The 144,179-nt window shown below is 39.1% G+C and overlaps 2 protein-coding genes across 4 annotated transcripts; one reads left to right on the top strand and one right to left on the bottom strand.

Annotated features, from left to right (window-relative positions):
* Positions 1-41,363: 41,363 nt before the first annotated feature.
* On the top strand, positions 41,364-105,838 carry LRRK2 (leucine rich repeat kinase 2). 2 transcript variants are annotated; one of them, XM_068189714.1, is made up of 51 exons: positions 41,364-41,749; positions 41,839-41,924; positions 45,917-46,023; positions 49,225-49,313; positions 49,710-49,844; positions 51,466-51,600; positions 55,067-55,198; positions 57,673-57,792; positions 58,889-59,013; positions 59,564-59,643; positions 60,387-60,490; positions 62,126-62,255; positions 62,809-62,933; positions 64,527-64,660; positions 66,220-66,364; positions 66,649-66,788; positions 68,150-68,278; positions 68,363-68,533; positions 69,779-70,034; positions 70,256-70,444; positions 71,823-71,944; positions 72,683-72,752; positions 73,203-73,423; positions 73,958-74,208; positions 75,323-75,471; positions 77,214-77,307; positions 78,348-78,534; positions 78,921-79,102; positions 79,623-79,852; positions 80,855-80,982; positions 82,044-82,262; positions 84,382-84,583; positions 85,206-85,294; positions 85,866-86,053; positions 86,986-87,140; positions 88,042-88,188; positions 88,342-88,533; positions 89,253-89,399; positions 89,735-89,835; positions 90,007-90,197; positions 90,866-91,026; positions 91,834-92,004; positions 93,323-93,423; positions 93,887-94,081; positions 95,088-95,281; positions 95,572-95,644; positions 96,486-96,670; positions 97,447-97,599; positions 98,326-98,534; positions 102,262-102,336; positions 104,218-105,838. In XM_068189714.1, the coding sequence occupies exons 1-51, from the start codon at positions 41,590-41,592 to the stop codon at positions 104,337-104,339; spliced, it is 7,596 nt and encodes a 2,531-aa protein (XP_068045815.1). In that variant the 5' UTR covers positions 41,364-41,589; the 3' UTR covers positions 104,340-105,838. The 2 variants fall into 2 exon arrangements, with proteins under 2 accessions (XP_068045815.1, XP_068045816.1); XM_068189715.1 differs by lacking the exon at positions 102,262-102,336.
* Positions 105,839-113,941: 8,103 nt separating this feature from the next.
* ERGIC2 (ERGIC and golgi 2) lies at positions 113,942-137,764 on the bottom strand. 2 transcript variants are annotated; one of them, XM_068189713.1, is made up of 14 exons: positions 137,630-137,764; positions 131,936-132,081; positions 129,058-129,166; positions 127,545-127,591; positions 126,494-126,564; positions 126,192-126,232; positions 125,391-125,492; positions 123,856-123,951; positions 123,072-123,127; positions 122,011-122,109; positions 120,768-120,865; positions 117,239-117,401; positions 116,314-116,393; positions 113,942-115,527 (listed from the first exon to the last, which is right to left on the bottom strand). In XM_068189713.1, exons 2-14 carry the CDS (start codon positions 132,039-132,041, stop codon positions 115,462-115,464), a joined length of 1,134 nt encoding a protein of 377 aa, XP_068045814.1. In that variant the 5' UTR covers positions 132,042-132,081; positions 137,630-137,764; the 3' UTR covers positions 113,942-115,461. The 2 variants fall into 2 exon arrangements, with proteins under 2 accessions (XP_068045814.1, XP_068045813.1); XM_068189712.1 differs by lacking the exon at positions 137,630-137,764 and adding an exon at positions 134,200-134,372.
* Positions 137,765-144,179: the final 6,415 nt, after the last annotated feature.

Genomic DNA, 144,179 nt, shown 5'->3' with positions numbered 1-144,179 from the left:
CACATTAGTTTGTTGAGTTTGCATATATGTATGGGTAACATAATGTTGAGACTGTAGGGAATTCTCTAAAAGAGAAAAACAGGATCTGAAAATAGGAGTTTAGAAACTATTTGAAATAAGCACTGTATTGCTATAAGACTTCCTTTTGTTCCAGATGTTATCCTACTACAATGTTGTTTGGTCTCTTTGGAAAGAAGACTCTTTCAGATATATTCTATAGTTTCCTTCTCCAGCCATTTTCTCTATCTTGACAGAGTCATTCATTTATCTGACTGTGCCTATCTCGAAACTCTCAATACAGTTTAGTTATTTGTAATCCTTCCAGTGTTTGATTTGGGTTCTCATGTATATGTGCATATCCTGATTAGATTATTCTCCAATATCTCAACAGAAGTTGCCTCTCATATACACAACCTCTCCTTGACTGGATGCTGCTATATAGTACTTTTATTCCTGAGTGTCCTGGTCTGCAGTGAGACTATTTTAGCCTGTTATTTACCTTCTACTGCAGTTATCTAAAACGGTAAACTGGGACATCACTATTGACCTTCTCTGTAAAATCCTTTCAAAATGAAAGTAGCATCATTTATTAATAAGGAATGTACTGGCCATGCATTTAATCCTACTGGTCAAGTGTTAAGAGATAAATTCCTTAAAAAGTAGGAAGAGTTACAGCCTTAGTACTGAAGAAGGGTATGGATGATGGTTGATGGCAGAAAGAAGCTGACAAACTGGGAGATGAAGCATTCTTTGCCTCACATACTGGCAGCACTACAGCTAAGGTTGTTAAGACATATCACAGGCTGTTTCAATCCCAGGTAGCTTTACCAGAGTAATCATCTGAGCTCACATTTTGCATAATTTCACTGTCTTTCTTTCTATAAATATGAATTCCAGCAAACCCACTTCAGTCCTATTGAAAATGCAAGAAACACATTTTTCAAACTATTTTTAAAATCTAAAACTTTTTTATGCTTTAGAGCAGCGACTTCGTTTTTGGCAGGAGAACAGTTCCTTTCTGGCTTTCCTTTGGCTGTCAGAAGGAAGATCTAACAAGATTTGACTGAAACAGAGTCTCTGGTACAGGCAGCAGCAACATATGTGAAAACGTGCTGCGAAATCCAGTGTGCCCCAATGGCTGCATCTGCAGCCATGGAATAGAGAATTGTGCACTGACCTCTGTGCAGGTGTCCAGGTGTGAGGGTCAGGCTGCACATTTAAATGCATTGCTCTAAAATTCAGGGCCCAGCACATCCTAAAATCCAGTGGCAGTGCAAAATGGGGAGTGGGGGTGGAGGGGGATGTAGACTTTTATAATTGCACAATTTGGATGTTTTACATTTGTGTACTTGCAAAGATGCTTTGCCAGTTTACAATCCTTATGAAGTCATTATTACCCTGTAAAAGTTACAATTATTTAGTTACAGCACCTGGCAACATGAAAATCAAGGACTTGGCACAACACTACCCATGAGATTCCAGGGATACCAGGAATGCTCTTCATACACTGTATCTTCAAACAGATGTATGCCAACACAGAGCTGTTTGTCTGCCAAACAGAAACCTCCTCAAGTGCTACAGGTAAGCCCAGAATAACAAAAGGCCATCTCTCAGTCAGTTCAGATTTCTGGAATCAGAGTAATGCTGTATTCCAGCACACACCTAGCATCTGGTGTACGTGGAAGACATATACAGGAACAAGAAAGCTACATGCAGACCCGTTAATTTTGGTCCAAACCTCCTTAATTCTATTGTTCACTAAGCAAATTTTATTTATGAGAGTCCATTTCTATAAAAGGTGGACAGTACTTCTAAACCAAATCCTTCCACGGATTATGTAAGACCAGAACATCAGTTGTCTATCCTTTAATGAAAAATAGATCAGAAAGGCTTTCAGGCTTATTTATGACTAAATGATATTTTCCATCCATGAAAAAGTAGCATCTGACCTGGCATGAATACTTTATAAACTCTCACCTATCAATGCAAAATATTTCCATCAAATTAAAGTTCCAAGAACTTCCTATAAGCTGCAGGTTAAAAGCTGGCTTTGCAGTCAGCCCTGACACTGCATTGCCTCAGAGCAGAACACTGTTCAGAAGTGCCTTTTCTGAGTTTGCAAATGAAACTGGAATCAGACCAGGAAGAATCCAGTCACTGACTCATTAAGTTGGTTGACCCTTTGGATCTGACAGACTACGAATCCATCAAAATTTGTTTAGTGGGATTTTTTCTGAGAGGACTGTACCATGAGAGATAGGCAACTTTGAGAAGAAATTGTACCATGTGAATTCCCTGTACAAAGGCAAAATACATTCAGAGAGTGCCTAAAGTTGACTGACATGTGCCAGGCGTCATACTGGGATGTGGAATTTGAAAACTAGCACTTTCCATTGCTGGGAAAGAGGATGTAGCTGCAGCACACTGTCATTTGTAATTGTTTCCTTGCTTATTTCTTTCTCTGTCTGTACTTCAAAAGTCCTATTCCACCAGTGTAGCTGGATGGGGTTTTTTTAATCTATTTTGTTCTGCTGTAAGTATTAAAATCTGCTGCACTTTAGAATAGATCCTCTGTGAAATGTTTTCTGTAACATCCTCTAGAAATTTTAACAATTCCCTGACAAGCAGCATAGCAGCCAAGGTGATAATATTAAATGTAACATTAAAGACTCTTGAAAACTGCATTAATAGTGATTTTTGACCCCTTCAAAGCATTTGATATGTGGATGTACTAATCCCTTGGGAAGGTTAAGGCTGCCAGTAGGAAATGTTGAACAGTCACTAATACCCATCACAAAGCAATGCCACTGACTTTTAAAAAGCATCTGTAAGTTCACTGAGGACTCTGCTTTCAATACGGCACTAACAACACATAGCCCTGGATAGACACACTTCTGATGGTGCTGTGTGAAAGAATGGGCGTTAAACACACAGGACCTCTTTCTAGCAGCTTTCCAAGGTATCAGGCTGTTTTCACTAATGATGCAAAATTTCTGCACCTGCTTCTCTCTACAGCTGCAAATTATATGCCTAAATAGGGCAGATTTGAGCCCATCCCATTTTTGCTTGCATCTGAAGGCAGGCACTCAGAGGCTTCCCTCAGGTGCCCGCAGTGATGCCCGGTGCCTGGCAATCAGGAGGAGCAGCTGCACTGCCAGGCACAGTTGCAGAGGCTGCTGTCGGGGACACAGAGACTTTGTGGTGCGCTGCACACAGCTGGAATGTGGCCATGGATGGATACACAGTATTTAGGAAGGACGGGTGAAGAAGAGCTGGAGGTGTTATGCTTTACATTTAGGAGCTCCTTGACAAATGCAGTGCCCTGATATCAAGCTGGAGACAGACCTGCTGAGAGTTTCTGGGTCAAGATCACAGCAAGGAGCACCTAGGGGGATGTTGTGGTAGATGAGGACTACAGACTGCAGACTAGGAGGAGGCAGGGGCTGAAGCCTCTGACTTGGAGCCCTTCACTGGGGAATCAGCCTTACTGGGAATTTCAGCTCCCTGGTTGTCTGCTGGAAGGGCAGCACAACACTGGGCAGGCAACCCAGGATGTTCTTAGAGTGCAATTGTAACATTTTCCTGGCACAAGAGCAGGGCAGTCATGACTGATTTATTCATGCTGGCTTGGCTTTCTGCTGAGGAGCAGGGAAGAAGTGAGGGTGAGAGAGGTCACAGAGCACTGCTCAGGCTGTGAGTGGTTTGTCACAAGCTGCAGCAGTCATGAGGTGACAGATGTAGCAGAGCCAAGAAGGTGACCCACAAGACTCTGGGTGAGCAGATTGACTTATTCAGGAAATAGCCCGTGGGAAGCAGCTGTGAAGGGGAAAAGTCCCCAGAAAAGCTAATTGGTTTTTAGAGAGAACTTACTGAGAGCTCATGCATGAACTATACCATTGTGCAGGAGCACAATGGAAGCTTCAGCTGACAGCCTGTGGGCTAGGCAAGGACTGTCCTGGTGAACTATAATACAGACAGGGAATATGCAGGAAGCAGGAGAAAAAAGCACTGCTTAGGCACTGAGTAGAAAAATCAGGGAAGTTAAAGCTCAGCTGGAGCTAAAATTAATGAGGGACATAAAGGGTAGTAAGGTAAAAGGAGATAGATTGGGTATAACATGGGTCCACAGGTGGATGGGAGAGACAACACAGTGAAGGTTGAAGTAATCAGCAGCTTTTTTGCACTAGTTGGCACACGCGAATCATGCTGTCTGGCCTTTGCACATATCAGCATGGGGGGAATAGAAGGGCAGTGGGAAAGCAGCAGTTAATGAGCACTGAGATGTCTCGTGGGCATTCAAACCTATGGAATCAGGTGGTGGTCACTCCAGAGCATCAACATTGCTGGCCAGCAAGGTCACTGCCTGTCATCTACAGAAAATCATGGCAAGCAGGAGAGGCCCTGCTGACTGCAAGATGGTTAATGTTACATTTATTTTTAAAGGCAAGACAAGATACAGGGAACTGTAGGTCAGCCTGAGTGATTCTTGGACAGGTCATTCTTTGTTACTCCCTGGACATTTACCTGAGGGAGCACAGGGGTGTGCTGGATAAGAAGACAGCTTTGCCCTCCAAACAAAAGGTGTTTGTACATCACCAAGAGCACATGTGGCACGAGTAGTGCTGGGACTACACTGGACGACGGTGTGAGACAGAAAGCCGCAACTGGTGCAGCCATGTTCATACTGCCTGCTGGGAATGGTCTCAGTAGCAATGTACCCCCAGCCACTCACAGGATTTGGTTCAGGTCCTGTTGGGTGCTCCAAAACAGAGACTGAAGTGATCTGCAATTTTGCACTTACACCTTTTATGCATCAGCACTTGACTTCTCTCACTAATGCTACTTTGTTTAGCGGAGCAGAAGAGCTTCTCTGCTGACCATGTAAGCAGTTGTAGCTCCTGCCTCAACACTTCTGCTTACATTGCCTATGTCAATACCCACCTTGATGTAGGTAACTGGGCATGCTGCCTGAAGTAAAGCATTTACTACAGAAAATGATGTCCCTGAGGGGCACAGTCCCACGTGCAATACCAACATAAATGTGAGGTCTTGAATTACAGAATGCAACATATGGTATTGTCAATAGAGACTAAGGCACTTTTTGTAAAATGTGTTAATATGGAATAGATGAGGTAAAAAAGGATGATGTAGCATTCAGTCTCCTCTAAGACATTAACAGTGCAGTTTAGGATACGTGGAGCTTCTAGCTCTGACAGTAACACGCGTAGGTGACGTTAAGTGAGCAGCTAACACAGAAATGGCAGGTACCCACTGTTAACCGAAAGTACAGGTATCCTCAATATGTCCTAGGGGAGCGCAGCCAAACAGCCCACAGGGAGGCATGTAAGTGTACAGGTTTGGGGAGTAACAGAATACATTAAGGACCACATCTTGAGTTGTGCAATGACATTGGTATTCTTCATGAGACCATGAGAATGTAAACACATAAAGAAAGTGTGAAAGGTTTGGCTATACTGAAATGTGTGTGCTTACTCTCAACACTGAAGACAATTAAATTTACAGTTTTGTTGCAAATCTGCACATGTATGCTAATCTTTGTGATAGTTTGATTTCAGAGGGAAATACCTAATAAGTGGGAAATTAAGTAGTCTATATTTTTCTAATGGTAAACAGGTGGACCTTCTCTAAATGAACAAGAACTATTCAAGGAACACAATTTGCTGAATATATTTACCACTGTTATCAAGGATACAGTTCAGTGAATAATGGGGTGGTTACTTCTTAGGACCAATGGCAAGTGAGAAAGAATCATCATTGTACTATCTTTGGTCTTACATTCATCTCTCCAAAACTGGCAATTAGAGAAGTTTGCATTGATAGCACTATTGTAGATAACATAATGTAAGAGTGAGAGGGGAAAAAATAAAAATAAACAGAAGAGGTTAAAAATGGCAGAGGAAGAAAAAAAATCTTGAAGTACAGTAGGAAGAAGTCAGAATCAAAAAAAAAAAACCCCAACAAAATAAATAGGCCTGTCGGCTTCTGGAAACTTTAAAGTAGTGAAGATGGAAAAAAAGACAGGAGAAAAAATACATGGTGAGTAAACAGGTAGAAATCTAAGTTTTAGACACTGATTCCAGCTGAGTTGGGTTAGGTCAAGAGAGTAATAAACAAGCAGCTGCTCTTGAGGCAAAAAAAACTCTGAAGATAATGGCATTTGAAGAAAAAGAAGAGGAATAAATAAGTAATTGTTTGTGGTACAATCCCTCTCTCTACTTCCTCTTGCTATTGGGATTGACATTGCTTTAAAAGCCCAACACCATGTGTTTGTAATCTGATGGTGAAGCTGTGTATCAAAGAGCTTCCAGGCTGGTATTGGTTAAGAAAATCTGCTGAGGAACAGGACAGATATTTTCCAAGTTTCTTTGCAGGGACACACAGTCCAGATGGGTGGTTTTTAGATCTGCCTCCAAGTATCAGCCCCACATCCAGGCCTACAGGGGATTTTCCAGTAGGATCTCTCCCAAGCCTTTCTGTGAGTTGGGCCCTTTGTGAGGCACAATGCAGCTGGCTTTTGCTCTCCAGTGTTGTGCTCCACTATGAGGCAGGGACAAGGGAATGGAACCTTCTACTTGGAACCTTCTTTCTCTGAACATCAGCAGCCTTCACCAACTCAGATAATGGCTTGCATCAGGAGCAGCATTTATTAGTACCCTCCCAGCTTGAGAGTTTAACCCATGCCTGAAGGCTGAAATTGCTAGAGGATACAGGCTGGCCCAGCACCCACATGTCTTCTTTTTGGAGCCAATGCAGAGCTCATGGGAGCAGATCAACTATCCCAGTGGCCATTTGCAGGTAAAGACTTAGATGCTTTTGCACCACCCCTTAATGTGGGTGCAAGGTTCAGAGCCCATTGGAAAGGGGTAGCCCATCTGGCCTGTGCACATGATGCAGATCCCTCCATCCTGGGCCTCCTACCTGCCCTTTCCAGCCCTTCCTTGCCGCTGGAAGAGGGTAGGGAACCACCAAACCAGGCATGGGTTTCTGCAACCATTGTCATGGGACACAGAGATGAAGACAGCTGTGAGCTGGGCTCTGACTCCTCTACAAGGATCAGCTTCCTCGTGAGAAATGGCTTTCCTCAGCTGCAGCTTCCGTCCAGCCAGATGCACTTTGGTCACTGTGGACTGGTCTGTCTGCAGCTCTCGACACAGAAATTACCTCTCTGACAATGCCATTCCTCCTGTTCCTCCAAGCAGCACATTTTGCATGAACCGGTGTGCTGACAAATTTTGTTTGAACAGGAAATATTACTTCAGCATCACAATGATCTTTCCATTTTCCTTAATAAGCTTTCTGTGTGTATTACATTGTGTTTTGGGGCCAGCAGAGCCTCAAAACACTGTTAGGTTTTTGAGCAAATAGCAATATTAGAAAACAGATCCTGCTCTGAAAGTTTATCACTTAAGCAAAAACAGAGGGAAAATGGAGTTTGCAGTTATGTTAGCTAAACTGTCCTCCTTGTTCCCCACCAGGGAAATAGAAGGGAAATTCTATTCTAGGCTGTGAGATGGATTATTTTTTTACAGGCATGCTGATTCATCAAATTCATTCATGAAAAATGATCAGGGAAGAGAGGCACAACATTGAAGCACTGCAAATTACACTGGAACTTTCTGTAGTACTAATGCATCAGTGCCTGTCATTTGAAATTTCTGCATCAATTATTTGGGAGTTACATGAATGGACAAAAAAGTCATGTTTAGTCATCAAATACTCATAACTGATTTGGGTAATAGGGTTCATCAATAGACATGAAAGAAAGTATCTGAGACCTAGGATAAGAGAGAAGATGAGAGGATCCCCATAGGTGTGGGAAATCTTCAAGGAAAATAATTACTAATGAAAGAAAATAAACCTTTTAAAGTAGACCACTGATTTGTCATATGGGGGAGGACTTCAAACAAGCAATGTTCTTTTTTCACAGGTATTACATTGTCTGTGGTCATCAAATCTGCTACTGTCAGCCTCTTCCTGACAATGATGCTTGGAACACAACTCATTAGACCCAGAGGAAAGATGTTCAGGACTGGTTACCTGGGATGGGACCTTACTCTATATCCTGTTACATTGGGTGGACAGCTGGAGCTCTTCTGGGAGATGACTCTAGGTGCTGAGATGCCTGTGTGGGTACACGGCTCTCTAGGAACCTCTGTTCCCCCTCCCTTCCTCACGCAACATTAAGAATCAATACCCTGTTCTAGCTTTATTTTCTAATTGGTCACCTTGGTGTGTTGGACCATTGATTTAAGGTCTCTTCATTGATGAAAGGGATGAACTCTCCATTCTAGAGAGACTTTGACCCACCCCACAAATGAATTTATGAAAAGCACCAAACAGACCTGTTCCACAGGAACAATGTCTGCTTGAGGACTTTCTGGACTGGGGCATACTCACACCAGGTTAATCTTCTGAGCAGCTGAGAGTATCTCACCAGTCTCTGTTAAAAACTTTTTTCTCAGTCACTTTTCCCTCCTGAAAAATTTTGTCTCTTTTTTAAAATTTCAAAACAGACAGCTGATTGGCCTGAAGTTGTGTTGGGGAAGGTTTGGGTTGGATATGAGGAAAAGGTTTTTCACCCAGAGGGTGGCTGTGCACTGGAACAGGCTCCCCAGGGAAGTGGTCACAGCACCAAGCCTGACAGAGTTCAAGAAGTGCTTGGACAATGCTCTCAGGCACATGGGCTGTCTCTTGGGGTGTCCTGTGCAGGGCTGGGAGTTGGACTCGATAATCCTTGAGGGTCTGTTCCAACTCAGCTGATTGTGTGATTTTCTATCCAGCAATGATCATCTCTCCTGAGTTCAAGGCAAAGACCTAGCTGGTCTTCTCCATCCTAAGATTTTAGGGATGGGGTATGTGCTTACTGACATGGTCAAATCAACATATTTTCTATAATTTTCTATTTGGAAAAATTTACTGACATTTTCAGGAAAAATCGAGACTGAGACAAATGACAAACTGGTCTAACAGTTATAGCCATGTTTTATTTCCAATGGGCAGCACTGAACAGCTTTAACTGACATCTGAAGAAGTGAGAGTACATGTGCAGTACATGCTGCAGCTTTGAGTACATATATCTGAACCAGAGCAGGGCACACCCTGCCACCTGAGCACAGAGCCCTGCTCAGGCTAATTTGTCCTTCAGAAAGAAACTTTGTCAATGTAGTGCTGAACGCCACATTAATGAAGGCAGATTGAATAGGCAACCCAGGTACCACTGAATCTCTAGATCTTTAGTAGCATGCCTGCACTGGTTCTTGTCTTGTGTCCTTCCATTTATGGCACTTCCATGTATGCCACTCAACACACCCCAGCTTCAGATAAGCAACATGCGATATCTCTGTTAATAAGCTTTGCCTGAAAATAGTAACAGTGGGTCCTCAAATTTCCCTGTGCCAGGAGAGTAATTTATTAATTCCTTTTTATTCAGTCATGGGAAATGTTGTGGCCCCAAACTGTCTATATTTGATGAACCAGAGTAAAACAATTGCACAGGGGATTACATGTGTTGTAAGCAGTAGTGTTACAACTGTGAACTGCTACACCAGATGTGTTCTGCAACAGGAATTCATCCTGGGGATTGGTAATTTTAAAAATTCAACAAAGAAGTCACAACTGCTTCAATTACTTATTGCTTCAATTACTACTTATATGTATTTAAAGGTTTAGATTTGCTCATACCTGCTATCCTGCAGGAAAAAAAGCCCCGGGCTTTTCAACAAGGCTTGTAAATGTTCAGAAATACATTTGGATATGATAATGGGCCAAAGAAGATACTGCATTAAAGGAAAGTATTAAGTTTTTCATAAGATAAGCATTCACCCAAGAAAACTAAAAATGAAGGCATTATACTTATTCTGTGAGAAAAGTTCTAGCAACAGATCCAGGGGAAAGGGGAGACCAGACTGGAGGGTGAGAGCAAGGCAGGCACAGAAAGGAACATCATAGCCAAGGGTGCTGTCCCCCAGTACTTGAGGAAGATGAATAAAGTAGCTTGAGTGACAGTAACACAGTCAGCCAAGGGTCCAGAGCGTCAATCCACCAGTTTAAGTAGGACAATCAAGTCAGCAATCGAGGGTCAGGATCAGTTCCAGGGTCAGTTATCAGTTCCAGTAACCAAGACAGCCAAGAGTCACTGATAGCTAGACAAGTTCATGATAACAATGCTGATCCAAGGTCATGCCCAGAAGTTAAGTGCAGAGTGACAGGGGACATGGAGTGGCTGTGACATAGCTCAGGCACAAACAAGGACAGGGGCCTGAGCTGAAATGCAGGTCCAGACTGCAGGAGCTGCTGCTCACAGCTTTCTCACACAACTCACCTAAACACAATTAACCTGAACCAAGGTTACACAGAGGGACCAAACTTGAGCACAAGCAGACAACCCAGCAGTGGTGAGGGTGCTCATGGCCTGAGTACAAAAAGAACAAGATGAAAAAAAAAGTAACTGGTGTGTTTTATGCCCCACTTGTCATATATTCTCAAATATAACTGAAAAAAGAGCTACTCAAACATCCTTCAGATAGGACTCAACTGAGAGAGAAGGAAGTAACAAGTGGAGATAGTTTTTTGTAATTCAAGTGCACGTTCCTTTAGCTGTAGCATGTGGTAGGACCCTTTTGGCTTTTCCTAACAGAAATCAGCTGTAAAGGTATCAGATAGATTCTCCAGGGTGACCTAAATGCATTCTTGCTGTTATGGTCTGGTGTCTGAACCTACCTATTGCACTAAAATCTATCACTGAAGTTCATGTGATAAGTGGTATTAAGTTTACCACTAGTTTTGATAAAAAAGAAGGCTATGTCTCAATGAAAGTCAATCTTTTTTGGGACTGGCTTTACCTGAACAAAATGATACAGGCCAAATATAAACTTAACTATCCTTCAGCATCTCAGGTTAGTACAACAAATACAAAAGTGTGCCAGCACTTTTATTAGCTAAGTTCTAGAAACTGTTTTATAAGAGAATTTGAATGTGGAAACTGCTGTAGACTTTGTGTCCTACCATCCATTACTTTCAAGGCTTGAAAAACAGCAACACCAATTTGAAGAAAAATGGTCAGGAATGTTAAGAGGTAACCTTCTTTCTGACTAATAATGTTGACACTTAAGTATTACTAATCTTGAACAGCATTTTCTTTCCTGGTTCAATATAAGAATATGGCATTTACAGCTGCTCTTTTGCTATCAACATCTGCCATATGGAGATTCTGACTTTTAAAAAGAAAACTAACCTAGTCTATGCCAGATACTAGGATGAATGAAAAAGCATTAAAAGCAGACTAAAAAATGCAATATAAGAAGAAAAAGTGGCAGGTGATGTAATTAGCTAAAAAAAGCCATGAAATTCTGAAATTTTATTTACACATAATGAATCTGTAATGCATAGCCCCATGACTTTCAAGTCAAGTTCAACTTCAGGAAGCCATGTGCAGGTGTGGTGGGTTAACATTTTTAGTTACAGAACACACAGACAAATGCCAGAGGGGGCAATTCTGTTTTTTTAGACTTCCTTGCACTGAGCAGGCAAAAGAATTTTAAAATTGATAGAATACAATAATTTTTTAGAAATCTGTCTAATCTCATTTTAAGTCCCTGGACAGTGCACGCATGTCAGAAAATTTACCTCAAATGTGGAAATGTTCCTTTACAAGATTACAGCTTCCAGCTGGAAACTTCACCTGCAAGTTATTATGCTTTTTTCTAAAACACTGAGAAGTTTATGATTTCTCATTCCCACATATAAGCATTTCTATGACATTATCAATCACCTTCAAAGCTGAAGAAATAATTTTTCTTACAATTGATATTGAAAGATTTATTTTAAATGTCTTCTTTTTTCTGCCTTTAATTATTTCTGGCAATGACACAATTTTCAGTCTATACACACGGATGTATTTCTTAAGTATAAATATTTTTTCCCTACTTACATTTCTGGATGAAGATGACACTGAAAACATGTTGGGAGCCAGCAAAGCCAAGAAATTGCGAATAGGTGTGTACCTTTATCAGCATTTTACAATAATATTTAGCTGTGAAGTAAAGTAGTGAAAACATGAGGATCAAGCAGCCCTAAATAGATGTTCTTGAGCATCTATTCAGCAGTTTGAATGTCCTGTTGAAAAAAACAGAGCATGCTCATGACACTGAATATCTTACTGTGATGCCCAGTAAGAGGCACCTGATACCTTTCTGCTGTGTGCTTCACTTCACCATTTAAAAGAGTTGTTTTCAATGAAAGGCTAAAAAAGAAACAACTGAGTTCAGGGCAACATTTTTGTTACCAGGAATCAGCACTAAGATTTGAAGCATTGAACCTCTACCGTCACAACTGCCAGCCTTCAAAACCAGCTGTGCTGGCTGGTTGTTAACACAGGGATTCAGTATGGAGCCCTGGCTACTCCCAGGGGCTGGAGTGAGACTCAAGATAGTGCCCAAGGGCAGTCAGACAATAGGCTTAGGGCCTACTTCTAAATTTGGCTTGGTTTTGGGACTAAGAAGGAGATGCTACACCTATGATCTGTACCCTTTCCATTTAAGAAGACCTGTACTACACTGTGTAATTTTCCTTCACCTCGTTCAGTACAGCTGTTGTGGCTGGTGGGCTCAGAACCAGGGATGTTGAGCTCTTGTGTGAAATACAGCATTCCTATGCAGTTGCTAAAATTATCGTAAGTAATAAAAGGAAAAGAATGGAAATAGCAATTACCAGTTTACAGTTCCTCAAATGCTGATCAGAATTCTGTGGAATGCAGAAGAGACACTCCTGTGCATTTTCCCTCCTGGACATCAAAACCCTGTGACAAACTGAAGAATTATGAGTGTTTCTGAAAGAAAAGGAGCAACAGCCTTAGAACTTAAATCTATTGCTGGTACTGATCTTCCCTTCTTCACTCTTCTTCCTCCACCTTCCTTAATAACTGCTTTAAAACATTCAGTGCTTGAACATACAAAGCATTACATTTACACTGATGTTGCTAGGATTATCTTCGTTACAGCCAGAACTGCAGCGAAGGCTCCCTGGAAGCAAGCTTTCAGACACCAGAGAACATTACCCACAAGATCAAAAGCACCTTCATGGTACATAAATCCTCCTCCTAACGCCCTAAAGGCGACTTCACAGTGTGTTCATAAGGCAGAGATCTGGCTCTTGCAGACAAGCTGAAGGATCTATTTCAAATCATAGGACCTTTGTAGAGGCGACCTGCTGTTTCAATCTCTTTTATAGCAGGTAATTTCTAACTTACTACTTTGAAGAATGGTTTATCAAACAACTCAAACAAGGTGATTTCACAGAGGAACACCCTCTGTCTGGTTTGCATTCTCTCCAGCTATTCAGAGCTAGCACTTTGCTGAACTTACAGTTCACATGCTTTGTAAGCTTGCTCAGCTTCTTTCAGGCAGCTATTAGTGACAATTAGTCCTTGTCAGCCTCGGGCATAAACCCAACACCTGCCATGCACCCAGATGCTTCCTTGTGCCTTTGCAGGCATTTCTACCTTCTGCATGGCTCTGACAGACACAAATACTGTTCACATCACATAGATAAAAAAATATCACAGGAAATAAAATAGATTCTCAAGAAACATGCTTGTAGTTTGTGAATAGTAAACTACACAAAGAGAAAAACCAAGTGTAAAAAAAAAAAGCCATCATTCTTCTCCCATTTTCAAGTTAATATTTTTCTTCAAGGGAGAAAAGCATTGAAAGGAAACCTTCATGAGCATTGCTTCCTCTTATGTATGCCCGCCAAGATATGGATTGTCTATTTCACCCCAAAATCCTATGTTGCCTTCTAAGTGCTTCCTCTTCTGAACACTGGGAGGATAGAGAAATAGAAGCAATAAGGTGCAAGTGCCTTATGGAAACCCAGGAAGACTGCTGGTGAGAGGAGGGGATGGCCTGAAGGTCTTATGGGAGCTGATCCCCTATGGGCGAATGTCCTGTGGAGGCCTTGCTGGTGACACATGGAGTACATCAGCCAGGTATCTTCATCCCTGGGTTTCAGGGTCTGAGTCTCCCACTGAATGCTCCTATATGCTTTGCCTTTGTACTACAGCTTCCAAGACCCAAAACTGCCTGGTCTTTTGCCATTTGCTGTATTAATAGGACCATTTCTGTGGAAGGGACCCTATGAAAGCAAAAGACTGGTTTGATGTAGGGTTGGAAATGTCTATGCAAAGAAGTGTATATTCTAGCTTTGCAGTAATATAGCTGTAGGAATAAAATGTTTTTCAGAATAAAATATTCATAATTATTTGTGGATAAATGTTAATGAAAATCTTGCAGCAGTGACCAAGTACCTTTAGGTTTCAGTTTCTAGTCATGTAAACTATTTCAGCCTTACTGATTGCTTCTCAAAATACAGAAGTTTCAAAAGCAATTGATATTAACGTGAATTTCTAATTTAGAAAACAGCCTGTGATGTAAAGGAATTAAACATTTCATTAAAGAAAAATATGGAAATCAAAATAAATGGTGAGATTTGATGTACAGTCAAATATTCATTGCCAAAAATAAGAAATTCCCTCCCTACCCAGCAGTGTGAACAACACCAGGCAAGAGCCACCACAAGCAGGATTCTGGGGAGTCTTTCCTTGCACCCCTGTGACTGTGCCAACATAATCCATGGGCAATCATTATGGTCACCAAGCCCTTCTCCAGGCAGGGTGGTTACCTCTGTTTGGCAGGAGTAAATCCTATTTGCAACCTTCCAAAAGGAGCATTAATTCCTGTGCTGGAGTCAGGGAATTCCAGGGGTCTTTGCTTATTTCACTTCTGGGGAGCACCATAAAGAGATGGCTTCAAGATCGGGAAGATGCCAAAGGAAAATGGCTGGGACAGGGGTTTGCACATTGCAGCACTGAACAGCTGATGATGCAGTTTGTCTTCTGAACCCAGAAGGGCAGTAGAGCAAAAGAGAGGGCACCGTTCTGCCTCCATGCAAAGCCCTGCTGAGCTCTCATCTCAAGCACAATTTGCAGCCCCATTCTCCAAACATCACGAAGGAAATAGCAGAGAGAGGGAAGAAGCACAGAAGGGCAACTTGAATGATATCAGGGAGAGATCAGCTGCTTTGCAAGGAGAACTAAAAATGCTGAGAGCTCATACAAGTAAAGCTTACAAAATCACAAAGCAGAGGAAAAGTTACATGCACAAGTTTTCTACCAAATCCTTGAAGTATCAGAACTATAGATCACTCTGAAAATAGAAGGGGATCAATTTAAAATGTATAAACTGCTTTTTTTTCCCCATGGGTTGTAGCGAACTTGTGGAATCTGTTGCCATAGAAAGCTGTAGAGACAAAAGGTTCAAGTAGGTGTTGTAACAGATGCCGAAGGAACAGACTAAGACTTTCCCCTCCAGCATCCCTCACACAATGAACGTGGATAGTAGAGGAGTACAAGTGGAATGAATGGCAGAAAGCAGCTAGATTTGTGTTTTCTCCCTAAACAGCATTTTAAAATTTTACCATCAGACTGGTCTCACACCACAGGACATTTCTTGAACTCTGGGAAACCAAATGAAATTTGCAACAGGCTTCAACTGATTCCTATACAACACCCAAAACCAGCGCTTTTTCTACAAAACATTACTTTTTGGTTTTTTAGTACCTGAGAAAATACTCTACTGGGGCAGAGAGCAAGTCCTCAAAAAGCTGTTTGTGGCTTTCTTAAACTCAACAGAATTTGGAGTTATTATACCAAGAAAGTTCATCTGTAAAACAAGAAAAACAGACTCAGATGACATCCAGCGTTGCCTACTCCGCTCAAGACATACCAATGGTGAAAGGTATGTTAATCCCACTGTGAAATACATAGTAGCAACATCACCCCAAGTATACTATCTGGCATTGCCTTCTCCTCATTTCCATTTGCTGCACCAGTTTCACCTCTTTTGTTTAAGAAAGTAGCTGACATGATCTTTCAACCAAGTCTACTCCTTCGGAGCTGTAAGTAAAGGCTTAGATACAATGTGAACCTTATGTTCTCAGTCCTGCTCCCCGAAATTGCTCTTTCATCATCCAGTGGGGTTTAGTTTGGTTTTATTGTTTGTTATTTTAAAATGCTTTCTTACTCTGCTTTTTAGTAGTTGTTTCTCCTTTTCCAGGCTTGGTAGACACAGGTCCCAGGCTTGTCAGTTTGAAATATCTAGACTGTCTGTACCACTACAGAAACTCCTTCACTTTTCCTTTCTATCTGATCCTGCCATGATGCTTTTTCATAGCCCTCTCCCAGCTACATGTCTCCCTGGATGAACCACAGGCTGAGGCCAGAAGCCTCTATTAGTGTTCCAGGTCTGGTGCTCATTTGCCTCAGCAGTGATTAACTTAGCCTAATTCAACCATATTTGCAAGTTTATAAGGACTGCTTACAGTCTGAGGCCTCTCCTTTGTGCCCAGAGACCTGCCTGGCTTTTTGACTGAATGTAGAGTCAGTGAAACATGTTTATAAACAATGTAGCATATTATAAATGTATTTTATATTTAACTGAATTTATATTTTACTCACTTTCTGTGAGTTTCTCTCACTATCTTTTATAAATATCCTAAAATACACATGACATAAAAGGTAATAGAAAGACAAAGGAAAATTAATGTCTCAAATACAATTTAAAGACACTGAATTCAAATCTTTAATTCTATCTTATTATTTATTTCAAACTGCCCACGAGGTCCACCCAGCTTGCCTATATTATTAGTCCTCATTGAAAAAGTTGTTTTCTATTGGTACTATGGTGGCCCCATCTGCAAACCCATCTTTGGAGTGAACATTAATAACCATTATGAAAGCAAGTGATCTTAGTCATTCTCAGAGCTACTTGGAACTGTGGAGATTAAATATGGTATTTACTAAAGTAGTATGTCTTTCTTTCCTTTAAGCTGGATGTCAGAAGGAAAGTTTAATTCTCCAGTTGACTAACCTATTTAGAACATTATTAAAATTTCATAGTACATGAACCAAGAGATGGACCCAAGTCCTGACAGAGCAGTGCTTGGTGTTACAAGCAGTCTGGTTCTCAATATTTGGAGCCCCATGTGCATTCCATACTATGAAACTAACCCAGTAAGTGATACAACTTCTACAAGGTGTTTTTGGTAATAACATTCTCTTAACCCAATTATTTTATATTTATGCAGTTCAATACAATTTGTCAGATATTAGGAACTGGCTATGAGAAAGCCTTTATTTTATGTTTTATTTTAATCACATGACATCTAAGAATATCAGACATGAACAAGTAACTTGAAGCAGGAGAAATTGCCATGCAGGCAGCCAACCCTTTTTAAAAAGCTAGTTGCCTGGTAAGATGGTGATCAGCTTTTCAGAAGTTTAAGTTAAAATTAGAAACTTAAGAAACCCAAAAACCAGAATCTCTCATTACCTACTGTAATGCACAGTCATAGCCTGAGCTAGTTTAAGTGCTCAGGAATTATGCCTCCATCTCATCCCAGATCAATAAATGAGGGGAAAAAATATTTTTTCTAATCAGGACTGCAAGATGATTCAACATCAGGTTTCTGGTATACCAATTGATGTGGGTAACATTTAGCCCAAGATAGCTCTTAGATTTTTGCTTGCTATTGTTTAATGGTTTTCTTCTCCCACTGACAGATATTTTAGATTACTTTAATTTTAAGCCTTTGAAGTATGCTATTAAGAAATAAGTCTGACAGCAGCAGTAGCAAAGAAAAGATATGACAAAGTTATGCTACACATTAATGGAAATAGGTCTAAGATCACACCTTATCTTTGTGCTCTTGTGCTTCTTAATGCAATGGTTTAGGAACACTGAAAGTAGCAAAACTGAAAGGAAAGAAAAGAATAGGGAATATAAAATGCACATCATGGTAGGATAATTCGTCTGGGGTTTTTTCTCACCTTCATAACTACTCCAGCCATTTTTCTGCCAGCTCTCCATCTATTACAGAACAGATGCAATTCACCAAGGGAAAAAGGGCTGTATGCTGCCTGTTAGGACGGAAGAAAAGAGTTCAGAAGCCATGCTTGTATGTCTGTAAATCACAGGGCTTTGATAGGAACTGTACAAGTCCTATCAAAATCTATACTAGAAACCATCTGCATAGGAAAGGAAGGAGGAGGAAGAAAGGAAGGAAAAACTAGAACCTAAATTTCAGTGGTCTCAATTGCATTTTTTAAAAAATATTTTCTCTTATGTTCAGTCAAACATATTTTGTAAAGCAAGAACAGAATTCTAAAAATAGGTAGTTTTCTGTCTACAATAAGTGAGTGACAATATGAATATTGAATGTCCAATTGGATTGTTCAAGGTAACCTCTACATTAGCAAAAATCATTTTTGTGATTAATCTGAGGAATAACAACAGCTGCACTCCATGTTCTAGCAATACAATTAATTTAGCAGATTTACAATCTATTGACAACACCTAAACCTAACAGCAACAACCAAAAAATCAATGTGACTATTAATGATTTGAATTTGACCTGGCAAAGAGAGTATTTACATAGCATGCAGGAGACTATCAGTTAAATCACACAATCAAAATATTACCTGACAGAAATGGCGTATTTTAGAATACATTGTGCTAACGCATGGTAAACATCTTGCTGTGTCCAACAAATCCTGTGCAAGAGTACAGGCTTCAATATCTGAGGTCCTTTATCATATGCAACTAAAGCTCCATTGGTTTTTGTACTTTGAATACCCCTGAACTAGGTCGTAAATTGAGCAAAACACCTCAAATGAAAAAGTGTAGCTTTCCTTTTAGTACTTAATCCATCATACTCTGCATGACAAACATAACATGTTCACAAGTCCCAGAGTTTTTCACAGTTAAAGGTTGATCCTTCACTTTATTTCCATTCACTTAGTCAAAAGTCACACATGAGAACAGATTCACCAGAAACATTTCAAGTGGTAATAGGACCTGGAAAAAGTCCTGAAGAAATGCAAATATGGGTGAGCGTAATGAAGCAGACATTCAAATTTAGGAATTTTGTCATTACATCTACTTGGAAGTGGTGGCTTTTATAATGTCAGCAGTTAACCACAATTCAAACAGACTAAAAAGATATTTAGAGTGGTGACAGCTTCAGATTCAACACATCCAGGAATTCAGTGTCTGCTTGAGATATATGGTTCCATTTTCAGCTGTGATTGTTGATGCAGATAAGACTATTGCAAGCCAAATGACATCTTAAAAAAATTAAGTCCAAGCAGATTCAGAAATATCTCAGTTCACTCACCCAAACTGAACAATATCCTCTATGCAAATAGTGCAATTAATAATGATGGTGCTTTCATCAGCTTATTGCTAAGGCAGTATACTTCTGTGCTCTAGATCAATCTGCCTTTTAACCCAACATTAAGAAGAATCTTAAGTTTTTTCACTGTCCTGGTGAAGTCATATTAACAAACAAAACCACTTGCCTTTTAGACAGTTGACTCTTCTATCCATGATAAATATGTTATTTCATTACAGATTATTTCGGCAAGTGACGGAATCCTCCTTGACATACATAGCCCTAAACATTAATGTTCCATCCGTGAAAAGTAGATGCTTCCTCTTCTCACTGAGTTTCCAGGACTGGGTAATTCTGCTTAATTTTGGGCTCCTTTCAAAGACTGGGAGGGACTCAGTGCCTCAAAAGGTAGAAAAAAGACATAGGCTAAGGCTTAAATTCTCATTCTTTATGTCCCTACATAAGCAATGTTTTATCATAGCAACTTAGCAATGCTGTCTTCTAGGTAGGTACAATGCTTCTTCAGCAGCAAGGAGGATCACAGCCTCTGAAAACAGGTTGCCTGCTTTAGTGCCACAAGCACAGTCCTTGCACTTCACAAACTCTCCAAGTGGTCTGTGAGACCAGTTTAATACTGAGCTGAAATACGATCAAAGTCAATCGTCATCTCGTGCATACTTGCAGCACCGCGTGCTGCATCACTTCAGAACTGGTACCCCACTCATTAGTGTGATCTGCTATTGTCCTAATGAGTCCACTGTCTTGTCAAGAGCCCTGGATCCTCTGTTATCTCAAACATAAAATAATTGTGTCCTTTTTAAAACTGCTCTCTCAAGAGTAGAGGAAAATATAAAAGCATGATTCATGATGATTAATTCACAGTGAAAATGTTTGAGCAGTACATTCAAATACCTAGACATTCTCAATTTATACCTACAAGGAGATAAAACCATAGTCAACACTTCCAGGAAGTAAAAAAAAAATTCCAGGTCTTTGGGGTTTTTTAATCTCCTTTTAGTTGCCAAAAAATCCCAGTTTCCCAAAGCTGGATAGTTCTGTCACAGTGTCCGCCAAAGTTCCCAATGCAATGCCAGTTTTTTTGATCAAGCTCAAGAATAGTTCAGCTGACACATATCAATACTTTCACCAGCTTTAAGTCCACAGTGTTACTTCACTAAAACAGGATTCTGCATCAGTCTTAAAGCAATTGCTGCTGCCTTTTGGCAACAGTGTGATTTTAATATGAGCAAAGTCAGTAACTACCTGTCCCCTAGCTTGACACAGAACATGTGGAACTTCTCAAACTAAATTTGCCATTAGGCTTCAATTATGTAACAGAAATTTCTAGTATATTTCATGGAATCAAAGAATGGCTTGGATTGGAAATTGCCTAAAAGATCATCTAGTTCCAATCCCTTGCTGTGGACAGGGACACTTTTCCATTAGACCAGGTTGCTCAGAGCTCCATTGGACCTAGCCCTGAATAGTTCCAGATATCCACAACTTCTCTGGGCAACATGCTCCAGTGCCTCACCACCCTCACCATAAAAAATTTTGTCCTAATATCTAATCTAAACCTACTCTGAGTTTGAACCATTCCCCTTTGTCCTGTACTACAAGCCCTTGTAAAAGTCCCTCTCCATCTTTCTTGTAGGCTCCCTTCAGGTACTGGAAGGCCACAATAAAGTCATCCCTAAACTTTCTCTTCCCTTTTCTAGGCTGAACAAACCCTTATTAAGATTATTAACAAACCCGTATAAAGATTATGGTAAATATTAATGCTATTCTATTACAAAAGTACTACTTAGCATTTATATGTCTTTTCTATAGTAAAATTTTTCTTTACAAAGGATTTCAGAGTTCAGGAAGAATAATAAAAAATAAAATAGGCTAAAAGAATTCCGTCCCAGTTTGATTTATTGGCATACAAAACTTAGGCTCTACCCACAATTAGCTAGCTAATATCCTTTATAGTATACATTTGTTTTGAAAATATAAGATAAACAGAAAAGAATTACAAATGCTGATGGGTAATTTCAAACAGTTTCATCATGAAAATGCACAGGTTTATCCAGTTCTCCTAGTTGTCTTGTCTGCCTCTAATAAACCAAAGATGTCACTATTTTCCCCAGCAGCTGTACCACAAAAAACTACTCTAAAATCTGTTTATATAAGACAGAGAGATAAAAAGAAAAAGGGAATAGTTCTTAAGGGAAAGCTTTCCAATAATTTTCTAGTTAAAATCCTAGCCTTGAAACAGTTCAGAACTTACATAATGAGAACACTAATGCAAGCTGTTAATTACTTTTTATTTCTGTGGAAATCGCAAGATATTTTGAGTGTTATTGGTACAGCCTCTACAATATTACTCCAAAGGCACTAGGAGGAGCTCTAATTGTTCCCCAAAAGACACTAATTTCCACCTAATAGCTATTAAAGCAGGCCCAGTTTATTGGGTTTGTTAACGCAGGTTTTGCGTAACGTGTTTGAAATACATCCATAGCACAAAAATGCAACTTTATTACTAGAGCTAAAAAAGACCTCCTTCAGAACAAATGTTCCTTGTTACTGTGGTCTTTCTCTGTACATATTTATCTCTATGTCTGTTAACATGGTTCATCCTGTACATATACTTTATGTGTTCCCATCAGAAGTTGAATGGTGATGGCTACAGATGACTTGGCCTACCAGGCTAGTAACACTGCCTGAGTGGGTATATAATAATGTACATATATGATATAAAAACTTATATATTTTACATAAACTTTTTCTGGTTTGGAAGAACACTATGATGACCAGAGGTAAAAGGCAACTCTCTCTAGAAACCTGGTTTTAAATAGATATTTAAATAATGTCTTTAGCTCATTAGACACACATATTTAAGCTGGATGTGGTTAGGTACCAAGAATTGCATTACAGTTACCTTAGGTTACATCTACATGAACACAAACATCTCCCCAGGCAGCAATTTCCTCTTTGCAGCCCAAAGAGCACCATACAGACCAAATCTGCTCTGCCATGTCCACTCTGCACTTGTAGTGCTCAGTATCTATTCTATGCTCATAGGTGTCTTCTGACCTTCTTTAATATAGCATCTGCACTGTGTGCATTTGCCTGCTCAGGGCACAGAAACAGACACCTAAAGGATGGCTCCTTCCTTTGTGCAGCACTGTGTAAAATGACATCTGCTCTCACTGATCTTACTTCTACATCGGCTGCATTTGCTCCTTGTACTTCTTCAGAGGGTCTCCGATATCTTCTCTTTCCCCTTTGTGGACCTGGCTTCTTCCAGCATATGGGACCACAAGAATTGCTCCAGAGATCATAGGTTTTACTCCAGGTCAAGGGCCTGAGCTGCCCTTTCAGATATATGGTACTGCTGTGGTAGGCCAGCCATCACCATTCTGTTTCTGATAGGAATTACTAATGTATACACACAGGATGAACAACAGTGGGACCACAATTTTCTGGATGTCAAGGAGTCTAACATTTGCTATTTAGCACTAACACCCCATTTCCGAGGACACTATACTGCCCCCCAGAGCTATGCCATCACTAAAAAAAAGGAAGAGAAACCCATGTATGTCCACAATGAACAAGTTTGGTGGGGAAGACTGAATAATTTGAATGTTGGTTTCCCAAATATATATAACATAAGGTTGGTCAGTCCCTACCACCCATGGGGCCCTCAGCTGCACTGGGGCCATTAACAAGAACCAAATCCTATTTGTTATCTTCTATGAGGTTCCTACCAAGAAATAAATGTCAAAGGCTCCATCACCCTTGAAAAACTGCTGAGAAAGATGAATACAACAGCTGCACTTGAGACACCAAGGTCAGAAAGGTAAAGCCAAGAACCTTTTGCCAGGCACAGAATCACCAGCCTACCCAAGGTTCAAATATCACCCTAAGGCTTGGCAGACACTGTGTGTCTCCTTCTAATAAAAACACACAAGCACTTACTGATGCACTCTCGCTAGCTTTGACCACCTCAGTACCTTGACCAGTGCATTTGTCAACTGACTACATGATGGCAAAGCTTAAGGGGCTGGATGAATTCCAACAGGCCTAATCCCAGGAGTGGGATCTGCTTCCCCAAACATGCCAAGTTCTGCAGCAGTCCCTGGGATAGTTTCCCAAAGGAAATTACTATGATTTCAAATTGAAAGATCAGTGCCATGAAGAGAAGAGCCATTTGCACACAACTCTAATGCTGAAAGAAGCAGTTGTCACAAGGAGAGAAAAACAGTTTCAGATGCTCAGCTCCAGATATATAATTTGTACCTTGAAGATTAAAAACTCTGCAGCTGGCATTAGTAACAGTCTGGCAGCCATGAAAGCTGTAGAGAATCCTGGCGGTCCTGAGGAGATTATATTTCTGCCTACATTCAGAGGCAGAAGATATTGCTATACAGATCTGTGGTTAAGAAAACTGAATTTTAAAAAACTGCCTAGGCAGGCTGAGAGATCAGTGATGCCAGCATCTGCCCATGCAGTTTGAACAGGTCATCCTAACCAACAGCTCTAATTCTGAAAAAGAATCTCCTCTTCAGTTGTTGTAGCATCCATTATCGGAATTTACAGCACAGATTCCAATCACTTCTACCTCAAAGGGTGGGGTCTAAGCACAAATTCAGTCACCTCTGCCTCAAAAGATGAGCTCTAAGACATTCCATCCTGCATTGAAGAGAAGCTTACAGGTGCAATGAAATGCCAGCATCAGTGCCCACCATGGCGCTGTTATTCTCAGTGTATCTGTTCAAAAGCCCAAGACACAAACATTTTCTTTCTTGGGTCCAGCTGATGATCACTAAATGCTGCTCACATAAAAGTGCAGTTTTTCTGCATTCTACCTTCATCTTGGTTTCAGGTAACTCATATCTGCATCTGTCTTCAGTATCCAGAAGGAATCTTCTCATGCATGAGTGACTTGGATATTTTGTCCAATTCTATGTTATCTCTGTGTTTTTCTAATCTGCCTCTACTTTGGCTAGATAAGGCTGCAGAGAGACCATGACTTCTGCTTCCACTAGCTTGAACATCTTTGTCAAGCTCAACATTCCCAAAAAAAAGCTGCTAATATGCCACCTTGTCATGCATCAAGGCAGCATTCTTCTCCTCCTTTGCTACAAGTCCTTAAAGTAGTTAATCTGGTCAATATCGACAAATTCAAGCTAAACTATATTCAGTAGACACTCTCCCAAGATACACTCCTTCAATAATCCTGAAAATATATGCACAGGAGAAGTTAGTCCTTTAAGGCAAGGCATTTGCCTAGTCCTTTTATGCCAAGGCAAAGTAAGACTTCACTTACATACCTTGGAGTCAGTGGACACACTCCAGTTCTTGCGTACTGCTTTAACGCTTGTAGATCTGTTTCTGCAGCATCTGGAAGGACATGGCCATTACCAGAAGTCAGGAGTTAGCACAGTCAGTGGGTGATGCAAATTTTTATTTTGTCAGCTGAACTGTCATCTGTGGTAGCACAAGGTAAAGCTGAGAAAGCAGAGAAGCAGTACTTCTCTCGAGATATATTGCAGATGTACTGTATTCTTGTGACACTGAGCAAGAGCTGGAGGAAGGGAATTAGAATAACTTTGTGGTGTCAGAGCTGTCACACAAAACTGAATTTCAGGTAGAGGAATTTAGGAATGGGAAAGATGAAGTGAGCTGTTTGTGGGCAGGTCAAACTGAATAATACTCAGAATATCAACAATATGAAACTGTATAAAATGACAGCCTTTGCCTCCATCTGTCCAAACAGATTACTCTGTTGAGTTTGGTTTAGGCAGGGAATAAAGATTAAAGCACTTAGACAGGGACTCTAATATGAAAATCTTTTCTCTTAAGACCGGAGCGACACTTGAAGTTTGTTAATGAGCAGAAGAGGGTAGCTGTTCCCTCCAGTGTCATTGTGCTGTCCTTCAAAGCCAAAACATGCTGCAGCTGGCAGTAACACAATTCGTGCATACAAAGCAAGCTAAATAGGCCAGTTTAATGAGTTTTCTATATTGACTACCCATATCTTCAGTAACATCCAGGGATTCTACCTGCTGAACTACTGATAGTTTTGATGCTATTTATTAACTTCAGTAGTGGTTTTAGCATAAGCATCACACTTACCAACTCCAGCTTGAACTCATTTGTTATGTGTCAGTAATTTTCAACCACTAGCAATAATCTCCCACTTCTTAGACTTGCTTCAATGTTGCTGGTTTCCTGCTTCAACTTACAAGACAGAGCTGCTTCTAGACTTCCCTTTTAGATGCTGGATGGCCAAACATCATAGAGTTCTTCCAAGGGGGGATGGATGATGAACCTGAGGGAACTGGCTGATGCCATTGTAATGCTACTGTATAATCCTTGACTCACCAAAAAAACTGGGAGGAGTGCCTGAAGACGAGAAGAAAGCAAATGTCATCCTATCTTCAAGAAGGGGGACGCAGGGGATTACAGGCCAGTCAGACTCAGCTTGATCCCTTGGAAGGTGATGGAGTAGCTAATCCTGGAAACCATTTCTAAATACATGAAAGACAAGAATCATATGGAAGAGTCAGCAAGGATTCACCAAATGCAGGTCATGCTTGAAAAACTTGACAGCCTTCTATGATGAAATTACTATCCTGGTAGAAAAGGGTGGAGCAGTGGATATTTAGAAAGGCTTTAGTAAGGTTTTCCAACACTCTTCCACAAGATTCTCACAGGGAAGCTGCTGAAGTATAGGCTGGATGAGCAGACAGGGAGTTGAACCGAAAACTGACTGATTGGCCAGGCCCAGAGGGTGGTGATCAGAGGCATGCAGTCGAACTGGAAGCCAGTAACTAGCAATCAGTTACCCAGGGGTCAATACTAGGTTTAATCCTGTTTACCACCTTCATTAGGTGGTGGTGCAAAGTGTACATTCAGGCAGTTTGCAAATGACACAAAACTGAGAGCAGGGGCCCAAAAGCCATGCTACCATCCCAAGGGAGCTTAACAGACTGGAGAAACAGGCCAACAGGAACCCCAGGAAGTTGAATAAGAAGTGCAAAGTCCTGCAGATGGACAATCCCATGCACCAGGACATCAGAGGACACCCAACTAAGAAAGCAGCTTTCAGAAAACAACCTGAAAGGAGTGTGAAAAGGGGACAGAGTCAAACTCTTTCAAGATGTGCCCATTGACATGACCAGAGGCAAGGGTCACAAACTGAAATACAGGTGACATTGCTTGAACATCAGGAAATGCTTTTGCACTATGAAGATGACTGAGCACTGGTACAGGTTGCCTGGAGAGGTGCTAGAATCTCCCTCCTTAGATACAAGGTCATAATGTTGGGCAACCAGCTCTAAGTGGCCCAGCTTGAATAGGGTGGATTGATCAGAAGACATCCAGACGTTCCTCCCAATCAACCATTTTGTGATATTTATTGCTTCCCCTCCAACTTCACTGAGCCATTGGGACTTTTTCTCATTGTGATGATACCTTTCATTTCTTCAGTTACACTGACATTTTGGGACAAATCTCTCCCCAGCATTTCCAGAGCCCTGGATGTCAGATTACAGAACCACACAAATGAGTAAGAACAGACCCACCAGATGGTAAGGTTTGATCTGAGCAGTGCAAGCTTCAGCACTGCTTCCAGGAATCATCATCTCAGGGACTTCCGAGTCAAAAGTGAATTTTTCTACTTAATAGTAATTGAGATATTTTTCTTCTATTAATTAATCCAATTGGTTTTGGAACACATCTTTAGCTTCCACAATATCCTGTGATGGCCAGTTCCACAGCTGAATAGCATGTGACGATGAATTATATTTTGCACCCTACCATGGGCTAGGTGGCTTTGACACCCACTAACTCTTGCACAGAACGAGAGTGGAAGAAGTTCCCCATGTAGTTTGTGCCATTCACAGCTTTACACATGCATAACCCAGTTCTCTCTTTGAGACCAAAGAGCCTGGATGAGGATCCAGAAAACTGTCCCCCATACAGGAATCATTCAATTTCTTGATCACAAAATCAGATACATATTAGATAGAGTGTTTCCAGTTTTACTATATTCTTAAGATAACAAGACAAATTATAAAGCGTTCAGGATGTCAGGACACCGTAGATTTATACAGCAATATATCCATTTAGTGATGAACAGTTTAAGACAGAAAAAAACATGAGCAGAGGATGTTGCTGAGAGAGGATGATGTGAATTGCATTTAAGCTTCGTAATGGAGCATGATGGCTTTAGAGCTGTGAATAAGCCCGGGAAATGCAGCATTTCTACATAAGACAGTGAAAAGGACTCTAAGGACAGAAAGAGCAGCTGCAAAGAGAGGAACAAGTAGCATCCACAGAATTTAACTATTCATGAGATAAGTCATAGCCACAGTACTGATGTTCAAGACCATAGAAACAAAAGTTACAGCTGAAATATGCAATAACTTTTCAACTGTGTGTATAATAAAATAAGAACATACAAAGACCAAGTGAATTTTTGGTCTTCTGTGTAGGAAAAAAACCTATTCCTATTGCTTTTTCATCAGCAAATATATCAAACAAGAGACCAATTGCTTACTTTTATAAATAAGAAGGCAGAAAGGCTTCAGATTTTTGTGAAGACATTAATAAAACTTCCCTGACTCTACCACAGCACACAGGCATGTCCCATTCACAAAAATGCTGGCTACTTTGGTCTGTAGCAATATTAGGTTTGCTTAAAATTTGGCAACCACTCAAATTTTGCTTATTCTGTCATCAGGGGAACAGCTCTTCTCAGAAAATTTATACATTTCTTTTATTTTCAGACTGCTGCCTTCATTAGTTTTATGTTTCCACTGTTTGCCAGAGCAATTGAAGCCTGTACAATATCATGTTAGCATGGAATGGCAGCAGTCACTTGATTTTCATGATAAATATCTCCAAAACATGTTCATACTTTTCAAAGATGTGTTCATCAGCAGGAAATGCAGACCTGTCAGCAAATACATGGTGCTTGGAAGCTCTTGCAAATAAACAATTATTTTAATTTGCTAAAGATAGTTCAACATATTTATGTAGCAATCTCACAAAGCAATCCTCTGATTATTTCCAGCAGCTCCTGCAAGCAATGTGCACAGTGAGCATTTGCCCTAATAAACACTTCCAGGTCTAAGACAAGAAGCAGAATAGAAAATTAAGATCTCAAAACAGAACCATGCTTAAAATAAAACTTCAGGTTTACCTCTGATGTTTAGAGAGGAATGAAAAAACAATGCAAGACTGACCAATAAATACCAAGCTAAATACAGGGATTATTTCAGCAAGTGTAGTGAGGCTGATGAATGAGGATGAATTGCATGATCTTTTTGTTAACCCTCTCTGCACTAAGAGGATAATATGGATATGATAACATGGCACATTTAAGTCCTGTGAATTTTTCAATTAGCAAATAAAAAGGAAGCAACAGTAATAATTTTGGCATCAAAAGCAGACTTTATATTTTTTTTTAATTTCTAAAGAAAAGCAATCTGACAGAGACAATGCTAATGTCAAATCCCTGTCATCACAGATATTCTACTAAACATTAAAATCTTATACTTGAATATTGACTGTATTACCTTGGTTTTTTTTGTTTTTTTTTTTTTGGTGATCAGGGCTAGATTTAGTATTTATATGATTGTTACAGAGATTTGGACAGTGTAGACTGTTAGTCCATAGCCCACCAGTCATACATACAGCTGGTGCTCTGCTAACTGAGTTTCATTTGCAGCAAAGAGATCTGTTGTATATTGATTTAATCCTAGCAAGTTAGAGCATATTTGTTTTCTATGATTTCTGACTTCATAAAGGGTAAATAGTGCCTGACTAATCTAGTGGCCTTCTACAATGAAGGACTGGATCACTGGACAAGGGAAAAGCATTTTTTGTGGGAAAAGGTTAGCAAAATACAACTGCAAGGAGATGCACAAAACAAGGATTTAATTAAATACATGATAAAAAAAATCAGGAAACAGTCTTCCAACTAAAAATGAGCAACTTAAAGACAGTGCAAAAAAGCAATGCCGATCAGCAAGACTGGACCAGGATTTTGGATATTATTACCTGGATGTTGACCCTGCAATTCAGGTGACTGGCACAAAAACACACAGAATTAAGAAGTAATACTTATCTTTGAATATAACATACGTGGAGATTAAGACTTACTGAAATTTGTCAGCCACTAATACACACAAAGTCAGCGTAAAAGAGGAAATTTTTTTTTCTTCAGTGATTTTCATAAATATTTTAATAACTTATAAAACTTGAACTGGTTTTGCTTCACTGATACTTTAAAAAAAGTCCTAACAATAATAATTCAGACTAATCATCTAGGCTCAACATTTTGCTCATATCCATTTTGTCCCAGTTTTTCATGAAACAAAACTGTTTTGCACATAGACTGGACATGAGCCCTACTGTGGATGAATCCTGAGAGATCAGAAATGAAATGCAAATAATTAATGAAAGACCAAGAATTTTTAATCTACAACTAAGGGATGAGATTATCCAGCTGGAGGTTGGGACTGACCTCTTTTAATAGAATGGATATATTTGAGATTTGGGCTTTGCAAATGAGCCATAACTTAGAAAAGAGAACTTTTGCAGCAAGAGAAGAGGATTATGGTGAGGTGGCTGCTGTCAATGACACTTTCTCCAGCACTGGACAAATTTTGTTGGGAACCAATTATTCTGTGCAGAAAAAATGAGTTATTATCTGAGAGTATTTAAGAAGATTTGTCTTATGGAAAGTACAACTACTAGCCAATATATTGACAACCCAGGCAGTCACTCCTGTCACTATACTCCAAAGTCATGCGTCTAGATGTGGCCTAATTTTAGCTTTGCAGTAGACGTGTCGGGACAGTATTCATCAAAAGCTTGAGGCCATACATCAACAGGAAATTCCACTTCACTGACTACAAAAAGTTATAAAGAAATTGAAAGTCTTTTTGCAGAGTATATTTGCAGGAACCAAATCTCCCTTTTTACCATAGAAGGAGAAGGATGCCAGACCTCCTGAAACTGCTAAACCCCAAGATCAAATACCCACCCAGAAACTCTTCAGGGAAATCACCATGCTTTGAATAGTAACAGAAGTCTGTGAGTCTTTAGTATTAGTCTCTTGCACACAGAAGATAAAATCAGCTCAAATAATGCTGTTAAACAGTACTTGTGACTGAGAAATTAACTGCTGGTTTGTTTTATGTGGTACTATAGGCTGACTACCCAAGAGAAAGCAATGCTGTGTTTGTCTATACAAACACACACCTTCTAAAACCAGTGGTGTTTAAAGACACTGACTACATCAAATCTGTGGCTTATTTTCAAACATGTTAAAAGAAATTTGCCAAGCAGTCTGCAGATGGATTTCATTACCTAGTTTTGTGTATTAGGGAAAGAAAGAAATAAAAGAAAATAGATCAAATACAGACTTGCTGTTTTGGGGGATGAGGGGAGCAGAAAGGAATAGATCTGCTTTCCTCCTAGTCTTCAGGGGAAGAAAATAAAAATAACTGCAAGGTACTTTGTCACTCACAACCTCACTCACCTTGAATGAGACACATGAGATTCTCACATGAACTGCTGCAAACTTTCTGAACCAGCAGCAGTTGAGTGTCACTTAGCCTACAATTACAAGACTCATATGAACTCCCAATTGATTAAGCCATTCTCCCATAGGTAGGTAAAAAGTCCTTACAAGATGTGTTCATGTTACAAAATAATCCTAAGAAGCAAGCCTGGGAATAGCCAGACCCCCCATCAACATATTAAATACCCCAGAAATTCAAGTGGCTCAGTCTAGAATGAAATCCCAGGGTGACTGGGGTAAGATACAGCAGAAATTGCTTTTCAGAGGTTGCATGGACAAGATCTTGCTAATATCACATCACTGTGTCTGTGCCAATAGATTTGTAGCTTCGCAAACTCTGACAAACATCTCAACACCGTACTCTAGGGCATCCTATATTCATCCTTTGCTTCTTGCCACAGAGTCACCAATTTAGCAAACTGCAAAGGGCCTTACCCATTACTTTGGAGCACAGTCTGTCTCTGCAACCATAGCAGGGAACACTAGAGCCCAGTGCTGCAGCCTAAACCAGCATCACACAGAAAAAAATGAATAGCGAGCTACTAACACACCGGGAAGGAAGGTCAGCTGCCTTCCCTGCTATGATGAGCTGCTTAACTGCAAGCAGATGCAGCAGCATTTGATTGTGCATGGCCACTTGTCTAAGGCCTTCTGCTACTTCTGAAGCTCAGGATTGAAAGGGTGATGTGGCTTCTATGTCAGGCCCTCAACTTGACCATGCTCTGAAAGGAATCACATTCTTCCAGTCAGGGCTGCCTCTTTCTCCTCAATGCAAAGCCTCTGAGTTTCCATGGTGCCAAGCTTCTTTGGTCCTTACACCTCTTTGTCAGCCACCCACACACATCATGTGGGCCAAGACTTGAGCAGTGGCTTGGGAACAGTCGTTCCTGAGGCATCACTGCTTAGGTGGACAGGGCAATGACCAACACACTGAAGGCCTCATTTTCCTTTTTATTTAAAAACTCATCTGGAACAAAGGTTATTTAAATTAATATTTTTCCATGGTCAACATCTGGCTAATTTTTTTCTCCTTTAACAACACGACTAAAAAAGGACCACTCATTTATTCCAAATAAATATTTTGTTCCCTGTGATCGTGCAGAGCCTATTGCACAGTTCCCTTTCTAGCAGGTCCTACTGGAAGCTGGTGGATAGACCCACTACTGCTGTTGGTAACCAGTCCATGATAAGACTTAAAGGGCTGTTCAGTGGCTGTAGTGAATGCCAAATCAGTTCTGAGAGTGGCTTAATTACACTGCAGTACTGACCAAAACAAAAAGGACTTTGTACTCAGTACTCTTGTTAACAGACTGCAAGGGAAAGAAATGAAATTGTACCCTTCCATTTCCAGAGTTGGAACATCACCCACGGATGTGGTAGGAAGCCTGCCAGAAAGCCAACCACAGCCAATATTGATAACACCAAGATAAATGCACATTACAGCAAGCAGCTGTGCTACTGAGTGTTGCACCCTTGGTGCCAAAGGCTCAGTTGTCTTTCTCGTGAGCACTTCGATACACATACCTTCTCTGGAAAGAAGCAAAAGCATGGAGGACTTGGCACACTTGCAATGAACTGAGTTATTCAACTGACTTTGTTGTGGCTCATGGTTTTTATCTTACTGCTAAGATAAGAACAGCCAATGTAAGCAGACTGTAGTCCATCACCACAAGTACAGGAACTACCTAAGTGTGCTCTGTTTACATGCTCAGTGTCAGTGACAGCACGCTGAGTATCACACTATACTGTTCACACAGCAATGCATTTACTGAAGTGATTGAAGTAGTTTTCTAGCAACTGCAATGTAATTTCAATATTGCAATCATTTGCACACAGTAGATAGAATTAGGAATTGTACCATTAGGAAGTTTATACACCTTAATGCTTTTCAAATCAGTTTACTAATGCTATATCACAGTATTTGACAGTGGCACAATATTTTTTTTTTGTATCGGGATTGTGGAAGATCCAAGATAATCACTATCAGGAGTAGCAACAGGGATGGCAAGCACTGTGCCAAGCAGGAAGAGGGAGGGGACTGATGCTGCAGCCAGATGTTGCAGTAGGGCTTGACCTTGCCACATGGATGCCTGGCATAAGCCCTGGCACTGGGGCAGGCACCACTTGTGCCTGAAGCAGTCTGGTGAAGGACCACAGGAAACAAACATGCCAAAGTCAAGAAATGTCTTAGGGAATAAGAAGAGTCCTCTGAGGGACAAGAATAGGAGTAGTGAACAAAGATGGGAGAATCTGCCGGAAGTAGGACTGAGAATATGCAGAGTCTTTCTTTGAAGAAAAGAGGGATGGTAACATATCCTTGGAAAATTATGAACTAGGGTTAAGCCAGAGGACTATTCCCTTCCAGGCCTGTTATTTGCTTCACCCGTGATTTGCTACTGGTGATAGAAATTAAGAATTACTGTGAAATTAGAATAATATTACTTAATATGAGCAGCATGCTGGTACACAAAGCCTTGCAGAAATAATTACTGTGCTTGATACAGTAGGCAATTTGTCAAAAGATTAATGCAGTAAAACTTATTTGTACTAAAGCTGTTCCAATTATGAAGAGAGAAAGTATTGATTAGAAGCCTCTTGCAGTGACAAGAAACAAGTTTGAACCACTTAAATTCTCAGTTTCTCATGAAAATTAATAAGTTAACACTAGTCCTGTTACTTTAACTGAGGAAATAATGAGGACAGGCCTTGCCACTGTGATTGTTGACAAAGACTAAATTAATTTTAATATTTTAAGAAAAGTACTTGGCTAATTAAGAGCATTATCAGCTAGTACTCCTTTATGGTACTTTGAGAATGTTAGTAGATTGGATTTTTTTTCTAGTTTCAAAAAGGCAATAAATAGATAAACAACTAATTCAGAAAAATATCTGCTTGGTAAAGGGAGTGGGAAGTTTTATGCTTTTTCAGTGGTAAGCTAGGGCCTGCTATGGGATAGCTCAGCTATCATCTGTCAGTTACCTGATACAGCACCAGAACGCTTGGACAGACAAAGGAACACTGATTGTCTGATTGTCCAATTGTCAATCATTTTAGCTACCTGCAAATCCAGTGAGTGCTACTTAGAATAATTTTTACATTTAAACTAATGAAATGGGCTGTTATAAAGAATCATAGAATCAAATAATGTCTTGGGTTGGAAAGGGACCTTAAAGACCATCTAGCTAGATCAGGTTCCTCAGAGCCCCATCCAGCCCAGCCTTGAACACTTCCAGGTATGGGGCATTCACAGCTCCTCTGGGTAACCTATTTCTGTGCCTCACCACATTCACAGTAAAAAATGTCCTCCTAATATCTAATTTAAATGTATGCTCTCTTTCAGTTTTCAGCCATTTCCCCTTGCCCTGTCACCATCTACTCTTTTAAAAAAATCTCTCTCCCACTATTTTTAAGCTCCCCTCAGGTACTGGAAGGCTGCAATTAGGTCACCCTGAAGCCTTCTCTTTGTTCTTATAAAGAAAATTATTTTGATTTCTATCCAGAGCAAAAACATGTACTGGACAACAATGCATTCTCTGGAAGAACTAAAAACATCTAGCAAACCTAAAAAGGTTTGTAGGAATTAGAAAGTTTATATTTTACACTGGCAAACCCAATAAGAATTTTTTCTATAAATTGCCAAAGTAAATAATTAAGCCATATGAATAACTGTCTATATAAGAGCCAAGGTCCTTCTTCTTTACTAAAACCAGTGTGATCAATCCACTAATAACTGAACAGACAGAGAGGGAAAAATTATATTGCTGGATTATGATTTACCTTTGTGCCACATTCTTGAATTCTGCTTCAGGGATCTAACTTATTTGCATCCCCATCTTTATTTGTACTCTTTATAAAAGCTGATGACAGACATTATGGTACAATGAAAGAGACCCATAAAAATTAAATTAGAAAAGATATACAAAATCCTAGACATAAGCAAAATGCCTCATACATGGCCCTGTAAACCCACTGGTGCTCTATAGTAATAGCTACAGTTGTTAAAAAATACTTTAAAATTAAATAAGAAGTAAAATAATCCCAAGATAAGCAGTGCTGCCCAGGTCAGACACAGTGCTGGCCTCTATCTGGTGACCAAATTAATTTCTGTAAGCATTGTACTGTCTATGCTATAAGGCAGTACTTTCTAGTAGACCTAACATTATGAAGTTCACCATATTGCATAAACCAGTGGCTTCATAGATCCTATTATACTCAAGGTCCATATATTTCAGCTACTCTGAAAGTGATGGTTGTTTCATACTCTTTTTTTCACCAGTCAGTGCTGTTTTATGCTCAGCTGTGGGAGCCTCCTTTTTAAACTTACATCATTTTGCTAGTTGTCATGGCCAAGTGTTACATACTCTGGTTAGGGTGGGCCCTAACCCTCCTCCTTGCAGCTCTCTTTAACATAACCTTGAAGCCAGTGATCCAGAAATTTAGGCTTTCTATTACACCTCCTTAGAAACCAGCCACAAGTCCACTTTATAATTTTTCAGTTGAGGAGCTTTTTTCCCCTTAAAGGCCTGATAAGGAAAGTAAACACCAGCTCTTCAAGGAACTCATCAATACAATCCCCTGGGAATCTGTCTGCAGGGTCGAGGGAACAGAACAGAGCTGGCAAATTTTTAAGGACATCTTCATGGAGCACACAAATTAGTGATCCCTAGGCAGAAGAAATTTGGCAAAGAAGGCAGAAAATGGGAATCACTGAGTCTGGACCTGCTGATCAAGCTAAAGTGCAAAATGGGTGTGCACCGGCAAAGGAGGCAAGAGCAGGTAACCTGGGAAGAGTACAGGGATACAGTCCAGTTGTACAGAGATGGGGGGGAAAGGCCAAGGTGAAATTGGAGCTGGACTTGGCAAGGGATGCAAAGAATAACTGGAAGGGGTTCTACAGGTGTGCAGGGACTTTTTCCAAGAGCATGTAGTGACAGAACAAGGGGGAATGGCTTCAAACTGAAAACGGGCAGGTTTAGATTAGACATTAGGAAGAAATTATTTTCTGTGAGGGTGGTGAGGCACTGGAGCAGGGTGCCCAAAGAAGCTGTGGATGCCACATCCCTGGAAATGTACAAGTTGGATAGGGCCCTGAGCAACCTGGTCTAGTGGAAGGTGTCCCTGCCCATGGCTGGGGGTTCAGAACTTTATGGTGTTTAAGGCTTATTCCAACACAAACCGTTCCATCATTCTATGAAGTGAAAGCTTTGTCCCTTTAACAGAAGCTGTTTAATCAGCTGGATACTGGCAGAAAACATCCTGAACATCTCCTCCAGTTTCTAATTTAGAATCACAAAGTGCATCATCAGCTATTCAGCAGGAAACAGCAGGAAAGCTTACTTGGGCTTTGAAGCACTCATCTGCTCTGTTAACATATAGACCATATCGAGTATATAGCAATGCAGTGTACTCCAAAGGGATGATGACAGGGGAAAAGCAGGCAGAGGGAAGATGATTTTCAGGAAAGATAAAGGGCAGGAACTCCAGGGACAGCCCTTCTTTTGAGGAAATCCAAGTCTTCTCTGGCCTCCTCTAAGAAAAGCACAGTTTCAAGCTACCTTTGTTTAGCTTAAAATACCCACAGAACCAAAGGAACCGTAAGTCACGTACTACTGTATTAGAAGTATTCCCACCACTAGGTGTCAGCCCAATTTAACATATGCACATATTTCTTTAAATAAAATTTACTTTTGTTAGACTTAAATACTTAATAACGAAAATATTTTTGAAAGGCAAGTAGAACACCTGCTTTCAGAAAGGTACATTTCATAGAATCATTTAGAGTGGAAAAGTCTTTTAGAACTATCGAGTTCAATCATTAACCCAGCCCTGCCAAGTCCAGCATTAACCATGACCCTAAGGGCCATAACAACCTGTCTTTTAAATATCCCCGGGCATAGTGAATTAACTACTTCACTGGACTGCCTGTTCCAGGGCTTGGACAACCCTTTCAAGGAAGAAATTTTTCTCAACTTCCCATCTAAACCTCCCCTCACACAACTTGAGGACATTTCCTCTTGTTCTATCACTTGCTACTTGGGAGAAGACATTGACCCCCACCTGGCTACAGCCTCCTTTCAGGCAGTTGTAGAGACCAATAAGGTCTCCTCTGAACCCCCTTTTCTCCAGGCTAAACATCCCCAGCTCCCTCAGCTGCTCCTCATAAGACCTGTGCTCCAGACCCTCCACCAGCTTCACTGCCCTTCTCTGGACTTGCTCCAGCACCTCAGTGTCTTTCTTGCAGTGAGAGGCCCACACCTGAACACAGGATTTGAGGTGCAGCCTCACCAGGGCTGAGTACAGGGCAATTGCTGCCCTGGTCCTGCTGGACACAATATTTCTGATCCAGGCCAGGATGTCATTTGCCTTCTTGGCCACACATTGGCTCATGTTCAGCTCTGTTGACCAGCACACCCAGGTCCTTTTCCACTGGGTAGATCTCCAAACACTCTGCCCCAGCCTTCAGCATTCCATTGTTGAGGGGTTGTTGAGACCAAAGTGCAGGACTCAGCACTTAACCTTGTAGAACCTCACACAATTTTTCTTGGCCCATCAATCCTGTCCAGCCTGTCCAGTGTCCTCTGCACAGCCTTCCCACCCTCCAGCAGATCAACACTTCCACTTTAGTGCCAACTTGTCGCAAACTAACAGGAAGCACTTGATCCCCTTGTCCAGATCGTTGATAAAGGTATTAGACAGGGCTGGTCCAAATACTGACCCCTGGAGAGCATCACTTGTGACAGCCACCACCTGAATGTATCACCATTCACCACCACTCTCTGGGCCCAGCCATCAGCCAGTTCCCTACCCAGCAAAGAGAGTGCTTGTCTGGCCCATCCATTTGGAAGCTGTGAAGATGATTCACCTTCACATACAGAGAGTAGTGAACAAGTATGGGCCTATGCACAGTACTTAATCTTTTTAAAATTTAAATCCCTGATAGCTACAATGAGAGCTGAAAAGGCTGAGGTAGAATACCTGCTCTGCCACTGTTTTCTGAAGCAATGAATTCATTAACACCACAGAGCCCCTGCTGGTTACGACATAAAAGCAGATGGACCATTTATCAGCATTTTGTCCAGAGGTCAATCAAATAACTGTCATATCACTTCTGAACAGGCTCTGTCTGAGCACTTTCTGTCATTCAAATTAACACCATCCCCACTCCAGCTTCAGGGTTAAAAACACACAGAATGGGGATACAACAATGGAAAGATATTTATTCAGAGTATTATGCCTTCAGTGATAAATATGCATGGTCTCTTCAAAGCAGATTTCAAAACCAAAAAAAAGGTGGTTATAAAGTCTCGTGTAATTAAATTTTCATTCTCCTCTCTGGGGGAAGCATGATGAGACAAAACTGAATGTGGAAAAATGGATCTGACTGACATTGCTCTCTGTCAGAAATAGCTTGCAAAGGAGAGTCCCCAGGCAATACCTAACACAGCTTCTGCAGGCTCACCAGGCGGTGTAAAACACTGCAAATAAAATAATGGGAGAGCAGGAAGAGGGGGGAAAAAACCAACAAAAGACAAACAACAAAAAAAAGCCTCAGAAAACAAAACCAGACAAAAAACATTCAGAACCTCCCCCACAAAAACCCAAACTCACTCTCACATACATTCCCCCCAACAAAACCAAACAGAAAGAAAATCCAAAGAGAGTTCAGCCTCTCAAAAGCCCAAATGAACTAGCAAGGATCCAGGGAAAATAACTGTTCCAGAAAAACACCTTCCTTCCCAGCAATGCGGAAACAGCCTACAGCCTTTCCTTGCACACAGCCTCCCTCTCCTGTCAAAAAGATGAAGTTTCCATTCTGAAACATACTTGTATCACACTGCAACATACAGTCCTTTCACAGCTGACCGAGAATCTCTCTCTGCATCCTAATATCTCACCCTATAAGCAGCACAGAACATTTAAATCAGTGTCAACACCAAAGCTAGAAAGGGTGAAGAAATGAGGGACCTGTTACGCAGCTGATGGCAAAAGCCAATCAGAGATGGCTAATATCAAGGACGGACTAAATTCAAACACGTAGCAGAAAATTTGATTCCAAACATGAAAATGTGGGTAGCCAGGAGAGGGAAATGGACCCAAGACAAGAAAATTATTTTTAGAAGAGACAGTAGAGATGACTGAGAAGAGAAGGCAAAAATGGCCCCTTTACAACCCAAATCAACCTGGAGCTCCAACCTGGATTTCATTTCTAAAACAAATCCTAGGAATGGGATGAGCCTTAGGCCCAGACATGGGCCATAACTCAGACAAAAAAAAAATTCTTGAGGGTCTTCTGGTGTGTTTTCTAGCAGTTTGCCTGTTCCTTTGGATCTTACTCCAACAGAAGCTCCTATCCCAATCAAATTCTACATGGAGCTAAAACAAAATGCAGTTACAGTAGACTCAAATCTAACATTGTGTTCACTTAGAAGGTTTCTCTAAGGGTCAATGTATCCTCCATTCATACATAACATTACACTCATTTCAAGAAAATATAACAATATGCATTATACATTGGATGATGAGGCCATGGAAATTGCTGTATCAAATCAGAAGACTGTGTGTTGTGGAATTACAGCCAAAAATAAATGGCATCCCTGACCTTGGAGATGTTTAAAATAAAAAGACTCGATGTGACACTTATTGCCATGGTCTAGTTGACAAGGTGGTGTTAGTCACAGGTTGGACTCAATGATCCCAAAGGTCTTCTCCAACCCAGTTAATTCTGTGACTTGGTACAATCTTTTCAATTATGGGCATAACACAACACGCTACAGCTGATAGAGGACAGAAGACGTGGAATGAACATATTGAGACCCAACAGAAAAAGAACAAATTGTTTAAATTAGTTAAATATCTGGGGCCCTTTGTTGTGGCCTTCATGGTAAACCATCCACACTCTGTGATGGAACATTAGAAAGAGGTCAGAATATATGAAACTTCCAGAGCAGAAAAATATTTAAGAGGTGCTCCAGAGGTAAAGTCCTTTGCCTTTTTCTCAAGGTCTGATAAGAATGACATTCAGACAACTACACTTTACTATCAGACCTCAATTTTCTTGCCAGACATCAACACAAGACAGTTCAGTCACAACCTCTAATCACTTCTACAGATCATACAATGGTTTGGGTTGGAAGGGGACTTTGAAGACCATTTCTTTCCAACCTTCCTTCTGTGGGCCAGGATATTTTCCGCTAGACCAGGTTGCTCAGAGCCCCATCCAACCTGGCCTTGAGCATTCCCAGGGATGGAGCATCCATAACTTCCCAAGGCAGCCTGTTAGAGTGCTTCACCACCTCCACAGTAAAGACTTTTTTCCTAGCATTCAACCTAAACTTACTGGTTTTGAATTTGAACCCATTCTCCCCATTCATTCTGGTGAAGATATATTAATATATCTCCATTGGATTTTCCTAGAAAAATCCAGGAAAACTACAATATAGATGCTTACCAAGACTACCTCATTCTTTACATTCTCCTCGTCTAACTAATTAATACACTTCAGAAGACTTTTGTCAAACTCTACCAGACTTCAGATACTTAGCAGAAGCTGGCATCCTCTCCAACCAGCACTCCAGGGAACTGCTACCTGCAGAGGAATGAACCTTGGGAGACGTGTTGGAAGATCAGTGTTTGAGACACCTGATCTCTAGAAGCTAGTTCCTGAATTTATTCAGGAACCTCAGAAACACTAGGACAGTTTTTATTTTTTGCCAACATAAGTGGAAAGAAGAGGAAACATTAACTCAGACTCAAGTTGTCTAGCTCAGGAATCTTCAATTGCAACAAATTATTTACTGAAGGAACTACAAGTGATCCAGGACTTCAAGCCAGCCTTGAGCTGGAACAAGCAGAGAGACTTCAACTACACAATATTTACTATCAAGGTGCACAGAAGATACACACTGAAAATTTCAGACACCTGGTTTCAGGCAAAAGTAATGTAGTAGGAGCCAAAAAGGACCGTGGTGGGTTAACCCCATCTGGACACCAGCTTCTCAGCAAAGCCACTCTCTAACTCACCTCCTTACCTAGAGAAGGGAGAGAAAACATCACAAAAGGCTCATGGGTCAAGATAAGGACAGGAAGAGATAACTCGCCAATCACCATTACAGGCAAAACAGACTCAACTGGGGGAAATTAGGTTATTGCCAAACAAATTAGAGCAAGGCAATTAGAGATGGAAATGAAATCTTTAAACACCTTCACCTCACCCCTCCCTTCTTCCAAGGCTCAACTCCACACCCTTGCACAGGGCGCAGCCTTTCAGGAACAGAGTACCTCAGTGTAGGTATCCCACAGGATCACAGATCCCCATCCTCAAAGCCCGCCCAACCCAGAAACCAAAACCACCCATTGCACACAACCCCTCGGCCGGTTTTTACACCGAGGCCCTGCCGGTCGGACCCGGGTCCAGCTCGGCAGCTCTATTGGGCAGCTCTTTCGTCAATCACTGTGAGGGGGAGCTGCCCGCGGGTCTGTTCTGCTTGCCGGGCGCTTGCGCGACGCCCACGGGCGTGTCCCAGGGGTTACCGGGGGCCGCCCGCCCGCGGGGGCCGGTCCTCGGCCGTGTCCATGGAGCAGCGCCGTGGGAGGGGCCGGAGGCCGCGGCGGGGGTGGCTCGGGAGGGCCGGGTGACGGCGGCCGGGCGGCGGCACTGCGGGGCTGCAGCAGCGGGACAGGCCCGCACCGCCCAGCCCGGCCCGGCCCGGCGCTCGTCCCGCCGACCGGCGGATGGGCGCAGAGAGGGCAGCGGCTCGGCCATGGCCAGCGGCGGCCCCGAGGAGGAGGAGGCGGCGGCGGGGGAGGAACAAGCCCTGAGGAAGCTGGTCGTCCGGCTCCAAAACGTCCAGGAGAGGAAGCGGCTGGAGACGCTGGTGCAGACCCTGAGCGACCTGCTGGAGCTGGCGGCCCGGCAGAGCGGTGAGCGCCCTGCCCTGCCCTGCCCTGCCCTGTCCCGCCCGCCGCCGGTCGCTAACGCGGTCTCTCTGTCTGTCTCTGTCCCCCCACAGCTCCCCGGCTCTTCAGCGGCAAAAACGTCCACGTGCCCCTGCTGCTGGTGGTGGATCTGTACCCGGGAGCGGCGGGCGTGCAGCAGGTCAGGGGCAGGGGCCGGGGCCGGGGCCGCTGCCCCCGCTCGGGCGGCGTCCTGCGCTTCCCGGGATAAAAGCTCTTGTTCCGCTTGTTGATTTCTCCTTAACTTGCCGTGTGTCTCCTGGGCCGCTTCATGGAGTGCTCTGAGCTGTAGAAGGGCGCTGTCACCGCTGGCATTTAAAGGGACCAAGCGTTCCAACTTATTGCAGACGCCACTGGCTACGTCTCTTGTTTTTACCGGCAGAAGGAGGCGAAATAAAAAATAAATCTTAAGCCATTTGACTGCTGTGTAAAGTAGGGTTCTAAATTACCAGCAATGTTATGTAATATAATTTTGACGTGTCCATATTGAATTTTGCCGTGGTTAGACAAACTTCCAAAATGCACGATTTTATACAATGAATTCATATATATGTCGCCATATCCTTGAGACCTGTGCTAGCACAGTTTTTTAAAGGCAGGGGGAATATTTTAGCTAAGAGTAAGTTTTGCAAATTAAGGTTCTGCCTACCTGCTCCTGTAATTTAACATTGGCCCATTTGGACTAGGTGTGGCACTTCCACAATTTGATGTTGTATTTATGGTACAGTTGCCAGACTTGTCATACAAAACAGCTCCTTCCTGGCAGACATATATTAAATATCTGACTATGCTATGCATAGAGGATGTTTATAAGCTCCAGATTTGTTTCCAACTCACTTGATTCTTTCTTTTAATTATTAAGCAGTAGGAATATGAAGCAGCAGTTATTTTCAAGATAAAGCTCATTAGTTTATAAAATCTCTGCCCGGAAGTCTAAACTTGGAAGTAAAACATCAATCATAACAAGAAGTAGTTGTGAAATGACAGCACAAGACTCTCAGAATTGCATAAGGAAGATAGTGATTAACTTTGTTTTTAACTCTCTTAAAATACTTCATTCTAATGCAGAATTTTAAAATTAATTTTAATATTCTACCTGCCTATATTTGCAGTCATTCAGTGTTTCAGTTTAGAAGTTCTGGACCTCCTTTGCATTACTATGTTGTGTTCCAGTGGGAAGTTCATAGCCAGTGCAAAGCTCAAATCCCATTCCTCATAAAATGTCTTGGGCACCTCTTCTTTCACATTCAGTTCTGATGTTTACAAACATTCACACTATGTAAGTAGAGCTCTGTCTTATTGCTTCATTCACGGCTATTTGTTTGTAATCTTTGTGAATAAATTCTCACTTTACAGTGGTGGCAAAGTAGTGAGGTCCTGATTTCAGTGCAGTCTCTTGGCACTTTTAATTATTTTTTTATTGACTGAATAATTAATCACCCTCCTTTTCCTTTTGGCACTGTAAAAAAATTGACTCGCATAAGAGAATAAACACAGTCAGAGACATACCTGAAGTGAGAATTTTCTTCACCTCCCCTCCTTAACTGGTTACAAAGCATTGTGGGTTGCTGCTGTTCCACTAACTTGTACAGGGTTAATTTGCCTAGTAGATCAATATTGCAAGTACTGGCCCAGGTCAGACTGCAGGCATAAACCCTGCAAGCTCCTTCAGAAATACAAAGGTACTGGTGTGGAAAAAAGCCAGTAGTTCCTGTAAGTAAAATATATTATTTATAGATATATTTATAAATATAATTTATATTTCTATTTATTGTAATATTTAAGTAAATAAGGTAGTTTTCTGCAGTTTATCTGGCAATGACTGGAGCAACTTAGAAGCTCTAGAACAAAATAAGAGTGCACTTGAGTAAAGAGCAGTCAGCAGAGCTTTATTGTCTGACGTAGATGGTGGGACCTAATGTAATATAAATTAATTGTGTGCTAGCAACCAAAAGGGTCAGATTTAAAAATAATGAGTTTCATGGCTGCTACCAACTGTTTCTGTATATTGGGACCTGTTTAAGTCTTTATAAGGACATATTTTTTTTGCTTTATTTCCCTTCCTTGTAACCTTTAGGATTTCTGTTTTTGAAAAGACCCTTGCTTTCTTACTTAATCTTCAAACAGCTAATAAGCTCTCTGTTACCTCAGGTTGTGATTTGAATGTGGTAAGACAGACCACATATCAGCAGGTCAGATGTTTCCATTGGTCTTCTCTGGATCCACAGTTCTGATAAATGTTTGTCAATTCTTGGAGTCCTAACAATCCAAATAAAAATGTTCAATGGGAATATAAAATTCATCAGAAACAGTTAGTACATAAAGGAATTTTCCAAAGTAATTAAGCAAGTTTTCATCAGATATTAAATTTTATAAGAACAGTTAGGATGCTCTTAAAAAGTGGGACTTCTAAAATAAAATGTTTTCTAAGGAATAAGCAGTTTATCAACTGATAGTCACCTCTACAGTGTTTTTGAAATTTGTATCTGGTTGACTGTCACCAATAAACTCTATTTTGCTTGGAATATGGAAAATTAGGGAACTATATATCCTCATCTTGAACTGATAGTTACTAAGACTATTCATTGTACCTACATTTAGGTAGGACTCAGTTACACAGACCACCCTGAATGTCCATAGTAAGTGATTTGTAGTCTCATGCAGGGCAAGGCAGCTTGCTATCCAAGGAAAAGAAGTGTAGGGAAATTGGCACATAGTCAAGCTCAGTCTGCAGACATTAGGGTTGTAATTGGCTTTAAATGTTTGTCTCTATAAATCTGAGCTGAAACAGAAACAAAAGTACTGCAGATATGGGCTGTGCTCACACTGCAACCAAGTATGTGAAAGACAAAAGTGGAATTCCAGTCCCCAGGGAGCTACATCACCTTTTGCACACTCTACAAAGCTGTCAGGAAAGCTATCTAAATTCAAGTTTATGCTGTTCCTGTGGGTGACTCTACACTACCAGGCTTGTAATTCCATGTCTCTATAGTCTGACTGATTGCAGGGTTAGGGATCATGCACTTTATATGAACTTTGCTGTTAAACTCTTTGGAGGTAGCCATTTACATTCCTGTTGTTGGCTGTCCCATCTTGACCTCTTTGCTTTACATAACTCTTCTGTGAAAAAGTGATCCAGTTATGTATAGAGACTTTGTGATATATTATCTTCTGCCTTGACTCTATTCTTAAAGCACAGAGGCCTGCTTCCACCTTTTTATTTACTTACAGGCTCAAGGAAACTCACATGCCGTATTATAATTCCTTTCTGTAAAATCTGCTTCATCTTGACTTTTGACATTTCACAGTTCACTACTTTTCTTTCAATACAGAGGGATTTTCTTTCATCAGTCATTTCTTTCTACAGATTTTGGTTACTGCTTCCTTGCTGCTGCCTATTCAGTCATATCAGCCTGTAAAAATTCATAGGAGAATAGATTTCTCCAATACAGAAATCAAAGAGGAGCATTTTTAGCTTTTGGCATTATTTACAGATGTTTGAAAGTCAAAGAATTTGTATTGGATGGCATAGGTAGTTATTAAGAACAAATACATTTAGTTGTCTTTCACTCCTTATGATCTCAGAACTTCTACTGCCTTCATTACATTTTGAAAGCACACACTACTGAGGGTTGATGGCAAGAATATGAAATGTGTGGTAATTGTTTATGTATCTCATCCTCATTTAAAACATTGAAGGCCTTTAAAAACCTATACTTTATCCTTACAGTTTGCAATTAAATAGCAAGTTCTTATGAAAACACACATTTTTCATTAAAATACACTTGCAATAGTGCAGGTGTTTTCCCTGGCCAATGATAACATACTATGGATCACATCATATCTTTCTCTCTGTCAGCAACTCATTTAACTGTGTGCCCTTTCTCCTTAGGCAGTGCTGAAGCAGATTGAGAGTGATGTGTTCCTGCAAGCAATGCAATCAGAATCATTAGCATATGTTTTACTTCCATCTTTTAACTTTCCATGCCATTTGTCTTGTGTTAATTAATTTTCCCTTACTGATTTAGCTAGGTAACAGAAGAGCTGTCTTAGAAATGCCAAGGATATTAGAAGGCAATGTAGAAGTTCTAAGCAGAATATCTGTTCTAAAATAGCTGCATTTTTGTTTTACAGATGGGCTGGTCACTTCTTTGTAAATTAATAGAAATTTGTCCAAGTACTCTACAAAACATAGCTCCTAAGGATGTTGGGAAAGACTGGGAAGTTCTGGGTGTTCACCAGTAAGTATTTTGCATACAAAGAGTCTGCCAGAATGCTTGGTCAATTTGGCAGCATATATATATATGCAATGAAATATATAAAGTTATTGCATCAGCATTTTTGTGCATTTCTTCAGCCTTCAGAATGTGGCACACACAAAGAGGGATCTTATCCATGTATTTAAATACCTGGTGCAGAAAGTAAAGGAGATTGAGCCAGGCCTTTTTTAGTGACACTCAGTGACAGGATGAGAAGCAAAGAGCCCGAATTGAAATATAGAAAATTCCACTTACACATTAAAAAAAAAAAATCCTAAGTAACCTTTCTGGCAGAGGCAGTATTACCTCGATGTTCATGTGTGTTTTTTCAAATGTGAGGAATTATATCCACAAGCCTAAAGTAGTGTAAATCAGGAAGAGGAGGTTTTGTCACACCTGTTATTATTGTCTAAAGGTAAGTATTTACACTGATCACCTCAACTACTTGTGAATTCAGTGGATACAATTACCTTAAGAAGGGATGGATTTTTCTATCTTTTTAGTAAATGGAGCAAATTGTGGTTTGGACTTGCTCAGCTCTCGTCCATCAGCTGTCAAAGGAAACCTAAGCAAGTGTTTTCTGGATGTCTGTGGTTAGATGGGATGAACACCCACACAGATTGGCTGAATTGTTGCCCAGTAGCACAAATGCTAATTGTAGATGTAGGCATGATGCACATGGGGGTTGTTTTGGGGGCTTGGTTAGGTGTTCTCCCTCTTGGGCAGATTGCTGCCTTCAGGGCTGATAATGACAGCAGTAAGCACTTACAGCCTTATGACCCCATCAATCTGCCTCCACAGTCCTTACCACACCCTTCCTTGGAAAGGTTGCTGTTGAAAAATTGCGTGAAGATGCATTATGATTTTGTGGGGGTTTGTTTATTTGTTTTATAGTGGCTAGAATACATGGTCAGTAGGGGAATGAACTCCCCTGAAAGATGTGTTGCCAGTTTTTGTTGGAAAGCAAAAGTGATTTTGGTTGCTTTTCATGAGCAAGAAATAACTGAGCTGAAGCTGCACATGCTCGTTACAATTTCTTTGGCAGCTTAAAAGCTTGTTAATTGACTGAAAGTTATCCTGAGAGCTGGTAATTCTGAGAGCTGCTCATTCTCAGGTCCCAGAAAAATTACTTTCTGGGACTGATATTTCCTACAGCCTCTTTAGTGCCCACACAGTGTGTGCAGTTAACAAAGCATCCTTTTCAAACTCAAACTTCACTAAAGAGCTGATGATAGCATTGCTGTACATTCTCAGTACCATCATTTTAGCAAATTGTATATCAGTGTCTGACATGTTGACAGTTTTCCTTGCTGTGGAGAGACTTAGTGGGAGAGTGGGCCCAGGCATTTCTGTCAGTGCCAAAGGCAGAGCAAGCCAGCTAAATTATGTCTCGATTTCCTAGAGCATGGATTGTACTAGAATTGCAGAATCAACACCATAACTAATACATGCAGTTTACAGCAAGGCAGGAAACACTTACAATAGAAAAGAAAAGGTCGTTTTTTTGGTTTTTTTTTTTTTTTTTTGCAGGAGATTTTCCTTTTTGTTTGTGTAACAATTTTGAGAGAATAGGAATATTAAACAAGAAAAAGCATTTCTTTCTTTTGTGTCTCATCTGTGATCCAACTTGACTACGCTGCAGTTATGTTTACAAATGGCAGTTTGCTATTGATTTAGGTGTTTTTGACAGACAGTGTAATAAATAAATAGTTGCTATCATTGTGAAGAGAAAGAGAATTTCCTTCAATGTTCTTGCATTCTTTCCAGAAGCTTAAATAGATTTCATGAGATGTTTTGTAATCTCTTATGTTAAACTTTCCTACAGCAGAAGTTTAGAAAGTTTTACATCCTTCTTCTTGGTTATACTTGAAACAGGAGGATATATGGGAAGAAATTCTCTAAAAGTAATTTGGAAATTTGATGTTATACCTATAACTGATGTTATACCTCTCATCAGATTTTGCCTCTTGTGTCTACTTTGGTCATCATAGCTACAACACTAGTGCTGCAATAGAGGAGAGAGAAACTAGCAGCATCATAGTATGAAGGGAAAACAGTGATACATTCATTCCAGCTTATAAATTTAGACTTCAGCAAGGCAAACATCATCACTGCTGGAGCTGGGGTGTGAAATTTGGATGAAACTTCAAGTGCTGGTTATGTTTCTCAAGACAGGTCGTGAATATCAACTTGAGTATTACAAATTACTGCACAGTCTTTTTTTATTAGATATTATATATGCAAAGATTCACATTTGAAGATTATTAAAATTGCAGAATCAAGCTCTCTAAAGTAAGGAAAAGTAAAGAAAAGAAAGTTTCTTTAGTTTTTTGTGTGTAAGTCTATGCATTTTCATTTCAGCAGTTTTTATTTCATTTTAATTACAGTTCCCCTCTCATTTTGATATATGCTTCATTATATGATATCAATGCTTTTAGAATTTTTTTTGAAGGAGTGTTACAGATTTTTAGTCACTATTTTACAGATAGTAATTTGAGTAAAATATGTTGAAAATGTCTACTGATTTTAAGTGCCCAGTTTGATGCATGACCTGAATTTTGCAGTACTTGGCATTGTTTGGCTCTCTCTGTTTAATAAGTCAGAACAGACTTACAGAAAGTACAGTGTGCAACTGGAAGTCTAGGAAATGTTTCTTTTTAGTGGTTTGTCCAGCATCATGTAAGTGCTTTAGGGCTGAAACATAAGCTAGAGTTCATCAAGATGCTGTTCAAGTTCTTCAGCTGGGAAACTGCTGCTTCTCTTCCACCAAACTCTTGGCTGTTCAGTGTAACTGAGCTCTTGCTGCAAGCAGAGCAGTGCTGTGCTGTCCACACTCTGTGGTGCTCCACAGACCAGTGTTCTGGAGGGTAACCACCTCCTAAATAACCCCACAGAATTAATTCATGTAACTGACTAAAAATTAAAGTAAATTGGATAAATTATACCTCAGTATTTTATTGAACTATGATCATAGTTGAAATTCCAATATTACTTCATTGGTACCTTGAAAAAATATAAGCTGAAATAAAAGGGGTTTTTTTAATTGTTTGAGAGCTTTTTATGGTTTTGCTAATTTCTGTAACTACTTCTGTTTTCAAAGTAAATGTTTGATAAAAATTTGTATGTGTCAAAATTTCTTTAGCTGTAACTCTTTTTTCCCTTTTCTTTATCTTTAATTTTTAGGCAGATTCTTAAAATGCTTACAGTCCACAAAGGAAACATAAATCTTTCAGTAATAGGACTAAAAGCATTAAATCTACTCCTCATGTCAGGTATTGTGTGCTTTACTTTCCTGTTTCATCTAAGCCTTTGAAGCATAGAATGATACAAAGTGTGTGACTGTATATGGCTGACTGGATTTTTCTCTCTGTTTTACTCCATGAAGTCACTTGTCATTTGTACTTGTATACAAAATAATAAGAGTGCTATTTTGAACGTTTTCTTTAACCATGTAGTTATGAACTGTCTTTTGGTGGTAAAGTTTTAGACATCAGTACTATTGTAAAATGCTACCCTAAGAGATAACTTTGTCATGGGTTATACAAAGCTGGATTTGAACTGTAAGAGTAAACTTTAAGAACAGTATTAAAGAGTTTTGGATTTTATGGTGTTTCAATGAAAATACTGAGAAATAATCAGTGCAACATGTAATCTCTTCTGCTGTTCAGACATAATTGCTTTCCTGCTCTTGGAAGAAGAGGTGGATGTGTTTTCCTTGGTATTTAATGCCATGAACAGCTTCCCTAAAAATGAAGAGATCCAGCAGCATGGATGTAAAGCATTACACAAACTTTTTGAGAAAGGTATTTTATCTTGTAGTTTATTATGTTAGAAAAATGTATCGATTGGGAGGGATGACAGATATTAAAGACAATAAATGAATTTTTGCATTCCAGATTGGTTTGTGGATTATGTCTGTTCTTAAATGAGCTGGCACAAAACAGACTTTCCAAGCAATATCACAAAGTCTATAAATTAGAGGAATGAATATGATATCTTTAAAAAATCAAAATGTCCCTTCATTTCTAACTCCAGAGTTAACTGAAAGGATGGGATATAATGTTGGTCAGTAACTGAAATAAAGAATAGTGACATTTGATTTTAATTCTCGAAAACGGGATTGTGCATTTAAAACGGGTAAATTTTAGTAATGTGAACAGTTCTGAAATCAAACAAAATGTTTGTACCTTAGAAAAATACTTTGTTCTATATTTTACCCTGACAATTCTAAAAGGTGATCATATGTCCATACAATATTCCCATTTATGCTGAAAAATGAAGTTGCTATGTATTGAATTTTTGCAGAAACCTCAGGAATTGTGCCTTTTACAGCCAGAAGTCCCCTTGTTGTAGTCCCTTTGCTTTGAATTGAGTTTCTTGATTAAAAATAAATATTGAGAAAGGCTATCACTGCTGTACTTCTTTGCTTCAAAGATAGTCTTCAGTTTTTCAGATTGGTTCTTTTTGGCACCATTCTGTATTGCTTTTTTAAGTCTTTCTCCCGTATGTGTGCTTGGAATTATCTTCTCTATTCTTTTTCCTCTTCCTGTCCCTAAATACTTTTGCCCTGCTCTATTTGCTCTTCAGTCTCCACAACAGTCTGAACTTCTTATGTTTTCTGAGCATGTCTTTTTAAGTGCCAGATTTTCACAGATCTGGCTGCAAGTACAGACCTGCATACCTTCTTCTTGATGGCAGCACCAATGTGACAAGTTCCTAGGATGCTCCTGCCTTGTTTTCTCTACCTCTGAGCCATCTTGTCAGCTTTTGTTATGTGAATATTTGCATAACCTTATCTTCAACCAGATTTAGAAAACAGTTCTGCTTGTGAAATTTGAGAGGTGCTCTCTCTCATCCTGGGTCAGTTCCCTTATCTGCTTCATTGCACAGCCACACAGTTATGTCAGTATGAATAACAGACCAGGAAGGGAAAAACCTTAAGCCATTAAGGTAAGATATTATTAAAGTGTGGCTTTATGGGAAAAAAGTCCATTATAAAAAAAAAAAATTAAATCAGAGTATGCAAAATGGCATTCCCCATTCACTAATTTTTTTCCACTGTATGCTTAGCTTTTTCCCTCACTTATATACTGTCTTGGTTTGAACTATCTGTGGGAATTTGGCTTGGACTAGCATTCTATGAAAAAGGCTAAAAGACTTCTAAAAAACAGATTCAAAAGGCAGAATTTAAAAGTCAGAATTCAATTACATAAAGTGTAAGCTAGGTGTTTATAAAGTAGCTCAGTTTTTAGTTAAAAAAGCCATAATCGTGGAAGATTATGTGTATGGATAGTACTTTACTTTCTGTGAAACACAGAAAATAAATATAAGGAAACTTGATAAAAACAGTTGATTTTTCTCCTGTTGCACCAGCATAAGAATTATTTCCTCAAAACATACTGTATCTCTTGCCTTTCAATTTAGTTCCAGAAGAGCAGCTGACTGAATTTGTTGAAAGTAAAGATCATATGATCATACTGAAAGTATTTAAAGAGTTTCCAGAGAAGGAAGAGGTGATTCTTCCTGCACTTTATTCATTACATTCCTTAGCTGGTCCACGTAAGTATTAAAAGTTATTTTCAATTCCTTTTCTCCCACAGTGTGCATCAGCTCTTGCTTCCTGTAACTGTAAAAAATAATCTTTGTCTGATTGCAAAAAATCATTGAGAACTGGTTGGGAATTGCCAAGCAAATCACCTTCCTGTTTACTTTGGGAAATACCCTTTTTAAAAACTGGATATTTTTTATATTTAACCATTAAAGCATAAATCTTTCCTAAATAACAGAAAGATAACTTTCTTCCGCTTGGAGTCAGTGGTAGCAAAGATGCTTATCATGGTTGTAGAGACTGAAGTTTCAAGACCCTGTCTTCTTTTATCACTTGAAAAATAAGATATATTTATTGACTAAATAAATCTTCAGTGAGTTCAGGTCACAGGTAAAGAATATTCTTGGCAAAATCTGTCCCACAAAGGAAAATTGCCCGTACAAATTCAGTGGCCAGGCCTGGGAAAAAATATCTGAGTTCAGACACTTGCTGTGGTCATTCAGTGGTGGCTGCAATGGCAAGCATTGGGAGCACTGTGCATGTGGTAGTCTTACTGTGTCCTCAGGTGTTGTGTAGTAAGACTGGAAGAAAATGTCTTTGTTATCTCTTGTCTTCCAGTAACAGCAGTCCCTGTTCTGTGCAAAATCAGATCCTGAGAAATGTGTTTGATGATTTGTATCAATTTGTTGGCAGCAATCTGATCTTGTTAACACAGAGGCAGGTTTTGTCAGCTTCCTGCTGACAAATTTTGGGAAGCATAGAGCAGGGTTCTGCTCTCCATGTCTTTCATGAGGTGCATAATGTTGTACCTCCTGCAAATGTGTTTACTTACAAAGCCTTGCTTGTACATCCTGTCTGGCTCTACAGGAACTGTGCTGGCCCCATGAGTGCCCACTGAACAAGAACTAGACTGAAGTGTCGCGCATTTCATCAGACTCCAAGCTATCTAGTTCCTGTTTCTCAAAATTCTCGCTGTTCCAGTTTGTATTTAAAAAGTTTAGTGTCCCTTGAGTCAGAAATAATTTTACCTTAGCCCCAAAGTTACTGCTGTTTTCTAGGGAAGAGGATGCCAGATTTTAACTCCTTTTCAAAACAGTAAATAGTTATACAAAGTGTAACAAGAGAAGGCATGAAAAAGACGTGCTCTAAAGTAGGTACTTAATACTCTCATTTCTAATATGAAAGATTGAAAATAGTCAGAGGAACAGAGACTACTTGCACATGAATGTTCAAAGCTGGTATTCATACTCTTGGTTGGTGACATCCCTCAAGAACTCAACAAAATATATTCCTTTAAGGCCACCACAGCGAAGATGATTCAGTGTTAAGTACACACTGTAACTTATCTAGTAACAAATGTCTCTCCATACCCTGAAGTTCAAGTCTTAATTCTGAATGAGTACCTCACTATGCCTTCTTTCATTAATACATACTTAGACTTGGTTCTGGCACACATTAGAAGAATTGTAGGATAAGGGTGTACAAGAACTCATTAATCTCAGTAGTATTTGTGGCATGAGAAAAATGCTTTGCTGCTGACTGTCCTCCAGCGTGGAGTGGTGGATCACAGAATGTTACCCATCTAAATGGCAGGCATAGGGAGCCAGCCAGGATTGGGCTCTGTTTAGTAGGGAGGAACAGTCACCTCAAGAGGAAATTTACCTAACCCTAAACCAGCTGGGATGAGTTGCCATACAGAGTGCTCAGATCTCATCATCAATTGTTGAGATGACCAAGTTTTGGTGGTTAAGATTAAATGAGATCTGTTCCACCTCCTTTTCTCTAACTTGTTCTGGGATATGGTGACTTGCTGCAGATGTGCCATTGCTTGGATCTTGCAGATTTAAACATGCAGTTCATTATGCTGTCTCCGTAGTGACCAATTTTGGAATTGTCTGACTATTTTACTATATTCATAAGTATCACCTTTGAAATCATAACTTACTGTGGAATGATGCAATACTGTTTTGTGGGATGTGTGTTTTCAGTTGAGAATGACATGATACTTGGCTGTCCTATTAAAGCATTGTGAAAGGTACATTCCTTCACTATCAAATAGAATGCTTCAGAAATGCTTCCCACTCAGAGCTTGCTTTTTCATCTGGTAGGTTGTCATTATTTAATATTTAGAGATGTATTATTTAAAAGATTTGCTGCTCTTTTAAAAAGGGTAATCATCTTTAATAATACAGTTGTGAATATTTCTCTTATGTTGTATCCAGGGAAGCCAGGCTGTTGAAAGAACAATTAAGAAAATTTATAGACCTCAGCAGAGTAATGCTAACTCCCTTGGAGATGGTGACAGGACTCCCTTTCATTCATTTGGGCCACGATTTTGGCCAAGATTTCTCAGGTTCATATTCTGTCTCATACCCTGGATAGAAATACTACAAGGATGCTTTCATATACTGTGTTTTAACTACCATGATGCTGTTTTGCCTGAAATTACTATATGTGGGATCACTCTGTCCTCAGTTGGAATGGATACATTCTGTCTTTGGGCTCATGTGATTGTCCTGTTGATTTCTGTATCTGGCCTGAGTAATAAAAAGTAAACAGGGTGAGAATGACCAAGTGCTGGCACAGTTTTCTTGGAGGGGCTGTGAAGTTTCTATCCTTGGAAATACTCAGAAGCCATCTGGACAACCTGCTGTAGGCAGCCCTGCTTGAACATGTGGGTTGGACACAGTGACCTTTTAGCTGTTCCTTCCAACATCAACCTTCTGTATTCTGTGAAATACAGGGTGTGCAATGGCTTTCAAAATTTTGCAGGAACATTGGATGAAAATTTCAGTAGCCTCAGTACACAACAGGTGTACAGTAGAACTAATTTGTATGAAAATAATAAGTTCCTAATTTGCCCCCTAAAAAAGAAGGAAAACTCAGAAATTCATTATTAAATCAAATAAATTACTACAGAATAAATTTTATGAGAAAAAAATTCTAATTTTTTTCTTAATTTTATGCCCCTGGAAATATTATTGAAATATTGCAAAATGTGTACTTGATCACAGTCATGTTAGAAACACCATTTATAAGATTGATATAGTATCTATAAAACACATAGTTTGATCACATTTAAGGAAAAAAAACTACTTAAGATTAGTTTGGGAGGAGGTTTCTGTTAAATGGCCTGATACAGAATGAGAAAAAACAAAAAATGTTGATCTGAATTTTGACTGCACATTGAAAATCACTGGCTAGGTAGGAAGAAAAATCCTAGCAATTAATTACCATTCTCTAGGTAAGAAAACATTGTTCTAATGCATAGTTTCCAAATGTTCATCGTAATTTATGTCTTTTATAACTATATCAAGAGATAAAGCCACCTTTCTTTTAAGATGCAAGGTAAAAGCTGCAGTATAGTTACAGTTCTCTAAATAAATCTATTTAACTGAAGTCTGAATTAGAATCCAGTCAACTTTTCCCCCCACCCCTCTATTAAGAAGCAGTTTTTGTTTCTGTTTCTTTCTTTAGCCAGCAATGTTGAAGTGCTCATGTCGGGAAATGTTCGCTGCTACAATGTTATAGTGGAAATGATGAAAAGTTTCCCCAGAAGTGAAACAGTTCAGGAAGTGAGTTGCTGTTTGTTGCACAAGCTTACATTGGGTAAGTTCACCAAGTTGTCTATATAAAGTCAGCTTATTCTGACTCTGTAAGAGTTGGAGTTAACTGGGAGCATTTACAGGCAAAAACTGCTATTCCAGTAAATCCTCAGGGTGGTGCATAGATCCTTGTGTCTAATGATGCAAAACCCCGGCCACAGTCAATATGGTGTCCTTACGTGTTAAATCTAAGTACAATGAGCAGCTGCCATAAAAGACTCAAGTTAGGGATTAGTAATGAGACAAAAAAGGGTGAGAAGCACAACAGGAGATTGGGAAATCAGTAGGTCTGATTCTCTATAAAGTTACTATAGAAAAGAAGAAAATTACTTACAGATTTCATTTTTTGAAGTGCCAGTGGTGAATGTGTGAGAAACAACTGGTGCTACAGAATTAGTTGAAAAGTATTCTCTAGAACTCTAGCTTTCCTCCTTGCAATGCATTTATCTTCAGAGACCTGTGCTGCATTCCTGACAGTGATGATGCCTGTCTTGGGGGCCCCCTGTGCTGCAGCAGTGAATGAATCACTGGATTCTGGACTTGCCTTGACTTGAACAAAAGTACTTTAGTTGTCTGGGCTAAAATGGGCTGGTGTCACATCAAGAGAAATTATGTCAGAGGCAAAAAGTTGTGCCTCTTAGCAGCTCTGTTCTCACACTTGCGACTGTAATAAATCCATTTGAGCACTTGCCAAGAACCACGTAGAAGGAAGTTCAAATGAAAATAAATGTTTCTCCCCCTGCTGCATGCAAGCCCACTGTGAGCAGCTGCCTGAGCAGCCCTCACTCCATGGTTGGTTCTTCTTCATCAAGAGTTAGACTTCCCAATTTTTGCAGGTGGGTGTTCTGAAGGTACTGCAGATGCTGGTACCAGTGCATGACTCCCCATAATAAAGTCGGTGCCATCCTTTCACCATCTGTTTCCACTTCTTCATGCAGATATGGTAGAAAATACAGATCAGACCTGAGTGCAACCCAGAGCAATTCTCTATTCCCCTTCAGAAAACTAGATAAGACTTTTAAGGAAATGTGGTGTCTGTTGAGGTGGTAATTGCAGGGTTTTTTGGCAAGAGGTGATGCTAACCTTGAACAATTTGCTGTGCAAGGCTAACTGAAGATCAGCAGGGAAACCAAGCACTTGTGGGGATACAGCAACTTGGTTGACAGGCCTTCATCTTGCTGTAAGTGCAACCAGCCTGGTTTCAATCAGATATTTGCCATGTGTTTATGCTGACCAACAATCAAGAGTGGCAGAAGAAGACCCACAAGATCCATTTCTTCTTTGAGCCCTTCATCTTAATAAAGAGCTACTGTAGTAGAGTTACGGAAGAGGTGTTCTCAGCACCTTGCAGTTATGGGAACAGGTGTGAAATTGTTTGGTGCTCCTGGAAATAGTCTGGAAGATTTTCATGTGTATAGCCAGTGTTGCTTCCCAGATTATTATGATGAACACTGTCTTCCTAAACCCATGTTAACTGGCAGTAAATGGTAAAGTTAGCATCTACTAGCTTCCAAAATCACCATCATGCATTCTTGCTAATCTAGTAATGTCTATCCTAGATTTGACTGTCTTTGGAATTTTAACTGGCTGATACCTGTTTGGTCAGCCCAAGTCCAACAGAATTCCTCATCACATAGCCTAGGTTTATTAATTTCTTTAGTTAAGTAATGCATTTACACAAACATAGCTTTCCCATTAAAATATGTTAAGAAACAGCAATGCTGATATAATATGCCCACACGACTGATCTTTCACATTACTAGTCTGATTCTTATTTTTGCTTATCAAGATTTAAATGAAATTGAATATCAAAATAGAAGCCATAGCTATCAAACCATATTTGACGAAGTGAGTGTTGGTCTATTATTTTCTGCATAATACTTCCAAATAAGGAAGTTATTTGAATTTGCTTGCTTTTTGGAGAGTGCCTTATATTCAGCCTGTAATACAAAATACTGTGCAACTTATAATAATTGTTATGCTTTAAATATATTTATTATCCAAAGGCTTTCTTCTGTTCCAGAAGGAATCTATTCTATATTTATAATGCTGGTCTTGATTTATTTAATGAGGAGGGCAAAACCAGAGAGTAAACTAGGGTTAAATTACTTGTGTCAGAGAATAAATCAAATCATTGCAGGAATTCAGGACCAGGACTGCATTTGCTTCCTGGCAGGAAGTCTGCAAGTGATACACCAATTGTATTTTTCTTATTTTGATGACAGTGTGTGTTTCATTTTGCATTAAACTTCTGCCTCTTGCAAAAAAAAAAAAAAAAGGCCTACAACAACTGTAGATCCCAACTTTTTTTTATCCTTAACCTCTTCTTTCTACAAATAAAATTTTGGTGTCAAGCCCTGTAGTATGAAAAACAGCATTTGTTACAAAGTTTGTGCATTGTGTGCTGAGAAATTTGTGTTAAATGCATGTAAAGGTCTAGATATGTTTGTATTAATTTGATATCTTATCTGGTTTCAGGAAATTTTTTCAATATCCTTGTATTACATAAGGTTCCAGAAGTCATTGTGGAGGCTGTTACAACATATCCTGAAAATGCAAAGTTACAAGCTGCAGGTCTCAGTTGCTTGGCTCTTCTAAGTGAGTAAATCTCTATCTACTTGTTAACTTTTTCACTCTAGTAATTTCCTGTAATAATTTCAAACTCCATTTATTTAACACAAAAGCCTCAGGCAGGACAGCTTCAACAAAGCTGGATTTCCTACATGATTACAGTTTGCTGTTTCACTATGATAAGACTGTGTTCATATCATATGCCCAACAACTGCACCATGTTCAGAGCTGGTAAGTTATGTTCACAGATCTGAACAGAGCAATCTGTTTATTCATAGACAAATTTTGGAAAATCCCTACTTAACATAAAGTCTCCACTGATAACAACACAGATTTGATGCTGTGTTTGCCGGGTATGACAGTGGCAGTTGATAGCAACACAAAATCAATGCTTGTGTTTGAGTTCTGAAATCAATTAAAAGATGTAAACTTTTCCTTGAGTACAGTTCAGACAGAAATTAGTTAGCTAGTGGGAAAAAGCTAAGACTCTGTTCCTCTTTGTCCTTTAGTAATTGTTCCATATAAAAGTCAGTAGAAATGCTGTTTAAGAGTCCCCAAAATGGCAAAGATTAGATATCAGTATGCATTCCATTATGCCTCAGATACTATGCTCAGTGTTGATATCTCTTGCTTTCCCTTAATTGCTGAAAATCACAGGTAGAAAATGATATATTTCAAATTCTGTTGCACTTTCTGAGCTATTTCTCTCTTAGCAACTGCAATTTGCATTTTGTTTTTTAAAAACATTGCTTCAGAGTGTAGATGGCTCTGTAATAAGTGGTTCCATGCAAATGATTCACATTTATATTTTATGTCTGTAGTATTCTGTATGTAAATACACAACAAAAAGAGGTACATGCAGGTCTTTTCAGAGCCAAAGCCTAGACTGATCTGCAACTGTGTGACTCATTTACTACACTACACTTTAGTTTTTCACTCCCTTTATAACCTTGAAGACATTTTTCAAGTCTGTCTCAGAGTTTATATCAAAAGATAACTCCCTTCCCAGAAAAGGCTTATCTTCCCACTGATTTTCACACATTGCCAGTGTGAGTGCCTCCATGACTATAGAAGTGTTTTGTTTTCACAGTAACAATTTATTGTAAATATTTTATATTTCAAGCTGAAACAATATTCTTAAACCGGGACTTAGAGGAGAGAAAAGAAGAGGAGGAGGAAGAAAAGTTATGTTGGTTGGAAGCGTGTTACAGAGCATTAGAACTGCACCGAAAAAATACAGATGTGCTGGTGAGAAATTATGGATGATGGGAATATGGAAAGACTGTATTATGTATTGAATAAAATGTTTAGAAGCATGCTTTTCTCATCCATATCCTCAGGCAAAAAAAAGGCCTTAACGTCTGGCTTAGATTTAGAATAAATCTTACCTTTGTTGCCTTTCTATGTTCATCTCAAGAGGTTTTAGTTACTTCTTCAGGTCAAATGTAGGTAGTTAAGATGAGGCTTATACCTGAAACTTTGGCCATGAAAAGATTGTTGTTTACATACCTCTTTTGTATCCAACAGCCAAACACAGGCCCATCAGCAGAAAAATTAATCTTGGCCTAAAATAGATATCAAGATGCATATTGAATAATGAGACTGTCACACATGTTTGTAACTCGGGCCTATCTGAGCTATAAAGAATGTTACAGTGTACATTTTGTTATATTTCTATATAAAGTGCCTTGTACCTCTTTTGTGAACTGAAAAGCAGTTAAACTATTTAAGTTTTTTCATATATTTTTATCTTGTAGAGGTATATTTTCTTAATCTTTTTGTCTTGGCTTATATTTAGGAGGCTGCGTGCTGGGCTTTGAAAAATCTATTTCTGTATCAGCGCAACCTTCATGAGAAGATTGGAGATGGAGATAACCAGTCAGTGTTGTCTTAAACCGGATTTTTGGAAATGAAAAAAAATGAGTGCCTGTTATTAAGCTATTCGATGTTTCACTTTTCAAGTATTTTTAGTTTTGTAATAGATGAAATGCATGGTGACCAATCACACCTGGAAAAGTTTCTTCCAAAGTGTGCTAACCTTGACTCAGGAAAATCTGCTAGTGTTTTCATAAAGTGTTAGAATACAGCCTATTAGAGCTAATTTTTACATTTCATAAGGAATTTTGTCTTCAGTTGCAATAGGGATAAAGAATGTATGAATTGAGAAAACAGACAAGATTAAGATACCTAGTGTGTAAGGAGTGTAGAAAAGCAGTTCTCATTTTCCCATAAAAGAGATGAAAAGGCATTGTAGAGGGAATGCTGCCTCATTAGGGAGAATCTACTGGGCATGAATAAGACAAAAATTTCCATTTTACTTAAACTATTTTTCAGATTTCCTAAAAATTTTAGTCGTTCAATTTTTGTAAGCCTGTTCATACCCCTTTCTGGACCTTGGAAAGCGTGGTTCCAAGGAATTCAATGAGACTCAGATTAGACAAAGCTGCATAGGTTAAAAAGGGTTTTCTGTCAGCTTTTGCTCTGGAAACATATTAGAAACAAAGAGCAATCACCTGAAATTTTAATTATGTTATGTAATACCTTTTAAAGAAACTGAAGTGCAATTATGAAGTAACTGCTGTAATACAATCAATGTGCAGTGATTTGTTTCTCTCTGAAAGGTTCCCAATAGACAGAGAAGTGATGCTCTCCATGCTGATGCACTCCTCTTCAAAAGTGTTTCAGGCAGCTGCTAGTACCTTGGCAATTTTGTCACAACAAAATGGTAAGGGATTTTAATTATCTTTTCTTTCTCATTCAGCAGAAAGTTATTGCAAAAATATTAAAGAGAATTTAGTATATTGTTGAATGAATACGATACTCCCTGTGATTAAAATATTATGTTGTTGTGATAAGTAGGAAGTTTATTCCTTGCTTTGAAAAAGTTACTGTTGGCTAGTATCAAAAAATATGAGGAAATAAAGAGCTCTCTGCCAGTTTATGTGTTGCAATTGCTACTTTTTGGAGTAGGAGACATGAAAAAACTGTGCTCTCTTTGTATGCTTGTTTAAATATTTATCACATGTTTGAATTTCGTCAAGAGGAGCATTTGTTGAAAAATCACATGAATAAGGAACACAGCCCAACAAATACCACTTTCTTGCTTAACACAGTCCTGTTGACTTCAGTGGATCAAATTGTGTAGAAACTTAAGCATGTGCATGACAGTTTTCAAGATTGCTTTACTCCTGATTGTGTCCCTAACGTGGTTTCCTAACTTTTTTCAATTTGCAGACCCCCTCAAAATTTTTCAGTGGAGATGTGGACCCCTGAGTAGAGTATTTAAGCCTACTGACAGTTGGCCTGCTTTTATTAGATAACTTTCACAGAATCCTTTGAAATGGTTATGGACCTCAAGGGGTTTGTAGACTGCACATTGAAAACCACTGGCTAGATAGGAAGAAAAATCCTAGCAGTTAATTACCATTCTCTAGGTGAGAAAGCATTGTTTTGTCACCAGTTTATTGAGCCATCCAAGTTCATAAAACCTAACACGGAAAAGGTTTTATAATTATTTATGAGATCAATATGTATCTATACTGAGAAATAGATCTCATAAATGAATGCATACTGTTGTCATATACCAGGTACGCTCATAGCATGTTACTGACAAGTGGGCCTCTGATTCCTCTTGGAAGTCTAAAGCAAGTTTTTCTTCTTTTTTTATAATTATTCTCCTTTTTCTTTTCCCCCTGAATTAATGTGCTTACAGCAGAAATGATAGACGTAAAGAAGCTTAGTAAAACCTTCTGGCATAATGCAGTATTGCTTGAACTAACCATCTGAAATGGATGTACTGAACTGGGAATAACAAGATTTGGTGGTAGTTACTATGATAATTTTAATAGTGTTCTAATTTTTATTAGTTACAGTTATAGCTACAACATGTGCTTGGATATTTGAATTTGCAAAATGTGAATTAACAAGGTAAAGAGAATTAATAAATATAAGTTCATTTTTTAAGTTTAACTTTGGAAGTTAGAAGGGTTTTTTAAAGTTTTAAGCTCTAGCTTTCCTACATGATCACAGAATGCAATTACAAGGAAAAAGTTTAAGAATTAACACTTCTGAAAATATAAGTGAGGCTATACATTCTTCTTCCCGTATGTTAACTTTACCTAAGCAAAAGTAGCCGATGTATAGAAACTTATTAGACAGTCAGAAATTATAAGGTGTTTGATTAAGCTTTGCAAATATAAGTCAGCTTCAGCTCAAATCGTTTCCCATTTTAATTGATACTATAATGTCTTTTTGATGAGGCGAAAACATTGAAAAAAAAAAGGAGGGGAAAAAAGTTGGTTTTGAGAACTACACAGAAAGAAAGATTTACTTATAGGATGCTTGCTGTTTTGTGTTTTAGTAAATATTAGGAAGACACTACTGGCTAAAGGCATACATATGAATGTTTTGGATATAATGAGGAAACACCCACATTCTCCTGAAGTGGTTGAAAGTGCCTGCAGGATTCTGAATCATGTTTTTGAAGGAAGGTAATAAAATTAGAAATGCATGTCCACTTTCATGGTGAAGAGTTTTGAGATTCTGTGCCAAGAATGATTACATTTAAGTTGTTGACTGGTAGTGAAATTGACCACAAACTGACAGCCCTGTTTAAGACATGGAATTTGGTAAGCCCTGTAGCCAAATGCCCAAGTGGGTGTATGTAGGGAGCTGCATGTTCTTCCCTTCATGCTTCTTGAGCAGTGAGATTCAAATAGACAGTTGTTGGGTGGTCTCCCCTTCTGTTAGCCACTCTGAATTCCATTGAGAGATAAGAAAGTTCCCACTAAATTACCTCTGATTATTAAAATATCATTTTGTTAATATTACTTTCTTGTTGGCTAGGATGCAATTGTTTACACAGACTGAATTAATGGAATGGAATGAAAATAGTGTGCTATGATGAAGAAGAGTACCACAGTTTAATTTATGTTTCAGATTTACAGTGTTCCAAAGGGTTATCATACAGTGTTAATTAAGGACAAATACATGTGAAATTTAGAAATGCATTCTTTTTATTTATTTTATAAACAATATTTTCAGTTTCCCTCATCTGGATGTAATGACAGTAGCAGTATCAGAAGTTGTAAAAGCCATGAGGAAACATGAAAAATCACTCTCTGTACAACTGGAAGCACTTCGAGTCCTTTTACACTTCATGTTGCCCAGTAAGTCATCCAAAGGCATACACTAAATCAGAAAATAGAATCAGATAGCTGGGTTTTAGTCTTTCTTATCTAATGAGACAGCCTTTAATGGGACTTCAAAAAATTGTTGCAGTTCTGTACATAGCAAAGAACAGCTGTAAGTCTTTAGGAACATACCAGATGGGAGAAAATATTTGAGGTATTGAAGGTAACAGACCAAAATTATCACTGCTGATTTCACCTTGATTTCATCAGTGAAGAGTTAGCTCCATTCCTTCTAAGGAATTTAGGGAGTAAGTGTGGAGCTATCAGTGTCATTGTGGTTTGCATCATCAATGCCCTTTGAGAGCAAACCATGATAATGACATGAACATTGTTATACCACAAAATGCAATTGTTTTGATAATGTCTCTTGGAAGGAACATAAAAACTGGACAGTGATCTATATATTTATAGTAGTTATATACTGCTTTCTATCAGAAAGGAGAAACCAAACAGACTAGTTTAGTTAGAAATTCCTTTCCAAAAAAACCCTCTATCAGCAATCCAGAGGGTGGAAAATGTTCTTTATTAATTTTATGGCTTTAGTATCATTTTGGAAAAGTTCTAACTCTTTTTGTCAGTGTACTGCTATAAATCTTGCTTTTTTCCTCTGATACTGAGTGTAGGAGTACAGACATGGGATACTGATGTTTTTTTCACAACAACTTTTTGCAAGTATCAGCAGTTTGAGCTGAACATTTACTAATAACTCTGGAAATAGTAACCGTGTAACCTGGTTTATATGCAGACTGATTGCAGATTTTCTGTTTCCTTCTATTATTTGAGTTCTAATCCTAATACTTTTCTCTTTTTCAATGAAGAGCAAGATTTAGATTTGATATATGTATTCTAACATGGAGGCAAGGCACTTTGCTTGCCAATATCCTGGAAGTGAGGCCCTTCTAAAGTGTAATCAAACACAGAGAGCACCAACTGGATGTTGGAACTTGCAGGTTAATTAGGGAATAACAAAGTAATTCATGGGAAAAATAATAATCACAATAAATATGAATGCCAAAGTGACTTTGAAAGGATCTCTGGGTACTTTCTGTAGTGTCACTTGACTGCAAGTGCCAAATGCTACAAGAAGGGTAAATCTGAAAGACCTTTCTCCGTTTTTTTTGTATATGCTCACATTCCACTTAATGTCATCTGTGTGTAAAATTTGTCCTATTATGTGCTGCCAAGTGAGCAAGAACAAATAGTTTATAGCTTCTCTATGGTGTTTCTTTACCAGAAGGAAGAGGCATTCTGAAGTAGGTATCAGGAAACTCCATAGCTCAAAAAAGTAATATATTGCAATGTACCTTAGAACAGATTCTTTGGCACGATTTTGTATTTTCATAGTAAGCAGTGAGCAAATATGTGCTGAAATTTTCCTTTCAAGCACAGTGTACTCACATTACAATGTAAATCTGGAGGGATTCCAGTCTCTGCAATGCAGTCTTCTGAAAGTACCACAGGATATGAAATATGGTCTCTGAGTGACCTCAGTGTTCATTTGATTGTTAGACTGTATTATTGGGTTAATGGTGGGGAGAATATGAAATCTGCTGTTTTCCATTGTTGCAGATACAAAGAATGAACACCAGAATGGTTCTTCCAGAGATGTGGGAGATGCTGCTTTTGCACTTACAGGAAAAGTCATTAAAAGCCAGTGTCTGTTGGAGGGAACTCACTCATTGGTGCTTAATGCTTTAAACAGGGTATAGTTAAAGCTTTATTCTAATGGATTTTGTCATTATTTTACACTTGAAACAGTGAATCATTTGTAAGTTTTAGTTCTGCATTGATTTCCCTACTGATTTGATAGAATTTCTCTTAACTCCCAAGTTTCCTGAATCTTTTAGGGTTTCTTCTTACTTTCTTTTCTGGAGTGTATTAGATTATTCTTTATACAGTAATTTCAAAGGATATTTATTAAAAAATAATAAAAAAAAAGATAGGGTTTTTTTTTCAAGGATACAATTTATTTGCTATTTCTTTTTTCTTAAAACAGGCTAATGTACATATGAAAAGTGTCCTCATGCCTACACCTCAGCTACACATAGAACTGAGTGGACAACTCAGTTGTCTGCATTCTTTTCACTGTTCAACTTTTTCCAGCCCCTGTAAAATAGAATGATCACAGTACCTTGAAGGAGAAGCTGAAAAATGAAAGGCTGTTTCAGTCTATGCAAAGGAAACACTGGGAAGTTTGCACAGCAAATTAACCTTAAATCCTAGTAATTGGAAATGTTTAACTTCATGGACTTCAGAAGAATCCAGTCTCTACAAGGTTTTCAAGGTTCACATGGCCACAATCAAAACGTAGGAATTCCTAATTTTTTAGAAGTCCTTCTCAGGAATTTTATGCTTGCCAAACAGATTCAGTCAAGGAAATTTGTGTCTCTTACTATAGAAGTCAGAGCAAATAATGTATCAGTGAAATAGTTCTACAGTGTCTAAAGGACATCTTGACCTGAAGGTGTCAGAAATAGGAGTTAACAAAGGAGGTAAAATAATTTTTGCTTGAGAAGGTCTTCAGTGTTTTGTCATCATCCTGACTGCATTTTCCAATGCAGCTGGTTTGTGGTTGGGGGTACCACAGTATCAGCCAGAAGGGCTAGAAATTGACACATTTAATTGAAAACTAGAGACAGAATAAGGAGGAAGATGGACGTGACTCCATTGAAATAATTTTGCAGATTTTGCAGATTTGTGGTGGCTGTGACACACTCTGTGACAGAGATCTAGGCCTCATCTAGGGTTCCTCCATCTAAAAGTGGGGGATGGTAATAGGTATGTTGCTTCATATCTTTTTCTTTTAATATTTTTCAACTGCCAGTGTGTTTATCGCTTGTTCCAGTTCTCAAAAAAAAAAAACCCCAAACCAAAAACCGATATTTAAACCATATTTTTTCTTTTTTAACCACAAAGGAAGTACACTTTCTCCCTCTGCTTGACCTAGAAAAATGGTGTAAACTTATCAATGAGAACTTGAAGGAAAAAAATCCAATTTTTCATTAGAAAAGTAGCTAAGGAATATTTTCAGAATCAAATATGAAAATCCGGGGAAGTTATGATCATCTGAAACTGATGGTTGATAAGAAAATCTTTTTGGAATTGTGATTGTTGTTATTTATTGTCACATCAGCTGTAATTTCACATACTTAAGAGCAACATTCACTTGTTATTGCAGAGCAGCTTTAAGAACAAGCAACTCTTCTGTTGCCATTGTAAGCAGAACAATCTTGATCTGATTTTATCTTCCTTTCTCCATTAGTTTATTGGAAATCCTAGCATTCAGAAGTGTGGATTAAAACTGCTTGGTTCTGTAGCTGAGTGCACTGGTGCACTGGAAATTTTAACCCAGCAAGGAGCTACTGACACTGTGCTTCACACCCTACAGATGTATCCAGATGAACAAGGTAGGGAAGGTGTTTTGTCATCAGAATGAGAATGGCATGGTAGGAGGTTTGTACCAGATCTGTTGCTCTCTTTAGTGCTGAATGTGATGTAGGTTGCATGGCAAGAGAAAGCTGCAGTGTTGCACAGTCCTCAGATTCACCCACATTGTAGTTATGCCTGGCCCTATAATAGCTTGTGCAAGTAACTTTCTGGAATGTTACTAAAAGACTACTTCAGTCATGGGTTTATTCCACTCAGAATGTCTGAATTATCAGTGTCTGAATAATATTTATTTTTCTTCTAGACATACAGTGTTTGGGTTTGAGTCTTCTACGCTCTTTGATTACACGGAAGAGTTTGTGTATTGCAACCATGCATGTCCTGTCAGCAGTTCTGGTTTCTACTCTGCGACGATTTAAAGAAGTCACCGAAATCCAGATGCATGTATGTGTCATTTCTGTCTTTGAAGATAAAAACAAAACTCAAAACCACAGAAAATTATTTGAATATAGTTACATTTAAGTATAATTCGTTATTTTACTTACTTGATTTTGATTTTATTGAAATTACTAGATGACTAGAACCTTTGTAATTAAACTGAGACATTTATTGTAGAGATGGTTTTCTTGGAGGCATATATTCAATCCAGAATGTGTAAGCATAGGTTAAGTGTTTATCTAAAACTTCTGAGATCTGCAAACTAGAACAAATTTCTCAGTCATGATCCATCATTCTGTCAATCTGTAACCTTTTCATGAAGTAACCATCATTAGAGTACTGATTGCCCTTCTTTGAGAAGTCATCGAAGGTGTCTTCGTTCCCAGCCTTGTCGCCAGGAATAAGCTTAGTGTAGAAATGCTGTATTTAAGAAAAGATATTACTGGAATACTATCTGACTCTAGACCCACATCTGTATATGGCGGGAGAGTTCTTTGTCTGTAAACAAAACACATTAAACACATTTAATCCTTGTGTAAAGTTCTGTTTCCTCTGCTTCAGAAGTTTTTCTTGTTTGCTACCTGTTTCATTTTTCTAGTGGGATAGAGTTTGCATGTGATATCAGCTTTCTGTGAGAGTTTCTATATTTCTCTTTCAGATGAATATGAAAATATTGCAAATACAGCCTTCCTCCTTTACTGCTGTTTTTTGTCCAGCCTTTCCACATTTAGCTTAGCAACCAATGTTGAGAGAAATGAAAATGATACGCTGGAATAAGGAAGTTGCTTTAAATGATTTAGTTTCAATTGGGTTTGGACAAAGAGTCCATAATTTACCCAGTTCATCCTTCTAGGTGAACATCACTTGCAGAATCAGGGGATAATTTTGTATTTCTTCTTAGTTATTAGATACACCTGTTAAGTTTTTCATTTAGTCTAATATTTCTTTTGAAATTCAGGGATTACAGAGCAACACACTGAAATAAGGGATGTATCTTCATTCCAAATCATTAGAAGGAGATTGTTTCCTCTTTTCATTTTCAGGAAATCACAAGTACATTTGTCATGGCCAGGCAGGATGTTGTCAGATATTATGGTGCATATTTGACTTTTCAAAGTATCAGTTAATACCTGTTTAAGTGGGTCAGCTAAACAAGCATGTAACTACAGCTATATAAATAGAGATACCTGCTATTTCTGTCTTCTCTCCCAAACCTCTCCTATTTGTTAACTATTGCACATTTTAAAGGAAGACAAAAAAATTAAAGCACAAATCTTTTGGTTGAAATTTGATTTTGTTGCATGACCTGTTTTAAAGCGATACTTTTTAACACTGTGTTTCTTTCAATGTTCTCATCGTGTTCTTAGGGATTTCATGCAATCTTGGCAATTCTTGGTTTGTCACCTTGTTTTGCAAAGCTGCTGGTAAATGAATCATTTGACACAGTCATTTTCTACCAGATGTCTATGTGTTTCACTGACCAGCGAGATCAGCAGGTATCTTCTTTCTCTGACAGTTCCACAGCTGAAAAATGTTGGTGCTTTTTTGTTTTAACTTTTATTCTTTGTCTTCCCATTCAGTTTCAAAGCCTGTGTTGTAGATGTTTTGCTAAAATAGCTGAAAATGATGAATTAAAAAACACAATGCTGGAAAAAGCATGTATGGAGTACAACAGTATTATGGCTGAATGTTTGCTTCTATTGGGAGCTGATATGAATAAGAAGACAAAGACAAACTCTTTGATCTATCAGGTAATACATGGAAATACATATACAATTTTATTGCTTACCAGTTTGTGATTTTGGGTTTATTTATGTTGTCATGTAAATATTTATTTGGCAGAACACAGAGAACAGAGATGCTGCTCCCACATGCCCACAAGTGCTTCTTGCTAACTGTGACCACCTTTAAATTTAATTTTTTTTTAAGTGATATGCATAAGCACTTCTTTATTTTGGTTCAGTGTCAAAGTTTTAAATAGTCTGAGAGAACCCCACTAATACTGCCTGAAGGGAATTAGGAAGTGTTCAGTTGTGCTGGTGGAACTTTCTGGGTGATGAAGCACAGCTGGGTTTGGAACTGACCATCCATTCATAGAGTGTGGGGTAGGCAAATCAGTGTTAGCAAACCACAGTGGACGTATTGAAGTCACTGAAAGTATTTCTAGAAAATGTTTTTAATACTCACAATCACAGGTCTGTGTAGCAATGCAGACTTAGAGATTGGGAGGAGCTGACTGAACCATACAAACATAAAGTTTGGAAAAGACCTCCATGATAATGAAGTCCAAATTTTGGCTGAACACCACCTTGTCAACTAAGCCAGAGCACTAAGTGCCATATCCAGTTCTTTCTTGGACACTTCCAGGGATGGGAACTCCACCACTTAGGGTTTCAATGCTTAACCACCCTGTCAGTGAAGGTACTCTTCCTGATATGCAGCCTGAACCTACCCTAGGGCAGCTTGAGGCCATGTCCTCTTGTCGCTGGTTGGCTGGGAGAAGTGGCCGATCTCTACCTGGCTACACCCTCCTTTCAGGTAGTTAAAGGCAGTAGAGCTGAGCTCACTATCATTAGACAAGGCTTGATGAGACTGACTATTATTGCCTGTTCATTAAATATCCAGATGATAACCCCTAAGTGTCTATTTTCCACTAAACAGATAAATAAATGGAGTTGCAATAGGCCACACATGCAATAACCAAACTAGATAAATTACCATTCATTTCTGCCTGAAAATTGTGTGCACTTATGACAAAAATTGCAGATCTAAAGCATTTGATACATTTGGGCAAAGCCTTCATGAAAGTTGGAATTGGTACTCAGACACCTTAGGCAGGCATATGCTTCAAGGAGTAAGGAATTGCATAACTGAGAAAGAGACACAATCCTAAAAATAAAGTCACTCTGAATTTGAGACACGTGTCTTAATGCAGTCTGAGGTGTTACTTGAATGCTTCATATTCTTGGTTTGTTTTAATTGCTTTTCTCTATTAGGTTTGTGAGAAAGGAAGTAATCCTAAATTGGTGGAATTGTTATTAGCCAGTGGTGCTCGAGAGCAGGATGTTCGAAGTGCTTTGACCATCAGTATAAAGAGAGGAGATAGCCAAATCATCAGCTTGCTCTTAAAGAAGCTTAGCCTTGATGTCACCAACAGCAGTATTTGTCTTGGAGGATTTGGTTTTGGCAGATTAGAGCCTTCCTGGCTCATTCCTTTGTTCCCAGATAAACTTACTCAAACAAGAAAACAGAGTGAGTATATATAGAAATTGCTGTACAAAATGTGTCAATATCCTTTGATGATACTATGAATGTGTTTTTGGTGAAGACTTCCAGTTGAGAATCTCTTTGTAGCACTCAGATTGATCTAGAAAGTTTAGCAAAACTTTGAAAATAAATCAAGTTATTTCTGTTATTTTTTGAAGCTACTTAGATTTCTTGGAGATTATTTTATCTATTTCTTGTACATATAGATGCAGGTTCTGCACTGGCAAGGATGGTGCTCAAATTCCAGATGAAGAACATTTCAGAGGATAGATCAAGAGCCTCCTCTGATCCAAACTTGTCTGAAGATGGAGTGGACAGAAACGATGACTGGAATTTCATACCTGACCCATTAGTGGACAGTATTTTTCCTTTGAGTGATGATATTGATAGTGAAGGTAATTGGTTTTCTTTTCTTTTTTGCTTTTTGTAATCCAAACCTAATGTATCTAGGCCTAGACTATGGCTATAAATCAGTTTTTCATTTGTATTTGAGATTTAACACCTCCCATGAAGAAAAAAACTATCTAAAATTTTGCTTGGGGTAGCATTGGAAAATAGTTTGTGGTATGTGCTTCAGCTGCAAAACTAAGCCCTTGAAGAATTTTACACAGTTATACATTTAGAATTAGTTTGTCATGCATTCAGTTTTTTGTAGAGAGAAAGAGTAAAATTCTTGCAACTGAATTTAGATTTTGACTTTTTTCTGTCTATTTCTGAGCTGCTTTTAAAGCCTTATATGACAAAAAGCAAGAGCTTCAACAGCCCAATTTGTCTCATCATGAAGTCAGGTGTATTGTGATCTAGAAACTCTCCTGTTCCCTCGGTAGTCTGTAAATAAAGTTCATACAACCAGATCTGGTATAGAGGACTATGTTATTAACAAATAAAGTAGGTGAAACAAGCCCTATCCCAAAGATAACTAATTGATCAGAAAGTGTAAATTACAGGTTTATGTTCAGCCCAACACCATTCTTTGCAACCAGGACATTTGAATGCCTTTAACTTATAGAAAGACAGCATTTCTGTCTATAACACCAGCAACTTAATAATGAAATTAGCCTTAATTTTTAATGTATCTTTTTTGTTGTTCAAATGTTGATCTTGTTTTAGAACAGCTGATTACTTAAAATCAACACAGATTAAGAATTTGAATTTTGGAATCAGAGAATCCTAAGGAAATTTTTTTATTCTGCTTTGTTCTTTTCCTTATATCATTCAGCACCACTTTTAATTTCTGTAGGTCTCTTTGTTGCCCCATGTAGAAAAGTTGTTTTCATAAAAAATGCAGGAGTGATTTTGGGTTTTAAAAGTAGCTTTGAGAAAAGGGACATCAAATGTCTCCAGATAAGGACACCAAAGGTCTCCTAAATCACCAAATCCAGAGTGGTATTTGATGTTTCATTCTCAATAAATGTGGGAGTGCAAATTTATTGAAATACAACTCTTTTCTATTTTAAAAAGTTATTTACACTGAAGTAGCAGAAACATGTGCTATGAAACATGCATAATAATCCCAACCCAATGGAAATTTTGTATCACACATCACCAGTGCAGGTCCTACTTGAAGAATGTCAAGTGAGTATGGCCCCTCTGCTCTAAAACACACTGACAACATTCTTGGCCTATTGCACACAGAATTGACCAGTGAGATCTTGCCAGTATTGATGATTTTGAAATGCATCTCTTCTTTGTATGTCAGCATCCATAGTACAGTTGAGTTCTGAGCATCATCTTTAAATATATTTTCTTACTATTTGTGTTCCTGTGTTCAAGGGAGTGAAGGTCCACTTTTTACAAAAAAGAAGTCCAATTCCATTGCAGTTGCTGATTTATATTGTAGGGAAATGGCATGTCAGAGAGGTTCTCCTACTTTGCTGCGACATTCCTACTCTGTGGTAAGTCATTCCGTGCTCATTCCAGGTTTTTAAGTCCACCTACGTTGACTACTCCAAAATTGTTAATAGTCAAGCAATAGGAATGGTCATGTAACCATATGGGCTTTGTCTCACTGTTGCCATTCAGTGTTTCCTTCTGTTCTGGTGCACTGTGGATGAGTTTATGTCAGCAAGAATTTATGATCACTAAAAAGTAGAGCAGAAGTGTTCAAATTTCCAATCTGGTGTTCAAGTGGAAATACAGGGATCATGGGCCCAGTCACAAAAACTTAACTTCCCCTAGTGAAGCTGATCTTAAGTAATGATCAGTGGAGACTGATTCCCTAAGAAGACATAAGAGGACAAATTGGTGGAATCAAAGTCAGATTCCTTTGGAAGGAGCTTGTCTCTTTCCATTGACTGTAAAGGGAAACTGGAGAGACTGGCTTTCCTAGAGAAAGTTATGTTTTGTAATACTCTGCTCCATCCTATTACTGCACCCTAGTGAAAAACATTCTGGGTTGCCAGAAATGCACTACTTCCACTGCACTTTAAATCTACCATTCTTTCCTATTTCCTGGATCAATATGTTTTATAAAGATGTCACCTAGTGTTATTTTGAGTTCAAGTGTATAATTTTTTTGTGTTCTCCTTATAAGCTCTGATAAAAAGAAATCACAATAAAAAGAGTTTTACTGAATTTAGATGATTTCAGAACATGCATATGTTCCTAAATGCTTTTTCTCTTGGATTTTGCAGGGACCTGGCTCGGATTATGAACCATTAATGAAACAAAGACGAAAATTCTTGCTCTCAGATGAATCCCCCAGTAAGTAAACTGTGCAATTTGAGGTATATAACAGATTTTGCATCCTTAATGCTTTCACAAGCATAGCATGCAAGTATTTGAGATATATTATATATTTGTTTAAGAGAAGGATACATTTTGGAAATACTACAGTAAAGTACAAATAATGCATATATAGCGATTTTTATTTCTTGGGCTCCAGAAATAATTTATGTAGGCAATGGAATTTCATGAGTGCCCTTATTAGCTTTCAAAAGCCCTTTCTGTTGTGCAGTGCATAAACATTCACCTCTTCCCCTTCCCTACTGTCTTATAAATTTCTGTGTCTTAATAGAATACTTCATGGATTTGGATCTTAACAATATCCAAACATTCACTCTCTTCTGCTTCTGTAGATCCCAAGCTAAATGATTATAATTTTACCTAAGTGATAAATTAAATCATGGTATTTTCACATTTTTGTTTTAATAGAAGGCATCTCAAAATTGTCATCACATATACGACCATCAGACAGTCTTTCTTCATTGATCTCAGAGAAAGAATATATTAAATCACTAGATCTTTCATCAAATGAGCTGGAGAACATTGATGCCATCAGCCAGAGCAGCTGCTTAACTAGTCATCTGGAACACCTTGAGAAACTGGAGCTCCACCAAAATGCTCTTACAAACATTCCAGAACAGCTGTGTGAAGTAATTCTGCATAATTTTATGTAACACAAGTTGAAATTAGTTAAAATAAAGTGTTTATCTCTAATAATGTAATCTGTATATATTGTAATAATGTTTCCATAGCAATATTACTCAAGAATATGGGTGTGTATTTTGGCATGCCTCATACATTTACTCAACTTTTATTCTGTGGATTCATGTTAATTAGAAATAAAAGTGTTTTCATGGAATTGTTTTAAGTAACTTACTGCAGAGAACTACTTTAAGATATGCGATATTAAGTAGCATAATAACGGCAATGGAACAGAGAACTGCAGGCAATTAATATCTTAAATTTTATTAAATGGAGCTAATTGTTTTTGAATCATGCCCTATACTTTATTTTTTTTTGTACAAATATTATCGGTTACATTGCTATGATTGCTATTTTCTGCTACTTTTCTGTGTGAGATAAAATATAAATAAATTAGTAATTTGTATAAAAATATATCTCAATTGCAAACATATAAGTTAATATTTTCTTTTAACTTTTTACAAATTACCCTTTTCTTTCAGAACTTGAAATGCTTGACTTACCTGGATTTGCACAGTAACCGATTTTCTTCTTTCCCGACTTACTTACTGAAAATGAATTGTATTGCAAATCTCGACATCTCGCGAAACGACATTGGACCTTCCTTTGCTTTGGATCCGTGCCTCAGATGTCCAACTCTGAAGCAACTTAACCTTTCATACAATCAGCTGGTGTGCACTCCTGAATTTCTTACAAGTGTTGCTGAAAATCTGGAACAGCTCTTGCTGGAAGGGTGAGTAACATGAGTAAATGGACTGTGACATAACAAGCATCATAGGAAATAATAGATTTGTCGTGCACAATGATGACTCTTTATAGCATGTTAAGGGCTGTTTAGTCTCCAGTAAAATACTGACATTGTCTTCCAAATGTGTAAATTGCTACAGGTTTTGTAGTTGGATTGCAAAGTACAAGATATGAGAATGACTTTGGACCTTGATAGAATCTAATAGCATTGCTGTTCCATTAACATACTAAAGTTCTAGTCTGCTGCCATTACTATTAATCCACAGGGCTCTGTAGTCTGACATATTCAACTAGGTTTTCTGTATACACAATACAGTTTTCACTGTATTTCATATGCGTAAAAGCTTTTCTGGAAGTAGTAGTAATGTAATTTTAGGTGTTGGTATGGGTATGTTTTATATGACAGAAACAGGTAAAACATGTAGCTTATTGTTTGCCAGCACTTACTATCCTATTTCTTAGTGAGGTAACTCATACCCATGTGGAATTCTTAAATTGGTGATAGCTCTGTAAACTGCAGAGACTATCTCATTCATTTCCTACAGTTCATGCTAAATGAGATGGTGAACTTTGTTAGTAATACTATCCTGGCATTACAGTGGATGGATCTTTTATCTCTGTATTTTTCAGATCTTTCTCTTCCTCTTTCTAGCATTTTTCTCCCCAGAATACATTTCGTAAATTCATATACTCATCCTGAATTGCATTCCATACAAGAATTATTTTTTTTTAATTTTGTAGGTTGTTAGTAATTCTGTAATATTGCAAACACATATTTTTAGTACATAGAACCTCTCACAAATGCAAGAATCCTCTCTGCATGGGATTGACCTCCAGTATGTAATCAGAAAATTAAACCTTGCAATACATTTTGACACTTGGTCTCCAAATTAATTAAACTGATTTTAGTATCAGTCATGTTATTCCACGTTGCTGCATGTACTGATGTTTTTGCTGACTGGTCAGTCTCAGTGTAGATAAAGTTTTCTTTTTGCTTTACTGGTGTAAGGATGACTTTGTCAGATCAACAGTACTTTCACCTTTTACCTAATAGCTCCTAAATAAAACATGGATTGTCTTTTTTCTTCTTGTTATCATAGAAACAAAATTTCATGCTTATGTTCACCCTTATGCTTGAAAGACCTGAAAATTTTAAACATTAGTAAGAACAGTATTTCATCCCTTGCTGAGAATGTCTTCATGGGCTGTACAAAACTGGAACAGTTAAATGCCAGGATGAATATTCTTGGTAAGTATCTGTGAAAATAGGACTCACCTTCTAGAAACTATTCCAAGTCATAAAATTCCTCTGCCGCCAACATTTGGAGTCTTGGGAGAACAGAAAAGAGTCGTACCACATGTACTAGTCTTTGTTTATACAGTTTCCTAAGCATCAGCTTTTGATCACTGAAGCATAGAGTATGCTTCCAGTCATTTGATCTGACTCACCTAATTCCTCTTGTTCCTACATTTGGAGTGGATGCTGTAAAAATGACGAGTGTACTTGAGATTGTACACACTGTTGAGGAAGGCTCAAAGAAGAGAAAATCATTGAGATTTAGCTTGCAAATCTAGTACTAATACAGGTTTAATACTGTACTGTCATACGTAGATGCATCCTGGCCTGTACCAGCAGTAGTGTGTCCAGCAGGACCAGGGCAGTGATTGTCCCATGTACACAGCCCTGGTGAGGCCACACCTCAAATCCTGTGTTCAGTTTTGGGCCTCTCACTGCAAGAAAGATGTTGAGGTGCTGGAGTGAATCCAAAGAAGGGCAGAGGAGGTGGTGAAGGGTGTAGAGCACAAGTCTGATGGGGAGCACTGGAGGGGAACCTTAGCACTCTCTACAACTGCCTGAAAGGAGGCTGCAGCCAGGTGGGGTCGACCTCTTCTCCCAAGGAACAGGAAATAGAACAACAGAAAATGGCCTGGGGAGAACAGAAGTTGTGCCTGGGGAGGTTAGATTGGATACTAGGGAAAATTTCTTCACTGAAAGAACCACTAGAATAGGCTGCACAGAGAAGTGGTTGAGTCAGCATCTCTGGAGGTATTTAAAAGACATGTGAATGTGGCCTTTAGGCCTTTAGTGGTGGACTTGTCACTGTAGAGTTAATGATTGGGCACAATAGTCTTAGAGGTCTTTTCCAACCTAAATGATGCTATGATTAAATATCTACCACACTATATCCAGCATTATCTTCAGAACAAGAGAGAATGTTTGGTTCACCTGCATGCAGGTGTCATTTGAGGTACCCTGAATCATCCCCCTGGGCTTACAGCTTCTGGTCCAGAAAAAGCAGATCTTCCATAGCTCCTGTGTTTTATCTTTAAGCCTTGTGCAGACAGCTCAGGTAGCACAGGGCAGATCACTAGAACCCAGTGTTAAGGAACTGAATTGAGACCATCCAGAGTGTGGGTCAGTGGCTTAGCATATTTTCTGCAAAGGTTTCAAAGTCACTTTATGCAAAATAAAAACTATACAAATTTGATTTTCAATGATGCTGTGAGAGTTCATAAGTTACTGTTAGAATTTATTCTTTCAAGACATAAAATCTTCCATTTAGAAATTACTGTCACATTATTTCAGAAGGTAGCTCTTAGGATTGCATTAAACACAGCTGAACCATTAGACTCATTTTTATAAGAATGAATAAGAATGAATAGGTGAATAAGACCCAACAAATCCTAGGTCACATGGGAATCTTTTGTATACTTGCAATACAGTAAAGTGTAAGTAGGATTATTTTGGTGTTTAATGCCACTAGGAGATGAAGGGTAACAATGTATAATTTGTTAAAACCAATATATTCATTAATTTTCTGAGTTTAGTTTTTAATAAGCTTTAAGAAAAAGGATTTGAACTGTGCCTTTGGTAGGTGATAACTTTGTATGAAAATAATAGATTGAACTTCTTGTCTGTCTAAACTCCAGTCTTAAAAATAATTAAAACCATTCTTAAAATCATAGGATTAACCCCTTTTTCTGCTCTAGAAAAGATACCTGACTTGTCATCCAGCATAACAAGTTTAAAATTATCCCAGAATTGTTTTATTAATGTTCCAGAAGCAATTCTTCTTCTACCACAGTAAGTAACTCTTTTATTCATTGATGTTAATGTCAAGTTCTTGCTAAAGATAATCTGATGACAAAGTTGTTGTTATGCAGAAAATTTTGCATGGTTTACTGATTTTTGGGGAATCCTCACTGGTTAAATCCAGAACTTGGTAGCTTTTAAACTGACGACAAATTAGTCACATTTTCTTCAGGATTCTGAAAAATTCTGCTCCTCAGATTCAAATCACTGTTGTTAAAAATATATTCCTTGACAGCTGAAGCTGACAATTTTTGCTAAGAATACTAGAATTAATCTCATATTTCCTTGGAACCAACAATAAAAATATATCAGCAACTTTTCTGAGTTCTGCAGACTTGCACAAAACTACTGAGATTAGTTTTTCACTTCCTAAATAATAAGACATACTTATTCTCAAAGAAAAGCACTTCCTCCAGAAGGAGTTGTGATAAAAATGCACGTGACTTTTATTTTGCTATACCTTCAAAGCATTACTTATTTGAAAATTGGACTTTTGCTTTTTTTACAGAAGTTGCTGATCTTAACAGATCACTAGGATGAGATTGTGGAGGGAGTGCTTGGACGGGTGATCTGATAGGTGTGGGAAGATGTGAGTGCTGGTTGCACCATAGAGAGAGCAGATTTGGGAATTTATATTAATGAAATTAACATGATATTGCACAATTTCAGCATGCTAACATTCACAGCAGCAGATTTAAGGGATGTGTTGAAAAGAATACAGTTTTCAGGTTCTACATCTCCCAGCTCAGACAATTCAAGAAAGTGTTGCATGCATTTTTGTGTGCTTCATGTTTCATAGTAACATAAACAGCATATTTGTCCAATAGGTCTAGGTGAACTATGTAATTTCTGCACATACATATATTTGCATACAAGTATATCTATTTGGATTTGGATTTCAGTCAGAAAATCATCTCTTCTGACAGATAATCCACTTATTTATTAAAAATTAATACTGCTTTGGTTCCAGCTAATCTGGGTTTTATTTTTTCATTTGCTAACTTCTCTCTTTTTTATTTTCATATTTTTAGTTTGAGATCAGTAGATTTAAGCCAAAACAAGATCACAAGCCTGCCTGGACCAATGCACTGGAAATCACTAAATTTAAGGGAGCTGTTATTTAATCATAATCAAATAGATGTCTTGGACTTGAGTGAAAAGGCATGTGCATGGTCTAGGCTAGAAAAGCTACACCTCTCCCACAACAAGTTAAAGGAGGTAAAGTGTAAGATTCTACCTAAAGAAAATTTAATTGCTTTTCAGTTGAGTGCAATTTTTCAATGTTCATTTGATTTTTGTTTCACCTTTCATACCATTGCATTGTACTAGTGAAGTGGTATATAAGTAAAAATATTTCCTTCCTCTGTGAAGGAAAATCACTGTATTCTATTCAGCTTTTCTGCCTGGAATGTGTCATATAGTCAGTTTGTATACTGAATTACTTATAAGGTCTTTTCTCTCTTACTGTGGGATATTAGGCCTGTTTATTAAAAAAAAATTAACTACAGCAGTAAAAATAATAACCAGTTCTGTTAAATAATTAATGTATTCATGTTTCTCATTTTTTTAACATTTAGTTGCCCAATTAATGTTCTTTTATTTAGATTCCTCCTCAGATTGGCTTCCTAGAGAACTTGACTTCTCTGGATGTAAGTCATAATCCTGATTTGAGATTCTTTCCTGATGAAATGGGAAGACTGTCCAAAGTCTGGGATCTTCCTTTGGAAGGACTCCATCTTAATTTAGACTTCAAGCATGTGGGATGCAAAGCCAGAGACATTATCAGGTTTGTTGCCCTATTGTTCTTGAATATTCCTGGTTTGCTTTCTTGGGATTTGCAGTACAAAAGAGAATTATTGAGAAAATAACGTGCTGTTTTGAAAAGAGATGCTGGTTTGTCATATGAAATCCAGCATGCTGCTCTGTGGGAGGTTATGATATCAACACACACAGATAAAATAGAGTGGTTTAGACCATTCTAGTATTACTCCTGAATTTGATGCTTCCATAAACTGTGCAATAAATGGTGCTTACCAATTATTTGTAATATGTTTATTTTGTTCCCCAGTGCACTGCGCAGAGCACAATTTTGGGACAATTACAAAGCAAAAAAAGACATATTCTGAATTAAAATTTAGCTTTCAAACCAGAAATTAGAGTAGACAGTTGAAAGAGCAGTAATATCAAACAGATATTGAAAATTTGAAGAAAATGGTATGGTTCTAGGTTTTTCTTTGTTCTTGAGTTCTGTTGGTCTTTTTCTCTGTTATACACTTCTGTGAGTTTTGCAAATTTTTTTCTACTAGATTTCTTCAACAACGACTGAAGAAGGCTGTGCCTTATAACAGAATGAAGCTCATGATTGTTGGAAACACTGGCAGTGGGAAAACTACCCTGCTGCAACAGCTAATGAAAAGCAAACGAACAGAACTGGGCTCTCCAAAAGCTACAGTAGGCATTGATGTAAAAGACTGGATCATTCAAGGGAAAGGCAAAATTAAGAAGGAGCTTATATTAAATGTGTGGGACTTTGGAGGTATTTCCTGAGTTTATTTTCCTTTACTATTATCCTTTCTAATATTTTAATGCATGACTTATTCTTAGAGTCAACCTGTGGTAATTCAAACTGGGGACAGTAGAATCCACAAACATACACCAGAAGTCCAATGACCACTTACAAATCAGTGAATTCTGTAAATTAGCAGCTAATCCCTCAAATTTAATATGAAGCCTCAGGAATTTCTTATCACCAAATGTGGTTTGACCACTCATTTCAACTATAATACTTAGAATAATCATTTCAGAATAGTAAGAAACTGCATGTAATCACCAGAAGAATCTTGCATTCAACTCTGTTTCTCCATTTGTAGTCTGGGTCTCTCTAGGCTCTGCAGTATCACAGGTTTGTAAGGTCACAGACACCAAAGCACTTAGGACAGGTCTTTGAACTTTGTGTTTCTGGAAAAACTTTCTAAGTTTGGGGAGTACAGAAGCACTTCTAAAACCCAGGGCTATTTGAGGCTATAGAAAAGTTATTTTTAAACAGAGGTCTGTCATCATTTAAATACAGTCTATCACAATGCATAAGCACAGACCAGTGCCATTCAAGCTGGATGTCCAGCTATAGTTGTAATTTTAAGTGCTTAATTATGTGAATTTATTTTGAAGTCGCTGAAAGTATAGGAGAAAGGAAAGGAAGAAGGTAAAAGGACAGAGTGAGGGAGAAATTCAGTATTGAAGTTTTAAAAGAATCACAACCTTTTAAGTTGTCTACATAGCAACTGTGTTTATCCAGTTAAATCTTACACTTGATATAAAACCCAGTGTATGTGTTTTAACACTAACTTCAATCAATGAGCTACCATAGAGTGCCTTCCTAAAATGCGTAGTTGTTATGGTTTCCTGTCAATTTATATAAATTTCTGCAAACATTAATTCCACTTGTGAACTTGTGATCTAGGAACATGTGTTCCTCTGCCTTTTTGTGATCTGAAGATGTTCAGAGAAGTACTAAACAATGGAAATTTTTGATCATTAGGACAAGAAGAGTTCTACAGTACCCATCCTCATTTCATGACCCAGAGAGCTTTATATCTTGCTGTTTATGATCTCAGTAAAGGACAGGCAGAGGTGGATGCTATGAAGCCATGGCTTTTTAACATCAAGGTAAGACATACAGAATGGAATTCTCCTTTCCAGGGAGCTGTAGGTGAACAGCAAATTAACCATAAATATTTATATAGGGGAAGAAGAAAAAAAATTCTTCAAAAAGTAAGAACAGTAATATTAAACAGGAGCTGAAATACATCATGTATTGGATATGACAGTAATTTTAGACATAAAAAGACATGATCAGCACCACTTTGGACACAAAATTGTACAAAGTGATGTGCAAAAGAATAGTTTGTATATTCTGGCAATATTTTGAATTTACTGATAAAAATAAGAAAGGAATAGTATAAAAGAAATAATGAGTTAAACTTTAATTTTTCTTTTACACCAGTATAAATTTTGGGGAAATTAAAATTAGACTAATTTAAAGCTGACTAGATATAGGCTTGAAATCATGCTATTAAGTGTATGCTTAGTATCCTATTATTAATAGGAATTATTCCAGAACTATGGTAGGGAATTGACCTGAGAATCTGCCTGTGTGTTTGTCATTTTTTCCAAGTATTTATCTCCATTTATGGAGCCATTACGTGGTGAGTGAGCATTACTTGTCTTCTCTTTTTGTAGGATTCTTAGCCATTACTGGGCAATACACTCACATAAAGAGTTTGTTTACTGTTCCTGTTAATGGACTTGTCTTTTACACTCTTTTCACGCTGGGCTGTGATACAGGACACAGCACTGCAATCAGTTTAGTGTTGATGAAAATCACTTCTGATGTGTTCTCCTTTGCTATGCAGTACCTGCTGATGTTTCACTGCTGCCCTGTTCCAATGACAGCTAGCAAAGTACCATTTCTTTTGACTTTTCCATTTTGTTGGATATTTTTAACAAATAATGTCCCTCTATTTTACTGCCAATAGTGTTAATCTGCAAAGAATAAAATACAGATGTACACTCCTTCCTTTTAGAAAAACTAGGTTTTTTCATATTTCTCTTTTGAAATAGACAGCTCTCTGAATGTTTGACTGAATTGCTCACATTTTATGTGAATATAAAACACTAAAATCAACATTTGTTATTGAGTTAATCAACAGTATGGATCTCACTAACAGGCTCGAGCATCAACATCCCCTGTCATTCTTGTTGGCACTCATTTGGATATTTCTGATGAAATGCAACGTAAGGCCTGCATGAGTAAAATTACTAGAGAGCTGCTGAACAAGCGAGGCTTCCCAGCAATCCAGGATTACCACTTTGTCAATGCTACAGAAGAATCTGACTCCATTATCAGGCTTCGGAAAATCATCATAAAGGAGAGTCTTCACTTCAAGGTAAGCTACATACTGTTTTAATGTTGAAAATATCATTGTTTTACTTAAGTGAATACATTTTTGAACATTAATACATAACTAAATAAATTCCTATGTGATAGCAAAGTCATCTTGCCTTCTATAAAACGTTACATACAGCAAAATGATGAAGGAAAATTGCCAGGTTTGTTTTAATTTGATCTTCTTACCAAAATTGCAACTTAGTAAAAATACCAGCTAAGTTCTGTTTTCAAGCACTAGGGCCATATATAAAGTATTTAATGAAAAATTAGCCATCTTTGTCTTACAAAGAAATTTAATTAAAACCTTGGTTTCTTGGGTGGCATCATGTAATTACAGTAAGTATTGCAAGATATCAGGGGACAGGAAATATCATGTTGTGGTTTGGGAAAACGAACTGTTTTCCTATTTACTGATTTCAGTTTATATAGCATGAAACTATTTCTATAAAGAGGAAAGTGAATTAAAGCAGGAAAGGAATATCCTGTGGACTGTGATCCTCCTAGATTGGCATATCTGCACTTGTAATTCTGTTGTCTCCAAAGTCCTCCCAACTCTTTCCTTAGCCACAACATGAAGCCCTAAGCGTGAATGAAGAGACCAGCCCAGGCACAGAGCTCACAGAAAGGCAGGATCTTATCTGTAACAAAAAGAATATACTTTGTTTTTTTTAATTTATGCAACAACACATTTTTCATATGTGTCATAACACATTAAAGAGAAAAGGTGATGTCCTGTGCTACTTAAATCAGTAAGAGCTTCATAAATCGTACCACAACCCAAATTTCTTTTGAATGACTGCATTGGAAGATTTTATAGAGCAAATGATGTGTTTATGACTAGCCTCACACCAGTGGTGGTACAAATGAGTTAAGGTGTACACACCTCTCTTGTTTCTCTCAGGAATTAGCAGCTTAGCCATATCCAAAATCTCCTTAACTTCATTCCACAGTGCAAGGAACAGCTAACCAGTCCTAAATGACAAGGAGGTGCCCTCTTCAAATGAAATGGGTTAATTACTCCTCTCATATATCCAGTAGGCATGAATTGAGCTGGTGTTTTTATGTGGCTCTATGTCTCACCATACTTACTCAATACCCCAGAGAAAATGTTGTTCCTTTAATGTCTACATCTCTTGAGACTATGACTTAAACCGATGTTTAAATTTCTACACAGATGTAAGGTGGCCTGAAGTAAATAAGATAGCTACCATACATGATGTAGGTAGTTTGTGAAAGGAATGTTACAAGGTATCTGCTTAGAGATTAGAGAACTTTAGTTAAGTATTCAGCGTTGTCATCAAGTACTCCAAAGTCTTTGAAATTACACAAGGTACTAATTTCATCTGCACAAGGTACCAATTATATTTTTGACATATTAAAAACATCACAGTACATTGGTGAGAGAAAGATTACAGTTAAGAAGCCAGTTTGTAAATATTGGGAAAGCTGTTTCCCATTTCCTCAATAGTTAGTAGGTCAGCATGCATGGAGAGAGGAAAACCTGACTGGGTGCTAGTGATTACCAAATATCAAAGGGTGGCTGCAGGAGGAACAGAGGCTCAGGAAACAGGCACAGAGCACCCGTTTGTGTCCCTCATGTGGCTAAATTTATTTCATCCAAATCTCTTGTCCATTGACTGCCAACAGTGGAGACTTTTAATTGAGCTACTACCCTCTTCCCCCCAGTTTCCCTAAAGACATGGCTAGAGATATTACATATTACAAGAAGTATAGGTTTTTATTATTATTTTGTCTATTGCTTTGTATTAACTGAAGATGTATGATATAATCTGCTCATACAGAGAATATTTTCCTTTTACTTTGAACCAAAGCCTCTTTTTGAAATAATGTCTTCTGAGAGACCTCATTTATTATTTTTTATGTACAATGATATGGAAATATTTTTTCTCTGAGTAGTTATTTATAGAAAGACATTGTAATTCTGAAAGAATAATTACTCACATCTACCTTTCAGAGGCCATGTTAGCCAATAAATGAGTGGTCTTGTTCCTTTCTGCTGTTATTGAGTGGACATACATTTTATATCTTAGTTTTATTTTCTGCATTTCACATGAATAAATTTAATACCTTTAAGATTATTATTCATAATTTTACAGATCAGAGATCAGCCAGTGGTTGGTCAGCTAATTCCTGACAGCTACCTGGAGCTGGAAAAGAGAATTTTGCTGGAACGTAAAAACGTCCCAGTGGAATTTCCTGTAATTGATCAGAAACGCTTGCTGGAACTGGTACAAGAAGGCCAGTTACAGCTGGATGAAAATGAACTCCCTCATGCAATTCACTTTCTGAATGAATCAGGTAAAATATTCTCTTCAATGTGTGTTTGTTAGCACTTTGTTGTAAATCTGCAGCTGATAGATCTGTACACGTTTTTAAGTCTTTCACAAGGTTGCCACAAAATGGTAAGCTGAGGTGTCTAAGCTTGGGTAACATTAGTTTATTAAACCACGTTATTTGGAAGGGAATTCCACAATGTGAAGGATCAGTAATGTAACAGTTTATATCTGTTGCTCTCTCTTACCCCTCCTTGAAAACATTCTACTGCTGGTTAGGCAGCACAGTTGCTGAAGAAAGATGCAATTGCTCCAATCACTCAAATGGAATAGTGGTTAGAAGAACACATGTAACAGCTTATCTCAGTGCAGTACTGACTTCCTAAGATTAAATAATAAACCACACAGATCTTAGCAAAAAAGCAAGTCGGATTAAAAATCTAACAAAAAGTCTGAAAATAAAGGTAAAGCTGAGCATGCTGCGCTTGCACTATCCTGTTCTGAGATATTGACAGCAATATAGCTGTATTTATTATTCAAATAGTTTATGTCAAGTCATATAATAAAAACAGCCCAGGGTGAAGTGCTTACTTTGCTTAATATTGATCTTGAGCAATGCATTGCTTATTACAGTATTCTTTGTGCAGGTGTTCTCCTTCATTTCCAAGATCCAGCACTACAGCTAAGAGATCTGTATTTCGTAGATCCAAAGTGGCTGTGTAAAATCATGGCACAGGTCAGACTAAACACTTTTTGTGTATATATTTATGGTACATTTTCCCCTGTCTAAAGCCACTGTAACTCATCAGTGTTCCTTTTTCACTATTTCTTTATTGTTTCATGATCTAGAATTTTCTCAAGGACCACATTTTTTTACCTGGTTCTTTCTGTTTCTGTTGCTTTCTGGACAACTGTGTCATTGCTTGTCTGTTCTTACATTGTAATGTCCAATATAATGTAAACTGCAACAGACACAAGAATACATGTAGAATAGAAAAACCCCATGGATGCAAGGTAATCCTGCAATATATTGTCACAGGTTGGGATGAAAGCTGGAACTTTGGGCTAAAGGCTGTAAGAATGGGGGAAAAATTTTAATTGTATGCTAGGTACAGATGGCAGAGCTAAGTGAGTGGATATGAAGTTGGAATGGGAGAGCAGCAGACTGACTGCTCAAGTGAGACCATCATTGAAATGTTGATCGAGAAACACTCTCAAAATTATTGTATATATTCAGATTTTCTAACCTCTGAAACTTTCATCTAATCATGAATGTACACCTGAAATTGTTTCACTTTTTTTAAAAGATTCTGATGGTGAAAGTAGAAGGCTCTTCTAAATACCCTAAGGGAATTGTAAAGCGTTCAGATGTGGAAAAATTCCTTTTGAAGAAGAGCAAATTCCCTAAAATCTATATGTCGCAATACTTTAAGCTTCTGGAAAAGTTTCAGATTGCTTTGCCATTAGGAGAGGACCAACTACTAATCCCAAGCAGGTAAGTAAGGAGCTAAACCCACAAATGACAGCCATAGAGCTAGATCAAAATTGAAACCTTCCATCAGGCTAACTAGTTTCACTGATCATCACAGCAATTTGGTACATGGAAGCATGATGTACTCTTTGTATTTTACATTTTAGTAAATGCTTTCAGAAGAGATATGTTAAGCTGATCGTGTAGCAGATAAAGCTTATGTTGTATCAACATGGTGGGTAAATGGAAACTATAAATGATAGAACACTTTATGAGGACAGTATTTCTTTTACAGTTACCACGCTTCAAGACTACAGCAAGGAGGTTATAATTTAGCTTCACAGTAGAGTGCCAGCATTACAGATATTTATTGCAATCTAAAAGATAACAAAACATTTCCATAACCTATTTGCGTGAAGTGAGAACCACCAACAAGTTACTCAGAGGCACTATCTCCTTCAAAAAGTGTAGATACTAAATGTGGTGACAAAAAAAGTGTTATGACTTTGAATGTGGTATTTTTGTTTCATCTGAAGCAGATAACTCAATTTCTCTGCCTCACATACATATTTCCTTAATGTGCTTAGTAATGTTTATGTTGCCAAATGTAAAGAGTGTTGCATGGCTGCACTGATTAGGATTTTTATGTCCTTCAAAGCCCTGGGATAGGAAGATTTTATCTGAATGTCTTACCTGCCTTATGTATGTCTCAGATTTTTCTCATATTTGCATTAAATATCTAATGACACGTTAATGAGGTGTTGTTTGGTTTAAATTACAGTCAGAACTTCACTTTGACACAAGCAAGCATAATAAACATACACACTATCTTTTAGCTCCCTATCGGAATCATGCATTCATTAATAAATAATGCATTTTACATTATAAATAATATATGTCATAAACTCAGATATATTACATCATCAAATACTGTCTTAATATTTTTCTTCCTCCAGCTTGTCTGATCACAGACCTGTTATAGAACTTCCCCACTGTGAAAATTCGGAAATTATCATCAGGCTTTATGAGATGCCGTACTTCCCTATGGGATTTTGGTCCAGGCTCATCAACAGGTTGCTTGAGATATCACCTTACATGCTATCAGGAAGAGGTACAAATCTTTATCTTCAAAAGGAATAGTGTGCAACTTTGCTTCAAATGCCAACACCTGCATGTTAAAGCTTTAGTCCCCAACACTGTTTTGCTTTAGCTAAATTGTAAGCACTTCACAAATGTAAGAAAAAGACAGTGGTCATTTTTGTAATTTAGAAGTATCCAGGAAAAGATAGTGCCTGATCTTGCAGTTGTGTGCAAAAGAAAGTAAAGTGGTCCATTTCTGTCCTTCACATGCTAGAGATAGGGGAAATCTTTATGCTTACTGCTCTTTGCTTCCACAAAGAATACAGGAAGGGATATGTCTTCCACACAGAAAAACGAACTGCTTTTCTTCGGGTTCATTAATTCTCCCTTTATTTAAGTCTCAAAGCTTTGCTTTTATCAGAAAGAGGGGATATGTTTTTACTTTTTTCCCCAAGAATGCCATGCTTTCACATGGTAATACTCTACAAATATCCCTTGTGAATGCCTGATGTCCTGGCATTTGAGTTTCTTCTGAGCATCAAATTCCAGTTGCATCCTGCTATTTCATGAGTGTGTGACAGGAAAAATTTAAATCACAGCTTTTTTCCATATTTTGCCTGAGATAGTCTGTGCTTGAATGTGAATGTAACTAAGCATTTCTGTAATGCCTACCTGCTGCATGACTTACCATGTGGGTAAATACTTACAGTTTGTGGGTATGCCTTCTAGAACTGAACACAAGTTGACATATATTTAGTTTTTTTGGGGCTGTGCTGCCTGCGAGGTTGTAGCCTTTGTTTTGTTTATTATTTGGGTAGGTATAACCCTACAATCATAATTACATATTCAAAGTACCATTAATTATTCCAAATATTTTTAAATTGACATTCATCTTGGAGATCAGACTTTTAATCTAATTTTGTGTTTTCTAGAGCGAGCTCTTCGTCCTAACAGAATGTACTGGAGACAAGGCATCTATTTGAACTGGTCTCCTGAAGCTTATTGTCTAGTGGAATCAGCAGTATTTGACAACAACCCAGACAGTTTTTTGAAAATTACAGCACCTTCTTGCAGAAAAGGTTAATTATTCCTGAGCCTGAATTTTGCTTCAGTTTGATTGCAGCTTGCCATTTTGGTTTGTTGTGCTTTTGCCTTTGGAATATAGAGTTTATATTTGCAATTAAAAGTATGGCAGATTGGGTCTGTAATTTCCCTCTTTTTGTTTCTTAAAGGGTGCATCCTTTTGGGGCAAGTTGTGGATCACATAGATTCTCTTATGGAAGAATGGTTTCCAGGTTTGTTGGAAATAGATGTTTGTGGTGAAGGGGAAACACTGTTGAAGAAATGGGCTCTGTACAGCTTTCAAGATGGCGAAGAACACCAAAAAATACTACTTGATGACTTGCTTAGGAAGGCTGAAGAAGGTATATATTTATGCCATTTGAGGTATATAGAGGTACACAAATACTGTACAACATCCCCTTTATAACATTTGGGTATTTCGTGTTATTTAAAAATGTTTCATTTCCATTAGAAAAAATTACAGTGTAAGTCAAAAGCAACTTGGGGTTTTTTTATGTCAGAGTTGTCTAGTATATATAAGAATAGAATATGAGACAGATTGCATCTACTCTGTGTGGTTATATAAAAATAGCAATGATGGAAAGAATCATTTTGTCATAATACTGATAATGCAGCTTCAATCTTGGAACTGAATCCAGCAGATAGTAGAACTAATATGTGATCTCTTGGTTGGATCACATAGCACAGTAATTTAAGAGACAATATTCAGTATGGCATTCTACATACTAATAGCATTCTTTCTTTTTACAGACAGAAAAATGATCTCTTGGTTAGTGTTGCACTGCAGCAATTTTTTTCACATTTGTTAGGTACATATATAGAACCTTGAAAATACTTAAACATGTAAGAGCCAGGAATTTGAGTGGCAAACTTTAGTATGTATGTCTGTGTGTATGCATATATATATGTGTGTGTGTATGTATGTAAAACACATATATTAATCTAATTTTAGGTACATTGATCTTACGCATTCTCAGAGATCCTCATGCCTTTCAGTGCTTTTACAATGATACCCTTCTTTTTTTTTTCTTTTTTTCATTTTCTCTTTTGCTTTTCTTAGGTGACCTTTTGGTAAATCCAGATCAACCAAGACAGACCATTCCAATTGCTCAGATTGCTCCTGATCTGATACTGGCTGATTTGCCTAGAAATATTATGTTGAACAGTGATGACCTGGAATTTGATGAAGCTCCTGAATTTCTCTTGGGTAAGCATTATTTTGTAGAGTGGGGTTTTTGTATAGAGATTATGTAAACAAATCTATTGAAGTCAGTTCTGTAACATATAAAAAGCATTTTAGAGATTTACCTTCTGAAGAAATGCATTATTTTAAGGTATTCTGAATTTCCCGTTATTGAGTTTCAAACTTTCCATTAATTTGTGCATTAGGACACTGGGTTTTATGTGTTTAGTTTACTGATCAGGAATCTTAACACAGCAGATGGTCCACATATTTTAAAACTGAACCCTTTCAGCTCTTATTTTTGAGAAATGGTTGTTATCCCCTTTTTAGTAATACTCTTCAATGTTATTGTTCAAAAGGTGATGGTGGGTTTGGATCTGTGTACCGTGCGTCCTATGGTGGTGAAGAGGTTGCTGTGAAGATTTTCAATAAACATACTTCCCTCAGGCTCCTAAGACAAGTAAGAAATACTGCCTTTTTTTCTGTAGAGCTGCTCTTGGAGTACAACCCTAGCAAAGAGTTTTAAAAGTTTAAGTAAATTGCAAGTCCTCTCTCTAAAACATTCTTCAGTTTACTTCAGATGTAGAGATTATGCTTCTTGCACTATTTCATCTGATTTTACAATTTACAGGAGCTCGCAGTGCTTTGTCACCTCCACCACCCCAGTTTGGTGTCTTTGCTGGCTGCTGCAGTCCGTCCCCGGATGCTGGTGATGGAATTGGCCCTCAAAGGATCTCTTGATCGTTTGCTTCAACAGGACAATGCAAGTTTAACTAGAACACTTCAGCACAGGATAGCTCTCCATGTAGCAGATGGCTTAAGGTAAATATGACTTCTGCATTGTTGTAAAAACAGGATATAGCTTCAAAGATGATATACTGCAAATGAAAAGCTTCTGTTCTCTCACATCTCAAGCAGAATATTTCCTGGGTCAGACAAATGCTTGTATTTTTATGGTTGATTGGCTGATATGTAACACTTACTTTAGTTACCTGTTTTTTTTCCTGCTAACGAGTGATGCTCATATAAGTAGAGAAATTGCAAGACTCTGGGTGCAATTTCCATGTGGATGTCGATTTCTTACTGAAACGTCATAGAAATTAATTTAGTGCATATTTCAAGTTCTGAAAGTCCATTAATCACCTCACCTCATTGCAGTGTGACTTTAAAAATGACAAAACCTGCCAAGAGGGTTAAGCTTAAGGTTCTAAGATGCATTTCTCAAACTATCAGCGACTCTTCAGATAAAACTTGGTGCTAAAATACTGCAATGTAAATAGTAAAGTAGTAAACAGTAAATAGTATTTCAGAACAATTCTAAAGTCATTATCCAGAAAAGCTGTGTCATGTTGGTGATGTTTGACATTTTTAGCACAATATTTCATGTTTGAAAGCACAATTTACTGTTAGGAGAATAATGCACTCAATGTGCATATACAGATGCATCCCTAACTTGTGAATACTTTCAGAAAATATTTTTTGATTCCTAGGTACCTGCATTCAGCAATGATCATCTACCGCGATTTAAAGCCTCACAATGTGTTGCTCTTTACCTTATATCCCAATTCAGCTGTTATTGCAAAAATAGCTGACTATGGCATTGCCCAGTATTGTTGCCGAATGGGAATAAAAACCTCAGAAGGCACACCAGGTATGGAAATATGATTTGATTTAAAGTCCATTATGTCCAAAAATAGCTAATATATTTTTTATGTAGTCTGTAAGAAGCAACTCAAATCTATATTCTAGTCAAAAGTCAGAAAAGGGAGTCCTACAAGTTGTGATGCCAGATTTATACCTCTTGGCCATTCCTCCTGTTCATGTTTTAACACCTTTTAGAAGAATCAAGGAGCACATTAAAGGTTTAAAAAGAAGAAATTAAATTACATGCATTCATAATAATTTTTGATTGTCTGGTTTTAATATGGTTATTGTGATATTGAAATTATACTGCTAAAATATTTTGCTTTAATTTCCAGTAATTTAATTAATACATAAGTCTTATTTTTTTTTAAAGCAATAAATATCTCCTCTGTTCCCCAACTTTAGAGGTAACCTATTAGCATCCATTCTAAAGCCCTGAACAATTCAACCACTTTGAAAAGTTCCTTTAGGTCTTTTAAATTGTGCTTGGGAGCATCACTTCAAGTGTTAAATGTTAGACCATCAATAAAGACTGCAGACTTCCCCTTGATATTCAGCATTCCTTGAAAAAGTAATTGTTTTATATTAAAAGGGGCAGAAGCTTTGTAATTGATGTACTATCCTCTTCCTTTATACTTACTGCTGATATTTTTGGACATTTGCCATGTACAAGCTATTGCCAGCCCAGAAATAGTTTGATGTTTTTCTTTGCACTTCCTGTGTCATTTTTATCAATAATTGTTTACTTTTTGAAGTACAAAGATGACTTTGTCTTGATATGAAGCATACTTATTAATGAATGATTTATTTGCAGGATTTCGAGCGCCAGAGGTTGCCAAAGGAAATGTTATTTACAATCAACAAGCTGATGTTTATTCATTTGGCTTGCTGCTTTATGACATTTTAACAGGAGGAGGTAGAATAATGGAAGGCTTGAAGTTTCCAAATGAATTTGATGAATTAGCAATACAAGGAAAATTACCAGGTATGCCTTGTTTCTAAAAGTTTTAGCTTTTGTCCTGCCTCCTCCAGAAATAGCATATCTTATGAGTTATGTTGTAACTAACAGTGATCATAGAAGGAGACTTAGGAAAATATAACATTCTCCATATTCCTTCTGCTTACAATACATAATTATTGACTGCTGGAAGGAAGATTAAACAGGCTATCAGGCTGGACATGATGTAATCATTTGGACAGTAACTTGGGCAACTTCTGCCAGTGTTGAAAGCTGTTGAATTTTTATAGCACTACAAGCTGAATGTCTGGTGTTCTTATTTATTGCCCAGCAATAGTGGGTATACTCACGAAACATTCTTTAAGGAATATTTTGCTCCATTTAGGAAAGAACTGGCACTCAGCCTGGCATAGCTTCTCCATTATGAGAGACAGAGTGTTCATACATTTTCTGCTCCTTAAGGAGAACAGTCCAATTCTAAGCTGAGACAGTTTCCGCCCCCTTCCTGAAGAGGATATCCCAGGAACTGATGACTAAGTATCTCTTAAATGCAGCTGTATTGACTGTATTATAAGCCCTGTGGAATAATTGAAGTATTCGTTTCTGGAGATAGTACAGTTCCTTCCACCAAAGGAGGGGCTGGCTGATCTCACAAGCAAACAGTGCCTGTCTTTTGCTGCACTGAATATGTTCATTTGCAGGTATTGATCACTAATGTTACCTCTGTCTGAGGTAGGACTGGAATATTTGCTGTGGATTATGATGAACTAAAAGGAAAAGCAATACAGGCACCATCATGAATGATTTGTTCTCAGAGAGTTCAGCAGCTATAGTCATAAGATACATATTCCAAGCACTAAGTGGGAATTTAAATTTCCATATCTTGTAAATGCTATATGGAGTTGTTTATCTATTTGCTGTATCTATTTTTGGAAGTTCATCTGTATTCCATATACTCAGAAGAATAAATATGGAAAACAGTGTTTACAGGAATTTGAAAGAATGTTGACTGAAGTGACATAGCCTTGAATGGTCAGCATTAATGGAAACACAACCCATGTATATCTGCAATTCAGTCCCAGGCACGGGGATGTCAAAGAAAAAGATAAAGCAAAATCCATTTCCTTTAACTGCTGTTAATTAAAAGGACTCTAGTTCTAGCATTTCATGCTCTAGCATATGATGGCAGATGAGCAATTCCAAGCAGTTTATGCTGACATTTTACCTACGAATGTGATATTTCTTAGAACAGCTCAGTAAGAAGTTAGACAAATTCTAAAAATAAGAAGGTTAGTTAGAACTATGGTAAATGCTGGTTAATAAGTTATGTAATTTTACATTCTAGATCCTGTCAAAGAATATGGGTGTTCCCCCTGGCCTGAAGTTGAAAATTTAATTAAAAAGTGTTTGAAGGAAAACCCTCAGGAACGACCAACATCTTCCCAGGTATTACTTGGTTTATTTGCTTTTTTATGATAGATGGCAGTACAAAGTTGTGGTTTCTGAAAAGGAATCAGGCATTAAGTTAATGAGAAGCACAGGTTTCTTTCTGTTGTTCTTTTCTGGAATGGAAACTGCCATGAAATATTAGCTGCTCTTGCCTTCCAGAAAAAACTGTTCCACTGAAATCTACCAACCACATGTTCTAGCTTGCTGTTTTCCCCTGTATTGCTGTGTAGCAACTGTAGTGAAACACAATTCAGATTACTTCCTGGTCTTTACTAGAGCTATGCCAAAAAGACTTTGTTAAATAATATCAGTGCAGTTCCACACTGTTCTGTGGCAGTACAAAGACCAGGCTGCTGAGATACTGTGTCCATATCTAAAAAATGCTGTTATCTGTTGCTTGTTATTCATTGCTGTACAAGCCATTGTTGTCACCATGGGCATGCTGTGGCTTTCTTTATAGGTTTATGAGATCCTGAATTCTGCAGAGCTTATCTGTTTGATGAGGTATGTCTCCATACCTAGCACATCTACAGCAGAGTGCATGGTGGCTGCCAATCAAAGCTGCAAGAAGGCAGGAGTCTGGATAGGCAATGGGAACACAGAAAAGGCACAGCTTTCATTTGTTAACCTAAACACAGATGGACATACTTGTGAGGTATGTGGGAAAGTTGATATTTATTCTATTTTTTCTGTCAGACAGATGTATTTCAGAAAAATTAATTGCATTTTTACAGCAGGATATTACTTCTGGAAAGCTAAGCTTTGAGAGCAAAGATTGCTCATAAGTGAGTCATCATTGTATCCATGAAATGAAGTAGAAAAGCAGTTGCTTTTTACTCTCTTCCTGCTGTCCAGCCTGAACTTTCTCATAATACTGTCTTTCTACTACTGAGATGGAAATGATTTCTAGCATGGAGACAACAGAAAGGAGTTAATAGTTAGGCCGACCTTCATCTCTCTACCTCCTTTTAACAATCCAGGTTGTCTCTTAACAACCTCTCACTTCCCACAAATGCCATCTCCTTGTGCCACTTCGGTGATGCCCTCCAGCTCTTTACATTTGATTTTGATACATCTCAGTTCTATCCCATCAGCAAAGGGGAAAGGTTTTACCAGGTGTGATGAACATGTGTGCCAGAACTGAGCATGATTCATCCTCAAAGTTGTTTCAGTTCTATTTCCATCTGCCATCTGTTGATCATGATACATCTGAATTGGTAGCTTTGGTATAAATTGGTATAATTGGTATAATGGGCTGTTTTTCTAAAAATAAAATGAGAAGAAGAAATATTAGGCCAGTATTTTCATCTTTAGCAATTAGTATTGCAAGAGTTATATCTGTTCAATTCTCTGATGGCTTCAAGATCTTGATTAGAATCAAAAGAGTATCTTTTTTTGTCAGCATTCAGCTGAGAGATTTTCCTGTGTACTGGTTGAGGGGTGCTTCCCAGCACTTTGAAGATAGGTGGCCCAGTTGATGATGTATTCTGCTAATAGGGCATTAGATTTCTTAAAGGGGAAGTTAGGCCAAGGGTCTGTCCAGATTCCTATTGTCTATAGCACAAGTCTATTGTGCTATATTTTTATCATCAGTAATTTACTACCATTTACCTTTACTGAAATAATGACCAAGTTGTTTATCTTCTTCTTTTTTGACTCAGGATATTGCAGACAGTAAAATTATAAGTTTGGCCTTAGTGACTCTTCCTACAGAGAAGGAAAACTGGATTGTAGCAGGAACCCAGTCTGGTTCTCTGTGGGCAGTTAACACAGAAGATGAAACTAGAAGGCATCGTCTGCAGAAAATGTCAGATTCTATCACTTGTTTATACTGTAATTCTCTTTCAAAGCAAAGGTATAAATGAATTTTAAATGTTTTGGGTTACATTTTGAAAATACTGCTAAACTGAGGTGTTCAGAAAATGACATCTGTACACGCTGCACTTTTGTTCTGACAACTGCTTGTTTTGCCTGTGTTTCCACTTAATTTTGCACCCAATGCAACTGGGGACTACATTCATTATCACAGGGTTTGTGTTTGCTCTTAGTGTTTTATAGAATACTTGAAATACTAGAGACTTCTCATTTTAATTTTTCTTACCTGATTAAGGCACTTACAGAATTAATTATTTTACTTTATTTCAGCAAACAGAAGAATTTCTTCTTGGTAGGCACAGCTGATGGCAGACTGGCAGTTTTTGAAGACAGAGCAGTAAAGGTAGACTTGTTCTTTGCTGTCTTTTCTACAGAGTGGTATTAGTAATATCTAAAGCAGCTACTAAGAGTAGCTTTATTTCATGCCACTTATTTTTAATTGCTTCTCTAAAACTAAAATTAATTGCTTCTCTAAAACAAAAATTAACTTTCTGTTGCAGTCTGAGAAGAACTGCACACTTTACAATAACTTCCATAAAGAAAAGAGTTAAGAGGTGGAAAATTCCTTTGAAAGGCCTGGCAAACTGTCTGGAGACTGACATTATTATTGGTTGTTGTTAAGAATATTCTAACAATTTTGACCTCCTTTATTTATTGCTGTAATAGCTCCTTTTTCCTCTCATTTAATATTTTTTTGTATAACAGCTATGTTCAAAAATAAAATATTGTTTAAGTTTTCTGTAGATCAGAGTTCTGCTCACGGAACAGATGAAGAAATGCTGGGAGCTGTTTCTATCATCTGGCGCCTGAAGGTTTAGTTCCTGACCATATGCATTTAGAGCAGTTATGGAGTTGCAGTGCATTTCAGAACTAGAATATGGTCCAGTGTAGGACATCTTCAGAGACATAGATGTGTCTTTCAAGCCAGTCCTTGAAGTGTGCCAGGGGTTGCAGAAAGTGTCAGTCCCTGCTTTGGCCTGTTTCTGCTCACTGGCTGTCTCCTATGGGACATCTATAATGGGACTATGGTGCTTTTCAGTCAGTAACATTCTGGAGATGTTCTGAACCATCAGAAAATCTGGATGTGTAAATTTAATTCAGCAGGCTATGTAACCTTGTTTTAACAGGATTCTGAGTGTTTGTATACTCCTTGTTTCTAACACAGAGTATATTTTTTCTTGCAGTGTAAGGGTGCTACACCTTTGAAGATACTGACTATAGGAAATGTTAGCACACCCCTGATGTGCTTAAATGAATCCTCATGCTTATCTGAAAAAAATGTAATCTGGGGAGGCTGTGGAACAAAAATCATTGCCTTAACCAGTGACTTCTCTGTTCAAAAGCTCATTGAAACAAAGACAAGTCAACTGTAAGTTTTTGATTTTTATAAGTGATGTTATTTGGCTCATTTGTTTTCATCAATGATTTCTGACAGTACTTTGATACAATGTCTTGTTCTAGAGCTCATTCTTTGAGTTTGCTTGTTTCTGTTCTATTCTTTCCATAATGCAGATGGAGTATCAGTGAGTAATGTTGAAAGTATTTGTTGCTACTTTTAAACAAGGAAACACATTTTTACTCCATAAAGGATTGATGAAGTCATTATCTATGCGACTGATCAATTTTCTTCTCCAGTTGGCCTAGTCCAGACCCTGTTTACTTTACTTAGAGTTACACATTTATCTTAGTATTTGTCCTTCTATGTTTGTCAGTATGGTATGTGTGCGTATCTTTGCCGTATATATATTTAATCACATATGATTGCTGACTTCTCACTATTTAGAAATTATTTACTGAGGGTTTGGGAGTGTTTGATGTAATTCTCACATGGACAAATACTACTCTGAAGTTAAGGGGAGTTTTTCCTGAGCAGGGAAAAGAGTGTTTGATGAGAAAGATTTATTAATAGACTTTGAGCATTAATGTGCCTCCAAGGATGTCATCAGCCTAACTCTATTACTGTGAGAATTTATGTTGAACCATAGGAAGATTAAAGCAAAGCCTTTCAGTTTTATCTTATCCTAGTTTGATTTTAAGGCTGAATGATTCTGCAAGAGTCAGAGAGAAACTAATCCCACTCATAGTAGCCTAGTTTTTCTACTAGGTGTTTTCTATATATCTAACTGGAATTCTTCTCTTTTCTAGGTTCTGTCATAATGCTTACAGTGACGCAAACATTATTTCAATAGCAATAGACAAATCCATCTACTTGGCAAAGAAAAACAGCCATTTTGTGGAAATCTGGGACAAGAAGACAGAAAAACTTTCTGAATTAATTGACTGTGCACATTTTCTTAAGTAAGTGTTTTATTTCAGGTTGTTGGCCTGGTGGATAGGAAGGGGAATATCAGATTGCCTTCTCTAGCATGGTACCCTGACCTGCCAGAAGTAGGGCATTTGTCCATTTTGTTGGGCAAGTGTGGATTTCCTATCCTGTCTTTTGGCCCAGAACTTCAGAATATCCCATGCAGAATCCCACTTTTTAAAGACTCTTACTGTATTTCCCAATTTCTCTATGATGTCAAGAAGACTCATTTAGCTCAAGAAAGAATAAAGTCTTTTGCTGTCCTACAGGTGCTAAGGCTAATCCAGTTATTTCCTGCATCTTCTGAACAAGAATGTCTTTTCAGTGCACAAATTCAGTAGGAAATCAGATTTTTATTAACTGCAACAACTTTTTCATTTGCATTTAAATTGTTCCTCTGCCTTAGCATGCCACATCCATTTCTTTTTTATGGTGAGGTTAGGAGCAGGTGTAGGTGTGCTCTTTCCTGCTTTGCTGTGACATTAAGCTCCCGCAGACTGGGGGAGAACTGAGAAGTGTTCCTGCCTTCTATTTAAAGGTCTTCTAAGCAGACCAGATGGCTCTTTGGATCCAATAGTTTTCATCCCAGTTTGTTTGCATGAGAATTTTGTGTTTGGGTTGCTGAATGATTGCTTAAGTCTGGTATTAAGAGTGTCATTTTAGTAGCTGCAGAATAGGGTGCCACCAAATTCCAATGCAAATTCTTTCCATACTTATAGGAACAAAGTGGAAAAATTAAATAAGGAATCAAAACACAAATTGGCTTATTCTGGAAGAGTGAAGACCATTTGTCTGCAGAAAAATACTGCACTGTGGATAGGGACAGGAGGAGGACATATCTTGCTGCTTGATTTGTCAACACGTCGTCCTGTACGAGTTATAGACAAGTTCTGTGATTCTGTTCGAGTCATGATAACAGCTCAGCTGGGTAAGTAAAACCTTCAAATCACTGCTAAGTTTAGGTTTTCTCTGTACTGCTTGTTATGGTGTTCCAGGAACAGATTAGCATTATCCAGGATTTGTTCATTCATTCTTACTCCACGGCTGTCATCTTTCATCATTGTCAGACTTTAGGGTGTAAACTGAACACCAGTAGGTTGAATACCTGTGCCCACATAAATCATCAGCTCTTCCCTGGCTTGTCACTGAACATGAACTCCCCACCTTACCTGCATCCCTGTGCTGTGCTTCAGCAGAGCTCTCACCATCCTCTGTCATGTGTCACTCTGTCTTCTCTTATGTGTGTCTGCCTGTGTTCTTTCTGCACCTCAGGTGTTACACTTCTGCCTTTTCTCTCTGTGGACCATGTTGGATTGAAATAATTTTTCTTTCATTGCTTATTGGCTAGTTTTCTTCTCCCATCCTCATTCAGGAATGGTTCTTTTAGATTTGGGTCACAGGCAGATCACAGCAGAGCTGGTAAAGTGCTACACACCTGGACTTGGGGTGTGGACTTGTACAGATGTACTGCTGCTGTCATCAGGGACAGTTGTTTTGAGCTGCTGTCATCAGGGACAGTTGTTTTGAGCTGCTGTAGGCAGACAGGAATTAGGAGGTTTCAGTGTTGACCGTGAACAGCCACAGGAATGCAGCTGAGGAAGGGACACTCTTTGGCCGTTGAAACTTCCTTCACCTGTGCACTGTCCTGCACCTTTCCCAAAAGTAATAAAGGCCATATAAACTCAAGTTTGTTGTACTGCTGTGGTGAATACAGTCAAAATACACATTAATTCAAAAAGTACTTTGTGGCACAATATGTGGATTCCCATCACTTTCCACTGTGTTTTGGAAAAAACTCTGGAGTTTCCCTGCTAGTGTTGTTTAAAGTGTGTTTGCTGTCCAAAAAAAAAACAAACAGCCAAACACTGAAGCTGTTGTGAATTCAGCAGCACACTGTAATTCTGCTAGCAAATATCACAGTTGCAGGCTGTGGATGTTTTCTCCTTACCATCAGTGTAGCGAGTGCAGGTCTCCAGGACGGTTTGGATGGATGAGAGATCTCTGAAGTCAAGTCTTAGAAAATGTGGTTTATTAAAAGGGGGAAAGGCCCTGCTTGGAGTTGCCAGGCACAACTCGTGGCAGGCCCAGGGAGAGAGGAAGAAGGAGAAAGAGGGAGGGTTCCAGGTGAGGGTCCCAGGGGAAGGTCCAAGAGAGCATCCGGTCCCTCGGGCACACCTTATCAGGGGGCTTCAAGGTGGGCTGGAACAGGACTTGGGCCAATGGGGTCACAGATACCTGATACTTCAGGGGAGGGTCACAGGTGTGGGATGAACCATACATTGGGGGTGAGACAGAGCATTCCATTTGACCCTTGGACCTATCTGCAGGTAAAGGGCATTGTTTAATCAGAAGGGGGGATTGCTTTCAATTTGGGTATACTATTGTTTTCTAGTTATTCAGTAGTCAAGGTTTGTTATTTCAAATCTAGTTCTCATCTCAATGTCTGTATTTTCCAAATCTTTTGCCAGGCAATCATATTTATAAGGTTTTCCTATTTCATCCTCCCCAACAATCAGGAATTTATTCTGTGGGCTGTTTCTTCCTTTCTGGCAGCAGAAGAATCTGTAGACTACAGTCAGGTCGTAATGCTGGCAACGTTGTATGAGTCAAACATACCTCACCTTCCTCTGACTTTCCTTTGCCTCAAACAGCCAGTGTTACAGTCTGTTAAGAGCCCAGCTGTTAATGGTGCCAGCTATAGCACAGCATTATCATTCCAGCTAGTGATGATAGCTACAATGTTAGTATCATAAAGGGACATTTTCTTTTTGGCATTTTGTAAACAATAGTTGCTATGAAAACATAATAATTTTTGCCTTGCTGCTGTCATTGATTGGGAAAATACATTGTATAGAATAGTGTGATTTAAAAAGCCTTGAGGCTCAGTCATGTCAACATTTTTAATCAAAATTTTATTTATAGAAAAATTAATATTCAGGAGTTTAGCTGTATTTGCACAAATATCAAGAACAGCAAATAAGATTGATATATGCAGTTTGATGTGTAGGTTTTTTTCTTTTGATCATCTTTTTGCAGCAATTATTTATAAGGGCTAGGGTTTTTATCCTAAATTCAAGGACTTGGTTTCTACTGGAATCTCTGAAAATGGCACTGAGGCTGCTTAGCAGTTTTTCAACAGTACCACATTGCTTATATGAAATAAGGGAAGATAGAGGGAAATATTTTTTATTATATTTGTATGGAATAGTTTCATTTAAGGTTAAAACATATAATGTCAAGCAGAGGTAAATATTTAAGGAAAAAGAGATTGCCAGACTTTGAGACATTAATTTTATCCATACTTCATACATGAATATGGAAATACAATGTCATTTTCCAACTGTGTCACCTAACACATTGATGTTCAATAGGCATGAGACTTACCATAGAGAATAATTTAGATGTAAATCTGTAGTTTATTTTGCAAGTGCAAATTTAGATTTCTATATAGTAAGACAGGACCTAGGTCTAAATAAGAAATATTATACTTTAGTTCCAATCACTTTTGTAAGGAGTATGGATATGACTGGCTATAGAAAAAAGTTAAATTTATGAAAAATCTGAGCATGGAGGATGTGTATGGTTCCCACCATTCCTCATCTACTATAACCGGATTTACATCACTCTCAGAGGAGAATATAGTGCTGACCTCCTTGGGGCAGGAAGAACCTCTCTCTACCTTGCAGAGGTCCTGGGGCATGTTAAAAAACTTCCCAACTGCAGCTTTCACAGTTAAGCCATACTCCAGTCTATTTATGTCCCAGAAACTGCTCCCCTCCTCATCTTTGCCCTGGGAGTGTCAAGCTCCGTGCTTGAAGCAGTGTGAGCCGTGGTGCTGCAGTGGGGTGTCTGCACAGTGGGGGCTGCTCCTTCCCTGGCCTGGTCCTCACCAGGGACCTGGGCTGGGCCCTGTATTCTTCTGCTAGCTGAAAGGCAAGGGCTCTCCACCCTCGTTGTGCTGCCAATAGGAACAGGGAGCTGCTGTGGCAGGAGAACACGTGACAGCTTCTGTCCATCTTTGCAACACATTTATAGACATGTCTTGTTGGAAATAAGCAGCACAATGTCTTGTTGGAAATAAACACTGGCACATTCTGTTTATCCTCTTGTGATCCAACTACTCCTGCCTTCCACGTCTCTTTTTGTGTTATTCAGTAGGCACCTTCTTATGATCTATCCCCTATTTCTACTTCCCACCCTTATGCCATAAGTTTAAAACTTTTACTTCATAGTTTTTACTCAGTTGTTTTGTCATATTTGGTTAGTTTGGTTTTTTTCATAACTGAACATTTTGCTGTGCACTGGGACTTCACTTACAGCCTGTCCTTTTGCTGTGACATCTGCTTCCTGTGACTCTACCACCTCTGCCTGTGCAGTATAATAGGGTGCTTTGTTCTTGGGCTTGTTCAGCAGGCTGATCGGCTGATCCTGTGCTTATACCTTGGAACCCTGATAAACCCTGACATTAAATGGAGATGGGAACTATATTGTCTCTGTGTCTGGGTTTTTCATGGCTAATGATTTTGAATAAAGGGTCTGGTTGATTGAACTCTGCTTTCTGTCCTCTTATGCCTTGATTCCATCTACTCTTTCTGTCCTTAAATTACAAAATTCACATTGAAATTAAGATTTGACATTTCATTTCTTTGAAAAAGGGAGTCTCAAGAATGTGGTCCTTGTTTTGGGATATTGCTATAAAAGTGACACCGAAGACAACAAATATCACAAAGGTATCTATTGTGTTTTACTAACTTGTATTATTAGTAGAGGAGACACTATTGTGCTTGACTACTCACTGAGAGTGAAGAGTTGATCATCATTTGACAAAATTTTATTGAAACACTACTATTAAATAGTTTTTGTTTTCTTTTGCCTATCTAGGCTCATACAAACTGAAAGTAACTTCCAAAAATGGATCTGAGGAAGCCACTGTTTGAAGGATACAATACAAATTGTTGCAAAACTGTATTTGGGGAGTAAATGTCATTGTCTAATTGGAGAATGTATCAAATGGATTTCCAGAGGTGTCTGTGCTAGGTCAGGAATCCCCAGTGTTTTCATGAGTGACATGAATGAAAGAATAGTGAATGTACTTTTTAGTTTTGCAGACAGCTCACAGCTAGGACAAGCTCACTGGAGGGCAGGATTAGAACGCAAAGTGACGCTGACAAATAGAACTAATGGTCTGGAAGGAAATAGGATACAATTCTGTAAGGACAAATGCAAGACCTTTTATTTAATTAGGAATGATCTGCTGTACCAGCATGAGGAAAGGATCAGCTTTAACAGCAGTGCTGCAAAAAATGGGTCAGAATTGATCAGAGACTGGTCATGAATCAGCCATGTCATGTGGGTGCAGATGAGGCAAACACTACTCTCACACCTTGAAAATGGTGTCTGTAAGACATGAGCTAATTCTTACACTCTGCTAGGTGCTAATATGGCCTCTGGTGGTGGAGCCTAAGCATTTATTGCTGAATGATCTGGACTATTAGGAATAGTCCAGAGGAGACAAATGCAACCTGTGAGGAAATGTTGCAGGGAGTTAAATTGGTTAATATAAATAAAGCTTAGAGAGGACATGGTAATAGGTTTCAACTATGGTAATGGTTTCAACTATGTAAATGAAGAGCAAGAGAATAAAGACTTCTACATATTCCCTGTGGGTAGGATAAGCACTAACAAGTTCCTATTATAGCAAAGGAGATTTCAGTCAGACATTGGTAAAAGCTTCCTGACAATTAGCATAGCAAAGTGCTGGAAGATAGAAGATCTGCATCTTCAGATTTTTCTAAGAACAGTTAAAGTTGATGCTCTGATCAATGCCCTTCTTCATCTTTATCTCATCCCAGTTTCAGTGACTCCTAAAAATGTGGCAATGGTAGTATAAAGTTAAGGAGGGCTAGTGTAGATCTGCTGAGTCAAACATTAGAGCATTTCGTTTACATTGTGGTATTCCCCAATTCCTGTAATCATAAGAACGTTTATTGGTTTGTTAGCATTTTTATTTTATTTAAGATTGACATTAATTACAGAAAAGAATAAGAGACTCCAGAACCCTTGGGGCCTTAGTTTGTAAGCCTCGACTCATGTAAGTGTTCTCAATTGTCCCTATTCCAATAAAAAGAGTCTGAATTCTTCATGAATAGTTGTTTGCATGAATGGAGACTGAAGAAGTGACCTTTTCTCAGTATATTCACTAGCTTATGAAATCAGTTTTTATTTTACAGTGAATGAGGTTTGAGTCTCATAGGCATTTAGGGTATATCTGCTTGGAAAGATAAAGATGAAATTTTAGCAGGCACCTCAGTATTGGCATTAGATATAGCTGAGGTCAGTTCCTTAAGGCCCACAGACACCAGAAATGTTTTTTCAAGTACTTTTAAATGGGATACTCTAAATTTAGGAACTAGAATGCAAATCATTGTGTAAGTACAAACAGCTTGTAATCCATAACTGCATCACCTCACACACAAAGTGTCATGGAACTTGTCTTCTGGGTCCAAAAGATCATGCTTCATTGGGTAAATTTTGCAGATATGCAAAATAATTTCTAATTTTGTAATAACTCATCTCTGTTGCAGTTTTCAAATTTTCGTTTTTTTCTCCAGAGTTACAATCCTGCGTGTCAGTGTGGGACATTAACCTACCCCATGAAGTGCAAAACCTGAAAAAACACATAGAAATGAGACAAGAATTAGCAGAAAAAATGAAGAGCTTTTCTTTGGACTGAAAAGTCACCCTGCAAGTGCCATTTTTTTCCTAATCTTCCATCCTAACATACTGTGCAATATTTACAACTTCTTCCTATTGTTTTTAACCTAAAGCAGGAAGAAAATTACCATGAGCGTATTCTTAGGATGCCAAGAAGAAAGAAGTTATTTGTAATATTTGAAAGGACAGAAAACTGTTGGGAAATTCTGATTCTAAAACGGTATCGTGGATCTGTTGTTTACCTGTGAAGTTCTGTTCTCTGTAACTATGGCTCAACTTCAGTATGACATCATTCATCCAGTTTTTGATCCCAGTTAAACCGGGAGTAAGCCAGGAGACTATAAATGGCTATAATTTCCTTCATTATCTCTATGAGTTGACACTCTAATAAGAACCAAAATTTAAGCCTCTGTTTATTTACTGCAGTTTGCATGTATGAGTTTACTCCCATGATTCATGGTTTAGCAATGTCAGAGCTCATGACCCTATGAAAAGACATCATATTTTATCTAACAGCAGTGTTTAAAGGAATATGTAATTACTACACTACTCTTTGAAAACATCGGGCAGAATTGTCTGTGTTTCTTCCATGAATAATTGACTTTCTTTTTTCATTATGACCAGAAAAAGCCCCATTGTGCTACTATAATAAAATAGCTCCAAATTAAACACACCGTGAGGCTTCCACATGTCGGTGTCCTCGTGCAGCGCTGCAGCCTGCCTGCTCCTAGGACATGCAGTCACACCACTGGGAATGCTGCCAGTCACGTAGCTCTCTTGTGCAGCTCTCTTGGAAGAGAGAAGAGAAAGCACAGGGTGAATGCTCTGATCTAAATGCTGCTATGACTTGTTCTTAGTCCAACTTGCTTGTTTGCTTACCTCAGTCTAAAAAAAGGGGAACTTTTGCTTTGATTTTTCTAACATGCAGTGTTTCCACTTACTCATTCTTGTTTGAATTTATGTTGTTTTGGGGGACAATCAGGGGAACTTGAGGAGTGTAGGAACTGGCTGCCTCTTCCAAATTTGTTTCCACACATCATCGTTCAAGAGTCCACATTTTGCTGCTTTCTGGCTGTACGTCCAAGCTGCTGCTTACAGCCAACACTGACCTGCTCTAAGGAAGTGCCTTATTTTTGTCCACCTGAAGACAGACACGGTTTTCTGATACCAGAAGAATCCACAGGGTGCTCCCAAAATCTCAGGGAGTGGAGCATCCAGAGCCATTCCTGAGTCTAGGGAGCTGAACAAGGTTGAGCAACCAAAAAGTTCTCAGTTTTTTGGGTTTTTTTGTGTTTTGTTCTTTTTTTTTTTAAAGAAAATTATATACTGGAACAACTGTATTTCTTGTGTCTGACTCTAGCATTGCTCTATTTTCTGCCAGATATGGAATGCATACTCAGGATAGTTTTCAGATATGCATTCTAGTTTCTATGAATTCTTGTAATCTGTGTACTGAGAAGAATTTGCTATTTATATGGGATTTTATAACTCAGAAAATATATATTATGTTAGAGTGAATATGGGTTTTTTAAAGAAAAGAATATATGCATTGTGATTAAGTTTATTTGTAAGTAATTTTGAAATGTAAGCCTAAACATTTCTATTAAAACTGTGCTTTGTTAATAATGTAGGTCTACTTTCTCATCATTGAATTTTTAAGGAGGGCTTTTCTGTGCAGCTTTTGTGACATTTAATTCCTTCAAGATGATGCAAAATCCTGGCTCTATAGGTATTATTGACACAGCAGTACACTGCTCTGTTGCAGTGCATGTCTTGAGTCCTTTTTCCCTTCCCCTGTTTGTCTTCTGCTTGGTGTTCCTGCAGCCTTCCCCAGAGATGGGAGGTGACCTGTAAGGAGTATTGTCCCTGTGGTCATTCCTCACCTCTCCAAGACTCTGGATAACATTGATTCATGGACTGAATTGGGTCATGTATTCAGTATTACAGAGAGGTCAAAGAACAAAGAAACAGCAGCCAAAAGACAGGAGCTCATTGCAAACCCGACTCAACTGGTCACAGCTGATTTATCTGTGGCTGGAGAGAAAAATTCTGTCATGGTGGTAACCCACTGTGACTGTTTATCAATACTGTACTCAGTCACACAGAGCACAGTGATCCCACTGCATCCTCACTAAATACTAAAAATACTGCAAGAAAATATTTAGAGAACTTGTGTTGGTGCTGCTTGTTAGAAGTGCTCAGGAACTGGCATCCCCTCCCCAGCTGGCACCTGCCACTGAGGGCAGGAACAGCACCATTGAAACCTGCACAGGTTTCACCACTGAAACCTCTTCCCGGAAACATCTCTACTGACAAACTGTAAGGAAAGAGGGGAAAAAAATTCCATAACTACACGTCCACTCTGGTTTCAGTGCAGCTGTTTGAAAACCAGTGGAAGCTGATCACGTAAGAGGACAAGTTCTGTCATATACAGTTTCTTGCATACTTAGGATAAAATCCAGCTTGTGAAAACAGATAACCCTTACTTCAGAAAAGAGCCTGTTTGCTCATGGGAAACAAGCATGTGGTGTGGTGTGGTGTGACTGAACACCCAAGCTGGGACAGGAGAATAACCCCATGTCCCTCAGTACCCTAAAGACAAGGAGACTAAACATACACAGTGAGCTGAATGCTTGATTGGATACTGTTGGGCTTTTTAAAAGTATCCTCCCCCTCTTGTGCTACTGACTTTAATTAGAGTAATTCTTTTTTATTGGTTGCTTGCTCTGATAAATTACATATGCAGATTCACCTGGTCATTAATTTTAACCTCATTTCTTTTACTAGCAGTTCCTGTCAACCCCACTGTAAACAAGCTGCCTGATTTAATGCACTTTTGGTATTATGTCCTGGCATTCCTCTGAATTCTTATACTGCCTCTAGTGTCCCATTATTATTACCCTCTTACTTCCTCATGCACCACTTTGGGGCAAAACTGGGATACATATGGAAGGAGAGAGAATGAGGCCTCTCAGGTGTGGCTTAACCTCCAAACGTGGGCATTTGCAAGACAAATAATCCATTTTACAATGAACACTTCAGATACCAGAGACATGAGAAAACAGTAAGTTCCCTGAATCTCACAATGAATCTCAGTGAATGAGGAAAAGACAGTGACAGTCATATTTTTCTATTAGTCTTTCAAGTAGAAAAGCATATGAACAATTTTTCTCACTTATTTTCTGGCTTTTGTCATTAATTTTAAAAAATATCTGGAAAGAGCTCCCCTTACCTGCCTTAAGAGAACCAAATCCACTGATGAAAAACTAGCAAGTATTCTGTTATTTCTGTCTCAATTAGTTCTTCATCCATATTATGAACTCATCCCAGGACTGTACTGACCTGCAAATTCTCTTACATAAAACCTTCTTGGTGGCCTTTGAACAGGTATAACTCACTGGCTGCCAGCATAGTATTGGTAACTTTTCTAAATTTTTTTTTTGGTTAGGTAGGCATGTGTCTTTGCAACAATTAGTTTATAAATACAGAGTAGCATAATCACATGAAAATGGAGAATCATACTTACTGCATATCTCTATTTTAAAATTCATTATTTTAAGAGGAAGAAACCGCAAGATATTAGTTGTTGTTGTATTAGCAAAGGGAAACCTCATTTACCAGAATTTAGAAGTGAACCCAGATGAAATTTCTAACAGTTTCAGGAATGTTCTTTGCTGCACCTGTGAGATTTGTAGGCACTGCGAGGACAGCTGTGCCTTGAGCTTTAGGCACCTCGGCAAGACTTCTCAATACTTACACTGGTCCTTGTTCAATTAAGTAGCAGAATTACAAGAATAACCAGATGGTGATACAACTTTTTCCATTGCAGTGACCTCAGTGCAGACTGGTACCCACCTTTTTACATGCGTTGTTTGGACTGAGCAGTAAACTGGAATTATTTTTTTAAGGTTATTAAAATTTATGATAGACCAATAGATCTATTTAAAAAACAGAAGTTTTTTAAACTATACCAATATGATTCTAGGAAAAACATGATGAAAGTCAAAAAGCAAGCAAAGGTCTTTTCTTTTTTCCCTTTCTACTGTGTTGCTTTGCCTTCCTGCTGCCAGAGGTTTAAGTGCTGCCGTCAGTCCCTACAAAGGCCGTCACTAATTAGTGAGGAGAGACTTAAAAATCAATGTGGTATTCCTTGGCATATGTGATTATTTACTTCACTTCCACCACAGCCCATTAATGTTACTGACATGAAAAGTCAAAGCAGATAGAAGAAGGGAAAGAAATTAAAATCTCCCGGGACCATTTTAGTGTTTTGCCTTTTCTGAACCATTTTCTTCCCGTGCCACGTCCTGCCACTGGGACCTGACGGCACAGCTGCGTCTGGGAGAGGGGCAGGCTCTGCTGGGGGGGCTGTGACACCGCTGCCACCCAGCCGAGAAGCACGAAACCATTCTGCAGGAAAGCGGGAGGGGAGAGAAAGCAAGGGGTGAAAGAGAGAGAGAGAGAAATAATAAGCAGAAGCTGGCAGCGTCAGAGCTCAGCAGCCGGCAGCGCTGCGGGGGCCGGGGCCCGGCTTTGGTGCTGCCGGTGCCGCCTCACGGATCCCCTCAGGGCCGTCCCCAGCAGCGAGGTCGGGGCAGAAAACGCGGCCAAGCGGTGCTCGGTGCTCAAGGATTACTGGGCAGGAGCGAGCAGGCTGGAACCCCCTCCAGCGACACGGGGCTGCATCCCACCGGGAGCCTCCAGCTCCTCCTGTGCCAGAGCAGCCCGGCCTGCCCCGGCCCCGGCTCCCTCTCTGGGGCACCCCCGGCCGCGCTGGCCCTGCAGCACCTCGCCTCTGCAGAGCTGTCTAACGGGGCTGCAAAGGGGACACAGCCCTTCACGACAAGCTCCCTTTTTAAGTGAAGGATGAGCCACAAGCAGTCACAGCAGGAAGGGAGAGGCCCCGGGCCAGCCCCACGCAGTGAGCAGTGCCTCAGCTCACAGGGTCACACAGCTCCAGCATCGCCGCCGCCTGCCCTGCTCGGGGTCCCGGCAGAGCCCAGCCTGCACAGCACCATCGTGCCCTGAGGAGACAGCGAGCTGCGACAGGCCACGGAGAGCGACCCATGCAGCGGCGACAGAAACACCTGGTGCTTTTCACTGTAAATAACACCAGCCTAAGTCGGTGAGTCTCACTTCTGCTTTTTCTTGCAGACACCTCTGCAGTTGCCTTGAAAACATCTGTTTTCTGTGGAGTTACAAGAAACATCCACCCTCGCCATCATCTGCCGGGCTCCTGGGCTCTGCCGGGATTTTGACTTTAAATCAACTAAGGCTGAGGCCCAGAAATGACAACTTCATACCAGTATCCTCAGAGATCACAGTAAATAAATATTTTTTAAAAGCTGCAGAACTGCTCTCAAACCTGTAAGCCCCTTGGATGAGCAGCAGCAGAGGCTGCAGTTTGCCATGCAGAGGGTGCGTTCAGGTGCTGCTGGTGGAGGACTGACAGCCAGTCCATTCCCCCTGAGGTGATGTTGGCCATGTAAAAAGTATTTTCTCTCTCCACAAGTCTCCAGGGACTGCTACAGTGACCATTCCTTTGCATTAGTCAAGCACCATCAGGTTCAAGTGAAACTCAAAGGATGCTGTTAAACTGCATATGCATAAGTAAAGGTTTAATGAGCTTCCTATTACTCAAATGAAGTTCAGAATTTGCGAAGTGATTTTCTAAACTTCAAGGAAGGTGCCCACTAGAGCCCACACTACCTGCTGAAGCACAGCAACAGCCGCACCTGATGCATGCAGAGCCCAAGGCTGCGGCCACCCTGCCCTGTGCAGTGGCCCTGCTCAGTTTAAATGCCACTGTTGTTCAAAGTCACATTTAATAACCAACCACCAGCCAGGGAATTAAGCTTTGGTAAACAGTAATTTTCAAGCTCCCCCTGCTTTTTAATTTTTCAAAATAGTCCTATGTGCTGAGCACTCTACAACTAGATAATCTCATGGCAAAATACACTCTCACCTTGTAATTACAGGACAATTTTCAAGGGGTAAAACCCAACAACCCCAAACCCTTTCAGTTCCATTTTTATGGCTATTACAGCTAAACCCAGCAAGAGACACAAACACCTGGGCTCTGCAGGGACTCAGAAGCAGCTGCTGCAGAACAACTGGTCCTGCTGAAAGAGTCTGAAATCTGCTTTGCTGGCCAGCATGGCCAGCAGCTGTTTGCCATGGCCTCTTGTCCCCAGACCACACCAGGGTCCTCCTGACCCCAAACCAGTCTGGCTTTCTGTTTCATTTTTCACAAATCAAATTACTCGTCCTGCAACTCTGAATATTTCTACATATATACACAAATTAAAACAAAAACAAAAACCCAAACCAAAACAAAACAAACAAAGGAAACAAACAAACAAAAAAAAAAACCCAAGCTACAAAGAGATTTTGCTTGAATTTTGGTAAGTGGAAGCCCCACAGAGACACATGTTTTCAGAGCATACCTTCAGCTCTCACCCAGGGGAGGCTGTACTACCCAGCCTTGAAGGTTCTGTTTTGATTAAGTAATGGATCAGCTCTTACAGAACTCCTCTGGAAGGCAGGGGAAGGTGACACTGCCTTTCTCTTGGGTCAGCAGCAACCAGAAATGCTTTGGAAATGATTCTAAGCTACAGCAGAAGGAGAAGATTAAGTATTTCACATGCTTTTAACTAAGTCAGCTCAAATGTATGCCAGTGCTCTAGCAAGGTGTGCAAGGGCAGATGGTGGACAGAGCTGCACCATCAAACCCTTGCTAGTGCACAAAAGGCAGTAGGCAAAGTCCCTTAAGGCTTCTTGAAGCATTCATTGTTAAACATTAACTTCATATTGCAAGCATGGAATTTTCTCTAACCAGCAGGTCCACTGCCAAGGCCAAATATCAGACAAAATTTGCATTCACTGAGCACTGGCAGAAAAAAAATGTCTTTACAAAAAGTATCTTTGCACCAATCTGAGTAAGGAAGGTGTAAATAAACCCCAACTTCCAGGGTGCCTTTTAAAAACAGAGGTCTTAGCAAGTATCCCCAAACAAGCTGTTCTCCTTTCCCATCTTCTCAGAAGAAATCTGCAGCACTTAGCTGCCTCTGAAGAAATGGGGAGGAAAGAGCTTTAGTATCATCAGTGCCACCGGAGATGTGACAAGGTGATCACATCCTCCTGCTTCAGTTTCACTGCATCATTACACAAGACATCCTTAGCAACAGATTGTCTCACAGAGAACTCAATAGCAAAAGGACAAGGCAACAGCTGCCTCCCTGACCTTGGTTTTGTCTGTTCAGGTAATCACACCTGCATTTATACATCAAATATAATCTGCCTCTGACCCTTCCTAAGAACTACGCCCTCTACTTAGGGCTTGCTTTGTCAAATCAGTCCCTGAAAAGCTTTAAAAGATCCTGCACAGGGCAGGAAGGAAAGTCGTTTGCTCAGTACCATGCAGGACTGATTCCATCAGCACATGTCCCTGTACTGCCATGGACCACCCCAAACAGCCACCCCAGGCAGAGCCAGCGGCTGCAGAGAAAGGTCGAGCCCCAGAGCAGTACAGGTCCCCACCACAGAGCTTTTGAGAGGGAAAGAGGTGAATTTTCTTTCTAATTACTTACCTATTTCTAGGATGAGAATTTCAGAGGAAAGCAGCTTAGGTTTGCTTTTTTAAAAAATGCCCGCTACATCTCTTAGCCTAATCCCTTTCCAGCTACGGACAGACAGACAGACATTAATTTCCTCCCCATCTCTCTACTAGCAAGAGTTCCAGAACATCTGCTAGAAAAGTCAGGGGAAAGAATGAAAAGGACTTGAAATAGAGAAATTTCCATTCCTATACCCACTTCAGTGTGTTCTTGTGGTGTGTCCTGCAGTAGCCACCAATGCACAAAACAGAGGTGGTAAGAAAGATGGCAGCCATAAAGTACAGTGGCATCCATGCCAGCCTGACTCCCACAGCCTCCCCATCACACACACTGCCCACCCACACCCACCGCAGCACAGCACATACACAACTCAAGAGCACAGCACACTCCCCTAGAAGCACTGTTATTATTATAAGTTACATTCATTTACCCCTTCTCTCAGCTCACAATCGATTTTCCCCCTGATGTTCTCTCTCACAGCCACAGGTTTTGATCACAGCTTGTTTCTGCCCTGCCAGTTTGCTTTGGCTGCCTTGTCCACAGAGCAGGTACCTGTCCCAACAGCCTCCCTGCACACTGAAATCTCATCCCACCTTCTGCTTTACCATAAAGCAGCAACCCCTTACTGAGGGACTCCTGCAGTGCCAGGGATGGCTATAGTCTTGCCTTTTCCTTTCTCTAATCAGACATCTTTTGTGAAATACTCCCAGGGACACAGTAGTGAAGTGCCATCGTAACTCAGAGATTTTATAGCAACTTCTTGTCAATGCTGTGTGGTGCTGGCTCACAGGTGACATGGCCAAAGATGGCCTGTTCTGTTAAAAACCCAGACTGCTGCTTCCCCTTGAGCCATAAAACTGTCACTGGAGCAATATCTGTGCCCATCCCCTCCCCACCCCTTGGGTCTGGCACTGGCTTTCCACAACAATGGGGTGAGGCTCAAGGGGACACCCCCACCCAGGCACAGCACTCCAGGTCTCACAGGCACGGTGACAGGGCTCTGCTAACACAGCCTCTCCCTGGGGGAGCAGGGCAGCAGCAGGACACACCCCAGCCCATGCTGCCTGGGAGTGGGGAAGAGTTGTTGGCCAGAGAGACGGTGTGCAAACAGTGTTCTGTGAACACACCTTATAAAGGTTAAAACAGTTTTCCTCTGGGCTCTCTCTCCACCATCGTGTAAGAGCAAAGGACAAAAATACATCATCTTGACAATCTTTCCTAACCCAAAAAAAGGTATTTTCATCTGCAATCCCCCTTTCAGAAAATACACATCAAATTAACATCTGGGCTTCTGTTTCCCTTGGGACACCCATTCCTCCCAGTTTTTCATCGTACATTCACTTTGGCATCATGTAAATAAATATTACCCAAAAGAAGTCCCTGCAATAAACTATTATTTTCTCCAGGACTTCCCTGAACATGCTGGTTAAGGTGCTGACAAAACATGGCACCAGGGTCAGCAGTACTGCTCTGATTACCAAACTCACTGTGGAGAGAAAGAAAACGGCACAGGGTCAAACTGATCCTGCATTCACTTTGTAACGCAGCACCTCACATCTGATCATAAATTTTCTTCCATTAGCAACCAGCCCTCACATAAGCTTTTTTTAGATTTAAAAAAATGAATATGCCACACAAGGATTTAAGACACATCAAGCCACTTGGCTCTTTTATGTGAGAATAGAAAACATTTAAAGTTCTGCTACAGAAAGTCAACTGAGATCAGTCTCTCCCACCAGTACAGTCTGTTCCAGGCAGATAAGAAACAAGTGTTAGGAAAAGCCCAAAGCAGAACCAGTCTGAGCAGAACTAGGAAAGAAACCTCAGAAGGAAATGCCAAAGAGAAATGGGAACCAAAGAGTTTCTGAAGCTGCTGGAGTTTGATTAATCAATGTTAAAAAACAAAGCACAGAAGAGAAAACCCCAAACTTGGCTGTCATCCCCAAGGACCCAGCTTCCTTGAACTTTTTTCTCAATCGCCAAATTCAACAAAAGTCTTTCCTTATTTAGGAAGCCCTTCACTTTGCATAGCAAATTAGCCATGTCATTAACACTATGCTCATCAACAAAGTCCAAGTGTTCTAGAAAGTACATTAATGAAAGTCAGCAAAATCTGACAATGCCAGAGAGATTTTTATTTTTCTGTAATTAGTCCTCTTAATTAAAATATTAATTCCATGGTGAGTAAGGCCAGGATCAGCATAATCTTCTAACATATTAATAAATCAGTTTTGCTGAGAAGGAATCATATTAATTTTTTACACTGGTGGAGTAACTGTTGAACCACAGGTGTACGCCAGTAGTTCAGCAGTAACATGATGTTCCATTTCTCAAAGCACCATTTGCATTAATAACATTCTTTCTCAGTAGCCTATTTACAATACAATATTGCTCTCTTCATTTAATTTACAAAAACCTTAATGAACAGCAAGGATTAGTTCTGCAGATCCTGTCTCATCACCCATCTGCAGCAATATGATTCAGATTCCCTGAAGTCACCTACTACCAGTTCCACACTCCATGCCTGGCCTAGCAGACCTCCCAACCAGCCTGAACTGGCAGCTTCTTGCACCCTTCTCCCTTCCCCTCCAATTTCCAGGATGTGGATGCTCCCATGGCTCCCACATGAGCAGCACAGCTACAACAAAGATTCCATTAGAGCAATTTCTTTATGAAGAAAGAGGCATACAAAGATTTCCTGACATTTTTACTAGGGAGTCTTGCCTTCTACCAAGACCACAGTCAAATGCCTTACTTAAAGGGCTTCTTATTCCAAGTCCAAAAGCTGTCCAGGCTGGAGCGCATTCTTGGCATCCTTGGGCACTTCTGCACCAATGCCAGAAGCGACACTCTCACTGCTGGCACAGTGGCTGTGTGGAAACAGAGGAACTCCTCTGCTCCACATGTTTCTTCCACTAAGGAATGGTGGGGCTGCACAAAGGCAGTGGTGGTAACCAACATCACGGCTTGGGCTCCACCTTACTTACTCTCTTGTTTCCCATCTTCAAATATTTGTAGGATTGCTCCCCAGCTGTATGAAAGACATCTTAGCCCTCAGCTCCAGCATTATAAAAAAAACAAACAAGAAAAGCCAATCCCCCATTTGCACACTTAAGAGAAACTCCAGCTCTGTTACTGTCTCTCAGTGGCTGCTGCCAGCCCTTCCACACATCCCACTCGTACTTTTCTCCTTGGGGCCTGCAGTCTTCCCAGGCATCACTAAGATGCTTCAGTGGTCATGGGCAGCCACCACAAAGACATTCAGCTCGACCACGAATACTGTATTGGCAACAACACTCCTTCGCTCTCCAGAAGATCATCCACCTCACTGATCTCACAATTTCCTATGTCTCCACGTGTACTCAAAGACAAAAAATTACACAAATTGTTTTGCTGGACGTTTTTTTTTTTTGTAAAGGCTTCAATTTTTGCTGCCCATCAGCACTGTCTCAGGATATTGCACAATGTTTTCTTTATTATAAAAAAGTCTGTATCAGGCAGGAAGAAAAAAATTTTCTCAGGAGGCTAATGTGTACTATTGTCTGTAATTAGAGGTAAGTGGTTGCTTGTGTGGCCATCAGGAAGCGGAACCTGGTGAAAGAAAAACAAGGTGTTATTAATGGCTTGACCAGAAACAGAATCTCCACCCTCCCTCCTCAAAAGCATGCATTTGTTTATCCTTGCGCATTTCCTGGATGCCTTTTACCCGGCCTCTCATAGAAATTTTATACAAATTTGGTTGTCTTCTTTTCTCTCTCCCCACTCACAAAACCTTGCCAGCTGGCAAACTTCAACCAAATGTGAGAGAAAGGCAGAGGTCTCAAAGGTATCTACAGGCTTAAATGGGAAAAATAAAAGTAATATAAAATCAAGTAGTTGCTAGAGAAGCAATTCTCTTATTGCCTAAAGAAGGGAAAGGTGAAGGCTCAGCTCTTTCATGCTGCTTGGCAGTAGCCTGCAGATCAATAAGGAGCAGCACTGAACCCCTGCAGCACACAGTGCCTCTTCTTCAGCGTGCAGGCCAAGCAAAAGGATATGTGAAACCAAAACCAGGACAGGAAGACCGAGCAAGCCTGGGAAACATGTAATTTTTGGAGCAATATGAAAATAAAAAGAAGACAGTAAGGACAGTGAAGGGAATGTAGGACATCTAAGAGACTCAGCTGCATTAATTCAGTTTGCTAGAGAACTCTACTTCCTTACATTTTAGGTTTTCCAACTATTTTTAAAAGCTGTTGAATCTCTGCTAATATGCATGTCAAGGGGAGGGTTTATTGCAAATATCTTAAATTCTCCTGGGATCAAGTCCCAAAGTTGTCCTTATCATCCATCCTTAGCTGTACACTTAGAGAAATACTTTGAGGAAGTTTTCCTTACCGATGTGGATCTGTAAGAGCCCAGTCTGAAACGGCAAAAAATAATTTCTGCTACAAATCTTCCAAAGCCATGTAAAATTCCTGCAACATCAAACAAGATTTAAATTGTCACAAGTAGTAAAAATATATTATTTATGGAAGCACTGCAACAAAGCTATGTACCATACTTACACAGGACACAGTGCAGTAAACCCATACATAAAACACTGAGAAATTAACATGAAGAATGGATACAAGGGCAGGGGAGAATTTGAACATTCTGAAATGCATCAAGAAAGCAAAGCTACTAAATAAATGTAATTCCCTCTGTCTGCTTTCATGGATGAAAATACATTGTGTGGGACAGAAATATCTACTTTGAAAAGCAGCTCTAGTTTGAAGCCTCTTTACTGAGCTCTCTTCCAATGAGAGCCAAGGAAAGAAATAACTTGTAATCCAGATACCCTATTATGTCTTGACCAGTAAGTGAATTGTGCCTTTTCAACTTAATTTGCTTTCTTTGATGAAGTAAATACAGCAGTACATTGATAAGGAAAATCTTCCCAATTACTTCAGATGGAAGTTTTATCTCAACTTTTGTCACTGATTTAATTACTGGATCCCAATAACAGGAAATACACAGAATATCAGTATGTGTGTGTGTACACACATATGCATAGATATCTACATATCTATAGGCAGTTATAGCCTTGCTCTTCCAGAAGTAAATAAACTTTGCTATCATTACCAAAAAGGAAACAAGAGGTTTCCAGAACACCAGAAATGCCATACGGGGACACCAAAACTGAGTAGCCTTAATGGCACATTTCGATGCACACAAATGAGCACTTTATCTCAAGAGGACTCCCTATAACTTACCCATAGCAATCACCATGATTTAAAAAAAAAAAGTGACAGAACTTAAGAAGGAAGGCACTGATAATCACCTGTAGTTGAAAAAATTCCACCAATAATGCCACATAGCCTCACTAAGAACTGCCAGAAAGGCATGTGTTCTTCTGTCACTGTCACCATAAGTGAACTGATGTCGTATTTCATGAATATTCCTGACACCCCGTGGCTGCCAGCTGCATGGTTAATTACTCTTTCCTGAAAGAAAAGACAGAAACACTTGTTAGTCACACTCATAATTAGTCACAAGAAAATCAGTGTTACAAGATGGGATGACAAAAGAGTTATTTAATCAGAGTTAGGAATGAACCGAAGACTGGGGAGTATCAAGGCCACTTTGATCAGTACCTTCTAAAAGTCAAACATTATAAACTAAAAATTGACTTTCCTGGTCACTGGTCTGCTGTGCTGCATATCAATATTCACTATTGTGCTTTGGTTCTATTCTGTCAAGACTTGCCCACGTGGTCCTTTCAACAGGATTTTTATAACTGGATTGGTGTTGGTACCTATGAGGATAATGCCACAGTCTTAGCCTAGCCTGTGAACTCAGGGGAGTGCACTGGTGTAGTACTTGCCGCAGCTCTTCCTACTTTATCAGCCACTATGAATCACTTAACTCAGCATGAGACCTTAATGAGATTTACGTTGTTCAACAGCCTTAGCAATGGCAGAATCCCCAGAGGATTTATATAAATCATAGAATACCAGGTTGGAAGGCACCTTGAGGAACATCTGGTCCAACCTTTCTTGGCAAAAGCCTCTTTTCAAACTTTTTGTCAGTCACATCATATCAGACAACAGCCACACAGCAAGAAATACATCTTAATAAATAAATAAACACCCCAAACTCGCTATGACTATCCGGCACCACAGTCCTAATCTGAGAAATTTCTAGTTTCTTTTCATTTGCCAAATTCTCAAACCAAAAGACACCAAAGAGGAGAGTGTGGCTGCTCTAAATACCTACTTTTTAAAAACAGTTTCAGGACAGAACACACCTCAACACAAATTTCTTTCAAAAATCTGCTGTCATTTTCTTGTTAGTGAAAGGTGTTGATAAAGGCACTGCCAGGTAAGTCTGGCTGAAAATATGTAAGGACAGCAGAAAAGAACATAATGGACTGAAGACAAACTCAGCCATGCCTAAGTTAGTAAGAACCAAAAAGACAAGATAAACAGGACTGAACAGAAAAGCAATATATCACAGCTCCATTTCTCTGTATATTTAACAGTTTGTGCTCAAAAAACATGCAGAATATGGTACAAAATAAAAAGCAGAATACCCCTTTGGTAAATGCAGGTTAAGCAACTTCTTCAGTTAGCTAACATTTTAAAAACCATACTGATTTTTATGCTACCACACCAAAATTAAAAGGATGCCAAAATAATGTATTGGTAACGATAACAGATCCAAAAAACTTTGCAATGGTTAAATAAAACAAACCAGTGGGAAATGCTTTCTGTATTTCAAAACATGACAACTGTCAGCATTTGGAGATGGATGATCAAGTCATATTAAAAAGGAAGAGAAGACTAAAAGTAGTTAAACAGAACCTTGCCACTGGCGAAGGACAAAACTCTACTTCTGTTTGCTTTTCCTCTGTTATTTCCCTAAGCCTTGCTGGTCTTTTGAGGTCAAATGGTGGAAAAAGAATATGAAATTAAATAGAACACACAAAACTCTACCCTTAAAAGAAAAAGAATTCTTCTGCAAACCATTTTGATCTGCTTCCAGCTTCTACTACTGCAGCAGATTTAACTTTTAAAACTCATGCTAAAATCTGCTAAAAATTACTAACCTTGCATCAGATAGCTCAGTGAAGCCTTGCTAGAATTAAATCTTTTTAATATAAATAACTACAGTAACTCAATCATCAATAATAGTGGAGAAGATTTGGCCTACACCTCTCAAACTCTGCTTCCCCATGTGCTCAACACTGGCAAATTAAACCTCACTGCATTTAAGTTTGAGCCATGGCTGTCTGATCACCTTTTTCCATGTCTGCATATGTGCCTCATCTTTCAAAATAAGTGCACTAAGGTGCTCAGTGAATTGTTGTTCTTAGTAACCTTTCTCAGCTCATCTAATAGAAGTATTTGGTTCCCTAAGAGTATACACAAATAAGCTTTGGAAGCAACAGGGTTGCCTACTGAGGCAGCAAGAGCAAACAAGTACATAATGGACACTTTATCTCCATTATTTTTACAGGATCTTCTCCAAAACAACTTGTGGCGGTAGCATTTTTTATAAAAACACATCTCCACTAAAAATTGAAGAGCTAACTTAGACTGGACAGTTAATTGAAAGAACCACTGGTACACAGGAAAAGAGAAAAACTGAATACAAGATTTAAAAAAAAGGAACCATAAGATAAGCTGTTGACTGGCATACAGAAGTCTAAGGAATGCCTTAGTTGTTGCAGACTGTGCAGAGAAAACACAAAGCAGATTGATAAACCGGCAGGAGGTGGGTGTATAGTGCATTATGAAATTCCTCTTCATTCTCTCCTTAGTCCAGCTTTCATGAGTTCTGGAGCAAACCTTTCCCTTCAGTGGCCTGCATGTCCAAAGTTGAACATGAAGACATCACCTCTATCCTACTTACCCTACCTCAGTATTTTTCAGAAGCACAACATGGAATTGTGAGGAAATAAAAAATTCTCCCTTGTAGAACATCACAAGCTGTAATACAGCTGCCATCCTACTAATACCCACGTTTTCTTTCAACCCAAGGCTCTCTTCTCACCTCTCACTTTATCTGTCATTTTTAATTAAACTTTACACTAAGATATTTTTTCTTTGGTTGTTGAATAAAAGATGAAAACAGAGCTCAGTATCTGAAAATAAGACATCTAGCTAGTACACGCAAGGCTGTTTTCCTGTTCACAGCAGTCTTTAAATTAGTACTTTATGATACATACTGTGATGCATTAACTACCCTTGTGATGGATTCAGAATTAAAAGCCTCTCAAAACCCAAAAGTGGAAGCTCTCTAGTCTTGAGAGTAGTTAGATTTGGTGGTTCAACAAAGGTTAAACAAGACAGCTGAGACACTTACTGTGTGATCAGTTTTTCATACAAACTCCCTGTTTCCATTTCTTACACCCCACAACCAAGTCCAGGATATTCAAACAAGCTGCATGTTTGTTTGCTTCCCACATGGCTAAAAAGCTAAAGGTGAATTAAATATTTGTAAAGCTACACACGAGGTTACAGACTTAAAATTTGGAGGATTTCACCACTACCACTATTAGCATCCAGTGAAGTGGAAATTACTGTCTATCATTAATTCTAATATCAGACTCCAGATCTATAGATGTGAAACATTAATCAAAGAAGTTTGCATTGGCACCAAGTACATATATACATATATATATATTACCATCACTGCTGTATGATTTACAGATAAATCTAGTGTACTAGAATGTTCTACAAAGAGTCTCTTGATGCTAGAGTACTTTTCAAAACCATGGTACTACTTTCACATTTGAACTTTTGTTATGAACAGTCACTTTTTAGATGTTTTCATCTCTTTATAGGTTTTTTCTTTCTTCTACTTACCCTTTCTGTAACTGAAAATTGATGAGTTTCTGCTGAAATTTTGTACGTATGGAGTTTGGTTGGCACAACTGTGATAAAATATTGGAACATCTGATTGTCTAGAAGAAAAAAAAATCTTAGACTGTTGAATGAGGAACAGAGTCAAAGGCCATCTGAGATATTCACAAATAAATCAAAGAAATAATAAATCAGCTATGCCATTTGCACAAGGGATATTCTTCAAAGAATGCCAACACTGCCAAAACTACTTCAGCACCATCTCCACAAAGTTAGTTTCCATGGAAAAGACACAGATCGCATTTACAGAAATTTTGAGAAATTTACATTTTTCCCATGTAATGAAAAGACTCACTAAGGTCAGGCCACTCAAAGCTTCAAATGAAACACAGAGGTAGTGTTTTCTAGGGCTCTAGAACAAATTTCACACTGTCACATGTTTCATGATATTCATCATGTTTCACTATCTCAGAGTGGTCTAAATAGATTTTGGCCATTGAATTGTATCTGCAGTGCTGGAAGCCCTTCTAAACTGGTTACAGATTTTCTCTTGATTACACTTCTAAAGAATTCTTCTAGAGCCATCAGCATGCTCATGCATTTGCTCTTTGTGCAATTCCCTAAGGGGACAAACACCAATAGACTGGAGCAATTTATTTCAGCTACACTAAACCATTCTGGCTGTAACAACCAAGGAACTGACTGGCTTTGAGACAACAGTGGCTGTAGAAGGTTCCGGGGTTCACTCTCACAGGGAATGCCAGTGGTGGGATGAGGCACGTTACTACTCTCCTTTATTTATACTACACAAACCCATCCCATTTCATCATAAAACACACTGTGGAAGGGACAAACCAAATACAGGAATGGAATCCAAGACTCTGCTGCTATTTTTTAAACCAAATCAGGCTTATTTTTCCCCATCATGACAACAATCAGATCTATGATTCTCCACCGTAACATAGTGCTGCAATATGGTCAGACATAGTGTAACTTCAACATAACAAACCTGGAAAAAACTGCAAATCGCCTTCAAGAAAACAGCACAGAACAGCCATGCAGATATTAAAAAGAAATGCCCATTTAAGATGTCATGTAGATAACTGAACGGGGCATTGCTCACTACCAAATTTAGCCTGACATGTTGCTTGTCAGTAACATTTATGAGAAATGATAATACTTTAAATGTAACTATTGGGAAACTCAACAAAACAAATTTGGTTTTTTTTAAACACACAACACTTACGATCTGATGCAATTTTTTCTGTTCCATCCAATGGATTAATAATTCCTGGAATAAGCTCTCCAAATGACAAATGATCTATTCTGTGGGAGAAGTTATAGGCTGAAAGACAATATAGAGAAATAAAGCATTTTTAAACTATGAGATTCTGTACTTAGAGAAAAAGATGCACCCATTTCTGACACTGAAATATTCTAATTAATGCATTTACCAAACACCATTGTACACATCACTGGATGTGTATGGATGTGTGTACCCACACTTCAAAGAAAACTCAAATCCAAAATATTTAACAAAAAAGTTAATTTTTTTCTAGAAAAGGGCTTCTAAAGCAAATCGTAACTATATTTGAATCAATGATGGAGTAATAATAGTTATAATTTTGTAACAGAGAATTCTAGCTGGCCAAATACTTCTGTTATTCTACAGTTCATGTTCTTGTAAGCAATTGCATTAAAAAGACAAAAATTTAGTAAATTAAATGTACAGAGGAAGTACAAGGCAGCTGCCAAGTCACTACACTGCCTATTTGGCAGGTACTTAAGATGTATAAAATAATTAAAGTTGTGTTAACATAAATTCATGGGTATTTGGAGGCTTAACCAACTGTATCTGGTTTAATCAAGTTAATTTTTCACAGTATGTCACCTTTGCTTCACAGTAAATAAGGCAGCAACACACATTTAGTATCTAGACTCATAATCCAAACATTAGGTTTCTACGGAAAAAAGTCAGAAATTTTTAGCCTTTTTAAAAGGTCTTCGAGGAAAGAGACAGTTTGGAGTGAAATACAGGAATTTCATATGCTATCTATGTTACACCAAAGTACATCTGAGATTCCAGTGTTATCATTACTATAGAAGCAACCTAAAGATAATCCTAATAATGCTAAATGTATGAAAGCAAATTGTTAAGGAGTCAGATCATTGCAAAGAATATTCTTCACTTTTTTTTGCAATGCAATTGCACAGCTAGAACATCTTCAAAACAGCAACCTAACATGAACTAGGAGACAACACTCTGAAATGAACCATGTTGGTATGGAGATGACAGAAGGAACTTACACTCATGGCTTACAAGCGCTGCCAAGTGTGCATGGCCTCGAGGGTGTGGTATTGCCCTGAAGAAAGCAACAAATGTTTTATGAATCCAGAGAGGACTATGTAGAAAAATTACCTTTCCTCTTTTATTTCAATAAATACTTTATAAAATATGTACACATCCTCATATGTAAAGCATAACATATATATGCTTGAGTATATTTAACATATATATATGTGTGTGTATGTTTTAAAGACTGATATCTATTGTGTATATCTATATAAAACCTAAATATGACATTTTTCTTACTGTCAAGACAGACTGAACAGTAAGGTCGGGAATCTTGGACTCACAAAAACCTTCTTACACAAAACTAGTATCTTGCATTTTTAGAAATATCAAGAACTCATCAAGTCATTACACTTTTGGAAGAGTCACCAAGTCCTACGATATAAAAATCTGCAGAACTGCTCAAGTGACTAACAAAAGTTTGACCATATTTACTCTACAAGTAAGCAAGTTAACTGCACTCTGCATTTGCTCTCTGACAAAGCAACTTTCAAGAGTTTCCATCCTATTAAACACTGACATGCAACAATGCACTGCACAGTTTCGGTAATTTATGAAGAAAATTAACAGTGCAAGAATAGGTATTACATGGCAAAAATACCAAGCATGAGTACAGGAAGGTCAATAAAAGCCAGTCATTAACTGAAGCACAAAAGCACACACACATGTACACACATGCACTGTACAAAATGTAGAAGTCAAGGGATTTTTTATTTTCAGGAATTGGACAGAACATACTTGCCCACAGTTATGTGAAAGTTCCCTGCCACTTTATTGACATAGAGATGACCATGAATTCTGCATGCATCTGGAGACTGTAATGAATTATCTCCCCTGTTTAAATAAAAACAACATTGGAAGTACTGGAGAATATTCACTGTCTAGCAGAAATAACAGCAGTACAGTTAGACCTTTTTTTCCTAGCATAAAGACACAGCAGTATCATCTACCTGTCCTTATTGTATTCTTCTGGAATTATAGCAGAGATGGTGGGAGGGAAACTAGTAAAGGTCAGGCTGATGAAACCAATGAGCTTTTATTCATACTTCTATTAGGAGATCTGGCCTACAAGGCTGGCTTATGATAACACACAAAAAGAGAACATGAGACCATAAGTATGTCTGCCCCAGGGATTTATATTTTCCCACTTCCTTTTACCAAAAATGGCTCCTTGGGAAAATTTTAATGCTACAATGAACAGAACCAAATACATTTTGGTCACACAAATAGCACTGTAGCAAGAATAACTTTATTCTTTGCAAAAGCCTCCACTCCTCACTCATCTTATGATGTCCACAACACAAAATCCATTTCCAAATCTGCTCTTTAGAGGGAGACAGAAATCAATGTTTTTTTAAACACATCTCAAGCATAAATACCATTTCAAAAACTGCACTAACAAGCAACACAAGAGGCACAGAAGGATTTAATTAATCTGAAGACATCAAGCAAATGAGGAAAAAAGATTTTTTTGAGCCATCTTCAGGCTTGCCTTAGGAATGAAGAACATATTTGATTCTCAGAAGGGAGATTACAACACAGGAAGTATGTATGGCAGCTTTGGTGTTTCCTTTGTTTTATTCAGTATTTTTTTGTTTAGTGGTGTTTCTAAGTGGAGAATTTCAGCTTTCATGTAGAAAGTGTTCTTCCCTTGGGGAAAAAAATAAAATCACATAGCATCTAGATTCAGCAGACCAAACATTCTATGCACTAATCTCTTAACATTTCTGAGTAGCTGGAATTAAATGAAAACAGCAAGCTTTCTCCACACAATCTCAACAGTGTTATCTTAGACACAGGAATTTATTAACAAAACACATTTGTATTCAAAGGTTGATTCTTTTAAAATTATGAAGCATTATGACACAGGTAATAGCAGCACTGCTTTGAAAAACTGTGGACAGAAAGGTAGTTTTAAAAAAAGACTCTTGTTTGGTATTGCTCTGGCATGACTAACTCCCATTAAGAAGGAGGCATCAAACTACATGGAATAAAAAGGTATGTGCATACATTTACTCATGTCTGTATATGTACGTGTAAGCACACACACAAAACCCGGAAACCCTCTCCAGTTTGGAAACCCCAGAGGTTTTCATAAAACAACAGCTCCTCAAAACAAGTATCAAGTACACTATTTTAAAATTCATTAAAAAGCAGTGAGATGTTTTCTTACAAACTTGTCTTCTGGAATCATAACCACAATAAAATGTTAAGTCTAAGTCACAGGGTTGGAGGAATGGGGAATAATGACACAAAATATCAGTTTTTCTTACCGTGGTGGCAGTGCTGTAGAAGCACTTTTAAATGCACTTTTGAATATCACATCTTGAAGAGAGTGTTCCTCCTGCAGCCTACTCTGAATTAGTTGCAGCATCCTAAAGATTAGAGACAAGTGTGAAAGCATGCAACAGTAAAACAAAATCTAGCTTCACAATTTATTATTGGCTTCAATTGCAGGTTGCAAATCAGGAACTTATCAAAGTTGATGACGGTAATAAAGCATTACGTTAAACTTTGGGAATAATATTTTATACAGAATTTAAAGCACACAGCAGTGTGTTACCAAAATACTAGAACTAGCCAGAGCCCCAAGTAAGCTTCAGTACTATTACAAGATTGTCACTATAGTGGGCACACACAACACCAAGATATTAAAGTGATAATCACTGTGTCAATTAAGTTATAGGAAATAATTAATTTGTTTTTGCAAGAATGTGCCAATTTGTTACAGTGGCTCAGCTTTGACATTTAGATACCTATTTTACACATCTGATTCTGTGATTTTAACTTGTGCTATCAGGCATTCATTTGGAAACAGTCCATACATCTTGGGTTGCAATGGCATGACCCATTTGAACAGTTAAGTCGAAAGCCAATTTTCTTTTTCCGTAAGACAGATCTTAAATCATGATGAAAGCAAAGTAACTTAGTATCTTTTAGCAGGTTTGTATTCTTAAATTACAAGCAGGAGCTATTAGACTCAAGACACAGTTGTGTCATGTACCTCTGGTGTACTTCAAAGTCACTTCCAGTACAAACAATACAAACCATAAACATGCCTCTCAGTGCTTTACCTTTGCAATTCTTTTTGTTGTGGGGTGAGCTCAAATGGTACCTGAAACAAAAATAACACATCTAATAAAACACACAGAATGCATCCCTTCCACGAAACCCAGAAGAGAATTGGGGTGTGCGTATAGAGCTATAATCAACTTCACACTTGGTACCACAGAGTAGTTTATGAAAGGACTTTGCAGTTTAAATAATACATTTTGTGCTCGAGTAAAAACATTTCTGTCCCTTCCCACCCAGAATTGCAAAGAATTTGCACCAAGAAGAATTCAATTTTTAAATAAAAAGGTCAGAATCAACTTACTGGTTCATAGATTAACCCATCTGCAGAGGCAACCATTGTTTCTGCTAAATCCAGAACATCAGCCCCCACATCTATTTTAAACAGGGAGAAATATTAAGTCACACAGACGATCAAGGACAAGAAAAAAAAATTCAAGTTGAAATGAAGTTTCACAATGATAAACTTCAGTATATGTTATTGCTCCTTCAACCTATTTTACCTTCAGTATCAGCTGATGGACACTGACCAAAAATTCTTCAGATTTGCAGTATTTTCTCACTGATTTAACACATACAGAGAAGTTGTATGAACTACATATACAAGCTTTCTAGGATCTGCTATGCATAAATATTTTCTTGTTTTACAAGCACTGAACAGAGACCAAGACTAGTCATATCAGAGGATAGAAGTTTGTTTATTTGTAAAAAACAAAAAACCCACTGATGTACAATTAATGCTAATTACACTAATTACAATTAATGCAAGGTTTAAGCTAGGCAATGAAAGTGCATCCTGAAAATTTGCTTGCATTCCTAGAAGTAGTATTCTCTTTTCTCTCAGTCCAGAACAAGCCATACTGAACACAATAAAAGTTCATTACCTAAACGATATCAAAATATTAAGTATTGCCTTCAGTAAGGAAGGCATCCCTCTTATGTTCACAAGGAGGATGAAATTACGTGATGGTTTCAGCACTGTTAAACAGCAGACCAGCTTAATATATCCCAAGTTCATAAAAAATAGAAATTGTTATAAAGTCCTGCTGCTGAATTGTGTCTCACAATGAGCTTTTAGAATAATTCAGCAAATGAGAGACTGGACAACAGATCGTGTTCCTGCTGACAAAGCAAGGTTCTGCAAGATGAGAATAAGATGGCACAGATATTCTTCTTTACATTTCTTACTAATTCCTTCAGTGAGTCATATGTCATCAATATCACTACATGCCATTAAGATCAGAAGAAATGACACTGGTAAAATATTCTGAACAATATCCAACTATATTGTGAGCAAGTGTGCTCTCTGAAGAGGTTTTAAAGTGTTTAAAAACCTTTGCTGATGAAATACTTACATTGACACCTCATGGCAACTGTAATATCAATATTGATCCTTAATTTACTGGAAAGAAAAAAAAGGTAAAAATCCATTAATTAACAAGTGTCAAGAAAAAAATCTCAGACTACTTGCAGAAATACAGTCAAGTACCAAAATTTATATTAACAAATATAAAGCTGTTTAAAATTTGGGTGAAGCAGCATGGAATTTTAGAGCATGTTAAAGCATTTGTAACTTAAGAGATAACCTCTATCACACCAAAAGTCTGATTGTGTGGCATTCTCCAATATTTTGGGCATTTCCTATTGGTTTTCATGTTAGTTTCACAAAAGTAATTTGAACTATAAGGAATAAACCCCCTCACTATAGTCACAGGGTTCTGTTCTCAGGGAGCTTCATCTGGGACTTAGCTGACCTCGAGCAAGTCACATAAGCAAGGGATTCAACACTGGCTCAACTTGGTCAGACAGGGTCAGTAGAGAGGAGAAAAGCAGTTAAAATTATACCAGTCTCCATTGGTTCAAGCTGTGAAGAACCACAGGCTGAGCGATTAGCCCACAATCAAACTGGGGAATCTGTAGTAGGACACAGCCCAAATCCCATAACAGTCTCTTAACTAATAGACTACCCTTCCCGTGTGATAGCTTCACTTGGGATATAACCTACTTTAGCAAAGACCTAAATGTGAAATCCCAGCTGTCTGAATGGATTTACTATCATTTGAGTTTTTGATGCATCTCCTTTAAATTTTTTCCAGTTTTATTTTTCATTACAAAAACCTTCTTTATTTCTGATGTACAAGACATCCAATTAATATATGTATCTTTAGCCTGTTACCACAGCAACTACCCAAACGGCTCTTAAAAGGTATTTCAGTTCAGTTTCAGTTAGTTCAGTTTGTGAGCACCAGTGTCAAGCCATGACACAGACACATAACATTTAAAGGTGTTCAGGGCATGAAAGCTGCATTAACCTCACAGGGACTCATGGGTGCCTGACCAGCTCTGGAAGAAAGGCAAACAAGTCCTGACAGGCACATGAAACCAAGAGCAAACACATCCTCAGGGGGGTTGTATCTGGAGTCAAAATTGGTAGCAACATCTAGATAATGCCATCAAAGTTCTGAGTGCTTCAGCCTCACATCCAGCAGCACAAAGTATAATGGCAACATAGTAACCACATGAACTGAAGCAAGCCCTGAGCCAAAGCGGGCAGGTTTACCTACATGATGGGGAGTTACACCTTACCAATATTGTCTGAATTGTTACTAACTAATTCCTAAGGGAGTTCTTCAACAACAAACCTATACTATTTTGACTTCATTGCAGAAATCTCAATTTATCTTATTCATGATTACATAGAAGAAAAACCCCCAAAACAATCAACAGATGAAAAATCAAATCCCTGTAGTATTTAATTTGCAATTTCACTTATAAATTGCTTTCAAGTCACATGAACATTTTAAATCTATTCTTTCCTGAAATGCAGGCAATTAACATTTTAAAAAGAATTATAACAAATAACATTACCTAGTAAAATCCTTGTCTACTTCATATTCATATTTCATCCATGTGTCCCGGTACACCATGAACTCCATTACAGTCAGGAAAGCTATCGTTGTAAATGCTATCAAAGAAACTGGTCAGAGGAAAAAAAAGTAGAAATTCAGATTGTGAGAAATATTATTCAGAAACATAAGCAGAACAAAATTCTAATAATTCCAGAAGTTGAGCACTACCAGTACAACACTGGTATCTTTGATTTAAAAACCCAAAACGAGCTCTTGGAGAGCTGTTTTCATACTGATAGTATTTGTTTTCAGACAGGAGTGGAAAAGAGTAAGTCCTACCTTTGCATCAAGAAAGTACTTTTTAAGCACAGTCAAATACAGGAATTATTAGAAGGTTGTGAAATCCCTGTATGGAAAATCTAAGAACAGGCTAGATTGCTCTCCACATATAAAGTACACACAGATCACTCTCAGGGATGGTCTAGGAAGACTCAATACTAACTTCCAGCATGAAAGAAGAAGGTAGCGCACCTTGAAGACCCTTCAAGCCTCCACTTGTCTACAAGTTAATTTTTTATAACTATTCTTTTATATCAAGTTTTAGACTCAATAAGCTAGCAGACAACAGAAGTAAAGATGCATTATATTACTTGTGTGTAGCTACATAGTCATGACTCCCACCCTGATATTTCAAACAAGTCTCCCTCTGGCAACAAGCAACAGGCAGCTATCCATTCTACCAATAAGTGAAGAACTTGCAATTATTTTTAGGATGAAAACTAATTGGTGTATTTTAGTGGTACATGTGCTTCACTTATCTCCAAGGCAGCCTACTCATCACACTTGCAAAGTTGTACAGTGCAAGGGGAAGATCACCCTGCTGCACAGTCAGAAACACAGTAATAGATGCACAGAAGCACCCCTTTTATTAAATCATGGCTTTTATAAGCTTGAAAACACTTCAATTATGGAGCATAGTGGCAATTTGTACAGCTTATTAGCACCGTAGGTTTTTTCATTTACATTCTGTGGAATATCTCTGTGGAATCCGTGAAGGGCAACTTGAGAAAAAACAAGGTCATTATTGATAGGCTTCAAATCACTACACAGTGGTCCACAAGCCAGAGGTGGGAGCAGAGAATACAGGCACTGTCCTTGGGGATCAGGAAAGAAGCTACTGACTGTCGCATGGATCAGCAATGTTTCCAGGTCTAGCTTTCAGCTGACACTATGCAGCAATAGCGTCAGCTGAAAACAACAGGATTTCACACATATGAAATCCTTCATGTCAGCTTCACTAATCAGTTAATTATTCTGGTCCTCAATTTCCGTCTGGAACCAGTAGGCCAGACTCACCCTGGCTATGCAACAACAGGACAGCTGGAGCCATATCAGCTATCCAGAGCCACAGAAACACAGTAAGAGCCACAGCTGCTTTCTGGATAATTCTGTGCAAACATATGTGTGGATCTGAACAGGAAAATAAAGTCTTGCAGAATTTTCTTTCCTGAAGGGTCTCCCAGTCCCAGAGCTGGAATCTCAGCCTGTTTTAGAGACCAATACTTCTGCAATGGGTTTGAAGGCCGTGAAAGTCTGAGAATAGTCTTGGCATGTTTTAGATCCCTATCACATCAGAAAGTAAGCCTGACACTTTAATCCTGAATGAAACAGGAATTCTATATTCAGATTTCACAACGGCACAGAAAAAGACAATCCTATATTGTCATTTATAAGGTTACTGGGATAAAACCAAAGAATGTTAAAGTAACTTCTGGTGTTGAGAAATCCTTAAGGCATCATTCACCAAAGCAAAGGTCTCATGAAGGATTGTGCTAGACTACAAAAAAGGATTCTTTAAGCATTTGGTGGTTTTATGCAAATTACAACATAGAAACAATACACTTGTTTCCTCAGGAATTGGGACTAACATTAAGAATTATTTAAACATTTCTTTGAGATTTTTTTATTTACAATAACCCTTTATTAACAGTGCACTTGAGAAAACAGCAAAGTAATATAGAACCTTCTGATATTTACTTCTACACTGTAAGTGGCACAACAACTTCAAAGGCTTATCTGTAGGTTGCAATTGCTTCCTCAACTTTTTATTCAACTGAGTTTCAGGCATAAGCACAAATGAGAGATTTTTGTCCTCCACTTCTAAGTGCTAGTAGTTTTCTATCTATCCACAAATAATTGCAATAGTCCAAGAGATGAAGTCACTATTTTCAAATCAGGCTACCTCTAACTCAGCTCAACTTAAAGACACAATTTTATGATCACATACATAAAGAATGGTCTTTTTTACAGCTCCAGCTTTTTCAGAGAAGTGACTAATAGGGACAGTACAAGCACATATCCTGGATGAAAGTGTTTAGCTCTTCAAAGGGCTTTCCTTACTCTTAAAATCTAGTACACCTTCAAGAGAAAAGCTTTAGAAAACTGCTCTTCCTGATGCTCAACTTATCTGTCTCTGGAGAATGTTTTTCTACTTTTGCAAAAGCATAGTGTTGATTCCCATCATCATTTCAGGTCATGCTCGCTCAGTCTCATCCAGAAACCTGACACCAAGAAAGAGCTTGGTGAGACAACAAATGAGAAAGTTTTATTACAGCCTTGCCACAGTGTACTTCCAGTTGCAACTGGTTAGAAGTTTTTATTTCTAACTTTTACATTGGGTTCAGTCTCACCAATACAAATATACAAAAATCTCCCTTCAGATGAGTGATGGATGCATCTGTTTCCACAAAATACTATGTCTTTACTTGAAGGGGATGAGCTCAGTCAGTCCACCAAAGAATTCAAGAAACCAATTTTGGCTAGTTTCAAGTGAACACAGATGCCTGTCCTCCTCATGCTGAAGTTTCAATCAGTATCAGCATCTCAACAAGGCCTACCTGTGCCTCCACTCGCTGAAGTCTCCACATAGCTTTCAGGAACCTTTGGAAAGGCATCCAATTCTTTCATCAAATTCAAGGTCTTCTTCCGATTCAGTCGCCTCATCTTCAGCACACTCCTCCGCCTCCTCCTTCATATATTTCCTCTAATGTGAGAATAAATTGTGATTAAAAGACATAAGCAATATTGCTCAAACTGACTGGCTTTAACATAAAGCAATAATAAGTCCATTCAAACTCCAGAAATATGTTTTCAAGAAACACATGCTAGACAACTGGATGGTCACTCTTACTTCAAGAAAACTGTTAAAATTGGCTTGGACAATGCTGCTTACAGTCCAGCCACATCCAGCACATTCAACATTTAATTATTATTAATTTCTTTCTCAATTAAGTTCTTATTGGTAGTGAATATATCACAGTTTAAATTAAAAAAAAAAAATTCAAACTCAGTTCCGATGTAAATTTGCTAAACAGACCTGACAGTGCCCAGAAGTCACTGACTTAGGAGGAAATATCTAATAGCCTGCATAAACTTCAGAGGATGCCAGACTGCTCTGGGCTCCTACATTCAGCCAATGTGGGCAGAAACTATATCTTAAAGGAAAAAAAAGGTGCATTTTGCATTTTTACAGGTGTAGAATATTATGATCATAAAATGACCACTCTTTTCCTCTATAAAATTACTTCCCAAAGCAAGTCATGGATCAAATCCTAACTCCATCCTTCAGAATCATTTTTGTAAATGATATGATCTCTGCTTGGAGTCATGTGAAGCAGCAGGATGCTGAGAAAAGCAGCTTGCCCTGGAAATACTGTCTAAAACCATTTCCAAATCATGCTAATATGCTCACAGCCTGGTCCTGCCAATACACTGCAAGTTTTAACAAGCTGACACTGTTGTTTTTCTTCTGGGGAGCTGCTGAACTTCACCCTGAATTTCTGAAACTATGAAAACCATCGTGCATTTACTTTATTCTGAGAATATGCCATCTTATTGTTACTTACTTAAACACTAAGGTGGGCAAGCTAACCTACACTGCCAACACATGAGACAGCTCTCATCATCATCATCTTGTAGAAAAATCTGTGAACTCATCTACCCGGTTTCAAGAGAACATCAAGTCTCTGGCATGCCCTAGTGAAATTACTTAAGATCTATTCCCTGCTCTGCCCCTTCCTGGTGCTGAGCAGGCTTTGTACCATGTAATAACAAAGCAACAGGCTCTAGTAGAAATGAAAGTTCACACAAGAAAAATCATCTATGCCTGCAATGTTCTCATTACACAAACTGACTTCAGACATAGACTCTGCACTTGGTCAGGGTGCAGAGATCAACAAAATAGTACTGTGTGTTTTGCACAGGATTCAAAGAAACCCCAGTTGGAGTGGGCAGAAAAGATAAGTGCTGGAACGGGCTTTAAGTTATACAGCATTAAAAAATAATCTGGAAGCACAGATATGGCAAAGCAGCTGCTTGGACACAACTGAAGTCATAACATTAGTTAGCACAGAGGCACCAGCAGCAGGGCTTGCCTGTTATCCTACACATACAGCAATGAAGCCAACATAGCTTTTCATTTTCATCCGTATCTTCCCTGCTTATCGCATGTGTAAGAGCACACCGTAAAGAGGCACAAGATAAACACAGGGAATTTGAGAGCACTTTACTAAAAAACTTTCTAAGTCACCTTGCACCAGTAAGTATGTGGATTTTTTGTAATCCAGCTAGAAATCTGCAATCTGTTCATTGGTTTCTTTAATCCCACACAGACTCACTTTCAGCTACAAACCCAGGTGGAGACCTGATCCCTTCCCCGTCTCCACACATGTACTACAGACACAAGAAAAGATGAAGTCCATTGCAATGAAAGTAAGGTATTATGAATCCAAGAGCCAAGTGCGTTAAGAAACATTATTATTCACGATAAATAAGGGACAAAGCACAGCACAAATGCCACTCAAGACCAGAGGCCCGCTCGAAGCCACGGCAACTCCGACCCGGCGGAGGGGCCCGGGCAGTTTTCCCTTCTCCAGACAACTTGGCAGCGAAGCCGCTACCGGCGCGTCCCAACACCCGCTCCCAGGGGCGCGGAGCGGACCCGCAGCTGAACCCCCTGCCGGGGGCTCGGGCACGGCACGAGGGAGGCCCGCGGCCGTCAGCTCGGAGCCCGCACACCCGTGCGGGCCGCGGGCGCTCCCCGCCGCCGCCCCGCACCGGGCAGCCGCGGGACGGGACAGGCCGCGGCCCCGCTCTCCCCTACCTCTCGCTTCTGCCGCCGCTGCCCAGCGCCGCGGGCGAGGCCAGACGGGGGAGACGAGCCGCAACGCGCTGCCCGGCGCCCGCCCCGCTGAGCATGGCACCGCCGGCCGGGGCGGGCTCGCTCCGCCGCCGACGCCCGGCGGGAGCCGCGGGCCGACGGGAGCGGCGGAGCGCCCCGCCCGCCCCTGCGCGCATGCTCGTGGCCCCTCGGGCATGCGCCGGCCGCCGCGGCCCGGGACGAGCAGCAGCGGGCGCGCATGGACGCGGCGGGGGCCGGGAGCGGGGCCGGGAGCGGCCGCGGGCTGAGCCTCCGCAGCCGCACGGAGCGCGGCCCCACGCCGCTCGCAGGGCTCCCTGCACGGCCTCGCAGCCGGTCCCGCAGGCGCGTGGGCTCCCGGGCACGGCAGTGCCACCCCGACGTGCTGCTCCGGAGAATCTGTGACCGTGCGAGGTACTTAGTGGTCTTTAAAGCGGTGGATGTCAAGTACCCCCCAGAGCAAACTGATTAAGGGCTGTCACGCGGCTTGCAGTGTTAATACTGGTTTGGCCACTATGGGTATGGAAGCAGGCAGCGTTTGAAAAGAGGCAGCATCTTGGAATAACTGTGAAGGAAAGGGCTTTAAGACAGTGGCTTATAATAGTGGGGAAGGAAGGATTTTAAGCTTACAAGCCAGTCTTCAGACTTGAAGTGAAAAAATTAAAAGGGCTCGTGTATATCCAAAATCTCAGTCCTTTTCCCTGTGCTAGTGAATTAACTAAGAGGCACTGCCTCTCCACAAGCTTTATGCCTTAGTAACTACAACATTAGTTTATCTCCAGATTTTTCCTTACAATTCTAAGTCTCATCATGCTACTGCCACCCTGCCCACGACTAGCTGACCCAACCGAGACACAGCCTGTGTCCAAGTTGGGCAACTCCCTGGGGGCTCCCAGGGGAGACCCTCCTGGAGCAGTTCTGTGTCAGGAACGAAAGACAAATTGGACTTTTTCGGACTTCAGCTTCTGTTTATTGTTACCAAAACTCGAGCACACTGTCTGCACCAGACTGCATGCAGGAAAAACAGCACCAAAAAAATGGCTAACAGTCTCTTGTTACAAGGCCTTTTAAGTCTAATCCAAAACGAAGCTACCCAATTAAGAAGTGACACCTAAATTATTTTCCTTTCCAACCCAATAACTGACCCCTAAAGACCCGCAATGCGGATTTTGCTACCCAATTACAAGATGCCACCTAAACCCAAGAAGAAAGAAGAAGAGAACTCAAGACAACACCCTATATCCTCCATCTTGAACCCATCTATAACATACTAAAAATCCTAAAACCTAAATTTCTCGCCCATGTGGCATACTACACTACTCTCTACAATCTCTACAATCTATTTCATACTTTGTGGTTTCTAGTTTTACCTTGAGGCTTTGGAAGTTTTCTCCATGAATGAGAGTCAAAGTCAGTGCTCCCCTGGGGGTCAGGACATCCCAGAGCAGACAGAGAAATATTCTGGGTTTCCACAACAGCCAAAAAGGGAGCTTTCCCAATCTTTCAGGGAGTAATAATATCTTAGATGCTATCAAAATGATTTTTTTTTAATTGCTCAATATAAGGTTTTAAAGAAAAAGAAATTATACCAGACATTTATCTTCGTACATCTGAAAAAAAATAGACTGAAGACTCCAGTGTTTTTGATAATAAGACAACCAAATAAAACCCACAGACAGAAACACAGCAGTGAATTTTGCAGCATTGATTCAGATTTGCTCTTTTTAATGGTTTAGAGGTAAAAGCAGATCAATAACAAGAGTTTCAATAGCATGCCAAAGTATACACAATCTGAATTAAACAACTCTTTGGGTATCTACAGCATTTCAGAATAAAAGCAGCCTGAAAAAAGAAAGGACTACGAACAGATTCAGACCATTTTTTGCTTTTTAGGGATAGGCAGGAAGGAAAAAAACATGCAGCAACATGCCAGTGTTCTCACTGAATTGTGATCAGTCTGTTTCCATCATTTTAGGAACTATAATAACAACTGGATCAGACAGTCAAAAATTAAAAAAGAGGAGGGGGGAAGTATGATATTACAAGAGATAAATAACCAGTCTAAAAATATGTTTATTGTACATTTGTTACCTCATCTCAGAAAGAGCAAGCAGCTTTAGGCACATAAAGCTCTTACTTTGACATGGCTAGGTCCTAGGCTATAATTCAGCAGCCAGGGATTTTTCTGGCTAAGCCCTATTTTCCCTTGAAATGCTCTCAACACTGAGACTTGGAAGGAGAAACTGATAGATTTGGTTATTAGCTGTGCAGCAGAGACGCTCAACAGATGTTTTCACAGGCAAACCATCTCATCTGCTCACGGACAAACATGGGCTCAGCCTTAGTGCTCATCACACTGAGATAACTCTTACAGAGAAGTGGAATGGGACAAAACTACTTGCAGCTTTGCACCACTGTGGTCTTACTCATAACTACCGATGTCTCCATGAGATTTTATGAAGGAAAACACAAGGGAAAAAAATCAGAATTTAGGAAAATATGAGAAAAAGTATATAGTGATAACACTGTCCATTACACTAACACTATGTATTTGACTACACTGTGCTAAAGAGACACAACAGTAATTGCACTGCACCCATCAAGTACCAGACTCCTCCAATTCAAACCATTCTCCTTTCCTTACTCCTGTGTTTTCTGCTCTCCTGATCACACCTAAGTCGTGGCAGCCTATCTGTATCTGCCAAATAACCTCAAGGAGCCTGATTAGGAGGAAGAAATCCAGCTGCCAAGAGCAAACCATGCAGGTAAGCCAACAGGCTGCCCCTCAGCTACGGCTTTACACGTTTGTTTCAGTTCAGTATTTAACAAGATCCCAAAGCACACCCAGACTTAAATGCAGCCACCTATGCAAAAATACAACTGTCTTCCCAAAAACCCCAGCACTTCATAACACTGGTGATTTACTAAGTCCCTTAATGTGTGCAAAGAGAGGAAACTACCTCTCATATCCGTATGCTTTAGCAAACCACAATTTATGTAGGACAGAAAAAAAGTTCCCAGGAGTATGGGCTATGAAGAACATTGATATCAAAGACAATAACAAAGAGGACCGTAGTAGACCAAACAAGTGAAACAAATGTAAACATGCACAGACACCGACCACCTGCACTTCAACACACTTCAGCATTAGTTAAAAAGCTGGAAACCGTGTGCAGATATACAAACTAAAATAAAACCCTGAATAAAGCATGTCGAGACTAAACACAAGCCCCCATCGTTTAGCGCTGCTACAGTCGCCTGCACAGGTGGTTCACGATAGCTGAAAAAGCATTTTGTTAGCGGGAAAGGCTGGATAGCACGAGTGGGATCGGCCAGGAGCGCCTGCAGGGGGTGAGGCGAGGCAGGGATTCAGAGAAGAGAGCAGCCGCTTTACCGCAACGTGGAGGCACCGAGGTGGCATTTAGGAAGGAGAAGGAGGGGCAGAGGAAACAGGTGCAAAAGAGCGAATATGGAGATGAACGGTGGGAGTGGCTGGGAAGGGGGTGGAGGAGAAAAAGTCCCGGAGGTTGAGAGGTGAGGGCTGGGAAGATTTAAAGGATATGGCATGAAGGAGGGGCAACGAAGGGACGACGAGGGCAGACAGCGGCGGCCGCAGTGGCTGTGGGGGCGGCCGTGAGGGGCGCGGGCCCCGGCGCCTTGGAGCGGGCGGGGCGGGAGCGGCCTCGGCCAATGAGGGGGATCCACGCTGCAGGAACCGGGAGGAGGCGGCCGGGGCACGCCCGCTCCCCGCCGCTGGAGGCGCCGGGTGCCGGCCCGGAGCCGGCAGGGAGCGGTCGTGCTGCAGGGACGCCGGGCGCTCCCCGTGCCGCGGGCGCTCCCCGTGCCGCGGGCGCTCCCCGTGCCGCGGGCGCTCCCCGTGCCGCGGGCGCTCCCCGTGCCGCGGGCGGTCCCCGTGCCGCGGGGGCGCCGGGCGGTCCCCGTGCCGCGGGCGCTCCCCGTGCCGCGGGCTTACGCACGGGCTGCGGCCTGTCTAGATGCTCTCAAGAAAAATAAGCTGTTGATGAAAGACTTGGTCTCTCTAATCTTTAACATCAGTTTTCCAGCTCAACCCGACTTATGGTCTTCTGAGAGATCCTTTCTTAAGTTATCTAGGGAAGATTTCTTGTCATAGGGTCTCAGAAGAAGAAGAGTCCTGCTCACTGAAAGGAGGATGATGTTAAAACTACTGAGGCAATCTGAAGCAATCTCATTTCCCATTAATTCATCGTGTAAACAGAAAGGCTTTGTTCTACATAGTTGCCACTGTTTTCATACATAATTACTAACCACTACCATTTTTTTAAAGATAAATTAATCCTAATTCATGTATTGAATATTTCTGTGACTTAGCTAACGTTTAAGACACAATTTATACAGCCGTTTCATGAAGCTCATGGGGAGCTCACACGGCTGCTGAGGTAAGGACTGTGCTGTGTTGCACATGTTGCACAGTTCAAACACTGTTGTGGTTGGAAAATGTTACAGTGGGTTTTTTGTCCTTTTCCCAAGAGTTTAAATTGTTTGGTGCAGACAGATAACTGACTCGAAGTTGTGTCTTTCATTCAGCAGAGATTTGCTGTATGCTGTTGATAGATTGTATGGTGTCTGTGGGGAGGGAAAGAGCATCACTCACTGAATTGAATTCCTGTCCAGATTACAAATGTCAGGTTTGTAATAAAGCCTGATCTTTCACTGCTTGGCTATTTTTAGTAATTAGATCATGATTACAAAACAGAAATATTTTGATAATTGATCAAGTTACATAAAAACATTAATCCTTCCACATAATGTTCTTGAATTGTCTAAATAAAGCACAAGGCCATGAGGAGACAAAGACACACTAGCATATGTTGTGACCTTCAGTATTTCTTTTTTTTTAATATTCTTTGTTCTTTGGAACACAGTTTTCGTGAAAGAAACACATGACCATTAATAAATAGGTTTCTGAAAATTTCTTTGAAGCTATATTCACAAATATACTATATTTTACTCCTTTGCTACAAGCTTGCTCAGTCCCAGTATAAAACTTATTCTTGAAAAATATCACCAGTCTTAAAAATGTGTATGGTAGGAGAAATTTGGCCTTCTGCAGGGTTAGCTGGTTGAGAATGGTGTTAGCTGGCATAGTGGAGGGACAAGAACCACTTGCCTTGATAGCGGAAAGACATTGCTATTTGTTAACTGCATTAAAGACACTAAAGTCTTTCTCAGGGTTTGAGAGAGGTCTGGATAAGCCATATGTGAGGTGATGGTGATACTAGGATATTCATAAATAGTATGACATAGTCTTACTAGTATTTTATCCCAAAAATTCAAGTTGTTGTGACAGTTGTGGTGTTAGAATTATATACTAGTAGTATGCATATAAGGTGACGCTTAGTCAGGAGAAATCAGCATATTTTTTTCCAAAAGGTTTTGTAAACTCTGTGTAGTATGCGCATTTATTAGTTTGGGCTCTGTAAGTGTCGTAAACAGGTAGGATTATAAAAGAAAGGCTTTATGAAATCAGGCCTCACTCTGCTAAAATTGCCAAAGCTGGCCTGTCATTTCTTCTAAGTGCAGCTAACAAGCAATATGCAAGTTCCCATGTGAAGCTATGTTGAGAATGAGAAGTTCGTTTAACACAACAATCTGTTCTGAGGGTGAAAAACAAATGCACCTGTGTAAACAGTAAGATTTGTCCCATGGGAACCCACAAAGGAAAAATGTAAGCATATCTAGAGAGAGAAAATTTGATAGACATATATAATAGCCCTTAGTGACCAATGAACTGAGTTTCACTGTATTGCTGACCAGTTAGGTTGAACACAGTGCCTTCTGATATTTCCTATATATATGAGCTTTATGAATAAAGAAGTGGCTTTCTGCATGAAGAAAATGGAGTCTTGGCTGATTTATTCCAACATATAAGAAATCAGACTTTTGAGTTTTCTTGTAAGTTTTCCCCATGATATTCCAGCAGGCCAAACTGGTTATAAGGAACCCTTGACAAATTGGTACAAAGGTTTTGCTTTATAAGAATATGATTTTGATATTAATAATAAAGAACATGAACTCCATATATTGCTGAGGGATTTTAAAAATTATTTTATCATGCTTGTTGCTTTCTGTAACAATTTGAACATGATTGGTGAGAGCTGAACCTTGCAAAAATAAGGACTGGTTATTAAACTAAATCTAGCCAAAGCATAATCTGGCAATCACCAGGGTTTCAATTAATTTTTGGGACACTTCTGGAAGGCAATCTGAAGGGGTCAGGATACTCTTAAGTGAGCACTTCATTGCGGACCTCAATAGGTCTAATGCATTCTAAGTCTTCAAACAGCCACTGTATTTCTGACTTGCCTGCTCTGGGACCCTGTATCCATGTGGGTGGATTGCTCTGCTTCATTTTTAGCCTCTGTTCCTGCATGGCAATACTCTTTTATGAACTGCTACCACATAGCAATTTCATGCCCATCTGTCTAAACCACAACTTTCAGCTCCAACTTTGAACATATTTTCTGTAATCTCCTGCCCAGCTCTCTTCACATCTTCCTTGCCCAGTCTATGTATCTATGATTACCTGTGGACCTTTTCAAAACATTAAATCTTTTTGCTGCCAGGGTACCTGAATCAGCTGCTTGTCTTCCCTCTCCCCAGCTTTAAATTGATCCTCACTTCCCCAAAGCTCTGGGCCTTTCCTGTTTTCTGTTTCAGACTACTTACCCTGTGAGATATAGCAGAGACCCTGAAGTGCCTTCTGGCTCAGGGTTCACAAACATGTACTCCCTTGACCCTGCTGCCAGGACCTTGGGGTAATGGTCACAAACTACCTGGTGAGAAAGCACAGGAAGCATGAGCAAACCAATTGTTGTTGAAATGTCCTCCACATGGGTGGTCAGCAGGGGAAAGATTGCTTCCTGCGTTCTTCTGAGGAAAGGGAACTGCCTCAATAATGGCTTTTGAAAGCAAGAGGAATTTTCTGCTCCAGCTTTGCTGCTGGCATTTTCTGTGCTTGGCTGGGTTTCCAGCATACCCAGCTGCTCCTTCCTGGTCGTGACAACACTTTCCTTCCATTTGGCAAGAGAAGATCATCACAGGGAAGTAAGACAATTTTTTTTCCGCTTTCTTCCATCTGGTATAATTAAATACTTGAGAGAAAGCAGAACTTATATATTCTTGATCCCAGGGAAGATACATGAATCTGTCCACCAGTTCCCAACTTACTAGCATGCAATGTTCTGGCTGTGCTACTGTTATGTTGGTTATATGGTTAGGGTCCATGATAAAATCTAATTATTCTTCTCACTTATGTGTGACTTCTGTGTGATGCTTCCTGTGTTTGTACAGATACTGGATGTTACAGGATAGACACAATTAAAACTAAACAGCTGATAGCCAGCCAGCTATCATTCTGTCATGCTTTTAGGTAATTAGCATGCATATGTTGGGAGATTTCACAGAATCTCAGAATAGTCTGAGTTGGAAGGGACCCAGAAGGATCATAAAGTCTATCTTTTAAGTGGATAGCCTATATGGAGATTGAACCCACAACCTTGGCATTATCAACAGCATGCTCCCACCAACTGATACCTCTGGAAGCCTTTGTATCAAAGCTCATTTAGGACTGAAAATCAAGAATCTCCAAAATGTCTGTTTAGCTGTTTATATTGCCAAGGGCTCAGGATCATCTGACTCCTGTCTGCTCTCTTCTCACTCTGTCTTCTACATCCAGGAACCTCATGGGTGACCACAGGAGAGGAGCTGTGTGAGAATGCTGTAGTGGTGCCCAGCCAGACACCATGCCTGTCACAGGTGTTAGTAACATTAGATTTATCAGTTATTTCTCCATGCAGGCAGATCTTTCTGAAGCTACTGCATCTTTCTGAAGATTTATTAATTTCAGCCTAATTGTGCTTTTTCTGTCTTCCAGTGATATATGCTACTATTATTTTTCCAATTATATGAGAAAGAAACCATTTCTTCCAGCCAATGGAGTAAGGAGAAAGAAAAGTGATTTCAGTCCATCTCACTTTTACTAACCAAAATGAATGTAAATGTACCAAAATTGTTGTATTCTATGTCAATCTGAAACATAATATTTAATTTTAAAGTCCTAGTAAAAAAATAAAGAGAAATTATGAGGGCAGATTTCTTTCATTTCAGAGACCATTAGTTCAGGTGCTTCCCAGGAGGGTGGAAAAGGTGATTTCCACCTTTGTGGAAAAGTCCAAAGGTGACTTTGTGCTTCTGACTGAAGGACTAGAGCCAGTGGCTCCCATGGGAACTCTTAACCACTGAGCTGTGGTAGCTCTGCAGTAAATGCTTTTGCTGCTGCTGTCACTGCTGCTGTCCTCCAGTGGACATGATCTCTCTAGTGTTTGCACTTCTCAAACTAAAGCTGTCATCTGTCTGTCAGGTTCTCCACCTGATAATCTCCATTTCCTAGGGTTTTTTGGGGGAGCTTGTGGAATTGACTGTTTTCCCTTTGATTCATTTTTAAATTGTGGTCTTTTGACTTCTGATTTTTTTGTTTATTCACTCTTCCCCCACCCCTGCCAATAAAACCCCCCAAACATACATCTGACTTCCCAAACAGACCATAGTATGAAAGTTTTCTGCATTAGTAAGAAAATGTTTCTATGTCAGTGGGCCAGGGGTTCCTCAGGGGCTAGTGGGATTTTCTGAGCTCAGGATAATTTCTAAACAACATCAATTCAACCTTTGCAAAAAATTTACTTTTACCTAGAGAAAAAGACTTAGGACAATTTAGGCTGATATGTATGGAAAAATCTAAGAATAGGGACATAAAACAGGACATGGCCACAAATTTGGACAAATAAAAATAGGACAATCTTTTCTTAGCATTTTCAGCAGTACAGAGACCATTAGCAGAATAAAAGCACTGTTATGCCCTATTAACAGATACTGTGGTGCAAAAAGCTTTCCGGTGAGAAGCTTCATGTTTAAGGTTGCAGTAACATATTCCTTTTCTTTTTTCTTTCTAGTTCTCTCTGCTATGCTTTCATGTACAATAATCCATTTTTTTTCTCTTAAATTTAGGGAAAATAACTATTTCTGATTAATAGGTCAACAAAGCAATGAAAAATTAAAAATTACAAGCCCTTGTTTATTGATATGAGAAGGTTCTTAGAAAGAGTCTTGTCCAGTTGTACTGCATGAACTCACTGAGAAAACTTAACATGAGACTGCAACAAGGTATGTGACAGATTTCTCATCTTCCCAGTCCTACTGCCAGCAGGGAAATGTCAGGACCTTAGGAAACAACATGAAACATTGTATCTTGAATGTATATAGCTTGACTTTTTAGTTTTTAAATCACACTGGTATTTTAAAATAAATACACTGTCTTTTTCTTTGTTGTGCTTCAGGAATGTTATTCTCCAGTTTAGTACTCCTGCTAAAACTGCACTGCTGCTTCCCCCTCCCCACTCCTCCAACTGGAGGCACAAAAGGCAAGGCTCACAGGTTGAGATAAGAACAATTTACTGGAAACAGCAATGAGATAAGAAAACCAACAGTAAGAGCAACAATAGCAACAACAGAGGTATACAAAAGAGGGAGTGTTTCACCTGCAAAAATGCTCACCTCGGACCCCTTGACAAATAAACAATGCTGGAGGGATTCCCCCTGCCATGCTTACTCCACTGAAGGAAAGAGAGTCCCCGCTTCCTGGCCCTGGCAACGACCTGAGCTGGCATTCAATAGTATCAGGGTCCCATCCCATCTACTGCAAAAAATTAACGTGTCCTGGCTGAAACCAGGACAGTCTTTAGTGCTGATTACTACTATCAGTGCTGTGCCTGCCAGGGAGATAATATGCAAGTTGAAGCTACATTTTTTTTTGTGGTGGAAAAATCAAAGACTTCAAACTTGCACACTAAAGGTGAAGGGCACTGTGGGGTGCTGTGACTGTAAGAAAAGGACGAAACTTCTCATAA

The sequence above is a fragment of the Anomalospiza imberbis genome, chromosome 5 (genome assembly GCF_031753505.1).
Source record: "Anomalospiza imberbis isolate Cuckoo-Finch-1a 21T00152 chromosome 5, ASM3175350v1, whole genome shotgun sequence".
Classification (NCBI taxonomy): domain Eukaryota; kingdom Metazoa; phylum Chordata; class Aves; order Passeriformes; family Viduidae; genus Anomalospiza; species Anomalospiza imberbis.
The sequence above is the reverse complement of the archived record's forward strand: the minus strand, read 5'-3'. Positions and strand labels throughout refer to the sequence as shown.

Coding starts and splice junctions, on each gene's coding strand:
- LRRK2 (XM_068189714.1), top strand. CDS start 41,590: ATGGCCAGCGGCGGCCCCGAGGAGGAGGAGGCGGCGGCGGGGGAGGAA. Junction 74,209..75,322: donor GAACAGCTCTTGCTGGAAGG/GTGAGTAACATG, acceptor TTGTTATCATAG/AAACAAAATTTCATGCTTAT. Junction 92,005..93,322: donor AATACAAGGAAAATTACCAG/GTATGCCTTGTT, acceptor TTTACATTCTAG/ATCCTGTCAAAGAATATGGG.
- ERGIC2 (XM_068189713.1), bottom strand. CDS start 132,041: ATGAGGCGACTGAATCGGAAGAAGACCTTGAATTTGATGAAAGAATTG. Junction 127,592..129,057: donor GTAGACAAGGATTTTACTAG/GTAATGTTATTT, acceptor TTTTCTTTCCAG/TAAATTAAGGATCAATATTG. Junction 120,866..122,010: donor AGAAAAAATTGCATCAGATC/GTAAGTGTTGTG, acceptor TTTTTCTTCTAG/ACAATCAGATGTTCCAATAT.